A 144,179-nucleotide genomic window follows, 5' to 3' on the forward strand; every position below is an offset into this window, starting at 1 on the left:
CGTAATATCTTACAAAAACAAAACAAAGAACTTTCATGGATTCTGGAAATTTCTAATCCAGTTATAGCTAGAGAACAGTTGGAGCCTTCCAAAGCGATCGTAAATTCCTTTCTTCAATAAAACTCCCCCCAGTACATTGGCAAGGCAGCTCCTGGCTGAGCCAAAAGGGAAGGGGGGGGGGCTTTTTAGCCCACAGCCTGCTAGCAAGAGAAACTACTTGTATGATATTTCATACCATATAGTGACAATGAGCCTGCCAGGTTCATTGAAGAATTTATATGGCCCTGTGCTGCTGTCACGATAATGCCAAAAAATGTCATGTTGTGAGTGTAGTTTCAGAAGGACATGGCTAACCACACACACTCACAATTTAGCTGCGACCCCTTGCTCTCCCGCCCCCTCCGCCCCCCCTCAGCTTCACTCCTACCTGAAACAAAGCCTATGTTGGAGACTGGGCAACCTGATACTAATGATGGGCAGGGTGTGGTGCAAAGCCACCCGTTGTCCCTCCCCTCTCACTCAGGAATGCCTTTCCGATCAGTGCATATCATTAACCAGCCCTTTAGTGATGTCACAAGCTCAGAAGCCACCGTCACCGCTGTGCTTTCCGGCCGGCGCTCACAGTCAGTGCGGGAAGCTGACGGCGAGGGGCGTGACAGACAGCGGAATGTGAGTATGTAGTGTTTTTTTTTTTTTTACTTTTATAATGGCAACAGGGCCGCGCTTAGTAACCCGATATTTACCCTGGTTACCATTGTAAAAGTAAAAAAAAAAACACTACATACTCACATTCCGCTGTCTGTCACGCCCCTCGCCGTCAGCTTCCCGCAGTGACTGTGAGCTCTGGCCGGAAAGCACAGCGGTGACGGTGACTTCTGAGCTTGTGACATCACTAACGGGCTGGTTAATGATATGCACTGATCGGATAGTTCCTTACATTATTCCAAGGTCTCAGACAAAGGCATTCCTGAGTGAGAGGGGAGGGACAACGGGTGGCTTTGCTGGATTGGTCACCTGCAGTTTAAAACCACACCCTGCCTGCCATTAGTATCAGGTTGCCCAGTCTCTATCATAGGCTTTGTTTCAGGTAGGAGTGAAGCTGAGGGGGGGGGCGGAGGGGGCGGGAGAGCAAGGGGTCGCAGCTGCATTGTGAGTGTGTGTGTGTGGTTAGCCATGTCCTTCTGAAACTACACTCACAACATGACAATTTTTGGCATTATCGTGACAGCAGCACAGGGCCATATAAATTCTTCAATGAACCTGGCAGGCTCGTCTTACATTACGGCTGTATAGTGGGAGGAGGGAGAAAGAGTGGCTTAGAATTCCAGCCTTGTGCTGGCAGGCAGAGGAAATTGCAGCTCAGAGCGCTGTATGTGTAATTGAAGTAATCAGGACTTCTTCCTATTTCCTGACATGTGCACTATGGTATCAGTGGCTCAAAGGCATTTAACCCCTTCAAAACATCAGTTAGTTATTCAAATCTGTGAAAAAGGGCCGTTTGCCCACTTTGATGCCAGTTCTGGTGCCCAAAACGCATTTAGGCCAGGCTGTAGGGACATGGGTTTGATGCAGGGCATCAATATCTCTGTATTTTAAGTGTCAGATCAGTGGACCAAAGGCATTTAACCCCTTAAAAACATCAGTTACTTAATCAAATCTGCGAAAATGGGCTGTTTGCCCAGTTTGATGCCAATTCTGGTGCCCAGAACACATTTGGGCCAGGCTGGAAGAACCTTGGTTTGATGCAGGGCATCACTTTCTGTGTATCTTAAGTGTTGTATCAGTGGCCTAAAGGTATTTAACCCCTTAAAAAGATCAGTTACTTATTCAAATCTGTGAAAATGGGCTGTTTGCCCACTTTGATGCCAGTGCTGATGCCCAGAACCCATTTGGGCCAGGCTGAAGAGAACTGTTTTTGATGTGGGGCTCCCTGTTCTATATGTATGCACTGTGGTATCTGTGGACCAAAGGCATTTAACCCCTTAAAAATAACAGTTACTTATTCAAATCTATGAAAATGGGCTGTTTGCCCATTTTGATGCCAGTTCTGGTGCCCAGAACCCATTTGGGCCAGGCTGAAGGGACTTGGGTTTGATGCAGGGCATCACTGTCTGTGCATTTTAAGTGTCAGATCAGTGGCTCAAAGGCATTTAACCCCTTAAAAACATCAGTTGTTTATTCAGATATGCGAAAATGGGCTGTTTGCCCAGTTTGATGCCAATTCTGGTGCCCAGAACGCATTTGGGCCAGGCTGGAAGAACCTTGGTTTGATGCAGGGCATCACTTTCTGTGTATTTTAAGTGTCGTATAAGTGGCCCAAAGGCATTTAACCCCTTAAAAACATCAGTTACTTATTCAGATCTGTGAAAATGGGCTGTTTGCCCATTTTGATGCCAGTTCTGGTGCCCAGAACCCATTTGGGCCAAGCTGGAGGGACCTGGGTTTGATGCAGGGCTTCACTATCTGTATATTTTAAGTGTCAGATCAGTGGCCCAAAGGCATTTAACCCCTTAAAAACATCAGTAACTTATTCAAATCTAAGAAAATGGGCTGTTTGCCCACTTTGATGCCAGGTCTGGTGCCCAGAACCCATTTGGGCCAGGCTGGAGGGACCTGGGTTTGATGCAGGGCATCGCTCTCTGTGTATTTTAAGTGTCAGATCAGTGGCCCAAAGGCATTTAACCCCTTAAAAACATCAGTTACTTATTCAAATGTGTTAAAATGGGCTGTTTGCCCACTTTGATGCCAGTTCTGGTGCCCAGAACCCATTTGGGCCAGGCTGGAGGGACCTGGGTTTGATGCAGGGCATCACTATCTGTATATTTTAAGTGTCAGATCAGTTGCCCAAAGGCATTTAACCCCTTAAAAACATCAGTTACTTATTCAAATCTAAGAAAATGGGCTGTTTGCCCACTTTGATGCCAGGTCTGGTGCCCAGAACCCATTTGGGCCAGGCTGGAGGGACCTGGAATTGATGCAGGGCATCGTTCTCTGTGAATTTTAAGTGTCAGATCAGTGGCCCAAATGCATTTAACCCCTTAAAAACATCAGTTACTTATTCAAATCTGAGAAAATGGGCTGTTTGCCCACTTTAATGCCAGTTCTGGTGCCCAGAACCCATTTTGGCCAGGCTGGAGGGACCTGGGTTTGATGCAGGGCATCGCTCTCTGTGTATTTTAAGTGTCAGATCAGTGGCCCAAATGCATTTAACCCCTTAAAAACATCAGTTACTTATTCAAATCTAAGAAAATGGGCTGTTTGCCCACTTTAATGCCAGTTCTGGTGCCCAGAACCCATTTGGGCCAGGCTGGAGGGACCTGGGTTTGATGCAGGGCATCGCTCTCTGTGTATTTTAAGTGTCAGATCAGTGGCCCAAATGCATTTAACCCCTTACAACATCAGTTTCTTATTCAAATCTGAGAAAATGGGCTGTTTGCCCACTTTAATGCCAGTTCTGGTGCCCAGAACCCATTTGGCCCAGGCTGGAGGGATGTGTATTTGATGCAGAGCATCACTATCTGTATATTTTAAGTGTCAGATCAGTGGCCCAAAGGCATTTAACCCCTTAAAAACATCAGTTACTTATTCAAATCTGAGAAAATGGGCTGTTTGCCCACTTTGATGCCAGTTCTGGTGCCCAGAACCCATTTGGGCCAGGCTGGAGGGACCTGGGTTTGATGCAGGGCATCACTGTCTGTGTATTTTGTGCATCAGATCATTGGCCCAAAGGCATTTAACCCCTTAAAAACATCAGTTACTTGTTCAAATGGCAAAAATTGACTGTCTGCCCACTTTGATGCCAGTTCTGATGCCCAGAACCCATTTGGGCCAGGCTGGAAATAACTAGTTTGGATGTGGGGCGCCCTCTTCTATATGTCTGCAGTGTTAGATCAGTGGCCCAAAGGCATTTAACCCTTTCTTCAGCACTCTTTGGTGCCCACTTTGATGCCCATTTTTGTGCCAGTTTTATTGTTTTTGTTGCCGTTTTTAAGTGTATTCACATCAGGGCTCCTCGCTGCATTGTTTTTTATTATTGTGATGATCATTTTTTGTTGTTAACCCTATAAAAAACAGAAAAGAAAAAAATGCCGAATAAGAAACTGACGAATAAGAAACCAACTTCAGCTCCGAATAAGAAACTGAACGAATAAGAAACCAACTTCAGCCTCGTAGTCGTAAATAATTGTTATTGCAGTAATCTTACAGATCTGGAGAATCCTGTTTCCAGGTTTTCTTTATCACACTAAATGCTATAAAAAAATGATAGCATAATAATTTTTTCACACCACTTCAGACATTTTTTCCCCATTTTTCATTACATTATGTGACAAAATAGATGGTGTGATTCATCCTGCAAAATAACATGCTCTAGTACGGCTATGTCAGAAAATAAAAAAAATACAAATATGACTGTTGGAAGAGGAGGAAAAAGCGAAAGCGCAAACAAATACCCACCAGGTCAGGAAAGAGGTTACAGGCTACATCTGAACACTAATCAAAATCCGGTGCATACTAAAACCCTATGTGCCAAATTAACCTATACCTATGCCTATGGTAGATATTTTAGTCGTATTCATCTATACCTATTTTAGATTTTTTTTTTACCACTTCATTTTCTTAATTTAGTTTTCCTTTCCACTTCACTCCATTTGAAGCAGAGTAACCAATTTATTTACATATGTATTTATTTGACATAAAGTTGCAATACATGAATGTAGGGGTTACATTTTTTGGAAACGGAAAAACGGTTTTGAGCTCCGTTTTTTTAATTGGAATATGTTCATATTAGTACAACAAGGTTATCTTCCAAGTTTCATTAGGATCTTTTTAGGGATTCAGTCTTTATGCGCCATATTCTGCCATACCTATGTCTACTGTGTTATCACGGTTGGAAACGGAAAAATGGTTTTGAGCTCCGTTTTTTTTATTGGAATATGTTCATATTAGTACAACAACGTTATCTTCCAAATTTCATTAAGATCTTTTTAGGGATTCAGTCTTTATACGCCATATTCTGCCATACCTATGCCTACAGTGTTATCATGGTTGGAAACGGAAAAACGGTTTTAAGCTCCGTTTTTTTTATTGGAATATGTTCATATTAGTACAACTACGTTATCTTCTAAGTTTCATTAGGATCTTTTTAGGGATTCAGTCTTTATGCGCCATATTCTGCCATACCTATGCCTACAGTGTTATCATGGTTGGAAACGGAAAAACGGTTTTAAGCTCCGTTTTTTTTTTTTTGGAATATGTTCATATTAGTACAACAACGTTATCTTCCAAGTTTCATTAGGATCTTTTTAGGGATTCAGTCTTTATGCGCCATATTCTGCCATACCTATGCCTAGTGTGTTATCACGTTTGGAAACAGAATAACGGTTTTAAGCTCCGTTTTTTTATTGGAATATGTTCATATTAGTACAACAACATTATCTTCCAAATTTCATTAGGATCATTTTAGGGATTCAGTCTTTATGCGCCATATTCTGCCATACCTATGCCTAGTGTGTTATCATGGTTGGAAACGGAAAAACGATTTTGAGCTCCGTTTTTTTAATTGGAATATGTTCATATTAGCACAACAACGTTATCTTCCAAGTTTCATTAAGATCTTTTTAGGGATTCAGTCTTTATGCGCCATATTCTGCCATACCTATGCCTAGTGTGTTATCACGTTTGGAAACAGAATAACGGTTTTAAGCTCCGTTTTTTTATTGGAATATGTTCATATTAGTACAACAACATTATCTTCCAAATTTCATTAGGATCTTTTTAGGGATTCAGTCTTTATGCGCCATATTCTGCCATACCTATGCTTAGTGTGTTATCATGGTTGGAAATGGAAAAACGGTTTTGAGCTCCGTTTTTTTTATTGGAATATGTTCATATTAGTACAACAACGTTATCTTCCAAGTTTCATTAGGATCTTTTAAGGGATTCAGTCTTTATGCGCCATATTCTGCCATACCTATGCTTAGTGTGTTATCATGGTTGGAAATGGAAAAACGGTTTTGAGCTCCGTTTTTTTTATTGGAATAAGTTCATATTAGTACAACAACGCTATCTTCCAAGTTTCATTAAGATCTTTTTAGGGATTCAGTCTTTATGCGCCATATTCTGCCATACCTATGCCGAGAGTGTTATCACGGTTGGAAACGGAAAAACGGTTTTGAGCTCCGTTTTTTTAATTGGAATATGTTCATATTAGTACAACAACGTTATCTTCCAAGTTTCATTAGGATCTTTTTAGGGATTCAGTCTTTATGCGCCATATTCTGCCATACCTATGCCTAATGTGTTATCACGTTTGGAAACAGAATAACGGTTTTAAGCTCCGTTTTTTTATTGGAATATGTTCATATTAGGACAACAACATTATCTTCCAAATTTCATTAGGATCTTTTTAGGGATTCAGTCTTTATGCGCCATATTCTGCCATACCTATGCTTAGTGTGTTATCATGGTTGGAAATGGAAAAACGGTTTTGAGCTCCGTTTTTTTTATTGGAATATGTTCATATTAGTACAACAGCGTTATCTTCCAAGTTTCATTAGGATCTTTTTAGGGATTCAGTCTTTATGCGTCATATTCTGCCATACCTATGCCGAGAGTGTTATCACGGTTGGAAACGGAAAAACGGTTTGAGCTCCGTTTTTTTTATTGGAATAAGTTCATATTAGTACAACAACGCTATCTTCCAAGTTTCATTAAGATCTTTTTAGGGATTCAGTCTTTATGCGCCATATTCTGCCACAACTATGCCTAGTGTGTTATCACGGTTGGAAACGGAAAAACGGTTTTGAGCTCCGTTTTTTTAATTGGAATATGTTCATATTAGTACAACAACGTTATCTTCCAAGTTTCATTAGGATCTTTTTAGGGATTCAGTCTTTATGCGCCATATTCTGCCATACCTATGCCTAGGGTGTTATCACGGTTGGAAACGGAAAAAACGGTTTTGAGCTCCGTTTTTTTAATTGGAATATGTTCATATTAGTACAACAACGTTATCTTCCAAGTTTCATTAGGATCTTTTTAGGGATTCAGTCTTTATGCGCCATATTCTGCCATACCTATGCCTAATGTGTTATCACGGTTGGAAACGGAATAACGGTTTTGAGCTCCGTTTTTTTTATTGGAATATGTTCATATTAGTACAACAACGTTATCTACCAAGTTTCACTAAGATCTTTTTAGGGATTCAGTCTTTATGCGCCATATTCTGCCATACCTATGTCTAGTGTGTTATCACGGTTGGAAACGGAAAAAACGGTTTTGAGCTCCGTTTTTTTAATTGGAATATGTTCATATTAGTACAACAACGTTATCTTCCAAGTTTCATTAGGATCTTTTTAGGGATTCAGTCTTTATGCGCCATATTCTGCCATCCCTATGCCTACAGTGTTATCACGGTTGGAAACGGAAAAACGGTTTTGAGCTCCGTTTTTTTTATTGTAATATGTTCATATTAGTACAAAAATGTTATCTTCCAAATTTCATTAGGATCTTTTTAGGGATTCAGTCTTTATGCGCCATATTCTGACATACCTATGCCTACAGTGTTATCACGGTTGGAAACGGAAAAACGGTTTTGAGCTCCGTTTTTTTTATTGTAATATGTTCATATTAGTACAACAATGTTATCTTCCAAATTTCATTAGGATCTTTTTAGGGATTCAGTCTTTATGCGCCATATTCTGCCATACCTATGCCTAGTGTATTATCATGTTTGGAAACGGAATAACGGTTTTGAGCTCCGTTTTTTTATTCGAATATGTTCATATTAGTACAACAACATTATCTTCCAAATTTCATTAGGATCTTTTTAGGGATTCAGTCTTTATGCGCCATATTCTGCCATACCTATGCCTACAGTGTTATCACGGTTGGAAACGGAAAAACGGTTTTGAGCTCCGTTTTTTTTATTGGAATATGTTCATATTAGTACAACAACGTTATCTTCCAAATTTAATTAGGATCTTTTTAGGGATTCAGTCTTTATGCGCCATATTCTGACATACCTATGCCTACAGTGTTATCACGGTTGGAAACGGAAAAACGGTTTTGAGCTCCGTTTTTTTTATTGTAATATGTTCATATTAGTACAACAATGTTATCTTCCAAATTTCATTAGGATCTTTTTAGGGATTCAGTCTTTATGCGCCATATTCTGCCATACCTATGCCTAGTGTATTATCATGTTTGGAAACGGAATAACGGTTTTGAGCTCCGTTTTTTTATTCGAATATGTTCATATTAGTACAACAACATTATCTTCCAAATTTCATTAGGATCTTTTTAGGGATTCAGTCTTTATGCGCCATATTCTGCCATACCTATGCCTACAGTGTTATCACGGTTGGAAACGGAAAAACGGTTTTGAGCTCCGTTTTTTTTATTGGAATATGTTCATATTAGTACAACAACGTTATCTTCCAAATTTAATTAGGATCTTTTTAGGGATTCAGTCTTTATGCGCCATATTCTGCCATACCTATGCCTAGTGTGTTATCACGGTTGGAAACGGAAAAACGGTTTTGAGCTCCGTTTTTTTTTATTGGAATAAGTTCATATTAGTACAACAACGCTATCTTCCAAGTTTCATTAAGATCTTTTTAGGGATTCAGTCTTTATGTGCCATATTCTGCCATACCTATGTCTAGTGTGTTATCACGGTTGGAAACGGAAAAACGGTTTTGAGCTCCGTTTTTTTAATTGGAATATGTTCATATTAGTACAACAACGTTACCTTCCAAGTTTCATTAGGATCTTTTTTGGGATTCAGTCTTTATACGCCATATTCTGACATACCTATGCCTACAGTGTTATCACGGTTGGAAACGGAAAAACGGTTTTGAGCTCCGTTTTTTTTATTGTAATATGTTCATATTAGTACAAAAATGTTATCTTCCAAATTTCATTAGGATCTTTTTAGGGATTCAGTCTTTATGCGCCATATTCTGCCATACCTATGCCTAGTGTGTTATCATGTTTGGAAACGGAATAACGGTTTTGAGCTCCGTTTTTTTATTGGAATATGTTCATATTAGTACAACAACATTATCTTCCAAATTTCATTAGGATCTTTTTAGGGATTCAGTCTTTATGCGCCATATTCTGCCATACCTATGCCTACAGTGTTATCACGGTTGGAAACGGAAAAACGGTTTTGAGCTCCGTTTTTTTTATTGGAATATGTTCATATTAGTACAACAACGTTATCTTCCAAATTTAATTAGGATCTTTTTAGGGATTCAGTCTTTATGCGCCATATTCTGCCATACCTATGCCTAGTGTGTTATCACGTTTGGAAACAGAATAACGGTTTTAAGCTCCGTTTTTTTTATTGGAATATGTTCATATTAGTACAACAACGTTATCTTCCAAATTTCATTAAGATCTTTTTAGGGATTCAGTCTTTATGCGCCATATTCTGCCATACCTATGCCTAGTGTGTTATCACGGTTGGAAACGGAAAAACGGTTTTGAGCTCCGTTTTTTTTATTGGAATAAGTTCATATTAGTACAACAACGCTATCTTCCAAGTTTCATTAAGATCTTTTTAGGGATTCAGTCTTTATGCGCCATATTCTGCCATACCTATGCCTAGTGTGTTATCATGGTTGGAAACGGAAAAACGGTTTTGAGCTCCGTTTTTTTTATTGGAATATGTTCATATTAGTACAACAACGTTATCTTCCAAGTTTCATTAGGATCTTTTTTGGGATTCAGTCTTTATACGCCATAATCTGCCATACCTATGCCTATGGTAGTTTTTTTTTCTAAAGTTGAATTTTTTGAATCTATTTTTCCTTTCCACTTCACTCTATTTAAAAATAAATTAGCGGAGGTTAAACTTTAATTGCGTTTTCAACAAGGCAAATACATACATTTCTATATAGTAACTTTACATTTGAAATAAACACTGAATCCCTAAGAAGATCTTGATGAAACTTTGAAAATAATTTTGTCATTAATATGAACTTTTTCCAGCAAGAAAAACAGAGTTTTAGGCCGGCGTCACACTCAGCTTAAGATAATACGGTCCGTATATTATGGCCGTAATACACTGAAAAGTCCCCAAAATAGTGGTCCGTAGCTCCTCCGTAGGCAGGGTGTGTCAGCGTGTTTTGCGCATGGCATCCTCCGTATGTAATCCGTATGGCATCCATACTGCGTGTTTTTCTCACAAGCTTGCAAAACCAACATACAAGGATATACAAGGGATCCATGTGTTAAAAAAAACAATAAACATATATACTGTATATATATATATATCAGTAGACACATATATGTATACATATATTAATATTTCATACAGCGCGAGATAGCTTTAAAGCTGGTAATTCAATTGCCGGCTTTTGCTATCTCCTTCCTAAAACTCGACATGATATGAGACATACAGTAAACCATCTCATATCCCCATTTTTTTTGCATATTCCACACTACTAATGTTAGTAGTGTGTATATGCAAAATTTGGGCATTCTAGCTATTAAAGGGTTAACCCCTTCCCGACCTGTGACACAGCGTATGCGTCATGAAAGTCGGTGCCAATCCGACCTGTGACGCATATGCTGTGTCACAGAAAGATCGCATCCCTGCAGATCGGGTGAAAGGGTTAACTCCCATTTCACCCGATCTGCAGGGACAGGGGGAGTGATAGTTTAGCCCAGGGGGGGGTGGCTTCATCCCCCCCCCCCCCGTGGCTACGATCACTCTGATTGGCTGTTGAAAGTGAAACTGCCAATCAGAGCAATTTGTAATATTTCACCTAAAAAACTGGTGAAATATTACAATCCAGCCAATGGCCGATGCTGCAATATCATCGGCCATGGCTGGAAACACTTATGTGCACCCACCCCACCCCACCGATCGCCCCCCCAGCCCCCCGATCTGTGGTCCGCTCCCCTCCGTCCTGTGCTTCGCTCCCCCATCTTCCTGTCCGCTCCCCCCGTGCTCCAATCACACCCCCCGTGCTCCAATCAAACCCCCCCGCACTCCGATCCACCCCCCCGCACTGCGATCCCCCCGTGCTCCGATCCACCCCCCGCGCTCCGATCCACCCCCCCGCACAGCGATCCCCCACCCCGTGCTCCAATCCACCCCCCCGTGTTCCGATCCACCCCCCCATGCTCCGATCCACCCCCCCGTGCTCCGACGCCCCCCTCCCTGCCCTGATCTCCCCCCCTTATACTTACCTAGCCTCCCGGGGTCCGTCCGTCTTCTTTCCTGGGCGCCGCCATCTTCCAAAATGGCGGGCGCATGTGCAGTGCGCCCTTCGAATCTGCCGGCAGATTCGTTCCAAAGTGAGTTTTGATCACTGAGATATAACCTATCTCAGTGATCAAAATAAAAAAATAGTAAATGACCCCCCCCCCCCTTTGTCACCCCCATAGGTAGGGACAATAAAAAAAATAAAGAATTTATTTTTTTTGTTCCACTAATGTTGGGGTAAGAACTAGGGTTAGGGTTGGGGGTAGGGTTAGGGGTAGGGTTAGGGGTAGGGTTAGGGTTCGGGATGTGCACACGTATTCTGGTTCTCTGCGGATTTTTCCGCAGAGGATTAGGATTTGATAAATCCGCAGGGCTAAACCGCTGTGGATTTATCGCGGATTTACCGCGGTTTTTCTGCGCATTTCACTGCGGTTTTACAACTGCGATTTTCTATTGGAGCAGTTGTAAAACCGCTGCGGAATCCGCTGAAAGAAGTGACATGCTGCGGAATGTAAACCGCTGCGTTTCCGTGCAGTTTTTCTGCAGCATGTGTACAGCGATTTTTGTTTCCCATAGGTTTACATTGAACTGTAAACTCATGGGAAACTGCTGCGGATCCGCAGCGTTTTCTGCAGCGTGTGCACATACCTTTAGAATTAGGTTATGTGCACACGGTGCGGATTTGGCTGCGGATCCGCAGCAGTGTTCCATCAGGTTTACAGTACCATGTAAACATATGGAAAACCAAATCCGCTGTGCCCATGGTGCAGAAAATACCACGCGGAAACGCTGCGTTGTATTTTCCACAGCATGTCAATTCTTTGTGCGGATTCCGCAGCGTTTTACACCTGTTCCTCAATAGGAATCCACAGGTGAAATCCGCACAAAAAACACTGGCAATCCGCGGTAAATCCGCGGTAAATCCGCAGGTAAAACGCAGTGCCTTTTACCCGCGGATTTTTCAAAAATGATGCTGAAAAATCTCATACGAATCCGCAACGTTGGCACATAGCCTTAGGATTAGGGTTGGGTTGGAATTAGGGTTGTGGTTAGGGTTAGGGGTGTGTTGGGGTTAGGGTTGTGGTTAGGGGTGTGTTGGGGTTAGGGTTGTGATTAGGGTTACGGTTACAGTTGGGATAAGGGTTAGGGGTGTGTTGGAGTTAGAATTGAGGGGTTTCCACTGTTTAGGCACATCAGGGGGTCTCCAAACGCAACATGGCGCCACCATTGATTCCAGCCAATCTTGTATTCAAAAAGTCAAATGGTGCTCCCTCACTTCCGAGCCCCGACGTGTACCCAAACAGTGGTTTACCCCCACATATGGGGAACCAGCATACTCAGGACAAACTGCGCAACAATTATTGGGGTCCAATTTCTCCTGTTACCCTTGAGAAAATAAAAAATTGCTTGCTAAAACATCATTTTTGAGGAAAGAAAAATGATTTTTTATTTTCACGGCTCTGCGTTGTAAACGTCTGTGAAGCACTTGGGGGTTCAAAGTGCTCACCACATATCTAGATAAGTTCCTTGGGGGGTCTAGTTTCCAAAATGAGGTAACTTGTGGGGGGTTTCTACTGTTTAGGCACACCAGGGGCTCTGCAAACGCAACGTGACGCCCGCAGACCATTCCATCAAAGTCTGCATTTCAAAAGTCACTACTTCCCTTCTGAGCCCCGACGTGTGCCCAAACAGTGGTTTACCCCCACACATGGGGTATTAGCTTACTCAGGAGAAACTGGACAACAACTTTTGTGGTCCAATATCTCCTGTAACCCTTGGGAAAATAAAAAATTCTGGGCTAAAAAATTATTTTTGAGGAAAGAAAACGTATTTATTATTTTCACGGCTCTGCGTTATAAACTTCTGTGAAGCACTTGGGGATTCAAAGTGCTCACCACACATCTAGATAAGTTCCTTTCGGGGTCTAGTTACCAAAATGGGGACACTTGTGGGGGGTTTCTACTGTTTAGCCACATCAGGGGCTCTGCAAACGCAACGTGACGCCCGCAGAGCATTCCATCAAAGTCTGCATTTCAAAACGTCACTACTTCACTTCCGAGCCCCAGCATGTGCCTAAACAGTGGTTTACCCCCACATATATCAGCATGGGTTTATGAGAAATCGCTCCTGTCAAACCAATCTAATCAGTTTTTATGAAGAGGTAAGCTATAGACTGGACCACGGTGAGTCATTGGACGTGGTATATCTCGATTTTTCCAAAGCGTTTGATACCGTGCCGCACAAGAGGTTGGTACACAAAATGAGAATGCTTGGTCTGGGGGAAAATGTGTGTAAATGGGTTAGTAACTGGCTTAGTGATAGAAAGCAGAGGGTGGTTATAAATGGTATAGTCTCTAACTGGGTCGCTGTGACCAGTGGGGTACCGCAGGGGTCAGTATTGGGACCTGTTCTCTTCAACATATTCATTAATGATCTGGTAGAAGGTTTACACAGTAAAATATCGATATTTGCAGATGATACAAAACTATGTAAAGCAGTTAATACAAGAGAAGATAGTATTCTGCTACAGATGGATCTGGATAAGTTGGAAACTTGGGCTGAAAGGTGGCAGATGAGGTTTAACAATGATAAATGTAAGGTTATACACATGGGAAGAGGGAATCAATATCACCATTACACACTGAACGGGAAACCACTGGGTAAATCTGACAGGGAGAAGGACTTGGGGATCCTAGTTAATGATAAACTTACCTGGAGCAGCCAGTGCCAGGCAGCAGCTGCCAAGGCAAACAGGATCATGGGGTGCATTAAAAGAGGTCTGGATACACATGATGAGAGCATTATACTGCCTCTGTACAAATCCCTAGTTAGACCGCACATGGAGTACTGTGTCCAGTTTTGGGCACCGGTGCTCAGGAAGGATATAATGGAACTAGAGAGAGTACAAAGGAGGGCAACAAAATTAATAAAGGGGATGGGAGAACTACAATACCCAGATAGATTAGCGAAATTAGGATTATTTAGTCTAGAAAAAAGACGACTGAGGGGCGATCTAATAACCATGTATAAGTATATAAGGGGACAATACAAATATCTCGCTGAGGATCTGTTTATACCAAGGAAGGTGACGGGTACAAGGGGGCATTCTTTGCGTCTGGAGGAGAGAAGGTTTTTCCACCAACATAGAAGAGGATTCTTTACTGTTAGGGCAGTGAGAATCTGGAATTGCTTGCCTGAGGAGGTGGTGATGGCGAACTCAGTCGAGGGGTTCAAGAGAGGCCTGGATGTCTTCCTGGAGCAGAACAATATTGTATCATACAATTATTAGGTTCTGTAGAAGGACGTAGATCTGGGGATTTATTATGATGGAATATAGGCTGAACTGGATGGACAAATGTCTTTTTTCGGCCTTACTAACTATGTTACTATGTTATAAGGCATCAGGGTACTCAGGAGAAACTGGAAAACAACTTTTGGGGTCAAATTTCTCATGTTACCCTTGGGAAAATAAAAAATTGCAGGCTAAAAAATAATTTTTGAGAAAAGAAATTTTTTTATTTTCGTGGCTCTGCGTTATAAACTTCTGTGAAGCACTTGAGGGTTCAAAGTGCTCACCACACATCTAGATTAGTTCCTTTGGGGGTCTAGTTTCCAAAATGGGGTCATTTGTGGGGGATCTCCAATGTTTAGGCACACAGGGGCTCTCCAAAGGCGACATGGTGTCCGCTAATGATTGGAGCTAATTTTCCATTTAAAAAGCCAAATAGCGTGCCTTCCCTTCTGAGCCCTGCCGTGCGCCCAGTGGTTTACCCCCACATATGGGGTATCTGCGTACTCAGGACAAACTGAACAACAACATTTCTGGTTCAATTTCTCCTATTACCATTGGCAAAATAGGAAATTCCAGGCTAAAAAATCATTTTTGAGAAAAGAAAAATTATTTTTTATTTTCATGGCTCTGCATTATAAACTTCTGTGAAGCACCTGGGGGTTTAAAGTGCTCAGTATGCATCTAGATAAGTTCCTTGGGGGGTCTAGTTTCCAAAATGGGGTCACTTGTGGGGGAGATCCAATGCATAGGCACACAGGGGCTCTCCAAACGCGACATGGTGTCCGCTAACAATTGGAGCTAATTTTACATTCAAAAAGTCAAAAGGCGCGCCTTCCCTTCCGAGCCCTGCCGTGTGCCCAAACAGTGGTTTACCCCCACATATGAGGTATCTGCGTACTCGGGAGAAATTGCTCAACAAATTTTAGGATCCATTTTATCCTATTGCCCATGTGAAAATGAAAAAATTGAGGCGAAAAGAAATTTTTTGTGAAAAAAAAGTACTTTTTCATTTTTACGGATCAATTTGTGAAGCACCTGGGGGTTTAAAGGGCTCACTAGGCATCTAGATAAGTTCCTTGGGGGGTCCAGTTTCCAAAATGGGGTCACTTGTGGGGGAGCTCCAATGTTTAGGCACACAGGGTCTCTCCAAACGCGACATGGTGTCCGCTAACGATGGAGATAATTTTTCATTCAAAAAGTCAAATGGCGCTCCTGTTATGAAAGGTAATTCAGTACCACAATGGACATAGAGGTCAGCGCACATACAGTGACCTGGCAATAACCCAAAAAACAAGAACGAGCTCTGAGACTTGGGAACTCTGTTGACCGCAATCCCTAATCCTCTCCAACAACACTAAAGGCAGCCGTGGATTGCGCCTAACGCTCCCTATGCAACTCGGCACGGCCTGAGAAACTAGCTAGCCTGAAGATAGAAAATAAGCCTACCTTGCCTCAGAGAAATACCCCAAAGGAAAAGGCAGCCCCCACATATAATGACTGTGAGTTAAGATGAAAAGACAAACGCAGAGATGAAATAGATTTAGCAAAGTGAGGCCCAACTTTCTGAACAGAGCGAGGATAGGAAAGGTAACTTTGTGGTCAACACAAAACCCTACAAAAACCACGCAAAGGGGGCAAAAAGACCCTCCGTACCGAACTAACGGCACGGAGGTACACCCTCTGCGTCCCAGAGCTTTCAGCAAGCAGGAAAAAACAAATAGACAAGCTGGACAGAAAAAACAGCAAACAAAATAGCAAAAGTGGAACTTAGCTATGCAGAGCAGCAGGCCACAGGAACGATCCAGGAGGAAACAGGTCCAATACTAGAACATTGACTGGAGGCCAGGATCAAAGCACTAGGTGGAGTTAAATAGAGCAGCACCTAACGACCTCCCCACATCACCTGAGGAAGGAAACTCAGAAGCTGCAGTACCACTTTCCTCCACCAACGGAAGCTCACAGAGAGAATCAGCCGAAGTACCACTTGTGACCACAGGAGGGAGATCTGCCACAGAATTCACAACAGTACCCCCCCTTGAGGAGGGGTCACCGAACCCTCACCAGAGCTCCCAGGACGACCAGGATGAGCCATATGAAAGGCACGAACAAGATCGGGAGCATGGACATCAGAGGCAAAGACCCAGGAATTATCTTCCTGAGCATAACCCTTCCACTTAACCAGATACTGGAGTTTCCGCCTTGAAACACGAGAATCCAAAATCTTCTCCACAATATACTCCAACTCCCCCTCCACCAAAACCGGGGCAGGAGGATCAACAGATGGAACCATAGGTGCCACGTATCTCCGCAACAATGACCTATGGAATACGTTATGTATGGAAAAAGAATCTGGAAGGGTCAGACGAAAAGACACAGGATTAAGAACCTCAGAAATCCTATACGGACCAATAAAACGAGGTTTAAACTTAGGAGAGGAAACCTTCATAGGAATATGATGAGAGGATAACCAAACCAAGTCCCCAACCCGAAGTCGGGGACCCACACAGCGTCTGCGATTAGCGAAACGTTGAGCCTTCTCCTGGGACAAAGTCAAATTGCCCACTACATGAGTCCAAATCTGCTGCAACCTGTCCACCACAGTATCCACACCAGGACAGTCCGAAGACTCACCCTGCCCTGAAGTGAAACGAGGATGGAACCCAGAGTTGCAGAAAAACGGTGAAACCAAGGTAGCCGAGCTGGCCCGATTATTAAGGGCGAACTCAGCCAAAGGCAAAAAGGACACCCAGTCATCCTGATCAGCAGAAACAAAGCATCTCAGATATGTTTCCAAGGTCTGATTGGTTCGTTCGGTCTGGCCATTAGTCTGAAGATGGAAAGCCGAGGAAAAAGACAAGTCAATGCCCATCCTACCACAAAAGGCTCGCCAAAACCTCGAAACAAACTGAGAACCTCTGTCAGAAACGATATTCTCTGGAATGCCATGTAAACGAACCACATGCTGGAAAAACAATGGCACCAAATCAGAGGAGGAAGGCAATTTAGACAAGGGTACCAAATGGACCATCTTAGAGAAGCGATCACAGACCACCCAAATGACTGACATCTTTTGAGAGACGGGAAGATCTGAAATAAAATCCATAGAGATATGTGTCCAAGGCCTCTTCGGGACCGGCAAGGGCAAAAGCAACCCACTGGCACGAGAACAGCAGGGCTTAGCCCGAGCACAAATCCCACAGGACTGCACAAAAGTACGCACATCCCGCGACAGAGATGGCCACCAAAAGGATCTAGCCACTAACTCTCTGGTACCAAAGATTCCAGGATGACCAGCCAACACTGAACAATGAACCTCAGAGATGACTTTATTCGTCCACCTATCAGGGACAAACAGTTTCTCCGCTGGGCAACGATCAGGTTTATTAGCCTGAAATTTCTGCAGCACCCGCCGCAAATCAGGGGAGATGGCAGACACAATTACTCCCTCTTTGGGGATACCCGCCGGCTCAGATACACCCGGAGAGTCGGGCACAAAACTCCTAGACAGAGCATCCGCCTTCACATTTTTAGAGCCCGGAAGGTATGAAATCACAAAGTCAAAACGGGCAAAAAACAACGACCAATGAGCTTGTCTAGGATTCAACCGCTTGGCGGACTCGAGATAAGTCAAGTTCTTATGATCAGTCAAGACCACCACGCGATGCTTAGCTCCTTCAAGCAAATGACGCCACTCCTCGAATGCCCACTTCATGGCCAGCAATTCTCGATTGCCCACATCATAATTTCGCTCAGCAGGCGAAAACTTCCTGGAAAAGAAGGCGCATGGTTTCATCACCGAGCAATCAGAACTTTTCTGCAACAAAACAGCCCCTGCTCCAATCTCAGAAGCATCAACCTCGACCTGGAACGGAAGCGAAACATCTGGTTGACACAACACAGGGGCAGAAGAAAAACGACGCTTCAACTCTTGAAAAGCTTCCACAGCAGCAGAAGACCAATTGACCACATCAGCACCTTTCTTGGTCAAATCGGTCAATGGTTTAGCAATACTAGAAAAATTGCAGATGAAGCGACGATAAAAATTAGCAAAGCCCAGGAACTTTTGCAGACTTTTCAGAGATGTCGGCTGAGTCCAATTATGGATGGCTTGGACCTTAACAGGGTCCATCTCGATAGTAGAAGGGGAAAAGATGAACCCCAAAAATGAAACCTTCTGAACACCAAAGAGACACTTTGATCCCTTCACAAACAAAGAATTAGCACGCAGGACCTGAAACACCGTTCTGACCTGCTTCACATGAGACTCCCAATCATCCGAGAAGATCAAAATGTCATCTAAGTACACAATCAGGAATTTATCCAGGTACTCTCGGAAGATGTCATGCATAAAGGACTGAAACACTGATGGAGCATTGGCAAGTCCGAATGGCATTACTAGATACTCAAAATGGCCCTCGGGCGTATTAAATGCAGTTTTCCACTCATCGCCTCGCTTAATACGCACAAGATTATACGCACCACGAAGATCTATCTTGGTGAACCAACTAGCCCCCTTAATCCGAGCAAACAAATCAGATAACAATGGCAAGGGGTACTGAAATTTAACCGTGATCTTATTTAGAAGGCGGTAATCTATACAAGGTCTCAGTGAACCATCCTTCTTGGCTACAAAAAAGAACCCTGCTCCTAATGGCGACGATGACGGGCGAATATGCCCCTTCTCCAAAGACTCCTTCACATAACTCCGCATAGCGGCGTGCTCAGGCACAGATAAATTAAACAGTCAACCTTTTGGGAATTTACAACCAGGAATCAAATCGATAGCACAATCACAATCCCTATGCGGAGGTAGGGTATCGGACTTGGGCTCATCAAATAAATCCCGGTAATCAGACAAGAACTCAGGAACCTCAGAAGGGGTGGATGACGAAATAGTCATAAATGGGACATCACCATGTACCCCCTGACAACCCCAGCTGGACACAGACATGGGTTTCCAATCTAATACTGGATTATGGACTTGTAGCCATGGCAACCCCAACACGACCACATCATGCAGATTATGCAACACCAGAAAGCGAATAACCTCCTGATGTGCAGGAGCCATGCACATGGTCAGCTGGGTCCAGTACTGAGGCTTATTCTTGGCCAAAGGCGTAGCATCAATTCCTCTCAATGGAATAGGACACTGCAAGGGCTCCAAGAAAAACCCACAACGCCTAGCATACTCCAAGTCCATCAAATTCAGAGCAGCGCCTGAGTCCACAAATGCCATGACAGAATACGATGACAAAGAGCAGATCAAGGTAACGGACAGAAGAAATTTTGACTGTACCGTACCAATGGTGGCAGACCTAGCGAACCGCTTAGTGCGCTTAGGACAATCAGAGATAGCATGAGTGGAATCACCACAGTAGAAACACAGCCCATTCAGATGTCTGTGTTCTTGCCGTTCAACTTTGGTCAAAGTCCTATCGCACTGCATAGGCTCAGATTTAAACTCAGGTAATACCGCCAAATGGTGCACAGATTTACGCTCGCGCAAGCGTCGACCGATCTGAATGGCCAAAGACATAGACTCATTCAGACCAGCAGGCATAGGAAATCCCACCATGACATCCTTAAGGGCTTCAGAGAGACCTTTTCTGAAAATAGGTACGAGCGCACCTTCATTCCACTGAGTGAGTACGGACCACTTTCTAAATTTCTGACAATATACCTCTATTTCATCCTGACCCTGACACAGAGCCAGCAAATTCTTCTCTGCCTGATCCACAGAATTAGGCTCATCGTACAGCAATCCGAGCGCCAGAAAAAACGCATTGATATTACTTAATGCAGGATCTCCTGACGCAAGAGAAAATGCCCAGTCCTGAGGGTCGCCACGCAAAAAAGAAATAACGATCCTAACTTTTTGAACTGGGTCACCAGAGGAGCGAGGTTTCAAAGCCAGAAATAGTTTACAATTATTTTTGAAACTCAGAAATTTAGTTCTATCTCCAAAAAAAAAATCAGGAATAGGAATTCTCGGTTCTAACATAGAATTCTGAACCACAAAGTCTTGAATACTTTGTACTCTTGCCGTGAGCTGATCCACACATGAAGACAGACCTTTAATGTCCATTGCTACACCTGTGTCCTGAACCACCCAAATGTCTAGGGAAAAAAAAAGGCAAAACACAGTGCAGAGAAAAAAAAAATGGTCTCAGAACTTCTTTTTTCCCTCTATTGAGAATCATTAGTACTTTTGGCCTCCAGTACTGTTATGAAAGGTAATTCAGTACCACAATGGACATAGAGGTCAGCGCACATACAGTAACATAGTAACATAGTTAGTAAGGCCGAAAAAAGACATTTGTCCATCCAGTTCAGCCTATATTCCATCATAATAAATACCCAGATCTACGTCCTTCTACAGAACCTAATAATTGTATGATACAATATTGTTCTGCTCCAGGAAGACATCCAGGCCTCTCTTGAACCCCTCGACTGAGTTCGCCATCACCACCTCCTCAGGCAAGCAATTCCAGATTCTCACTGCCCTAACAGTAAAGAATCCTCTTCTATGTTGGTGGAAAAACCTTCTCTCCTCCAGACGCAAAGAATGCCCCCTTGTGCCCGTCACCTTCCTTGGTATAAACAGATCCTCAGCGAGATATTTGTATTGTCCCCTTATATACTTATACATGGTTATTAGATCGCCCCTCAGTCGTCTTTTTTCTAGACTAAATAATCCTAATTTCGCTAATCTATCTGGGTATTGTAGTTCTCCCATCCCCTTTATTAATTTTGTTGCCCTCCTTTGTACTCTCTCTAGTTCCATTATATCCTTCCTGAGCACCGGTGCCCAAAACTGGACACAGTACTCCATGTGCGGTCTAACTAGGGATTTGTACAGAGGCAGTATAATGCTTTCATCATGTGTATCCAGACCTCTTTTAATGCACCCCATGATCCTGTTTGCCTTGGCAGCTGCTGCCTGGCACTGGCTGCTCCAGGTAAGTTTATCATTGACTAGGATCCCCAAGTCCTTCTCCCTGTCAGATTTACCCAGTGGTTTCCCGTTCAGTGTGTAATGGTGATATTGATTCCCTCTTCCCATGTGTATAACCTTACATTTATCATTGTTAAACCTCATCTGCCACCTTTCAGCCCAAGTTTCCAACTTATCCAGATCCATCTGTAGCAGAATACTATCTTCTCTTGTATTAACTGCTTTACATAGTTTTGTATCATCTGCAAATATCGATATTTTACTGTGTAAACCTTCTACCAGATCATTAATGAATATGTTGAAGAGAACAGGTCCCAATACTGACCCCTGCGGTACCCCACTGGTCACAGCGACCCAGTTAGAGACTATACCATTTATAACCACCCTCTGCTTTCTATCACTAAGCCAGTTACTAACCCATTTACACACATTTTCCCCCAGACCAAGCATTCTCATTTTGTGTACCAACCTCTTGTGCGGCACGGTATCAAACGCTTTGGAAAAATCGAGATATACCACGTCCAATGACTCACCGTGGTCCAGCCTATAGCTTACCTCTTAATAAAAACTGATTAGATTAGTTTGACAGGAGCGATTTCTCATAAACCCATGCTGATATGGAGTTAAACAGTTATTCTCATTGAGATAATCCAGAATAACATCCCTCAGAAACCCTTCAAATATTTTACCAACAATAGAGGTTAGACTTACTGGCCTATAATTTCCAGGTTCACTTTTAGAGCCCTTTTTGAATATTGGCACCACATTTGCTATGCGCCAGTCCTGCGGAACAGACCCTGTCGCTATAGAGTCACTAAAAATAAGAAATAATGGTTTATCTATTACATTACTTAGTTCTCTTAGTACTCGTGGGTGTATGCCATCCGGACCCGGAGATTTATCTATTTTAATCTTATTTAGCCGGTTTTGCACCTCTTCTTGGGTTAGATTGGTGACCCTTAATATAGGGTTTTCATTGTTTCTTGGGATTTCACCTAGCATTTCATTTTCCACCGTGAATACCGTGGAGAAGAAGGTGTTTAATATGTTAGCTTTTTCCTCGTCATCTACAACCATTCTTTCCTCACTATTTTTTAAGGGGCCTACATTTTCAGTTTTTATTCTTTTACTATTGATATAGTTGAAGAACAGTTTGGGATTAGTTTTACTCTCCTTAGCAATGTGCTTCTCTGTTTCCTTTTTGGCAGCTTTAATTAGTTTTTTAGATAAAGTATTTTTCTCCCTATAGTTTTTTAGAGCTTCAATGGTGCCATCCTGCTTTAGTAGTGCAAATGCTTTCTTTTTACTGTTAATTGCCTGTCTTACTTCTTTGTTTAGCCACATTGGGTTTTTCCTATTTCTAGTCCGTTTATTCCCACAAGGTATAAACCGCTTACACTGCCTATTTAGGATGTTCTTAAACATTTCCCATTTATTATCTGTATTCTCATTTCTGAGGATATTGTCCCAGTCTACCAGATTAAGGGCATCTCTAAGCTGTTCAAACTTTGCCTTCCTAAAGTTCAATGTTTTTGTGACTCCCTGACAAGTCCCCCTAGTGAAAGACAGGTGAAACTGCACAATATTGTGGTCGCTATTTCCTAAATGCCCAACCACCTGCAGATTTGTTATTCTGTCAGGTCTATTAGATAGTATTAGGTCTAAAAGTGCTGCTCCTCTGGTTGGATTCTGCACCAATTGTGAAAGATAATTTTTCTTGGTTATTAGCAGAAACCTGTTGCCTTTATGGGTTTCACAGGTTTCTGTTTCCCAGTTAATATCCGGGTAGTTAAAGTCCCCCATAACCAGGACCTCATTATGGGTTGCAGCTTCATCTATCTGCTTTAGAAGTAGACTTTCCATGCTTTCTGTTATATTTGGGGGTTTGTAACAGACCCCAATGAGAATTTTGTTACCATTTTTCCCTCCATGAATTTCAACCCATATGGACTCGACATCCTCATTCCCTTCGCTAATATCCTCCCTTAAAGTGGACTTTAGACAAGACTTTACATAGAGACAAACCCCTCCTCCTCTCCGATTTTTACGATCTTTTCTAAACAGACTGTAACCCTGTAAGTTAACTGCCCAGTCATAGCTTTCATCTAACCATGTCTCGGTTATTCCCACTATGTCAAAGTTACAGTGACCTGGCAATAACCCAAAAAACAAGAACGAGCTCTGAGACGTGGGAACTCTGTTGACCGCAATCCCTAATCCTCTCCAACAACACTAAAGGCAGCCGTGGATTGCGCCTAACGCTCCCTATGCAACTCGGCACGGCCTGAGAAACTAGCTAGCCTGAAGATAGAAAATAAGCCTACCTTGCCTCAGAGAAATACCCCAAAGGAAAAGGCAGCCCCCACATATAATAACTGTGAGTTAAGATGAAAAGACAAACGCAGATATGAAATAGATTTAGCAAAGTGAGGCCCAACTTTCTGAACAGAGCGAGGATAGGAAAGGTAACTTTGCGGTCAACACAAAACCCTACAAAAACCACGCAAAGGGGGCAAAAAGACCCTCCGTACCGAACTAACGGCACGGAGGTACACCCTCTGCGTCCCAGAGCTTCCAGCAAGCAGGAAAAAACAAATAGACAAGCTGGACAGAAAAAACAGCAAACAAAATAGCAAAAGTGGAACTTAGCTATGCAGAGCAGCAGGCCACAGGAACGATCCAGGAGGAAACAGGTCCAATACTAGAACATTGACTGGAGGCCAGGATCAAAGCACTAGGTGGAGTTAAATAGAGCAGCACCTAAAGACCTCCCCACATCACCTGAGGAAGGAAACTCAGAAGCCACAGTACCACTTTCCTCCAACGGAAGCTCACAGAGAGAATCAGCCGAAGTACCACTTGTGACCACAGGAGGGAGCTCTGCCACAGAATTCACAACACGCTCCTTCCCTTCCGAGCCTTACCATGTGCCCAAACAGTGGTTTACCCCCACATGTGAGGTATCGGTGTACTCAGGAGAAATTGCCCAACAAATTTTAGGATCCATTTTATCCTGTTGTCCATGTGAAAATGAAAAAAGTGAGGCTAAATATTTTTTTTGTGAAAAAAAAGTACTTTTTCATTTTTACGGATCAATTTGTGAAGCACCTGGGGGTTTAAAGGGCTCACTATGCATCTAGATAAGTTCCTTGGGGCATCTAGTTTCCAAAATGGGGTCACTTGTGGGGGAGCTCCAATTTTTAGGCACACGGGGGCTCTCCAAACGTAACATGGTGTCCGCTAAAGAGTGCAGCCAATTTTTCATTCAAAAAGTCAAATGGCGCTCCTTCCCTTCCAAGCCCTGCCGTGCGCCCAAACAGTGGTTTACCCCCACATATGAGGTTTCAGCGTACTCAGGACAAATTGGACAACAACTTTCGTTGTTCAGTTTCTCCTTTTACCATTGGAAAAATAAAAAAATTGTTGCTGAAAAATCATTTTTGTGACTAAAAAGTTAAATGTTCATTTTTTCCTTCCATGTTGCTTCTGCTGCTGTGAAGCACCTGAAGGGTTAATAAACTTCTTGAATGTGGTTTTGTGCACCTTGAGGGGTGCAGTTTTTAGAATGGTGTCACTTTTGGGTATTTTCAGCCATATAGACCCCTCAAACTGACTTCAAATGTGAGGTGGTCCTTAAAAAAAATGGTTTTGTAAATTTCGTTGTAAAAATGAGAAATCGCTGGTCAAATTTTAACCCTTATAACTTCCTAGCAAAAAAAATTTTTGTTTCCAAAATTGTGCTGATGTAAAGTAGACGTGTGGGAAATGTTATTTATTAACTATTTTGTGTCACATAACTCTCTGGTTTAACAGAATAAAAATTCAAAATGTGAAAATTGCGAAATTTTCAAAATTTTTGCCAAATTTCCATTTTTATCACAAATAAACACAGAATTTATTGACCTAAATTTACCACTAACACGAAGCCCAAGATGTCACGAAAAAACAATCTCAGAACCGCTAGGATCCATTGAAACGTTCCTGAGTTATTACCTCATAAAGGGACACTGGTCAGAATTGCAAAAAACGGCAATGTCTTTAAGGTCAAAATAGGCTGGGTCATGAAGGGGTTAAATGGCGGAAAAAATTGGCGTGGGCTCCCGCACAATTTTCTCCGCCAGAGTAGTAAAGCCAGTGACTGAGGGCAGATATTAATAGCCAGGAGAGGGTCCATGGTTATTGGCCCCCCCTGGCTAAAACCATCTGCCCCCAGCCACCCCAGAAAAGGCACATCTGGAAGATGCGCCTATTCTGGCACTTGGCCACTCTCTTCCCATTCCCATGTAGCGGTGGGATATGGGGTAATGAAGGGTTAATGTCACCTTGCTATTGTAAGGTGACATTAAGCCAAATTAATAATGGAGAGGCGTCAATTATGACACTTATCCATTATTAATCCAATACTAGTAAAGGGTTAAAAAAAAGCCGCATTATTAAAAAGTATTTTAATGAAATAAAAACAAAGGTTGTTGTAATATTTTATTCTACGCTCAATCCATCTGAAGACCCTCGCTCTGTAACAAAGAAAAAAAAAATAAACCAACAATATACATACCTTCCGAAGATCTGTAACGTCCCACGATGTAAATCCATCTGAAGGGGTTAAAATATTTTACAGCCAGGAGCTCTGCTAATGCAGCGGTGCTCTTGGCTGCAAAACCCCGGGGAATGAAGGTAAAGTAGGTCAATGACCTATATTTACCTTCATTTGCGGTGAGGCGCCCTCTGCTGGTTGTTCCTCGAGCGTGGGAACTTTCCTAGAAAGCTCCCAGGCTTGAGTTCATATGAGGACAACCAGCAGAGGGCGACCTCATATGAACTCGAGCCTGGGAGCTTTCTTACATAGTTACATAGTTATTAAGGTTGAAGGAAGACTATATGTCCATCTAGTTCAACCCATAGCCTAACCTAACATGCCCTAACATGTTGATCCAGAGGAAGGCAAAAAAAACCCATGTGGCAAAGAGTAAGCTCCACATTGGGGAAAAAAATTCCTTCCCGACTCCACATACGGCAATCAGACTAGTTCCCTGGATCAACGCCCTATCAAGGAATCTAGTGTATATACCCTGTAACATTATACTTTTCCAGAAAGGTATCCAGTCCCCTCTTAAATTTAAGTAATGAATCCCTCATTACTAGGGTTGAGCGAAACGGGTCGAACATTTTCAAAAGTCGCCGACTTTTGGCTAAGTCGGGGTTTCATGAAACCCGATCCGACCCCTGTGCGGGGTCGGCCATGCGGTACGCGACTTTCGCGCCAAAGTCGCGTTTCAATGACGCGAAAAGCGCCATTTCTCAGCCAATGAAGGTAAACGCAGAGTGTGGGCAGCGTGATGACATAGGTCCTGGTCCCCACCATCTTAGAGAAGGGCATTGCAGTGATTGGCTTGCTGTCTGCGACGTCACAGGGGCTATAAAGAGGCGTTCCCGCCGACCGCCATCTTACTGCTGCTGATCTGAGCTTAGGGAGAGGTTGCTGCCGCTTTGTCAGAAGCAGGGATAGCGTTAGGCAGGGTCCATTAACCACAAAACCGCTTGTGCTGCAGCGATTTGCACTGTCCAACACCACCCTCGGTGTGCAGGGACAGTGGAAGTTATTTTTTTTTTTTTTCCCCTCAGCGCTGTAGCTCATTGGGCTGCCCTAGAAGGCTCCCTGATAGCTGCATTGCTGTGTGTACGCCGCTGTGCAAACCAACTGCTTTTTTCAAAGCACAAATCCTCTTGTTCCTTCCTTTCTGCACAGCTATCTTTTTTGTTTGTCCACACTTTTTATTTCATTTGTGCATCAGTCCACTCCTTATTGCTGCCTGCCATACCTGGCTGAGATTACTGCAGGCAGGGAGATAGTAGCTGCCTGCCATACCTGGCTGAGATTACTGCAGGCAGGGAGATAGTAATTGTAGGACATTCCCTGTTTTTTTTTTTTTTTTTTGGTGGGAGATTAAGATTGGCAATTTGGCATTTCTGCTAGAGTGCCATCCCTGTGTGTGCCATCTCTCTCACATAGTGGGCCATAGAAAGCCTTTTCATTTTTCTGTATTTTTTTTTGTGGGGTGTATAAATTCTCCCTGATAAAAATACAGTGGGAGATTAATATTGGCCTTTGGGCTTGTGTGCCAGTCCTGAGTGTGCCATCTCTCTCACAAATAGTGGGCCATAGAAAGCCTATTTTATTTTTTTGGGGGTTTTATAAATTCTCCCTGAAAAAAAGGGAGATTAATATTGGCCTCTGGGCTTGTGTGCCAGTCCTGAGCGTGCCATCTGTGCCAGCCCTGAGCGTGCCATCTCTCTCACAAATAGTGGGCCATAGAAAGCCTATTTAATTTTTTTTTTGGTTTTATAAATTCTCCCTGAAAAAAAGGGAGATTAATATTGGCCTCTGGGCTTGTGTGCCAGTTGTGAGCGTGCCATCTGTGCCAGTCCTGAGCGTGCCATCTCTCTCACAAATAGTGGGCCATAGAAAGCCTATTTAATTTTTTTTTTGGTTTTATAAATTTTCCCTGAAAAAAGGGAGATTAATATTGGCCTCTGGGCTTGTGTGCCAGTTGTGAGCGTGCCATCTGTGCCAGCCCTGAGCGTGCCATCTCTCTCACAAATAGTGGGCCATAGAAAGCCTATTTAAATATTTTTTTGGTTTTATAAATTCTCCCAGAAAAAAAGGGAGATTAATATTGGCCTCTGGGCTTCTGTGCCAGTCCTGAGCGTGCCATCTGTGCCAGTCCTGAGCGTCCCATCTCTCTCACAAATAGTGGGCCATAGAAAGCCTATTTTTTTTTTTTTTTGGGTTTTAGAAATTCTCCCTGAAAAAAAAAGGGAGATTAATATTGCCCTTTGGGCTTGTGTGCCAGTACTAAGCGTGCCATCTCTCTCTCTCTCTCAGTCAGTGGGCCATAGAACGCCTATTTTTGGTTTTATTTGTTTTCTAAATTCTCCCTGAAAAAATCATTTTATTTTATTTGGTTTCTAAATTCTTCCTGATAAAATCATATTTTTTTTATTATTTTTTTTTCTAAAGTCTCCCTGAAAAAAACAAAACAAAAAAACAAACAAACAAAAAAAAACAGTGGGGGATTAATATTGGCCTTTCTGCTTGTGTGCCAGTCTTGACTCCTGTGTGCGTCATCTCTCACTCAGTGGGCCATAGAACGCCTATTTTTTGTTTTATTAGTTTTATAAATTCTCCCTGAAAAAATCATTTTATTTTATTTGGTTTCTAAATTCTTCCTGATAAAATCATATTTTTTTTATTATTTTTTTTTCTAAAGTCTCCCTGAAAAAAAAAAAAAAAAAAAACAGTGGGAGATTAATATTGGCCTTTCTGCTTGTGTGCCAGTCTTGACTCCTGTGTGCGTCATCTCTCAGTCAGTGGGCCATAGAACGCCTATTTTTGGTTTTATTTGTTTTATAAATTCTCCCTGAAAAAATCATTTTATTTTATTTGGTTTCTAAATTCTTCCTGATAAAATCATATTTTTTTTATTATTTTTTTTTCTAAAGTCTCCCTGAAAAAAAAAAAAAAAACAAACAAAAAAAACAGTGGGAGATTAATATTGGCCTTTCTGCTTGTGTGCCAGTCTTGACTCCTGGGTGTGCCATCTCTCTCTCTCTCTCTCTCTCTCCAATTGTGGTCCATAGAAAGCCTATATTTTTTTTCCTTGATTTGGGTTCCAAAATCTACCAGAGAAAATAACTACATCAATCATTGGTAGAAAAATATTGGCCTCTGGGCTTGTGTGCCACTCCTGACTCCTGTGTGCGTCATCTCTCAGTCAGTGGGCCATAGAACGCCTATTTTTGTTTTTATTTGTTTTATAAATTCTCCCTGAAAAAATCATTTTATTTTATTTGGTTTCTAAATTCTTCCTGATAAAATCATATTTTTTTTATTATTTTTTTTTCTAAAGTCTCCCTGAAAAAAACAAAAAAAAAAACAAACAAAAAAAACAGTGGGAGATTAATATTGGCCTTTCTGCTTGTGTGCCAGTCTTGACTCCTGGGTGTGCCATCTCTCTCTCTCTCTCTCTCTCTCTCTCTCTCTCCAATTGTGGTCCATAGAAAGCCTATATTTTTTTTCCTTGATTTGGGTTCCAAAATCTACCAGAGAAAATAACTCCATCAATCATTGGTAGAAAAATATTGGCCTCTGGGCTTGTGTGCCACTCCTGATTCCTGTGTGCGTCATCTCTCACTCAGTGGCCCATAGAAAGCATATAGTTTGTTACATTTGTTTTCTAAATTCTCCCTGCAAAAATCTATTTTTTTTTTTTTTTGGGGTTTCTAAAGTGTTCCTGAAAAAAATAAAAATAAAAAAAAAATAATAGTGTGACATTAATATTAACATTTGTGCTTCAGTGACAGTCCTGCGTGTGGGGCATCTCTCTAATTTGCAGCCACCAAAAACAGAGTGTGTAACATTGGGCCTGATTTTCGCTGTGGTCTCACCAACCTGTAAAGGGGTAGCTAAATCATACTGAAGTTATAGCTCACCGTGTAAGTTGTGTGACTGCAACAAATAACGTTAGTTTGGTTACGTTTTTAAAACAATGAGGAAGTCTAGTGGAAGAGGTCGTGGCCGGGGGCGTTCATTGTCAGCTGGTAATGAGGGTAGTGGTAGTGGTGGAGCATCAGGTGGTCGTGGGGAAAAAAATATTGCACCTAAGTCTGGAGCTGTGGAGCCAGGTTCGTCGTCCGGCTACACAAGGCCTCGAACGCTCCCTTTTCTGGGATTAGGAAAACCGCTTTTAAAGCCGGAGCAGCAAGAGCAAGTTTTGGCTTATCTTGCTGACTCAGCCTCTAGCTCTTTTGCCTCCTCTCGTGAAACTGGTAAAAGTAAAAGCAGCGCGTCGTTAGTGGATGTTCACGGTCAGGGACAAGTCACTTCCTTGTCCTCTTCAGCAAAAACAACAACAGAGAAGAATGCAGCAGGCGACACAACGGGTTACTCCATGGAGCTCTTTACACATACCGTCCCTGGCTTAGAAAGTGAAGCAGTTAACAGTCCATGCCCATTACAAGTTGAATCTGACATGGAGTGCACTGACGCACAGCCACAGCCAGACTACTATGCTGGTCCTTTGACTCAGACCACAACATTGCCCTCGCAGGGTGCTGATCAAGAATCAGACCCTGATGAGACTATGTTGCCCCATCACGAACGCTATACCACCGAACGACACGGTGACACAGACGAAGTTGCGCAGGAGGTACAAGAAGAGTTATTAGATGACCCAGTTCTTGACCCCGATTGGCAGCCATTGGGGGAACAGGGTGCAGGCGGCAGCAGTTCTGAAGCAGAGGAGGAGGAGGGGCCGCAGCAGGCATCAACATCGCCACAGGTTCCATCTGCCGGGCCCGTATCTTGCCCAAAACGCGTGGCAAAGCCAAAACCTGGTGGAGGACAGCGTGGCCATCCGGTTAAAGCTCAGTCTGCAATGCCTGAAAAGGTATCCGATGCTAGAAAGAGTGCAGTCTGGCATTTTTTTAAACAACATCCAATTGATCAGCGCAAAGTCATCTGTCAAAAATGTTCTACTTCCTTAAGCAGAGGTCAGAATCTGAAAAGTCTCAATACTAGCTGCATGCATAGACATTTAACCACCATGCATTTGAAAGCTTGGACTAACTACCAAACGTCCCTTAAGGTTGTTGCACCCTCGGCCAATGAAGCTAGTCATCAACGCAACATCCCTTCCGGCAGTGTAGGACCACCATTTAGCGCACCACCTGCTGTATCTGTGCAGGTATCTTTGCCAGGCCAAAGCAGTCAGGGTCAGGGAATCACCAGTTTCGTAGTAGGAAACACTGCATCTAGGGCACCGGCGGCAACAATACCATCTCCCACCGTCTCTCAGTCTGCCATGTCCACCGGCACCCCCGCTAGTTCCACGATCTCCAGCTCTCCAGTCCAGCTCACCCTACATGAGACTATGGTTAGAAAAAGGAAATACTTAGCCTCGCATCCGCGTACACAGGGTTTGAACGCCCACATAGCTAGACTAATCTCGTTAGAGATGATGCCCTACCGGTTAGTTGAAAGCGAAGCTTTCAAAGACCTGATGGACTACGCTGTACCACGCTACGAGCTACCCAGTCGACACTTTTTTTCCAGAAAAGCCATCCCAGCCCTCCACCAGCATGTTAAAGAGCGCATCGTCCATGCACTCAGGCAATCTGTGAGCACAAAGGTGCACCTGACAACAGATGCATGGACCAGTAGGCATGGCCAGGGACGTTACGTGTCCATCACGGCACACTGGGTAAATGTGGTGGATTCAGGGTCCACAGGGGACAGCAAGTTTGGGACAGTTCTGCCTAGCCCACGGTCTAGTAAACAGTTGTCTGTAGCCATTCGCACCCCCTCCTCCTCCTCCTCCTCCTCGTCCTCCTGCAGAAGCAAGAGCTCGTCCACAGACCGCAGTCGCACAAACACTCCATCCGCACCTGCCACTGTTGCACACCAGGTCTCCCATTATGGGGCAGCTACTGGCAAACGTCAGCAGGCTGTATTGGCTATGAAGTGTTTGGGCGACAATAGACACACCGCGGAAGTTCTGTCCGAGTTCTTGCAGCAAGAAACGCAGTCGTGGCTGGGCACTGTAGATCTTGAGGCAGGCAAGGTAGTGAGTGATAACGGAAGGAATTTCATGGCCGCCATCTCCCTTTCCCAACTGAAACACATTCCTTGCCTGGCTCACACCTTAAACCTGGTGGTGCAGTGCTTCCTGAAAAGTTATCCGGGGTTATCCGACCTGCTCCTCAAAGTGCGTGGACTTTGCGCACATATCCGCCGTTCGCCTGTACACTCCAGCCGTATGCAGACCTATCAGCGTTCTTTGAACCTTCCCCAGCATCGCCTAATCATAGACGTTGCAACAAGGTGGAACTCAACACTGCACATGCTTCAGAGACTGTGCGAACAGAGGCGGGCTGTTATGTTTTTGTGGGAGGATACACATACACGGGCAGGCAGTAGGATGGCAGACATGGAGTTGTCAGGTGTGCAGTGGTCGAAGATTCAAGACATGTGTCAAGTCCTTCAGTGTTTTGAGGAATGCACACGGCTGGTTAGTGCAGACAACGCCATAATAAGCATGAGCATCCCCCTAATGCGTCTGCTGATGCAAAGTTTGACGCACATAAAGGATCAGGCGTCTGCACCAGAGGAAGAGGAAAGCCTTGATGACAGTCAGCGATTGTCTGGTCAGGGCAGTGTACATGACGAGGTACCGGGCGAAGAGGAGGTGGAGGATGAGGAGGATGATGGGGATGAGTATATTTTTAATGAGGAAGCTTTCCCGGGGGCACAGGAAATTGGTGGCGTGGCAAGGCCGGGTTCTGGTTTTTTGAGGGACACAAGTGACGTAGATTTGCCTGCAACTGCCCCTCAACCAAGCACAACCGCAGATTTGACAACGGGAACTTTGGCCCACATGGCGGATTATGCCTTGCGTATCCTCAAAAGGGACACACGCATTACAAAAATGATGAACGATGACGATTACTGGTTGGCCTGCCTCCTTGATCCTCGCTATAAAGGCAAATTGCAAAATATTATGCCACATGAGAACTTGGAACTAATATTAGCAACAAAACAATCAACTCTTGTTGACCGTTTGCTTCTGGCATTCCCTGCACACAGCGCCCGTGATCGTTCTCACACGAGCTCCAGGGGCCAGCAGACCAGAGGTGTTAGAGGGGCAGAAATCAGAAGTGGCGTTGGCCAGAGGGGTTTTCTGACCAGGTTGTGGAGTGATTTTTCTATGACCGCAGACAGGACAGGTACTGCAGCATCAATTCAAAGTGACAGGAGACAACATTTGTCCAGTATGGTTACAAACTATTTTTCATCCCTTATCGACGTTCTCCCTCAACCGTCATTCCCATTTGATTACTGGGCATCCAAATTAGACACCTGGCCAGAATTGGCAGAATATGCATTGCAGGAGCTTGCTTGCCCGGCAGCTAGTGTCCTATCAGAAAGAGTATTCAGTGCTGCAGGTTCAATACTAACAGAAAAAAGGACTCGTCTGGCTACCCAAAATGTAGATGATCTAACCTTCATTAAAATGAACCACAGCTGGATTTCAAAATCTTTTGCCCCACCCTGCCCGGCTGACACCTAGCTTTCCTATGAAAAGGTCTTGCCTGTGGACTATTCTGAATGACTTTTCCAATCTCGTAATTTTCTTCACCTGATTGTCCAGCATACGACATGTTTCCACCTCACGAAATGGCCAAACTCCCCACACGGGGCCGTGCTATCGCCACTTTGCGCTTGGACCCTTGAGAGTGCTGTTTGTCTGAAGAGGTGGGTGTGGCCGCTTTTGGTCGACGGCACTGCCACTGGGTCCCTCATAGTACAATAAAGTGTCTCTGGCGGTGGTGGTGCGCACCCAACGTCAGACACACCGTTGTAATATGAGGGGCCCTGTGCCTGTACCGCCGGCCACAAGACAGTTCCCCCCCCAGCTCAAACAGTGCTCTACCACTAGCAAAATTATCTCTCACAGCTTCACCAATGTGTAGTCTAGGCGCTGACATCCTTCAATGCCTGGCACTGACAATACCATTGTTTTGACATTTTTGTTATGTTAGGCCTTCGAAGCCTGTCTGCGGTCCCTTCTTTCTACAACTACTACACTGACCAGGCCACTGCTGGCCGTGTTACCCTGGAACCAATTTAAAAGTGCCTACAGTCAGCCCAATTTTGCTATGTTAGGCCTTCGAAGACTGTCTGCCGTCACTCCTTCCACTAGACTTCCACTGACCATACACTGCTGCCCATGTACCCCTGGAACCAATTTAAAGTGCCTACAGCCAGCCCAATTTTGTTATGTTAGGCCTTGGAAGCCTGTCTGCGGTCACTCCTTCCACTAGACTTCCACTGACCAGACCACTGCTGCCCGTGTACCCCTGCAACCAATTTAAAAGTGCCTACAGCCAGCCCAAGTTTGTTATGTTAGGCCTTGGAAGCCTGTCTGCGGTCACTCCTTCCACTAGACTTCCACTGACCAGACCACTGCTGCCCGTGTACCCCTGGAACCAATTTAAAAGTGCCTACAGCCAGCCCAAGTTTGTTATGTTAGGCCTTCGAAGCCTGTCTGCGGTCACTCCTTCCACTAGACTTCCACAGACCAGACCACTGCTGCCCGTGTACCCCTGGAACCAATTTAAAAGTGCCTACAGCCAGCCCAAGTTTGTTATGTTAGGCCTTGGAAGCCTGTCTGCGGTCACTCCTTCCACTAGACTTCCACTGACCAGACCACTGCTGCCCGTGTACCCCTGGAACCAATTTAAAAGTGCCTACAGCCAGCCCAAGTTTGTTATGTTAGGCCTTCGAAGCCTGTCTGCGGTCACTCCTTCCACTAGACTTCCACAGACCAGACCACTGCTGCCCGTGTACCCCTGGAACCAATTTAAAAGTGCCTACAGCCAGCCCAAGTTTGTTATGTTAGGCCTTGGAAGCCTGTCTGCGGTCACTCCTTCCACTAGACTTCCACTGACCAGACCACTGCTGCCCGTGTACCCCTGGAACCAATTTAAAAGTGCCTACAGCCAGCCCAAGTTTGTTATGTTAGGCCTTGGAAGCCTGTCTGCGGTCACTCCTTCCACTAGACTTCCACTGACCAGACCACTGCTGCCCGTGTACCCCTGGAACCAATTTAAAAGTGCCTACAGCCAGCCCAAGTTTGTTATGTTAGGCCTTGGAAGCCTGTCTGCGGTCACTCCTTCCACTAGACTTCCACTGACCAGACCACTGCTGCCCGTGTACCCCTGGAACCAATTTAAAAGTGCCTACAGCCAGCCCAAGTTTGTTATGTTAGGCCTTGGAAGCCTGTCTGCGGTCACTCCTTCCACTAGACTTCCACTGACCAGACCACTGCTGCCCGTGTACCCCTGGAACCAATTTAAAAGTGCCTACAGCCAGCCCAAGTTTGTTATGTTAGGCCTTCGAAGCCTGTCTGCGGTCACTCCTTCCACTAGACTTCCACAGACCAGACCACTGCTGCCCGTGTACCCCTGGAACCAATTTAAAAGTGCCTACAGCCAGCCCAAGTTTGTTATGTTAGGCCTTCGAAGCCTGTCTGCGGTCACTCCTTCCACTAGACTTCCACTGACCAGACCACTGCTGCCCGTGTACCCCTGGAACCAATTTAAAAGTGCCTACAGCCAGCCCAAGTTTGTTATGTTAGGCCTTCGAAGCCTGTCTGCGGTCACTCCTTCCACTAGACTTCCACAGACCAGACCACTGCTGCCCGTGTACCCCTGGAACCAATTTAAAAGTGCCTACAGCCAGCCCAAGTTTGTTATGTTAGGCCTTGGAAGCCTGTCTGCGGTCACTCCTTCCACTAGACTTTCACTGACCAGACCACTGCTGCCCGTGTACCCCTGGAACCAATTTAAAAGTGCCTACAGCCAGCCCAAGTTTGTTATGTTAGGCCTTCGAAGCCTGTCTGCGGTCACTCCTTCCACTAGACTTCCACAGACCAGACCACTGCTGCCCGTGTACCCCTGGAACCAATTTAAAAGTGCCTACAGCCAGCCCAAGTTTGTTATGTTAGGCCTTGGAAGCCTGTCTGCGGTCACTCCTTCCACTAGACTTCCACTGACCAGACCACTGCTGCCCGTGTACCCCTGGAACCAATTTAAAAGTGCCTACAGCCAGCCCAAGTTTGTTATGTTAGGCCTTGGAAGCCTGTCTGCGGTCACTCCTTCCACTAGACTTCCACAGACCAGACCACTGCTGCCCGTGTACCCCTGGAACCAATTTAAAAGTGCCTACAGCCAGCCCAAGTTTGTTATGTTAGGCCTTGGAAGCCTGTCTGCGGTCACTCCTTCCACTAGACTTCCACTGACCAGACCACTGCTGCCCGTGTACCCCTGGAACCAATTTAAAAGTGCCTACAGCCAGCCCAAGTTTGTTATGTTAGGCCTTCGAAGCCTGTCTGCGGTCACTCCTTCCACTAGACTTCCACAGACCAGACCACTGCTGCCCGTGTACCCCTGGAACCAATTTAAAAGTGCCTACAGCCAGCCCAAGTTTGTTATGTTAGGCCTTGGAAGCCTGTCTGCGGTCACTCCTTCCACTAGACTTCCACTGACCAGACCACTGCTGCCCGTGTACCCCTGGAACCAATTTAAAAGTGCCTACAGCCAGCCCAAGTTTGTTATGTTAGGCCTTCGAAGCCTGTCTGCGGTCACTCCTTCCACTAGACTTCCACAGACCAGACCACTGCTGCCCGTGTACCCCTGGAACCAATTTAAAAGTGCCTACAGCCAGCCCAAGTTTGTTATGTTAGGCCTTGGAAGCCTGTCTGCGGTCACTCCTTCCACTAGACTTCCACTGACCAGACCACTGCTGCCCGTGTACCCCTGGAACCAATTTAAAAGTGCCTACAGCCAGCCCAAGTTTGTTATGTTAGGCCTTCGAAGCCTGTCTGCTGTCACTCCTTCCACTAGACTTCCACAGACCAGACCACTGCTGCCCGTGTACCCCTGGAACCAATTTAAAAGTGCCTACAGCCAGCCCAAGTTTGTTATGTTAGGCCTTCGAAGCCTGTCTGCGTCCCGTTCTTTCAACTACAACTACACTGACCAGGCCACTGATGGCCGTGTTCCCCTGGAACCAATTTTAACTTGCCTACAGCCAGCCCTATGTTATTATGTTAGGCCTTCGAAGCCTGTCTGCGTCCCGTTCTTTCAACTACAACTACACTGACCAGGCCACTGATGGCCGTGTTCCCCTGGAACCAATTTTAACTTGCCTACAGCCAGCCCAATGTTAGGCCTTTGATGCCTGTCTGCCGTCACTCCTTCCACTAGGCCTCCACTGACCTGTCTATTGCTGCCCGTGTACCCCTTGAACCAACATCATTAAATATAAAAAAAATTAATTTGATTATAAAAAATAAGATCGTGTTGAGATCTCAAATGCAGACATTTTAACAATCAAAACAAACACACAACAAATATCTGGAACTGTACTACAAAGGTCCAACAGCTACAATTTCTTTCTCCTGCAAGAAGTTAACTGAAAGTTTTTTGGAGTTGTTAACACAGATATGGCATCCACCGAGTGTTGTCCTGTCGCGTCTCCTTTAAATTATTTCCAATAAGATGTTAAACTATTAATTTAATAAAATCAATAATTAAAAAAATAATTGAGTAAGTCAAAAGCACATTGCAAATAAACATTAATTACAAATCAAGAAGCATGGCGCGTCCGAGGGTGAGTAGATACCGAATAAGAATATAATCACCCTCGGACGCGCAATGCTTATTTACAACAGCCTTCCTTCCTAAGAATCAGCCCTTCCGTGGTGTAGAGAGAGGTTGTGTTACACTCCAAGGTGTTCCCCAGGTTGCCTTTCCTGAGCTTCGATCTTCCGGCTCTCGTTTAGTAGCTGTTGGAAACTACGCTGCATTAGGCCTACTAATTGTGTATGGGTGAAACAGTGGCGCATCTGCGGTCCCTCCTTCCACTAGGCCTCCACTGACCTGTCTACTGCGGCCCGTGTACCCCTTGAACCAACCTAATAAAATATTTAAAAAATTAATTTGATTATAAAAAATAAGATCGTGTTGAGATCTCAAATGCAGACATTTTAACAATCAAAACAAACACACAACAAATATCTGGAACTGTACTACAAAGGTCCAACAGCTACAATTTCTTTCTCCTGCAAGAAGTTAACTGAAAGTTTTTTGGAGTTGTTAACACAGATATGGCATCCACCGAGTGTTGTCCTGTCGCGTCTCCTTTAAATTATTTCCAATAAGATGTTAAACTATTAATTTAATAAAATCAATAATTTAAAAAAAAATTGAGTAAGTCAAAAGCACATTGCAAATAAACATTAATTACAAATCAAGAAGCATGGCGCGTCAGAGGGTGAGTAGATACCGAATAAGAATATAATCACCCTCGGACGCGCAATGCTTATTTACAACAGCCTTCCTTCCTAAGAATCAGCCCTTCCGTGGTGTAGAGAGAGGTTGTGTTACACTCCAAGGTGTTCCCCAGGTTGCCTTTCCTGAGCTTCGATCTTCCGGCTCTCGTTTAGTAGCTGTTGGAAACTACGCTGCATTAGGCCTACTAATAGTGTATGGGTGAAACAGTGGCGCATCTGCGGTCCCTCCTTCCACTAGGCCTCCACTGACCTGTCTACTGCGGCCCGTGTACCCCTTGAACCAACCTAATAAAATATTTAAAAAATTAATTTGATTATAAAAAATAAGATCGTGTTGAGATCTCAAATGCAGACATTTTAACAATCAAAACAAACACACAACAAATATCTGGAACTGTACTACAAAGGTCCAACAGCTACAATTTCTTTCTCCTGCAAGAAGTTAACTGAAAGTTTTTTGGAGTTGTTAACACAGATATGGCATCCACCGAGTGTTGTCCTGTCGCGTCTCCTTTAAATTATTTCCAATAAGATGTTAAACTATTAATTTAATAAAATCAATAATTAAAAAAATAATTGAGTAAGTCAAAAGCACATTGCAAATAAACATTAATTACAAATCAAGAAGCATGGCGCGTCCGAGGGTGAGTAGATACCGAATAAGAATATAATCACCCTCGGACGCGCAATGCTTATTTACAACAGCCTTCCTTCCTAAGAATCAGCCCTTTCGTGGTGTAGAGAGAGGTTGTGTTACACTCCAAGGTGTTCCCCGGGTTGCCTTTCATGAGCTTCGATCTTCCGGCTCTCGTTTAGTAGTTGGTGGAAACTACGCTGCATTAGGCCTACAAATTTGGTATGGGGTGTAGAGACAGGTTGTGTTACACTCCAAGGTTTTCACCAGGTTGCCTTTCCTGAGCTTCGATCTTCATGCTCTCGTTTAGTAGTTGTAGAAAAGTACGCTGCATTAGGCCTACAAAATGGGTATGGGGTGGAGAGAGATGGTGTGTTACACTCCAAGGTGTTCCCCAGGTTGCCTTTCCTGAGCTTCGATCTTCATGCTCTCGTTTAGTAGGTGTCGGAAAGTAGGCTGCATTAGGCCTACAAATTGGGTATGGGGTGGAGAGAGATGGTGTGTTACACTCCAAGGTGTTCCCCAGGTTTCCTTGCCATTGCTTCGGTCTTCCGACTCTCGTTTAGTAGTTGTAGAAAAGTACACAGCATTAGGCCTACAAAATGGGTATGGGGTGGAGAGAGATGGTGTGTTACACTCCAAGGTGTTCCCCAGGTTGCCTTTCCTGAGCTTCGATCTTCATGCTCTCGTTTAGTAGGTGTCGGAAAGTAGGCTGCATTAGGCCTAAAAAATGGGGAATGGGGTGGAGAGAGATGGTGTGTTACACTCCAAGGTGTTCCCCAGGTTTCCTTGCCATTGCTTCGGTCTTCCGACTCTCGTTTAGTAGTTGTAGAAAAGTACACAGCATTAGGCCTACAAAATGGGTATGGGGTGGAGAGAGATGGTGTGTTACACTCCAAGGTGTTCCCCAGGTTGCCTTTCCTGAGCTTCGATCTTCATGCTCTCGTTTAGTAGGTGTCGGAAAGTAGGCTGCATTAGGCCTAAAAAATGGGGAATGGGGTGGAGAGAGATGGTGTGTTACACTCCAAGGTGTTCTCCAGGTTGCCTTTCCTGAGCTTCGATCTTCATGCTCTCGTTTAGTAGGTGTCGGAAAGTAGGCTGCATTAGGCCTAAAAAATGGGGAATGGGGTGGAGAGAGATGGTGTGTTACACCCCAAGGTGTTCCCCAGGTTGCCTTTCCTGAACTTCTATCTTCAGGCTCTCATTAAATTGTGGTTAAACGGAACAACTGCATTTGGCGTACTAGTTGGTTTGGGGCCTACTATTGGTGTCTCCTTGCTGTTCTCCTGGTTTCCTGTCCTGAAATTCCGTTTTCAGGCGCTCGTTAAGTAGTTGTTAATGTTAGACTGCATTTGGCCTACTAGTTGGGTTGGGGCCTACTATCGGTGTCTGCCACTCCTTGCTGTTCTCCTCCACTGAACAAAGCTGTGCCGCCTGTTTACTACTGTTGCCAATTTTGAAACTGCATTTCGACTACTTACTGATTTGGGCCTACTCTCTGTGTCAGCCTCTCATTCCAGTTGTCCTCCACTGCAATGCCCCCTGATTAGTCCTGTGTTACCAAATTTGAACTGCATTTAGCCCACTTTATTCTTTGGGCCTATATCTGTGTTTCCTCCTCATCCTGCCCATTGCCCAGCCAGTGATAGATGAGTCTGCTGGTACATTGACCCATAACGCAACATTTCCCGTGCACGCTACACTGCAAGATTGTGACCCTACTGAAAGTCAGGTCCCCCTTCCCGCATACCATACCACCTTACACGGGGACAAACAGGAAGGTGCAGATGAAAGTGCAGGTTCCTTCATCAGGTGGGGGGAGGAATACTAGTTGGCGACGTCACTGGCACAGGGCCTCTCATGGTACGCAAAAGTGTTGCTGCCGGTGGGAGGCGCCCCCGCCGTGCAAACACACCGCTGTACTTTGAGGGGCCCTGTGCCAGTGCCAATGCCAACGAGTGGGCCCCCCCTGCTTGCTCAGGTTCACAGCACTTGCAAAGTTGAAATACTTACCTCTCCCTGCTCCACTGCCGTGACGTGGTCCAGATTTCCTGGGCCCACTAATTACTTGAACCAGCCCTACCCACCACAACTTTAGCCAAATGACCCCCAATTTCAAATGCCTTCCAATTATTATAAGGTAAATTACGCTTGACAAGCTTCATTAAGAAGAATGGATGGTTTTGACATTAAAATGGGCACTCTAGGTGTTTTCCTGGCCCCCACTCACTGCCGACTATGCTGCCCCATTGACTTGCATTGGGTTTCGTGTTTCGGTCGATCCCGACTTTACGTCATAATCGGCCGATTTCACTCGACCCGACTTTGGACATAGTCGGGTTTCGCAAAACCCGGCTCGACTCTAAAAAGGTCAAGGTCGCTCAACTCTACTCATTACAACATCATACGGCAGAGAGTTCCATAGTCTCACTGCTCTTACAGTAAAGAATCCGCGTCTGTTATTATGCTTAAACCTTTTTTCCTCCAAACGCAGAGGATGCCCCCTTGTCCCTGTTTCAGGTCTATGATTAAAAAGATCATCAGAAAGGTCTTTGTACTGTCCCCTCATATATTTATACATTAAAATAAGATCACCCCTTAGTCTTCGTTTTTCCAAACTAAATAGCCCCAAGTGTAATAACCTATTTTGGTATTGCAGACCCCCCAGTCCTCTAATAACCTTGGTCGCTCTTCTCTGCACCCGCTCCAGTTCAGCTATGTCTTTCTTAAACACCGGAGACCAGAACTGTGCACAGTATTCTAAGTGTGGTCGCACTAGTGACTTGTATAAAGGTAAAATTATATTCTCCTCATGAGCATCTATGCCTCTTTTAATGCATCCCATTATTTTATTTGCCTTTGTAGCAGCTGCCTGACACTGGCCCCTGAATATGAGTTTGTCATCCACCCATACACCCAGGTCTTTTTCATTGACGGTTTTGCCCAGAGTTTTAGAATTAAGCACATAGTTATACATCTTATTACTTCTACCCAAGTGCATGACCTTACATTTTTCCCCATTAAAGCTCATTTGCCATTTATCAGCCCAAGCTTCTAGTTTACATAAATCATCCTGTAATATAGAATTGTCCTCCTCTGTATTGATTACCCTGCAGAGTTTAGTGTCATCTGCAAATATTGAAATTCTACTCTGAATGCCCCCTACAAGGTCATTAATAAATATGTTAAAAAGAAGAGGGCCCAATACTGACCCCTGTGGTACCCCACTGCTAACCGCTACCCAGTCCGAGTGTGCTCCATTAATAACCACCCTTTGTTTCCTATCCCTGAGCCAGCTCTCAACCCACTTGCACATATTTTCCCCTATCCCCATTATTCTCATTTTATGTATCAACCTTTTGTGTGGCACCGTATCAAAAGCTTTTGAAAAGTCCATATACACTACATCCACTGGGTTCCCTTGTCCAATCCGGAACTTACCTCTTCATAGAAACTGATCAAATTAGACTGACATGAACGATCCCTAGTAAACCCGTGCTGATACTGGGTCATGAGGTTATTCCTCTTCAGATACTCCAGTATAGCGTCCCTTAGAATGCCCTCCAGGATTTTACCCACAGTAGAGGTTAAGCTTACTGGCCTATAATTTCCGAGTTCAGTTTTTGTTCCCTTTTTGAATATTGGCACCACATTTGCTATACGCCAGTCCTGTGGCACAGACCCTGTTATTATGGAGTCTCTAAAGATTAAAAATAATGGTCTATCAATGACTGTACTTAATTCCTGCAGTACTCGAGGGTGTATCCCATCCGGGCCCGGAGATTTGTCAATTTTAGTGATTTGTAGACGCCGCCGCACTTCCTGCTGGGTTAAGCAGGTGACATTTAATTGGGAATTTTTATCACTAGTCATTTTGTCTGCCATGGGATTTTCTTGTGTAAATACTGATGAAAAAAAGTCATTTAGCATATTGGCCTTTTCCTCATCCTCATCCACCATCTCACCCAGACTATTTTTAAGGGGGCCAACACTATCATTTTTTAGTTTCTTACTATTTATGTAGTTAAAGAATATTTTAGGATTATTTTTACTCTCTCTGGCAATGAGTCTCTCTGTCTCAATCTTTGCTGCCTTGATTTGCTTTTTACAGAATTTATTTAATTTTCTGTATTTATTTGATGCCTCCTCACTACCTACTTCCTTTAATTCTCTAAATGCTTTCTTTTTGTCACTTATTGCGCCCCTTACAGCTCTATTTAGCCATATTGGTTTCCTCCTATTTCTAGTATGTTTATTCCCATACGGTGTATACTGTGCACAGGTCCTAGCCAGGATGCTAATAAACGTCTCCCATTCTCTTTGTGTATTTTTGTGTCTAAGGACATCGTCCCAGTTAATTGCACCAAGATCCTCTCTCATCCGTTGGAAATTTGCCCTCCTGAAGTTTAGTGTCCTTGTAACCCCTCTACTACACATCTTTTTAAAGGATACATGAAAACTTATTATTTTGTGATCACTATTTCCCAAGTGACCCCCAACCCTTATATTTGATATGCGGTCTGGCCTGTTGGTTAATATTAGATCTAGCAGTGCCCCCTTTCTTGTTGGGTCCTGAACCAGTTGTGAAAGGTAATTGTCTCTCATAGTTGTCAAAAACCGATTACCTTTGCTGGAACTGCAGGTTTCTGTTCCCCAATCTATTTCAGGGTAGTTGAAGTCCCCCATAATAATGACTTCTCCTTGAGTCGCAGCTTCATCTATTTGCTTTACAAGGATATTCTCCATTGCTTCCATTATTTTTGGAGATTTATAACAAACCCCTATCAGTAATTTATTATTTTTTCCCCCTCCCCTTATCTCCACCCACAGGGATTCTACATTTTCATTAAATTCACCTATATTATCACGCAGGATGGGTTTTAAGGACGATTTTACATATAGACACACCCCTCCCCCTCGCTTATCTGTACGGTCATTTCTGAACAGGCTATAGCCCTGCAAGTTAACAGCCCAGTCATGGCTCTCATCCAGCCACGTTTCAGATATCCCCACCATGTCATAATTATGCTCCAACAACATTAGTTCTAATTCGTCCATTTTGTTGGCGAGGCTTCTGGCATTAGTATACATGCACTTTATGTTCCTCTCTGTACTTCTATTTCTTAAATTATTAACTGTTCTGACCCCACCCCCATGCCACCGCCACCCCCAACTTCCTTATTTGTGCCCAGGTCTCTGTCTGCACTATCTTCCCCTCCTATAAAATGAATACCCTCCCCCCCAATTCCTAGTTTAAACACTCCTCCAACCGTCTAGCCATTCTCTCCCCCAGCACAGCTGCACCCTCCCCATTGAGGTGCAGTCCATCCCTAGCGTAGAGCCTGTAGCCAACTGAGAAGTCGGCCCAGTTCTGCAGGAACCCAAACCCCTCCTTCCTACACCAATTCTTGAGCCACTTATTAACCTCCCTAATCTCCCGTTGCCTCTATTAAAGTTCCCACTCTCAAGGAACAACCAGCAGAGGGCGCCTCACCGCAAATGAAGCTAAATATAGGTCATTGACCTACTTTACCTTCATTCCCCGGGGTTTTGCAGCCAAGAGCACCGCTGCATTAGCAGAGCTCCTGGCGGTAAAATATTTTAACCCCTTCAGATGGATTTACATCGTTGGACGTTACAGATCTTCGGAAGATATGTATATTGTTGGTTTATTATTTTTTATTTGTTACAGAGCGAGGGTCTTCAGAAGGATTGAGCGTAGAATAAAATATTACAACAACCTTTGTTTTTATTTCATTAAAATACTTTTTAACCCCTTTGTGCCATTACACGTACTATTGCGTCCATGTGGGGTGGGCTTTACTTCCCAAGGACGCAATAGTACGTCATATGCGATCGGCAGCGCTCACGGGGGGAGCGCCGCCGATCGCGGCCGGGTGTCAGCTGTTTATCGCAGCTGACATCCGGCACTATGTGCCAGGAGCGGTCACGGACCGCCCCCGGCACATTAACCCCCGGCACACCGCGATCAAAGATGATCGCGATGTGCCGGCGGTACAGGGAAGCACCGCGCAGGGAGGGGGCTCCCTGCGGGCTTCCCTGAGCCCCCCGCAGCAACGCGATGTGATCGCGTTGCTGCGAGGGTCTCACCTCCCTCCCTGCTCCCTCCAGCCCCGGATCCAAGATGGCCGCGGATCCAGGTCCTGCAGGGAGGGAGGTGGCTTCACAGAGCCTGCTCAGAGCAGGCACTGTGAAGGCTGCAGCGCTGCATGTCAGATCAGTGATCTGACAGAGTGCTGTGCAAACTGTCAGATCACTGATCTGTGATGTCCCCACCTGGGACAAAGTAAAAAAAAAAATTTCAAATGTGTAAAAAAAAATAAAAAAAAATATTCCAAAATAATGAAGCACATTGCTAAGGAGAGTAAAACTAATCCCAAACTGTTCTTCAACTATATCAATAGTAAAAGAATAAAAACTGAAAATGTAGGCCCCTTAAAAAATAGTGAGGAAAGAATGGTTGTAGATGACGAGGAAAAAGCTAACATATTAAACACCTTCTTCTCCACGGTATTCACGGTGGAAAATGAAATGCTAGGTGAAATCCCAAGAAACAATGAAAACCCTATATTAAGGGTCACCAATCTAACCCAAGAAGAGGTGCGAAACCGGCTAAATAAGATTAAAATAGATAAATCTCCGGGTCCGGATGGCATACACCCACGAGTACTAAGGGAACTAAGTAATGTAATAGATAAACCATTATTTCTTATTTTTAGGGACTCTATAGCGACAGGATCTGTTCCGCAGGACTGGCGCATAGCAAATGTGGTGCCAATATTCAAAAAGGGCTCTAAAAGTGAACCTGGAAATTATAGGCCAGTAAGTCTAACCTCTATTGTTGGTAAAATATTTGAAGGGTTTCTGAGGGATGTTATTCTGGATTATCTCAATGAGAATAACTGTGTAACTCCATATCAGCATAGGTTTATGAGAAATCGCTCCTGTCAAACCAATCTAATCAGTTTTTATGAAGAGGTAAGCTATAGGCTGGACCACGGTGAGTCATTGGACGTGGTATATCTCGATTTTTCCAAAGCGTTTGATACCGTGCCGCACAAGAGGTTGGTACACAAAATGAGAATGCTTGGTCTGGGGGAAAATGTGTGTAAATGGGTTAGTAACTGGCTTAGTGATAGAAAGCAGAGGGTGGTTATAAATGGTATAGTCTCTAACTGGGTCGCTGTGACCAGTGGGGTACCGCAGGGGTCAGTATTGGGACCTGTTCTCTTCAACATATTCATTAATGATCTGGTAGAAGGTTTACACAGTAAAATATCGATATTTGCAGATGATACAAAACTATGTAAAGCAGTTAATACAAGAGAAGATAGTATTCTGCTACAGATGGATCTGGATAAGTTGGAAACTTGGGCTGAAAGGTGGCAGATGAGGTTTAACAATGATAAATGTAAGGTTATACACATGGGAAGAAGGAATCAATATCACCATTACACACTGAATGGGAAACCACTGGGTAAATCTGACAGGGAGAAGGACTTGGGGATCCTAGTTAATGATAAACTTACCTGGAGCAGCCAGTGCCAGGCAGCAGCTGCCAAGGCAAACAGGATCATGGGGTGCATTAAAAGAGGTCTGGATACACATGATGAGAGCATTATACTGCCTCTGTACAAATCCCTAGTTAGACCGCACATGGAGTACTGTGTCCAGTTTTGGGCACCGGTGCTCATGAAGGATATAATGGAACTAGAGAGAGTACAAAGGAGGGCAACAAAATTAATAAAGGGGATGGGAGAACTACAATACCCAGATAGATTAGCGAAATTAGGATTATTTAGTCTAGAAAAAAGACGACTGAGGGGCGATCTAATAACCATGTATAAGTATATAAGGGGACAATACAAATATCTCGCTGAGGATCTGTTTATACCAAGGAAGGTGACGGGCACAAGGGGGCATTCTTTGCGTCTGGAGGAGAGAAGGTTTTTCCACCAACATAGAAGAGGATTCTTTACTGTTAGGGCAGTGAGAATCTGGAATTGCTTGCCTGAGGAGGTGGTGATGGCGAACTCAGTCGAGGGGTTCAAGAGAGGCCTGGATGTCTTCCTGGAGCAGAACAATATTGTATCATACAATTATTAGGTTCTGTAGAAGGACGTAGATCTGGGGATTTATTATGATGGAATATAGGCTGAACTGGATGGACAAATGTCTTTTTTCGGCCTTACTAACTATGTTACTATGTTACTATGTAATGAAAAAAAAAAATATTATTCCCATAAATACATTTCTTTATCTAAATAAAAAAAAAAAAACAATAAAAGTACACATATTTAGTATCGCCGCGTCCGTAATGGCCCGAACTATAAAACTGGCCCACTAGTTAACCCCTTCAGTAAACACCGTAAGAAAAAAAAAAAAAAAACGAGGCAAAAAACAACGCTTTATTATCATACCGCCGAACAAAAAGTGGAATAACACGCGATCAAAAAGACAGATATAACTAACCATGGTACCGCTGAAAACGTCATCTTGTCCCGCAAAAAACGAGCCGCCATACAGCATCATCAGCAAAAAAGTAAAAAAGTTATAGTCCTGAGAATAAAGCGATGCAAAAATAATTATTTTTTCTATAAAATAGTTTTTATCGTATAAAAGCGCCAAAACATAAAAAAATGATATAAATGAGGTGTCGCTGTAATCGTACTGACCTGAAGAATAAAACTGCTTCATCAATTTTACCAAACGCGGAACGGTATAAACGCCTCCCCCAAAAGAAATTCATGAATAGCTGGTTTTTGGTCATTCTGCCTCACAAAAATCGGAATAAAAAGCGATCAAAAAATGTCACATGCCCGAAAATGTTACCAATAAAAACATCAACTCGTCCCGCAAAAAACAAGACCTCACATGACTCTGTGGACCAAAATATAGAAAAATTATAGCTCTCAAAATGTGGTAACGCAAAAAATATTTTTTGCAATAAAAAGCGTCTTTCAGTGTGTGACGGCTGCCAATCATAAAAATCCGCTAAAAAACCCGCTATAAAAGTAAATCAAACCCCCCTTCATCACCCCCTTAGTTAGGGAAAAATTAAAAAAATGTATTTATTTCCATTTTCCCATTAGGGCTAGGGTTAGAGTTAGGGCTAGGGTTAGGGCTAGGGTTAGAGCTAGGGTTAGGGCTAGGGTTAGGGCTAGGGTTAGGATTAGGGCTAGGGCTACAGTTTGGGTTGGGGCAAAAGTTACAGTTAGGGTTTAGATTACATTTACGGTTGGGAATAGGGTTGGGATTAGGGTTAGGGGTGTGTCAGGGTTAGAGGTGTGGTTAGGGTTACTGTTGGGATTAGGGTTAGGGATGTGTTTGGATTAGGGTTTGTTATAATTGGGGGGTTTCCACTGTTTAGGCACATCAGGGGCTCTCCAAACGCGACATGGCGTCCGATCTCAATTCCAGCCAATTCTGCATTGAAAAAGTAAAACAGTGCTTCTTCCCTTCCGAGCTCTCCCGTGTGCCCAAACAGGGGTTTACCCCAACATATGGGGTATCAGCGTACTCAGGACAAATAGGACAACAACTTTTGGGGTCCAATTTCTCCTGCTACCCTTGGGAAAATACAAAACTCGGGGCTAAAACATATTTTTTGTGGGAAAAAAAAAGATTTTTTATTTTCACGGCTCTGCGTTATAAACTGTAGTGAAACACTTGGGGGTTCAAAGTTCTCACAACACATCTAGATTAGTTCCCTGGGGGGTCTAGTTTCCAATATGGGGTCACTTGTGGGGGGTTTCTACTGTTTAGGTACATTAGGGGTTCTGCAAATGCAATGTGACGTCTGCAGACCATTCCATCTAAGTCTGCATTCCAAATGGCGCTCCTTCCCTTCCGAGCTCTGCCATGCGCTCAAACGGTGGTTTCCCCCAACATACGGGGTATCAGCGTAGTCAGGACAAATTGGACAACAACTTTTGGGGTCGAATTTCTCCTCTTACCCTCGGGAAAATACAAAACTGGGGGCTAAAAAATAATTTTGGGGGGAAAGATTTTTTTTTTTAATTTTCACGGCTCTGCGTTACAAACTGTAGTGAAACACTTGGGGGTTCAAAGCTATCACAACACATCTAGATGAGTTCCTTAGGGGGTCTAGTTTCCAAAATGGTGTCACTTGTGGGAGGTTTCTACTGTTTAGGTACATTAGGGGCTCTGCAAATGCAATGTGACACCTGCAGACCATTCCATCTAAGTCTGCATTCAAATGGCACTCCTTCCCTTCTGAGCCCTCCCATGTGCCCAAACAGTGGTTCCCCCCACATATGGTGTATCATCGCACTCAGGACAAATTGGGCAACAAATTTTGGGGTCCAATTTCTCCTGTTACCCTCAGGAAAATACAAAACTGGGGGCTAAAAAAATAATTTTTGTGGGAAAAAAATTTTGTTTTATTTTTACGGCTCTGCATTATAAACTTCTGTGAAGCACTTGGTGGGTCAAAGTGCTCACCACACCTCTAGATAAGTTCCTTAGGGGGTCTACTTTCCAAAATGGTGTCATTTGTGGGGGGTTTCAATGTTTAGGCACATCAGTGGCTCTTCAAACGCAACATGGCGTCCCATCTCAATTCCTGTCAATTTTGCTTTGAAAAGTCAAACGGCGCTCCTTCCCTTCCGAGCTCTCCCATCCACCCAAACAGTGGTTTACCCCCACATATGGGGTATCAGCGTACTCAGGACAAATTGTACAACAACTTTTGGCGTCCAATTTCTTCTCTTACCCTTGGGAAAATAAAAAATTGGGGGCAAAAAGATAATTTTTGTGAAAAAATATGATTTTTTATTTTTACGGTTCTACATTATAAACTTCTGTGAAGCACTTGGTGGGTCAAAGTGCTCACCACACCTCTAGATAAGTTCCTTAGGGGGTCTACTTTCCAAAATGGTGTCACTTGTGGGGGGTTTCAATGTTTAGGCACATCAGTGGCTCTTCAAACGCAACATGACGTCCCATCTCAATTCCTGTCAATTTTGCATTGAAAAGTCAAACGGCGCTCCTTCCCTTCCGAGCTCTCCCATCCGCCCAAACAGTGGTTTACCCCCACATGTGGGGTATTGGCATACTCAGGACAAATTGTACAATGTTTGGGGTCCATTTTCTCCTGCTACCCTTGGTAAAATAAAACAAATTGGAGCTGAATTAAATTTTTTGTGAAAAAAAGTTAAATGTTCATTTTTATTTAAACATTCAAAAAATTCCTGTGAAGCACCAGAAGGGTTAATAAACTTCTTGAATATGGTTTTGAGCACCTTGAGGGGTGTAGTTTTTAGAATGGTGTCACACTTGGGTATTTTCTATCATATAGACCCCTCAAAATGACTTCAAATGAGATGTGGTCCCTAAAATAAAATGGTGTTGTAGAAATGAGAAATTGCTGGTCAACTTTTAACCCTTATAACTCCCTAACAAAAAAAAAATTTTGGTTCCAAAATTGTGCTGATGTAAAGTAGACATGTGGGAAATGTTACTTATTAAGTATTTTCTGTGACATATCTCTGTGATTTAATTGCATAAAAATTCAAAGTTGGAAAATTGCGAAATTTTCATAATTTTCGCCAAATTTCCGTTTTTTTCACAAATAAACGCAGGTACTATCAAATAATTTTTACCATTGTCATGAAGTACAATATGTCACGAGAAAACAATGTCAGAATCACCAGGATCCATTGAAGCGTTCCAGAGTTATAACCTCATAAAGGGACAGTGGTCAGAATTGTAAAAATTGGCCCGGTCATTAACGTGCAAACCACCCTTGGGGGTAAAGGGGTTAATAATGTGTTTTTTTTTTTTAACCCTTTACTAGTATTGGATTAATAATGGATAGGTGTCATAATTGACGCCTCTCCATTATTAATTTGGCTTAATGTCACCTTACAATAGCAAGGTGGCATTAACCCTTCATTACCCCATATCCCACCGCTACACAGGAATGGGAAGAGAGTGGCGAAGTGCCAGAATAGGCGCATCTTCCAGATGTGCCTTTTCTGGGGTGGCTGGGGGCAGATGTTTTTAGCCAGGGGGGGGGGGCAATAACCATGGACCCTCTCCAGGCTATTAATATCTGCCCTCAGTCACTGGATTTACTACTCTGGCGGAGAAAATTGCGCGGGAGCCCACGCCAATTTTTTCCGCCATGTAACCCTTTAATTTAATAGCTAGAAGGCCCAAATTTTGCAAATACACACTACTAACATTAGTAGTGTGGAATATGCAAAAAAAAAGGGGGATATGAGATGGTTTACTGTATGTAAACCATGTCTCATATCATGTCGGGTTTGGGAAGGAGATAGCAAAAGCCGGCAATTGAATTACCGGCTTTAAAGCTATCTCGCGCTGTATGAAATAATAACATATATACATATATGTGTCTCACTGACATATATATATATATATATATACCTATTCTATGTGTACACATTTATTCTACCTATTCTACTGTAAGCTGTCAGTGTGATTTTACTGTACACCGCACTGAATTACCGGCTTTTCTCTCTAACACCGCTGTGTATTTCTCGCAAGTCACACTGCTGGTCCGTGTGTAATCCGTATTTTTCGGGCTTCCATAGACTTTCATTGGCGTTTTTTTTGCGCAATACGGTGACAAACGCAGCATGCTGCAATTTTCTACGGCCACTATACTACCATAGAAAAAAGACGATCAAACACCCAGAAACTATATAATAGAAAAATGTTGCTTTATTAAATATACATAAAACAGGGTATTCAGGAAAAAGCCATGGGGGGGAAGAATGAATACACTCAGGTCACATGTGCAACAAGAAACGGCCAGGGGTACAGGCATGTGGACCATATATAAATAGAACTAATCAATGACTAGGTTCCAAATAAGGAGTCCTAAGAGTCGCCATGGCAGGAATCAAAAAGTCTCAAATAGAAAAAATATATGAATAAACAAAATACACCAAAAGTGAGAAATAGTTACCTGCGTAGGCCGTTTCTTGTTGCACATGTGACCTGAGTGTTTTCATTCTCCCCCCCCTGGCTTTTTCCTGAATACCCTGTTTTATGTATATTTAATAAAGCAACATTTTTCTATTATATAGTTTCTGGGTGTTTGATCGTCTTTTTTCTATGGTAGTATAGTTTCAGTTAGCGATTATCCCATAGTTTATCCTCTATGGCCCATCATCATTATTTTTGATTACATTTTATGTTGTCATTACTGTTATATGGGCATGCTTCTCATGAAGTTGTGGTTCTTAAATTTTCTACGGCCGTAGAAAGCCGTATAAGGCTGCTTTCACACATCAGGTTTTTTGCTGGATGCCGGATGTGGCGTCGCACCGCATCACCGGATCCGTTTTTTTTAAAAGAAACCGGAGGCAACCGGATGAGCCAGATCCGTTTTTTAGCCGGATCAGGTGTCCGGATCCGGCGAAAAAACGGATCCGGCTCATCCGGTTTTTCCGTTTTTTTACGGATCCGGCTTTAAAAAACGCCCCCTGAAAGGCTAAAAAGGTGATTGGCCGGCTGAAAACCATATATACAGTGTTCTTAACATCTGTGACGGGTTGGAGAAGAGCAAGATACAGAGCAAGATGGATGGCATTATTGCAAAGATTCTGCAGAACAATGTGGATTTCATCACAGAGGCGAATCGATTAAAAGCTATTGTGATTGAGAAAGAGGAAGAGAGACAGCGTGTCATTCGTCTGCGACGACGCCGTTTGTGGATCCACCCCATCACGGCACAGAGAATGACCTGGGGAGTCTTTTCAACGTTGTATATGGAGCTTCGAGGTGACCCTGAAAAGTTTTTCAGCTATGTTCGGATGAAAGCGGAGAACTTTGATATATTGTTGGAGCGGGTTCAACATCTGATAAGAAGGAGTGATACCTATTGCCGATTCTCCATTACCCCGGCTGAGCGTCTGATGGTCACTCTTCGGTAAGCATTCTTTTGAATCAACTTTTGTTGTGGAATCTTTATTTGATATTTTGAATTTGTAGTAATTTCAGCCTTCCTTTTCTTCACAGATTCCTAGCAACCGGTGAATCCCTGTCTTCCCTACATTTTCAATTTAGACTGGGCATTTCCACAATATCAGGAATAGTGAGGCACACTTGCCGTGCACTGTGGGACTGTCTGCATGAAGAATACATTCCACATCCCACAATGCAGACATGGTTGGAAGTAGCTGACAGATTCCTGGAAGTGTGCCAGTTTCCCAATTGCTTGGGTGCGGTGGACGGGAAACACATCTGTATCGTGAAACCGGCTGGTTCTGGATCTCCGTATTTCAACTACAAGAAGTACTTTTCCATCGTGCTGATGGCTATCGCCGATGTGGATTACAAATTTGTAGCAGTGGACATTGGGGCGTATGGCCGTTCTAATGATTCGCAAGTTTTCAAACTGTCTTCTATGGGGCGGCATTTATATGGACAAACCTTTCAATTTCCCCCCCCCAAGACCACTGCCTCAAACCTCTGTGCCACCAATGCCATTTGTATGTGTTGGGGATGAAGCTTTTCAGCGCATCTTTTGAAACCCTACTCCAACCGTGGTTTAACCAATACTAAAAGAATTTTCAACTACAGACTCACACGTGCAAGGAGAATGGTGGAGTGTGCGCTTGGGATCCTAACCGCCAAATGGAGAGTTCTCTTGACATCCATAAACTTGAAGACAGACACTGTGGTTGAGATAGTGAAAGCGTGTGTTGTCCTACACAGTTATGTTATATCCGAGGAACAGCTTTCCATTGAGGACCACTCTGCTGAAACCACCTTGATGGATTATAGCAACCAGACATACAGAAGTTCTGCCACAGTTTCCAGAATACGGGATCACTTTGCAGAATATTTTATTTCACCCCAAGGAAGAATACACTGGCAGGATGATAGAGTTTAAACACTTTGTATGTACCTAGTAATAACTTTAACCTTTACCCATGTTGTGTACCTGTTGTTTTTACCTTACCCATGTTGTGTACCAGTTTGGTTTTTACCCTCATGTTGCGTACCTGTTTGGGTTTACCTTTTACCCATGTTGCGTACCTGTTTGGGTTTACCTTTTATCAGTGTTGGGTACCTGTTTGAGTTTATTTTTAAACCAAGATGTGCATCTGTTTGGGTTTTATCCAAAGTACTACTGTTACCAATAAACCTTGTTTAACAAAAGTGTTATTTGTCCCTAATGAATAAACACAAGAGAGTTTTCAACCAAAAAGTTTTATTAACATAATTAAACAACACGCTAAAAAAAGGGGTAACTAAATGTTTTCATACGTCGGGGTGGAGATACTATCGGAGGCACTGTCTGATAGGGACACTTCGACAGTGGGAGTGTGGAGAGAGGAATGTGATGGTGGTGGAGAATGTTCAACGGGTGTAGGAAATGTTTTGTGAGGATTGGGTGGCAGAATGAGTGATGTGTGTAGAAGATGTTTGGGAAGAGGTTGATAGAGTCTGTTGGAAGTGGGCAGGGAGAGGAGGCGAGGATGAAGTAGATGTGAAGTTGTATGGGTCGGGATCATCATATGGGTGGGAAGTGGCACGGGCGGGAGGCTGGTAGTGTGGATGGTGGGAAGGGGCACGGGGCTGGTGGTGTGGCTGGTGGGAAGGGGCACGAGAACGCTGAAAGTGTTGTGGCTGTTGGGATGGGGCACGATGTGGATGATGGCGAGTTGGGTGGGATGGGGCAAGGTCAGTTTGGCGATACGGGTCAGGAGGATGGTACTGGCTGTAGTGGTGGACAGTGGAGGAAGGGGGGCCAGTTGGAGGATGGTTGGAAAGACTATCTGCTCTAGAGGCAATTAGCGCTAGAGTAGACTGGCAGGATTCCATTACTTGCATCTGCTGAGAAGTAGATAGCGTCTCCTTTTGCTCAAGCACCGACTGAAAAAAAGTGTTGTTCGGTGACTGTTTTGCCTCTGAACGCATCGTTACCAGAAGTGTATGCATCTCGAGCATACTTTTATTTATGAAATTGAATCCTGCAGCCATTTGCTCAGACAAAACTTTCAGACAGTTCTGGAACGATGCGTTCAGGTGCAAGAACTCGGGAGCATAACTATGTACCTGACCCCTCTGGCGAAACCGCCCCGATGCTACAGGTGTACTAGAGGTGGCTGCAGCAGAGGGGTGGGGTACAGGAAACGCTATGTTCTCACCAGCAGCTACATGCAATGAAACCGGCCAGGATGCTCCAGCGCTCGTGAATGGGAAAGAGGGATCAGTAGAGTGGGAAGGTTCAGAGTGGGAAGGTGCAGAGTGGGAAGGTGCAGAGGGTTCCTCACTGTCAAAGTGTCCCTCGGTGGCGGCCTCCTGAGGGATCGCCCCAGAAGTGTTCAATTGTGCTGCAGGCTCCCGAGTGCTCCCAACGGTACTGTGGAAAAAGAGAGAAACAAACAATTAATATACTGTCATTGCATGGCCCTGGCTGAAAGAGCAAAAGAGGTTAGACATGTAAAACATTAGTGCATGTGGTGGGTAATATTTACCTTCGGGTGACCATTGTTGACCTGAGGAACGACAGGGCCCTTGAGTATTTGTACGTGCTCCTGCGTCCTCCAGATCCACTCGGGGGCCCGCATCTCTTTATTGAACTCCTTCTTAAAGCGATCCCTGATCGACTGCCACCTTTTCACAATCCGCTCACCTGTTAAAAAAGGAGAAAGACAACTTGGTTAGAAACAGCATTTTAGAAATCGCTGTTTGGCGAACTAATATGGGGGGAGAAAAACCCAAGGTTTAAACAAGAAACTTTGCAGAGGCCAAAGGTGGAAGGGGGCTTGGCGCTCCCTAACCCTTGGGTATATTTTTTATCAGCACAATGCCAGCATATTGGAGGATGGGGGGAGGAGATGGGAAAGGGGTAATTGCCCAGTAGTTTGAGTTATTTGATGGGAAAATGGCCTCTAGGTGAGAGTTTGGAAGGGGGGCAATTTTTGAAACTGGGTTCTCGGTTTCCTACTGTTCTCCTAATTCATAAGGTATGGTAAAAAGTTAAACAGATTAGGGGTGTCACAGGCCTTAACAAATACTCACCTATATGGGATAATATAAACTTACAAGAATTTAAGCAAATGGAAGGATATGGGCCATGGAGAGAGGCAGGAATTAGAAAGATGGGTCAGCTAATGGGTCAAGGGAGACTTAAGTCATTCGTGGAGTTACAAACAGAATTCCAGTTATCACATTTAAATTTATATCATTCTAAAAGAATTCAGCATGCGTATCGGTCGCAATGTCGGAGAAAACTTATTGAGATCCAGATTGATATCACGCTGGCTTCCTTTTTGGAGAACAGCGGGACAAGGGGGGCAATTTCAGAAGTGTATAGAGATTTATTATTCACCTTTCTAGCCAAACATCCCATCAAGTAATGTTAGACTTTATCCTTATGGCGGAAGGCACAAAGGGGGTGATTTCGGAAATATACGAATTTCTTTTATTCTCTTTCTTAGAGGGGCACCCTATTAGAGCCAGGGCGAAGTGGGAGGCGGACTTGGGGGTGATTGACAACGATCATTGGGATTCAATATTGGATTACGTACCCAGGATCTCAATGAGCGAGCCCGGGAGGCTGTCACAATTATTTGTCATTTATAGGGCTTATAGAACCCCGGACATGTTATTCAAAGCCGGTCTGAGACCTAGTTCTGAATGCCCTAGGTGCTCGCAGTCCGAGGCGGGTATCCTCCGTATGATGTGGCAGTGCCCCAGGTTGTCCTCATTTTGGATTGTGGTGCTAAATAAAGTGGGACTGACATACAAATGTTCGATGCCACGGGATCCTCTGGTATGTGTCTTGGGATACGTAGAGGAGATTGTAACTGATAATGTGTACAAAACGGTTATTGCTAGACTGCTGTTTATCGCGTGAAAGTTAATTGCTAAGTTTTGGATTAGGGAAGAGCCACCAACAAGAAGAGATTTTATGATGCAGGTGGATCATATTGTGGCCTTGGAGAGGAGTATCTACTCTAAAAGAAACAAGATGGACCTTTTTAACAGGCTGTGGTATCCCTGGCTCGAGTCAACGTGATCTGAGAGACATTGTTCCTGTTCTTGGGTCCTTTGCCCCCGTGGGAGCATTGTTGACAAGACATTCTCTTTTTTCTGTTTATGGATGTGAGATATGGTAGATCGGAGCGGCTCTTGTTAGGTCTCTAGAGGATGGGGGTTAGGGGGAGAGGGGGGGGGGCGGGAGGATGGTTTGGGGTTTAAAAAGTTTATTAAAATGTAAAACATACATGTGTATTACTTACAGCAATGTAATCTTCATATATTTTTCTTATTGTTTAATAAAAAATATTTGATTAAAAAAAAAAAACATCCCATCAAGTCTAGAGTGAAATGGGAAGCTGAATTGGGAGAGATAAATGATGATAGATGGGAATCTATTTTAGAATATGTGACTAAGATCTCTATGAGCGAACCTGGGTGGATGTCTCAATTATATGTGATTCATAGAGCTTACAGAACTCCCGATAGACTGTTCAAGATGGGTTTGAGGTCTGATTCCGAGTGTCCACGATGTTCGCAGGAACAGGCAGACATGTTACACGTGCTGTGGCACTGCCCTAGATTGTCTGCCTTCTGGACTGTTGTATTGAATCGGATTGAATTGATATATAGGTGTGTCATTCCCAGAGACCCTTTGGTCTGTATATTAGGTTATCTGGAAGAAATAGCAGTGGTATCTATGGTTAAACTGGCGATTGCTAGACTGTTATTCATAGCAAGGAAATTGATAGCTCGGTTCTGGATCAGGTAGGACCCTCCGACTAGACGAGACTCTTACGCAGGCGGACCATATAATTTTATTGGAAAAAAGTATCTATACTAAGAGAAATAAACTAGATGTATTTCAAAAGATTTGGCAGCCATGGATAGAATGGAATTAGAATTGTGGGGAGGATGCATAATGGTATAGATGATGTTCATACTATACAATTGTATTTGAATTGGGGAAGGAATATCGGATGGGAATTTGGGAAAGCATTAAAGGGGTCTCGAAAGGGGGGGGGAAGGGAGGGAAAAGGGGGGGAGTTATGTTCATAAAATATATGATTATCTGTGAATAACAGCTTGATGTCATTTGTTATCATTGATTTTCCTTAATAAAAATTTATCTGATTAAAAAAAGAAACAGCATTTTAGAATGCATCACCAAAACTGAACTGAGGATACTTACGTTCCTGAATCTGGGCCTGAACATCTAGGTCCTCCCACCTCGGTATCAGTTCACAGCAGATTTGCTCCCAGAGTCGACGGGTCACTGAGAGATCAGCATGGCGGCGGTCACCCATATTCCACAACGGCTCCCTGTCTCTGACAAGATCGATGAGGAGGTCAATATCAAGGCTGACCTCCTCACCGTCCGAATCAGGAGCACGCTGTGAAACCTGTTTGAAAAGGCGGAAAAAAATTAACAACAAATTTGAAACATTGCTAACCTCCACCCAAAAAATAACAAAAAACCTACACGATGGCGGCCGCCACGTGAATGTCGCCGACGACCCTGGGAGCCACTGGAAGGACCTATTGCTTGGGCACCAGATTCAGAACTCTAGAAGAGAAAAATAAAAAATTATGTGCTTGTTGGTAGCCATTCTATGTGTTGTGTGCCATGTGATATACTGTATATGTTTTGTATGTGTTGTGTGAGGTTTGAAAGTATCAGTTTCTATGTATTTTGTTGTAAGAATCTAGTGTTATGTTTTGTGTGTAGTGTAGGGTGTGTTTCTGCAATACATCACAGATACATACCAATTGTGAGCCCTCTCCGTGTGTTTCTCCACCCCTTCCCTCATCTTCGGGGACCACCTCTTCTCCTGGGGAGTCAGCCTCATCAGCTTCCTACGATGAAAGATAAAGAAATACATGATACACACACACACACACCTTAGGTTCATACTTACCTCTGTGCGTTGACGGCGAGGAGGAGGAGGGCTCCCCGAAGACATGGCTGCAGGCTCTCGGCTCTGTGGCAGGCTCTGGGCTCTGTGGCAGGCTCTGGGCTCTGTGGCAGGCTCTGGGCTCTGTGACGCCGGCCTTACACCGCTGCGTATTTCTCACAAGTCACACTGTTGGTCCGTGTGTAATCCGTATTTTTCTGGCCCCCATAGACTTTCATTGGCGTATTTTTTGCGCAATACGGTGACAAACGCAGCATGCTGCGATTTTCTACGGCCGTAGAAGACCGTATAATACGGATCAGTAAAATACGGCAGATAGGAGCTGGGCCACAGAGAATCATTGTACCGTATGCAATCTGTATTTTCTGCACCGCTCATACGTCCGTAAAACACGCTAGTGTGACGCCGGCCTAAGGCAAAAATTTTCGATAAAGATAAACTTAGGGATTCACTGTTTATTTGAAATGTAAAGTTATTATATAGGAATGTATGAATTAACATTGTTGAAAATAGAATTACATTTTTAAGCTTTGTTTTTCTTGCTGGAAAAAGTTCATATTAATGACAAACTTATTTTCAAAGTTGCATCAAGTTCTTCTTAGGGATTCAGTGTTTATTTCAAATTTAAAGTTACTATATAGAAGTTTTACAACCAAGACACAGAATGAACAGTGGACGGCACTAGAGAAGCACAAATCAGTATGGACCTTGACTCTTTGAAGGACATCCGAAAAACACACAGGTAGCACGACTGCTCTGGGTGTGCGGTGCTCTGCACTGATAAGCAATCCACAGTAAATTAAATGAAACACGAAAAGAACACAGTGCGGCACTCACCCTTTTGAAGCTGTGTAATCGTGCTCTTTATTGGAGAAAAATATATAAAACATCCGTTAGGACATCAGGTCTGCAGGAGGGTGCGGAGGTGGAGTGTGGACGACGGCCGTTTCGCACGGTATGTGTTTCAACGGGTCCAGTATATATATAGAAATGTATGGGTTTGCCTTGTTGAAAACGCAATTAAAGTTTAACCTCCGCTAATTTATTTTTAAATAGAGTAAAGTGGAAAGGAAAAATAGATTCAAAAAATTCAACTTTAGAAAAAAAACTACCATATGCATAGGTATGGCAGAATATGGCGCATAAAGACTCAATCCCTAAAAAGATCCTAATGAAACTTGGAAGAAAACGTTGTTGTACTAATATGAACATATTCCAATAAAAAAAACGGAGCTCAAAAACGTTTTTCCGTTTCCAACCTTGATAACACACTAGTCATAGGTATGGAAGAATATGGCGCATAAAGACTGAATCCCTAAAAAGATCCTAATGAAACTTGGAAGATAACCTTGTTGACATAATATGAACATATTCCAATAAAAAAAACGGAGCTCAAAACCGTTATTCGTAATACTTACCAATGTGATGATGGCAGAGCCTGGTGTTGCAGCTTGACTTCAGATATGCCCCAGCTAGCATGTCCACTTACTCTGCATTCTGTGGTTGCTAGGGTACTGGATGTGTGAGAGGAAGGTTTATAAACTATCTCAAGGTAGACAATATTAGGCTAGGTTCTCATTGCGTTACGGCAATCCGTTTAGCGCTAAGCGCTAGCGGATTGCGCTAACGCAATGTCTTTTTAGGGGTCGCGTTAAACGTCCCCGCTAGCTGCAAGCAGCGTCCGAGGCGCGCCACAAAAGAATGGCACATCGCTAGCGCGTGCCGAAAATGGCACACGCTAGCAATGTGCTTTAACATTGCTGGCAATGGGAGCGCTAACGGACGCATTGCACGGCGTTAATTTCGCCGTGCAACACTGTCTGTTAGCGCTCACCCGAAAACGAAATGAGAACCTAGCCTTAATATTATCTCATTCAAAACATCCCCCTCTCTCTCTCAGTTCAGGTACACAGAGAAGGGAGTTGTAAGGATATGTGCACACGTTCAGTAAAAACGTGAAAAAAACGCTTACATATGGTTCCCAATCATTTCAATGTAAATCCGCAAAACGTGTGCAAATGTTGCGATTTTTTTCCGCAAAAAAAAAACATGTTCATTAATTTTGCGGAATCGCTGATTTCCCGCACACTGTAAAAAATCTACCATTGGTATAGACAAATATGACTAAAAAAAATCTACCATAGGTATAGACAAATACATAGGCATAGATACAGACAAAGATGACTAAAAAAATCTACCATTGGCATAGGTAAAATCTACCATAGGCATAGGTAAAATCTACCATAGGTATAGACAAATATGTCACATAGGGTTTTAGTATTTTCCTCAAAATCCTGTCAGGTGAAGGGACCTAAAGGGCTTTCCACAGTTTCCAGCCGCAGTGACCTCTGCACAGGGGCCCACAAGGAGGCACAGGGACGGACTAAACTGCATATTGGGATGATGGGATGATGGGCTGCAATACTAGACTCCACCACTAGATGGCAGCACATTTTACAAATGCAGCCCAGGAAATGACTTCTTGTAATATAGCAAGAAGGGAATATGGGTATATCTATTGTTCTGTATGGGGATTATGGGTGAAATATCACAAATACACATGCCCAGGAACATACTTCATCTACTTCTGATAGGAATATGGGTATAATTATTGTTCTGTATGGGGATTATGGGTGAAATATCACAAATACACATGCCCAGGAACATACTTCATCTACTTCTGATAGGAATATGGGTATATCTATTGTTCTGTATGGGGATTATGGGTGAAATATCACAAATACACATGCTCAGGAACATATTTTATCTACTTCTGATAGGAATATGGGTATAATTATTGTTCTGTATGGGGATTATGGGTGAAATATCACAAATACACATGCTCAGGAACATATTTTATCTACTTCTGATAGGAATATGGGTATAATTATTGTTCTGTATGGGGATTATGGGTGAAATATCACAAATACACATGCTCAGGAACATATTTCATCTACTTCTGATAGGAATATGGGTATATCTATTGATCTGTATGGGGATTATGGGTGAAATATCACAAATACACATGCCCAGGAACATACTTCATCTACTTCTGATAGGAATATGGGTATATCTATTGATCTGTATGGGGATTATGGGTGAAATATCACAAATACACATGCCCAGGAACATACTTCATCTACTTCTGATAGGACTATGGGTATATCTATTGATCTGTATGGGGATTATGGGTGAAATATCACAAATACACATGCTCAGGAACATACTTCATCTACTTCTGATAGGAATATGAGTATATCTATTGTTCTGTATGGGGATTATGGGTGAAATATCACAAATACACATGCCCAGGAACATACTTCATCTACTTCTGATAGGAATATGGGTATAATTATTGTTCTGTATGGGGATTATGGGTGAAATATCACAAATACACATGCTCAGGAACATATCTCATCTACTTCTGATAGGAATATGGGTATAATGGTTCTTTGTGGGTATTATAGGTGATAGAGGATGATAGTGGCAGCACAGAAACAGCCACACAAAAAAAAAAAAAATCTGCCCTGTATAGCGGGGATCAATATGAAAATTTCCATTCCCATTCAAGTGAACCTGGATGGAAAACAGGCACATAAGACTCAATTATGCCTTGCCTACTGACGAAGAAGCAATACCGAGTCCTATATCAGACATGTGAACGTAAGCAGGATCATTTATTGTTCCATGAAAGCTATTTTGTTTGATTTGTTATGATGGCCTTCGTATTAACCTAGAGACCAGTATACACTAAAATATATGTTCCATTTCCAAATATTGGGACGGACTAAACTGCATATTGGGATGATGGGATGATGGGATGATTGGCTGCAATACTAGACTCCACCACTAGATGGCAGCACATTTTACAAATGCAGCCCAGGAAATGAACTTCTTGTAATATAGCAAGAAGGGAATTCAATGGAAATACTTAAATGAATCAGAACATCCACAGGGCTGGATTAAAGTTTAATAATAGAACCAGGGAAAAAAAGATTGTAACTATATGGGATTATGTGTAGAATATCGGGTTACACACGCCTGGTGATATATCTCATCAACATCTCATAGGACTATGGGTATATCTATTGATCTGTATGGGGATTATGGGTGAAATATCACAAATACACATGACCAGGAACATACTTCATCTACTTCTGATAGGAATATGGGTATAATTATTGTTCTGTATGGGGATTATGGGTGAAATATCACAAATACACATGCCCAGGAACATACTTCATCTACTTCTGATAGGAATATGGGTATATCTATTGATCTGTATGGGGATTATGGGTGAAATATCACAAATACACATGCCCAGGAACATACTTCATCTACTTCTGATAGGAATATGGGTATAATTATTGTTCTGTATGGGGATTATGGGTGAAATATCACAAATACACATGCCCAGGAACATACTTCATCTACTTCTGATAGGAATATGGGTATATCTATTGATCTGTATGGGGATTATGGGTGAAATATCACAAATACACATGCCCAGGAACATACTTCATCTACTTCTGATAGGAATATGGGTATAATTATTGTTCTGTATGGGGATTATGGGTGAAATATCACAAATACACATGCCCAGGAACATACTTCATCTACTTCTGATAGGAATATGTGTATATCTATTGATCTGTATGGGGATTATGGGTGGAATATCACAAATACACATGCCCAGGAACATACTTCATCTACTTCTGATAGGACTATGGGTATATCTATTGATCTGTATGGGGATTATGGGTGAAATATCACAAATACACATGCCCAGGAACATACTTCATCTACTTCTGATAGGAATATGGGTATATCTATTGTTCTGTATGGGGATTATGGGTGAAATATCACAAATACACATGCCCAGGAACATACTTCATCTACTTCTGATAGGAATATGAGTATAATTATTGATCTGTATGGGGATTATGGGTGGAATATCACAAATACACATGCCCAGGAACATACTTCATCTACTTCTGATAGGAATATGGGTATAATTATTGTTCTGTATGGGGATTATGGGTGAAATATCACAAATTCACATGCCCAGGAACATATTTCATCTACTTCTGATAGGAATATGGGTATATCTATTGATCTGTATGGGGATTATGGGTGAAATATCAAAAATACACATGCTCATGAACATACTTCATCTACTTCTGATAGGAATATGGGTATAATTATTGATCTGTATGGGGATTATGGGTGAAATATCACATATTCACATGCCCAGGAACATACTTCATCTACTTCTGATAGGAATATGGGTATATCTATTGTTCTGTATGGGGATTATGGGTGAAATATCACATGTACACATGCCCAGGAACATACTTCATCTACTTCTGATAGGAATATGAGTATAATTATTGTTCTGTATGGGGATTATGGGTGAAATATCACAAATACACATGCTCAGGAACATACTTCATCTACTTCTGATAGGAATATGAGTATAATTATTGTTCTGTATGGGGATTATGGGTGAAATATCACAAATACACATGCCCAGGAACATACTTCATCTACTTCTGATAGGAATATGTGTATATCTATTGATCTGTATGGGGATTATGGGTGGAATATCACAAATACACATGCTCAGGAACATATTTCATCTACTTCTGATAGGAATATGTGTATATCTATTGATCTGTATGGGGATTATGGGTGAAATATCACAAATACACATGCCCAGGAACATACTTCATCTACTTCTGATAGGAATATGGGTATATCTATTGTTCTGTATGGGGATTATGGGTGAAATATTACAAATATACATGCCCAGGAACATACTTCATCTACTTCTGATAGGAATATGGGTATAACTATTGTTCTGTATGGGGATTATGGGTGAAATATCACAAATACACATGCCCAGGAACATACTTCATCTACTTCTGATAGGAATATGGGTATAATTATTGTTCTGTATGGGGATTATGGGTGAAATATCACAAATTCACATGCCCAGGAACATATTTCATCTACTTCTGATAGGAATATGGGTATATCTATTGATCTGTATGGGGATTATGGGTGAAATATCAAAAATACACATGCCCAGGAACATACTTCATCTACTTCTGATAGGAATATGGGTATAATTATTGTTCTGTATGGGGATTATGGGTGAAATATCACAAATTCACATGCCCAGGAACATATTTCATCTACTTCTGATAGGAATATGGGTATATCTATTGATCTGTATGGGGATTATGGGTGAAATATCAAAAATACACATGCCCAGGAACATACTTCATCTACTTCTGATAGGAATATGAGTATAATTATTGTTCTGTATGGGGATTATGGGTGAAATATCACAAATACACATGCCCAGGTACATACTTCATCTACTTCTGATAGGAATATGTGTATATCTATTGATCTGTATGGGGATTATGGGTGAAATATCACAAATACACATGCCCAGGAACATACTTCATCTACTTCTGATAGGAATATGGGTATAATTATTGATCTGTATGGGGATTATGGGTGGAATATCACAAATACACATGCCCAGGAACATATTTCATCTACTTCTGATAGGAATATGAGTATAATTATTGATCTGTATGGGGATTATGGGTGGAATATCACAAATACACATGCCCAGGAACATATTTCATCTACTTCTGATAGGAATATGGGTATAATTATTGATCTGTATGGGGATTATGGGTGAAATATCACAAATTCACATGCCCAGGAACATATTTCATCTACTTCTGATAGGAATATGGGTATATCTATTGTTCTGTATGGGGATTATGGGTGAAATATCACAAATACACATGCTCATGAACATACTTCATCTACTTCTGATAGGAATATGGGTATAATTATTGTTCTGCATGGGGATTATGGGTGAAATATCACAAATTCACATGCCCAGGAACATATTTCATCTACTTCTGATAGGAATATGGGTATATCTATTGTTCTGTATGGGGATTATGGGTGAAATATCACAAATACACATGCTCAGGAACATACTTCATCTACTTCTGATAGGAATATGGGTATAATTATTGTTCTGTATGGGGATTATGGGTGAAATATCACAAATACACATGCTCAGGAACATACTTCATCTACTTCTGATAGGAATATGGGTATAATTATTGTTCTGTATGGGGATTATGGGTGAAATATCACAAATACACATGCCCAGGTACATACTTCATCTACTTCTGATAGGAATATGTGTATATCTATTGATCTGTATGGGGATTATGGGTGAAATATCACAAATACACATGCCCAGGAACATACTTCATCTACTTCTGATAGGAATATGGGTATAATTATTGTTCTGTATGGGGATTATGGGTGAAATATCACAAATTCACATGCCCAGGAACATATTTCATCTACTTCTGATAGGAATATGGGTATATCTATTGATCTGTATGGGGATTATGGGTGAAATATCAAAAATACACATGCCCAGGAACATACTTCATCTACTTCTGATAGGAATATGAGTATAATTATTGTTCTGTATGGGGATTATGGGTGAAATATCACAAATACACATGCCCAGGTACATACTTCATCTACTTCTGATAGGAATATGTGTATATCTATTGATCTGTATGGGGATTATGGGTGAAATATCACAAATACACATGCCCAGGAACATACTTCATCTACTTCTGATAGGAATATGGGTATAATTATTGATCTGTATGGGGATTATGGGTGGAATATCACAAATACACATGCCCAGGAACATATTTCATCTACTTCTGATAGGAATATGAGTATAATTATTGATCTGTATGGGGATTATGGGTGGAATATCACAAATACACATGCCCAGGAACATATTTCATCTACTTCTGATAGGAATATGGGTATAATTATTGATCTGTATGGGGATTATGGGTGAAATATCACAAATTCACATGCCCAGGAACATATTTCATCTACTTCTGATAGGAATATGGGTATATCTATTGTTCTGTATGGGGATTATGGGTGAAATATCACAAATACACATGCTCATGAACATACTTCATCTACTTCTGATAGGAATATGGGTATAATTATTGTTCTGCATGGGGATTATGGGTGAAATATCACAAATTCACATGCCCAGGAACATATTTCATCTACTTCTGATAGGAATATGGGTATATCTATTGTTCTGTATGGGGATTATGGGTGAAATATCACAAATACACATGCTCAGGAACATACTTCATCTACTTCTGATAGGAATATGGGTATAATTATTGTTCTGTATGGGGATTATGGGTGAAATATCACAAATACACATGCCCAGGAACATACTTCATCTACTTCTGATAGGAATATGGGTATATCTATTGTTCTGTATGGGGATTATGGGTGAAATATTACAAATATACATGCTCATGAACATATTTCATCTACTTCTGATAGGAATATGGGTATAATTATTGTTCTGTATGGGGATTATGGGTGAAATATCACAAATACACATGCCCAGGAACATACTTCATCTACTTCTGATAGGAATATGGGTATATCTATTGTTCTGTATGGGGATTATGGGTGAAATATCACAAATACACATGCTCATGAACATATTTCATCTACTTCTGATAGGAATATGAGTATAATTATTGTTCTGTATGGGGATTATGGGTGAAATATCACAAATTCACATGTCCAGGAACATACTTCATCTACTTTTGATAGGAATATGGGTATAATTATTGTTCTGTATGGGGATTATGGGTGAAATATCACAAATACACATGCCCAGGAACATATTTCATCTACTTCTGATAGGAATATGGGTATAATTATTGATCTGTATGGGGATTATGGGTGAAATATCACAAATACACATGCCCAGGAACATATTTCATCTACTTCTGATAGGAATATGGGTATATCTATTGATCTGTATGGGGATTATGGGTGAAATATCAAAAATACACATGCTCATGAACATACTTCATCTACTTCTGATAGGAATATGGGTATAATTATTGATCTGTATGGGGATTATGGGTGGAATATCACAAATACACATGCCCAGGAACATACTTCATCTACTTCTGATAGGAATATGGTTATAATTATTGTTCTGTATGGGGATTATGGGTGGAATATCACAAATACACATGCCCAGGAACATATTTCATCTACTTCTGATAGGAATATGAGTATAATTATTGATCTGTATGGGGATTATGGGTGGAATATCACAAATACACATGCCCAGGAACATATTTCATCTACTTCTGATAGGAATATGGGTATATCTATTGATCTGTATGGGGATTATGGGTGAAATATCAAAAATACACATGCTCATGAACATACTTCATCTACTTCTGATAGGAATATGGGTATAATTATTGATCTGTATGGGGATTATGGGTGGAATATCACAAATACACATGCCCAGGAACATACTTCATCTACTTCTGATAGGAATATGGTTATAATTATTGTTCTGTATGGGGATTATGGGTGGAATATCACAAATACACATGCCCAGGAACATATTTCATCTACTTCTGATAGGAATATGAGTATAATTATTGATCTGTATGGGGATTATGGGTGGAATATCACAAATACACATGCCCAGGAACATATTTCATCTACTTCTGATAGGAATATGAGTATAATTATTGATCTGTATGGGGATTATGGGTGGAATATCACAAATACACATGCCCAGGAACATATTTCATCTACTTCTGATAGGAATATGGGTATAATTATTGATCTGTATGGGGATTATGGGTGGAATATCACAAATACACATGCCCAGGAACATATTTCATCTACTTCTGATAGGAATATGGGTATATTTATTGTTCTGTATGGGGATTATGGGTGAAATATCACAAATACACATGCTCATGAACATACTTCATCTACTTCTGATAGGAATATGGGTATAATTATTGTTCTCCATGGGGATTATGGGTGAAATATCACAAATTCACATGCCCAGGAACATATTTCATCTACTTCTGATAGGAATATGGGTAGATCTATTGTTCTGTATGGGGATTATGGGTGAAATATCACAAATACACATGCTCAGGAACATACTTCATCTACTTCTGATAGGAATATGGGTATAATTATTGTTCTGTATGGGGATTATGGGTGAAATATCACAAATACACATGCCCAGGAACATACTTCATCTACTTCTGATAGGAATATGGGTATATCTATTGTTCTGTATGGGGATTATGGGTGAAATATTACAAATATACATGCTCAGGAACATACTTCATCTACTTCTGATAGGAATATGAGTATAATCATTGTTCTGTATGGGGATTATGGGTGAAATATCACAAATTCACATGCCCAGGAACATATTTCATCTACTTCTGATAGGAATATGAGTATAATTATTGATCTGTATGGGGATTATGGGTGGAATATCACAAATACACATGCCCAGGAACATATTTCATCTACTTCTGATAGGAATATGGGTATAATTATTGATCTGTATGGGGATTATGGGTGGAATATCACAAATACACATGCCCAGGAACATATTTCATCTACTTCTGATAGGAATATGGGTATATTTATTGTTCTGTATGGGGATTATGGGTGGAATATCACAAATACACATGCCCAGGAACATACTTCATCTACTTCTGATAGGAATATGGGTATAATTATTGATCTGTATGGGGATTATGGGTGGAATATCACAAATACACATGCCCAGGAACATATTTCATCTACTTCTGATAGGAATATGGGTATAATTATTGATCTGTATGGGGATTATGGGTGGAATATCACAAATACACATGCCCAGGAACATATTTCATCTACTTCTGATAGGAATATGGGTATAATTATTGATCTGTATGGGGATTATGGGTGGAATATCACAAATACACATGCCCAGGAACATATTTCATCTACTTCTGATAGGAATATGAGTATAATTATTGATCTGTATGGGGATTATGGGTGGAATATCACAAATACACATGCCCAGGAACATATTTCATCTACTTCTGATAGGAATATGGGTATAATTATTGATCTGTATGGGGATTATGGGTGGAATATCACAAATACACATGCCCAGGAACATATTTCATCTACTTCTGATAGGAATATGAGTATAATTATTGATCTGTATGGGGATTATGGGTGGAATATCACAAATAAACATGCCCAGGAACATATTTCATCTACTTCTGATAGGAATATGGGTATAATTATTGATCTGTATGGGGATTATGGGTGGAATATCACAAATACACATGCCCAGGAACATATTTCATCTACTTCTGATAGGAATATGGGTATATTTATTGTTCTGTATGGGGATTATGGGTGAAATATCACAAATACACATGCTCATGAACATACTTCATCTACTTCTGATAGGAATATGGGTATAATTATTGTTCTGTATGGGGATTATGGGTGAAATATTACAAATATACATGCTCAGGAACATACTTCATCTACTTCTGATAGGAATATGGGTATATTTATTGTTCTGTATGGGGATTATGGGTGAAATATCACAAATTCACATGCCCAGGAACATACTTCATCTACTTCTGATAGGAATATGTGTATATTTATTGATCTGTATGGGGATTATGGGTGAAATATCACAAATACACATGCCCAGGAACATACTTCATCTACTTCTGATAGGAATATGGGTATAATTATTGTTCTGTATGGGGATTATGGGTGAAATATCACAAATACACATGCCCAGGAACATATTTCATCTACTTCTGATAGGAATATGGGTATATTTATTGTTCTGTATGGGGATTATGGGTGAAATATCACAAATTCACATGCCCAGGAACATACTTCATCTACTTCTGATAGGAATATGAGTATAATTATTGTTCTGTATGGGGATTATGGGTGAAATATCACAAATACACATGCCCAGGAACATATTTCATCTACTTCTGATAGGAATATGGGTATAATTATTGTTCTGTATGGGGATTATGGGTGAAATATCACAAATACACATGCCCAGGAACATAGTTCATCTACTTCTGATAGGAATATGGGTATATTTATTGTTCTGTATGGGGATTATGGGTGAAATATCACAAATTCACATGCCCAGGAACATACTTCATCTACTTCTGATAGGAATATGAGTATAATTATTGTTCTGTATGGGGATTATGGGTGAAATATTACAAATATACATGCTCAGGAACATACTTCATCTACTTCTGATAGGAATATGGGTATAATTATTGTTCTGTATGGGGATTATGGGTGAAATATCACAAATACACATGCCCAGGAACATATTTCATCTACTTCTGATAGGAATATGGGTATATCTATTGATCTGTATGGGGATTATGGGTGAAATATCAAAAATACACATGCTCATGAACATACTTCATCTACTTCTGATAGGAATATGGGTATAATTATTGATCTGTATGGGGATTATGGGTGGAATATCACAAATACACATGCCCAGGAACATACTTCATCTACTTCTGATAGGAATATGGTTATAATTATTGTTCTGTATGGGGATTATGGGTGGAATATCACAAATACACATGCCCAGGAACATATTTCATCTACTTCTGATAGGAATATGAGTATAATTATTGATCTGTATGGGGATTATGGGTGGAATATCACAAATACACATGCCCAGGAACATATTTCATCTACTTCTGATAGGAATATGAGTATAATTATTGATCTGTATGGGGATTATGGGTGGAATATCACAAATACACATGCCCAGGAACATATTTCATCTACTTCTGATAGGAATATGGGTATAATTATTGATCTGTATGGGGATTATGGGTGGAATATCACAAATACACATGCCCAGGAACATATTTCATCTACTTCTGATAGGAATATGGGTATATTTATTGTTCTGTATGGGGATTATGGGTGAAATATCACAAATACACATGCTCATGAACATACTTCATCTACTTCTGATAGGAATATGGGTATAATTATTGTTCTCCATGGGGATTATGGGTGAAATATCACAAATTCACATGCCCAGGAACATATTTCATCTACTTCTGATAGGAATATGGGTATATCTATTGTTCTGTATGGGGATTATGGGTGAAATATCACAAATACACATGCTCAGGAACATACTTCATCTACTTCTGATAGGAATATGGGTATAATTATTGTTCTGTATGGGGATTATGGGTGAAATATCACAAATACACATGCCCAGGAACATACTTCATCTACTTCTGATAGGAATATGGGTATATCTATTGTTCTGTATGGGGATTATGGGTGAAATATTACAAATATACATGCTCAGGAACATACTTCATCTACTTCTGATAGGAATATGAGTATAATCATTGTTCTGTATGGGGATTATGGGTGAAATATCACAAATTCACATGCCCAGGAACATATTTCATCTACTTCTGATAGGAATATGAGTATAATTATTGATCTGTATGGGGATTATGGGTGGAATATCACAAATACACATGCCCAGGAACATATTTCATCTACTTCTGATAGGAATATGGGTATAATTATTGATCTGTATGGGGATTATGGGTGGAATATCACAAATACACATGCCCAGGAACATATTTCATCTACTTCTGATAGGAATATGGGTATATTTATTGTTCTGTATGGGGATTATGGGTGGAATATCACAAATACACATGCCCAGGAACATACTTCATCTACTTCTGATAGGAATATGGGTATAATTATTGATCTGTATGGGGATTATGGGTGGAATATCACAAATACACATGCCCAGGAACATATTTCATCTACTTCTGATAGGAATATGGGTATAATTATTGATCTGTATGGGGATTATGGGTGGAATATCACAAATACACATGCCCAGGAACATATTTCATCTACTTCTGATAGGAATATGGGTATAATTATTGATCTGTATGGGGATTATGGGTGGAATATCACAAATACACATGCCCAGGAACATATTTCATCTACTTCTGATAGGAATATGAGTATAATTATTGATCTGTATGGGGATTATGGGTGGAATATCACAAATACACATGCCCAGGAACATATTTCATCTACTTCTGATAGGAATATGGGTATAATTATTGATCTGTATGGGGATTATGGGTGGAATATCACAAATACACATGCCCAGGAACATATTTCATCTACTTCTGATAGGAATATGAGTATAATTATTGATCTGTATGGGGATTATGGGTGGAATATCACAAATACACATGCCCAGGAACATATTTCATCTACTTCTGATAGGAATATGGGTATAATTATTGATCTGTATGGGGATTATGGGTGGAATATCACAAATACACATGCCCAGGAACATATTTCATCTACTTCTGATAGGAATATGGGTATATTTATTGTTCTGTATGGGGATTATGGGTGAAATATCACAAATACACATGCTCATGAACATACTTCATCTACTTCTGATAGGAATATGGGTATAATTATTGTTCTGTATGGGGATTATGGGTGAAATATTACAAATATACATGCTCAGGAACATACTTCATCTACTTCTGATAGGAATATGGGTATAATTATTGTTCTGTATGGGGATTATGGGTGAAATATCACAAATACACATGCCCAGGAACATACTTCATCTACTTCTGATAGGAATATGGGTATATTTATTGTTCTGTATGGGGATTATGGGTGAAATATCACAAATTCACATGCCCAGGAACATACTTCATCTACTTCTGATAGGAATATGTGTATATTTATTGATCTGTATGGGGATTATGGGTGAAATATCACAAATACACATGCCCAGGAACATACTTCATCTACTTCTGATAGGAATATGGGTATAATTATTGTTCTGTATGGGGATTATGGGTGAAATATCACAAATACACATGCCCAGGAACATATTTCATCTACTTCTGATAGGAATATGGGTATATTTATTGTTCTGTATGGGGATTATGGGTGAAATATCACAAATTCACATGCCCAGGAACATACTTCATCTACTTCTGATAGGAATATGAGTATAATTATTGTTCTGTATGGGGATTATGGGTGAAATATCACAAATACACATGCCCAGGAACATATTTCATCTACTTCTGATAGGAATATGGGTATAATTATTGTTCTGTATGGGGATTATGGGTGAAATATCACAAATACACATGCCCAGGAACATAGTTCATCTACTTCTGATAGGAATATGGGTATATTTATTGTTCTGTATGGGGATTATGGGTGAAATATCACAAATTCACATGCCCAGGAACATACTTCATCTACTTCTGATAGGAATATGAGTATAATTATTGTTCTGTATGGGGATTATGGGTGAAATATTACAAATATACATGCTCAGGAACATACTTCATCTACTTCTGATAGGAATATGGGTATAATTATTGTTCTGTATGGGGATTATGGGTGAAATATCACAAATACACATGCCCAGGAACATACTTCATCTACTTCTGATAGGAATATGTGTATATCTATTGATCTGTATGGGGATTATGGGTGAAATATCACAAATACACATGCCCAGGAACATACTTCATCTACTTCTGATAGTAATATGGGTATAATGGTTCTTTGTGGGTATTATAGGTGATATATCATGAATACACATGCCCAGTGTCATATTCGATCAATTCCTGGTAAGAACACGTATGTGTACAATTATTGTTTTATATGTTGATTGTTGGTAAAATATGATAAAACATTTCATTAACTTCCGGTAAGAATATGGGTATATTTATTATTCTATATGGGGTTATGGTCAGAATGCTATGGATATACAGATCCTGTAACCTATTTGCATCTGACAGGATTACATGTCCATTGACTTCTCCCACCCCTGGGAGATGTGAGTCCTGGCATCCTAGGTCTTTGACCCAGTGTTCCCACCTCCTTATTAGGCCGGCCATGTCATAGAGATGAGCAGTCTTGCACCATACTTCTTGCTTATATACCTACTAGCTATTGAACCCGTTCTACGCCCGGGTGGCGAGCATTTATATTGGTATATGGTCTCCATCCTGGTATGTGCTGCTCCATCCTGTGTCCCCATCGTGTCATGTGCTGCTCCATCCTGCGTCCCCATTCTGTCATGTGCTGCTCCATCCTGCATCCCCATCCTGTCATGTGCTGCTCACATCCTGCGCCACCATTGTATTATATGCCCCCGTATGCTGCTGCCATATAAAAAAGCAGTGGAGCTGGAGTGTGTCTTCAAGAAAATGGCGCCAGAAATCGCGGACTGCGCATGTGCCGATTCCGGCAGCAGGAGGAGCAAGACAATGGCGCCGGAAATGCCGTAAGTAAAAACTTACTGTGCCATGAGGCTGTGGCACTTCATGCCACAGCAATTTGTTACTTACGGAATTTCTGGCGCCATTGTCTTGCTCCTCCTGGTGCCGGAATCGGCGCCTGCGCAGTCGGCGTTTTCCGACGCATTTTTTTTTGTAGACACACTGCTGTGTGTCTTCAAGAAAATGGCGCCGTAAAGCGCGGACTGCACAGGCGCCGATTCCGGCACCAGGAGGAGCAAGACAATGGCGCCGGAAATGCCGTAAGTAAAAACTTACTGTGCCGACAGACATACGGCGCCCCCGTGCTCCCGACCCCCTGCTCTCGACGGAATCTATAATAGACGGCGCCCCCGTGCTCCCGACCCTGCTCTCGGCAGCATTTTCTATAATGTAACGCTAGGAGCGTCGCGCCTGCGCAGTCTATTAAGGCTTTGGACAGAGTGACGCTCCCAGCGTTATATTATAGATATTATTCTCAATACATTGTTCTTTATAGGATGTTGGATCTTTTGCAGGATTTTATTGGTTACTTAGGTTTGTTGACATCAATAACTTTTAATGGAGATATATAGAATTTTTTTAAAATAACTTTTAATAAAATAATAGGTTTTATCTTAACAAAAATATTTTGAAATGGAACATGTATTTTAGTGTATACTGGTTTCTAGGTTAATACAAAGGCCATCATAACAAATCCAACAAAATAGCTTCCATGGAACAATAAATGATCCTGCTTATGTTCACATGTCTGATATAGGACTCGGTATTGCTTCTTCGTCAGTAGGCAAGGCATAATTGAATCTTATGTGCCTGTTTTCCATCAAGCTTCACTTGAATGGGAATGGAAACTTTCATATTGTTCCCCGCTATACCGTGCAGATTTTTTTTTTGTTTGTGTGGCTGTTTCTGTGCTGCCACTATCATCCTCTGCTGTGCTTCGGAAACCCAGGTCCAGTGCGTGGCATATTTCCTTCTACTTCAAGAGAATTCTTACCTCTGCCGGAACACTCATGTGGAGGGGTGGACATCAGAGGAGGATGATGTCTGCCTGACATAGGTCACAGACATCATCCTCCCTCTCCACTGCAATAGGGATTGGCGGTGGGCAGACCTACCCTCCCCTCTCCCTCTGCCCTCACTGCCTCCCTGATTGCACAGTTTAGCTGTGCCACCATCAAAAAGTCCTATGTTCAGCACATTCGTTCCTGATGTACAGAACACACATTATGCCAATTCAGAGCATTTATATTCTCTTTACTGTATTTTATGGGCACTTTTTGAAAATAATGAAAGTCTAAAGCGCCCATAAAATACAAATTACTTGTAAAATTCTGGATTCCAAGCGAAAAATATCAATCTTCCTTGTTTTTGATCTGTTTAAAGAGTCAGTGTACTTTTTACTTGTCATTTTCAGCTCCGTGCCGTCCTCCAGATGCTTTTTGGACCCACGATGCCGGGTCTCCTCATGCTCCTTCACCGCTTCTGACCCGCCGCAGGTCTGGAGTCCGGTCTCAGCACTGCGTTCCAACAATTCAGAAAAATCGGAGCGCAGCACTGAGACCGTGTGCCTGATTGGCTGGCTGCTCGCAGGAGTTTGCAGCTAGGCAATCAGGATCGCTGTATTAACGCTGGCACTTCCGTGTAATGTGACACAGCTTGCTCAGCGCTGATACAGGATCCGGGATCTTCAGCGGGTCAGAAGCGGGTGAAAGAGCGCGAGGAGACCTGGCACCGCTGGACTGAGGAGGATCTGGAGGACAGAGCGGACCTGAAAAAGAAAAGTTAGTAAAAAGGACAGTAACTCTTTAAAAAGTAAGTCCACATTAAAATATAAAGGTTTTTTTTTAAAATATCAAGTCTTTCACTGTAAACAAAATGGCAATAACATTTTGCACTAGTTTCTTTTACATTGTAAACATAGGAAATATTTTGGTGGTCGGCCCATCGGTCCCGCACACTTCTGGTGATACCAATTTCGACACATTACACACAGGATCTGTTTTTCTTCATGATAAATGTCACCTGTGCAATCGCAAGAGCTGCAAAATGTCCACCCTTCTGAATTGCTGTAGCGGGATGCAAGAGTACTTATTTCCTGCTCTGTTTCCTTTTCAATTATTTTGATCATTGATGGGCTGTAGGTCTTCATTTTCTCAGCCACAATTTTTTGTTGTGGTGTTTGTTTGTAGCTGAAATGTGAGTAATTAACTTCCCTAATCTTGGTCTGTATCCACCTTCTAACATTATTGCTGTCAAACCAATGAACATATTTAATACCATTACATATCACATATGAATTTAGTATGACATGCACTCCACAGTCATATGAATTATTCTGTTTTGGGCAGTCGGCGCTCACAATAAAAGTCCATTCATCTTCAAAAAACTCCACTGAGGAGCATAGAGAGTGGATGCCATAGAGAATTGTTTTGAGAACAGCACAGTGTATGTTGTATTTGGAGATCATAGAGTCCATTATTGTCACTGTTTTAGATTTTAGGCCTGCTAAAGCCAGAAACCAGTGGAAACCTCGTCCGTATAAAGTGAGGTCACTGTTTATTGGAAATAGCAAAATGTCATAGTTTAACATTGCTAATGAATCAGCAAATCTTAAAAAAGATGCGTGTCCTCCATTACTAATAGCATTGAAATAATGTGGAGGAACAGTCAAACAACCACTGGAAATTCCAGATTCCTTAACCAACTGTATTATGGCACTGTCTATTACTTCTCCTTCAAGCCAGGCCTTTGGTTTTAGACATAGTGTCAGACTGTCAATTAGGTCTACTGGTTGATCCCAAGGCTTTCTGTCTATAAAGCTATCAGACTTTCTTGGTGTGCTTTCATACTTTGGAGATTGTACTACAATATTCTCATCAGTTAATTCTTTAAACGTGAAACTTTCACAGGAAAACGGTGACACTGGTTGGTTATCAATTTGTTTGTGTGAACTGGCAGACTGGTCTTGAGTATTCTCTATTAACTGCATAACTGTAGGTATCAAGATTGCATGAGATGCATTTGCTACATTCTCCTCTAGGTTTTTTTGTTTAAGATTTGGCTGTGAAGAGTTTGGCTGAGTTGCCTTCTCGGAATCTGGTGCAGCCTCAGTTTCATAGTCATAATCTCTCTTTCTTGCCTTTTTACGTCCTGATTTTCCATCTTTCCGACGTTGTCGTTTCCTCAAAGTGGAAAGATTATAAGTGAAATTATCTGGGATAAAAATTCCACATGCCTTTTGGACTGCTATTAAATGGAAACACAGTCCAGAGCTATTACAGGAACATTGAGATTTTCGTGACAAGCACACTGAATGGACATCATTTTTAAATGGACTCTTAACAACAAACACCTGTAGTTGCCCATTTAAAGAAACTAAATTGTTCTCAATGCATAAGTTTGCAATAGCTGTCTGTGTCATTCTGTTAGTGGATTCTTTTTTAAGGCTGGGAACAATTGTGGAATTTTCTGATTTCACCTTCTCAACAATTTTCTCAACTGGTATATATAATGGGAATTGTGTGTGCTCATTGGGGACTTTCTGCAATTTCTTGAATGTTGCTTTCAAGTGATACATTCCTAGACTATAGTAAGCCCTTTGGAACTCATAAACATAAAACAATTGTAAATGGAGTAAGCACAATAGAAGGCAGTCCAAAGACAATTCTTTCCAATCTGTTGCGTTTTTCAATATTTTGTTCATGCTTTCACTTACATTATTTGTTGACCCTTTATCTTGAAATGCAGCAAACTTCTTAGTATAGAACCTGCTTGCAAATTTGAATATGTGTTCATGCAAATTATGCTCAAAATATTCAGCGAACGAGTGCGACCACAGTATTTTAAACTCTTCATATTTGTTCCTCCATTCTTCTTCACTTTCAGAATCTTTAAGCTGTTCTACATGATCCTTCAATACCTTTATGTCATCGTTTTTTCCTCTAGCAGACTTCACCCAATATTCAATATCTCTCAAAATGTGATTTTCACATAACACAAGTGAAATCGATTGTGCCACTTTCTTCACAGCATTAAGAATTCCTTTTTCACGATCAGTCACAAATGGAATAGTTTTGATGTCTTTTAGATTTAACTGATTAACAAGTTCTCCAATGAAGAGTTCATGGTATTTTTGAAACTTCCTTTCATGAACCATAAAAGCTACTGGAAATATTGGATTATTCTCCAACATTGTATTTCTCATAACAAAAGTTGACATGTAGAAATCACCAAGGTTAAAGGTGGTGTCATAGGCAAACATTTGTTCTATTTCAATGTCTTGTAAGGCACTTTTTATTAACTCTTTTCCAAAATCCAATAACTCTTTTGACCACGCAAATACCACAAGATCTGGATATATTGTGACATGTCTTACAAAATCTGTTTGTTCTGCCAGCTGTATTGTACTAAAAATTTCATCTTTACCAATTTTGCGTCTTATAATTTCTGAATAGCGAGCATTCTGTACTTGTTTTAGATTTCTTGGGCGATTTACAGCTGCTCTTCCATCATCTCCTCCTGCAGATGCCTCACTATGCAATTTTGAGTATGTGTTTTTTGGAACACTGGAGTAATGTTGTCTACATTTTAGTAATAGCGATGGAGTGGATGGTATGAACATACGGTTAGATTTTGAATTTCCATGAGGGGTTGGAAGATTTACAGAATGATCTCCAAGATATTGTATAACTTTTATATGTTTGTGTGGCCCAGTCATGTATTGCCATACCTGGGAAAAAATGAAATCGAATGTTAAACAAACATCTTTTTGAGATGAGAACTAAAGAGACCTAGTAAAACATTGTCCTAAGTTATTTTGCACATTCAAAATGCTATGCATGTTGTGTTGATCAAATGATAACAGTCCGTTTAAAGGGTTTGGCCCAACTATTGGGACTTTTGGGGAGGGCTGCCCAGTCGCCCCAGCAGCCTAATGATGCGTGTTGCAGTGTGGTGCCAGCTCCCGCCACCGCAGCGTGAACCACAGAAGTCCCGGCGCGCGTTCACCCTGAACGTGGTGGATGGATGACCACCGCTAGGGGGAACGCGACTGTGTACCTGAGCTCATGGGAGACTAAATCTCCCATAAGTGCTCGTGGTCATGGCACACATGGCGCATGTGTGGATATAGCCATGGCTATAGACACACATGCGCTGCAGCGAGCTATAGCCAAGAATGCTGGCCAGGGTGTGCGCTAGTGCTCATGTCTGGCCAGCCCAGTTATAGAACAACAGGACATATACCTGGGTGATGCAAATAGCATCGCTCTAGGGGCGTCCTGCGTGAGCCCCCCCAGCGGCCACCAGGACATAGGAAGCATATTACAAAAAGTAATATGCTGCTGTGTTCTGTATAATGAGGGGGGATCTTTAAGTTGGTCCTACCCCTTTAAGTCTATTGGATTTGAATTTGTGTTTGACAGTAGCAAAAAGGACAAATGGTCCCGCTCAGCGCTCCGACTTTTCTGGTGGTGCATGGAGCGCTGTGTCGGGACTTAACCAGGTCAAGAAGAGAGTGAAGGAGCCGTCGGGGACCAGGAGAAGCTAATCGAGATGTGATAATCGTGCCGCCGTGGGTCGGAATCCGGCAGGTAAGTTTAACCTATACTTCCTCTTTAACAAGACCTACGGCTGCCATGTGAGTTTCATGGACGGCCATGAATTTAATTGCGGGTATATGTGTTTCTGCAAGACCATGTAAATGGCACTTTCAGTGTTCACAGTATGTTAAACAGCCACAATCCGTTATCTGTGGTCGTAGCCGTTTGCAGGTGTGTCAGCTTTCACAGTAGACAAGCACCATGCATGTACACAGCATATACAGACACCAGACAAAAGATGTGTGTATATATACAGCTGATGTCAGGAAGGTGTTAAATATGAAAACATAAAAATACTGTATCGTTTGACAGTAAACTACAATTGCTCTTATTGCTGTACCTGCTTTCTGAATGTCAGTAGGTACTGTTTACCTTTGCCATTTGGATCCTTTAAAGCAAAATACCTATAAAAGGAGTATTTACAAAATTAGTTGTAGTACACAATATAAACTTTTGACATTCACAGTATAAATGGTAAGAGAACATAAATTTACTTCAGGTCAAAATTGTACTGTCTTGTATTCATTTACTTTTTCATTTACCTGCAGCGCATATCACATATGCACTCTGCAGCCGGCCTAAAGGTGTCGGCTCCTCCGATGCAGCAGCGCTGAGAGGGTGCTCGCTATTGTCTGGTTGATAAGTCATGCTTGATTGACACAGCAATCAGCCAATAGCCTTCTCAGCGATGCTCCCATGCATGAAACCATGTCGGGTCGGCTCCAGAGCATCGCACTGGGACCCAAAGCTGCAGATAAGAGGGGAGAAAACAGTGTATTCTCCTATACTAAGGTTAGTAGAATACACGGTTTCCAGGGGTCGGGGAACAGTTGCAGCACATTGCTGCAATAAAAATTTTGCATTCAGTTGCTCTTTAACCCCTTCCCGACATCCGCCGTACATGTACGGTGTATTTTGACCAGACCAATGGACAGCCACCGTACATGTACGGCGGAGTGCTTCTCCGGTCCCCGCACGCGATCGCACGGGGACCGGAGGGGGGCGACGGTACCTATGGTACCGTCGGGGTCCTCGCCTGCCGAGAATCACAGTCTCTGTGCTTCCCTGCAGCTACGAGCGCTGCTATTGGCTGGGGCTGCTCAGGCGTACTTTCACGAGCAGATCTGGCAACTCGGGGTACGATTTAAGAAACCGCTGAACCACGAGGTTAAGCACCTGAGCCAGGCATGGTACGTGTGTGATCTCACCTAGCCTCAGAGCCGCCACCAGGTTACAGCCATTGTCACACACGACCATGCCGGGATGTAGGTTCAGCGGTCTCAGCCACAGATCTACCTGCTCTTTCACAGCTGTCCACAACTCACAAGCAGTGTGAGGATTATCACCTAAGCTTATGAGTTTCAGCACAGCCTGTTGCCGCTTGGCGGAGGCAGTACTGCAGTGCTTCCAGCTTGTAACTGATGTGGTGCTATCTGAGATGGAGGCTGAACATGAGGAGGAGGAGGATGATGCGCAGGAGCTATACACTGTGGGGGCAACTATGACTGACATAGGGCCCGCAATCCTCGGTGTGGGGAGGACGTGTTCTGTCCCAAGGTCTGACTGGGTCCCGGCTTCCACTATGTTTACCCAGTGTGCCGTCAGAGAGAAGTACTGTCCCTGGCCACAAGCACTTGGCCACGTGTCCGTTGTCAGGTGGACTCTCCCAGCAACTGTGTTGTTGAGGGCACGGCAGATGCTTTGGGACACGTGCTTGTGTAGTGCGGGGATGGCACACCGGGCAAAATAGTGTCGGCTGGGGACCGAGTACCGAGGGACGGCCACCGCCATAAGATTGCGGAAGGATTCCGTCTCCACCAGCCTAAAAGGCTGCATTTCCAATGCAAGCAGTAGTGAAATGTGCAAATTTAGGACTGTGGCCTGTGGAGCGTTAGCTGCGAATTTCCGCTTTCGTTCAAAGGTCTGGGATATGGACAATTGAACGCTGCGGTAGGATGTGGACATTGATGCTGTTTCTTGAGAAATTGCCATAACAAGTGAAGACTGAGAGGAGGGGGCATCTTTACATGCAGTATGGACAGGGGATTGCCTTGCACACACAACAGGGGGTTCTATTGCACGCACAACAGTGGAAGAAGCAGGGGTTACACCAGATGGAAAAAGGGTAAGAAAAAGGAGATTAGAACTGTGGAAGAGGAAAACCACAGTTCTATTTCTCTGGCCTACACCCGACTCTTTTACACAATCAGAACAATCAGGGAGAAACTATTACTGTTTTTCTTTACGTAAAAAATACCAAAACCTGAATAATAGAGATTTTTTTTTACCGTGGAAGAGCAAAACCACAGTTATTGTTTACTGGTGTATACCAGAGTTTTTTACATATATAGATTTGCAGCTGAACAGTGAGCGACACACTCAAACTGTGTTTTTTACCCTTCGCCATGACAGCACCCACTGGAGAGATAGGGATCCGCCCCAAGGAACAGGAAACCTACAGAGACATAAAAGGGGGCGGTCCCCCTCTCCTCAGTTTAGGTTTCCTGTTCCCAGGGGACAGGATCGCTGGATTCCCCAAAAGAAAACCTACAACCATACCTGGGCCACAAGCATCCGCCTGTGCGGTCTCTGCGGGAACGGCAGGGGATGCGGTCCTGAAGCAGCGTCGGGGGGAGACTCCGTTAGACGGCTCCCCCCTCGTCTGGCCGGCATGTGGGATGGCTGGATCCATAGGGGCTGGCCGAATCCCGGTGCGACGCTGCGGGAGTGCGGCCGAAGGAGGCGCTGGACGCGGACTGGCTTATACGAGCTCCGCGGTTCGTGGCTCTGCAGCAGCAGCAGCCGGCACACCGCTCCCAGCTGCAGCCGGAATAATGGCGGCCGCACATGCGCGGAGCGGTGGAAGATTCCCCTGGCTAACCCGGAGGTAATGGTATACTTCCGGGTCACTCACACAGCGGTGAGGGGAAGCGCGGTTCGCGCATGCGCAGTACACCGCTGTGTGGGGCTGAATAGAAGAAAAAAAAAAAATCCGGATCTTGGCTTATAAGAAGGGGATTGTTGCAAACGCACAGGCGATGCAACATGTTGTCCCCAAGCAAGACGGTGGACCCAGCAGGGGAGCCACCCAGCAGGAGGTCCTCGGATGCCAGCCGCAGAAGCGAAGCCTCAGATTCCAGATCCAGGAAGGCGCTTCAGCAACCTGATTCGGTACCGTACAGCTTCACTGGGTGAGTGTTAAAACCCCTCTGCCTATAAAGCTGACACACTTTCCCTCAAATCTTTTTCACCCAGGCCAAAAAGAGACAAAAATCTAAGCACAAACAGTGTGCATTATGTGACGAGCCTCTCCCAGATGCCCACCCCAAAAAACTCTGCAACCAGTGTATCACCGAAACAATGCAGAGTCCATCTATGTCAGTTACGGATATAAGGGCCATAATTAGGGAAGAGTTGCAGGCCATTACACAAGCCAGTGCACCCCCTAAAAAATCCAGGAAAGACAAGGCTGGATCCAGCTCTGAGTCCGATGAGGAAGGCTTCATCCACTCAGACTACTCACATTCATCATCCTCTTCCTCCACACAATCTGACATCGGAGGTCGAGCTTGTTTTCCCCTTGATGGGGTTGACAACCTGGTAAAATCCATCAGGAATACGATAGGTTGTGAGGATACAAAAGACGACCAAACTGCACAAGACATCATGTTTGCAGGGTTGGCAGAGAGGAAGAGAAGAGCCTTCCCAGTAATTCATGCCGTTAAGGCACTAATAAGGAGGGAATGGGAAAAACAGGACCAGAGGGGTTTTCTCCGATCAGCCTCCAAAAGGAAATACCCCTTTAGTGACGAGGAATTAAATATATGGACCAAAATTCCTAAAGTGGACGCAGCTGTGTCCTCCACTTCTAAACAGTCAGCCTTACCAGTCGAGGATGCAGGCCTACTTTCTGATCCTCTAGATCGAAAAGCAGAGTCGTCACTGAAAAGGTCATGGGAAGCTTCCACGGGCATATTTAAGCCAACGATTGCCAGCACGTGCACAGCTAGATCCATGCTTGTTTGGATCGACCAGTTAGATCAACAGATTGAGCATGGGATCTCCAGACAAAAATTGCGGGATGCACTGCCATTAATTAGAGGAGCAGCAGCATTCATGGCCGATGCGTCAGCCGACTCTCTACGCCTCGCAGCAAGGTCAGCAGGCCTAGTGAATAATGCCAGACGTGCGTTGTGGATGAAGAGTTGGAAGGGGGATACACATTCGAAAGCTAAGATTTGTGGTATCCCGTGTGAGGGTGAGTTTCTGTTTGGAAAAGCTTTAGATGATATCCTCAAAAAAGCAAAAGAGAGGAAAAAAGCCTTCCCTGACCCCCCGATTCCTTTCTATAGGAAGACCTTTAGGAGAAGACCGTTCGGGAAAAGAACGCAAAATGAAAGACCATCACGGTGGGCCACAAAAGAGAGAAAACAGAGTGGCACTATATTTAAAGGGCCCCCCTTCCGTAGAGACAACAAATATTAATGTACCAGTTACCCCAGTAGGGGGCAGGTTAAAATTTTTCTTTCCCCAATGGCGAAAGATTACGTCAAAGTCCTGGGTTCTGAATATTATTAAAGAAGGAATGAAAATAGAATTTCTCCAAATTCCCCATAATTCTTTTGTTTTAACAAACCTTTCCTCACCAGTTCAACCAAGGGCCCTTGAACTGGAAATCCAAAATCTCATAGTAAAAAATGTCTTAGTTAGGGTGCCAAAGGGACAAGAGGGTAGAGGGTTCTACTCTCTGTTATTTTTAATCCCTAAACCCGATGGTTCCTTTAGAACAATTATAAATCTTAAAAAACTCAATACGTTTATTAAAAATTATACGTTTAAAATGGAATCTATTAGATCTGCCATTAAACTCCTCTATCCAAATTGTAAAATGGGCGGCATTGATTTAAAAGATGCCTACTACCATCTCCCTATTCACAGCAGATATCAAAAATACTTAAGAGTGGCGGTAACTCTTGAGGGGGAGATTCATCATTTCCAATACACAGCCATGACCTTTGGTCTCTCCACAGCTCCAAGGATTTTCACCAAAGTTATGTTAGAAGTGATGGCCTACCTCCGCCAAAAAGACACCTTAATCATACCCTATTTGGATGATTTTTTAGTAGTTGGAAATTCGTCTGTTCAGTGTGCTGAGCGGTTAGCTGACACTGTCTCATCCCTAAAAAACCTGGACTGGATCATCAACTATGAAAAGTCCAGACTCATCCCACTTTCTCTCCAGACATTCCTAGGTTTCATTTTAGACTCCACAAAACAAAGGTGTCTACTCCCACAAGTAAAGGTATCACTAATGGAGGAGAAAGTAGCGGCGGCCATTCAAAAACACCAGATGTCCTTGAGTGCAGGAATGTCCTTATTAGGTTCCCTTTCCTCCTGTACTCCAGCTGTTCAGTGTGCACAACTTCATACCCGAACATTGCAACATCAGATACTTCGGGAACAGAGGCAATTTTTAGGGCACCTTGAATCAAAAATAACATTATCAGAGAAAGTGTTATCTTCTTTGTCATGGTGGTTGGATAACAAAAACTTAACGGAAGGTGTCCCTTGTGTGATAACACCATCCCATACGGTAACCACTGATGCTAGTCCCCACGGGTGGGGTGCACAACTTGGGGGATAAATTCTGCCAGGGAATATGGAATAAGAAGGAGATTTTAGATTCATCAAATTTGAAAGAATTGAATGCAGTAAACTATGCACTGCATCAATTTCTCCCACAGCTACGAGGAAACCACGTCAGAGTCTGTTCAGACAACACTACGACAGTGGCGTATTTAAACAAACAAGGCGGCACACGATCAGACGCTCTAATGTCTTCCGCAAAGAATACCTTAACCCTGGCCGAAAATAATCTATTGTCCCTCTCTGCGGTCCACATCAAAGGAGAGAACAATCAACAAGCAGACTTTCTAAGTCGACACACTCTACATCAAGGAGAGTGGTGTCTAAATCCTCACATATTCCACAAAGTGACATTATTATGGGGCAGGCCCCAGATAGACCTGTTTGCTACGGAACAGAACAGACAAGTCCAGAAATTTGCATCTCGGTTCCGTGCAGACCACCCAGACATTCTAGATGCTCTTCAAACACCCTGGCAATTCAAGCTGGCATATGCCTTCCCTCCGATAATTCTGCTTCCACAAGTAATACGGAAGATCAGGGAAGAACAAGCCAGGATAATATTGATCGCACCATTCTGGCCCAAAATACCATGGTTCTCGTGTCTGCAGTCAATGTCAGTGACAGATCCATGGGTCCTTCCCTCAATCCCAGACCTTCTCTCTCAGGGACCTTTCTTCCACACTCAGATGGACAGCCTCCACTTGACGGCCTGGAATTTGAAAGGCAGATAATAAATTCCAGGGGGTTCTCAAAAGGCCTCATTGATACACTCCTGCTTAGCAGGAAACCATCTACAACTAAAATTTATACCAAGATATGGAAAAAGTTTCTTCAGTTCCATACAGGTTCAAACCCCTCTGAAGTTCCAATAAAATCTATCCTAGAATTTCTACAGAAAGGGAAAAAATTAGGTCTGTCAGTTAACACACTAAAAGTTCAGGTGTCCGCTCTGGGAGCCCTTTATGGCCATAATATTGCGGGTAATAAATGGGTATCCCAATTTATCACGGCTTGTGAGCGAGCTACTCCGGTCCACATACCTAGAATAGCTCCTTGGGACCTAAACCTAGTTTTAGACTCTCTAACGGAACCTCCATTTGAGCCTATAGACACAATATCCCAGAAAAACTTATCACTAAAGACAGCCTTCTTAGTAGCCTTAACATCGGCTAGAAGAGTCAGCGACATTCAGGCCTTGTCGATAGATCAACCTTACCTTCTCACATTTCATGACAGACTAGTTTTAAAACCAAAAGGTTAATAAGACGGGTATTTGTACAGTGTGAAGGAGGAAAACAAAAAAGGATTTAGTTGAAAAAGAAAGGATTTTTCCTGTCCCCCGAGACCTGGAGCTAAGTCCAGAAATTTCAGCAAGAGGAGCACACAGGACTGTAATGCAGCGTTTGCTGGTCTAACCACTGCGTCTCCTATACAGCCTGCCTGATATCTGGGATGGATATTAGTCCTGAGAAGGACTGCTTGTTTGATATGGCAGCCTTTAGAGACCCTACACTAACTATTTCGCAGTATAAATCTCTCCCTAGCTCAGCAGCGATGTCCCTACAGTGTCTAATCCGGAGCGACTGTTTCCAAGATGGCGGCGCCCGGTTTTAAGTACTCGAGGTGACGCTGTGCGGCCAGCCAATCACTGTAATGCCCACAAACAACATGGATGCGGCATTCCAGTGACTGGCTGGCAATCTCTGCATGTTCATTGGCTCTGTAAAGAGCGCCAAACATGCAGGGCGGAGACCTGAGCTACTGCCCGAGTAACCCGGAAATGCTCGGTGCTCGCCGAACATCCCGAGTAGCGTGATGCTCGGGCGAGTAACGAGCAGTGTCGAGCATGTTCGCTCAACATTAGTTACGGTATGTATGCAAATCTATGGAAATTTTAACGTTTGGATACCATAATCGTCACTTGGCCGCTGCCGAATAACGACCTAAACTTCAGTCCTGATGCGTCCGTTGTCCGGTGACCATTATTATAACTGTGTACATGCGTGCCACTTTTGTTGTCAATCCAAGTCGATGGAGATTAGTAACGCTCCGCTACTTGACCGTAAAGAATGGAGTTGTTACCCTCTCGTCTTAAGAGTGAAGTAAAGCAGGTGCGAACCGAACCTAACAATACTGACTTACGATGTGGACCAGAAGCTGCCTTCTAGTAGCTGTGGGTGTGAAACGGCAATTTCAGCATTGACAATAGCCGCCTGTGTTGAGCCAATGCTAATCAGGAGGGCTGCACCGCATTGCATTACTCAGGTGTCGCTATGGCTGGCGCCCGCACTGAGTTTATGCTTCAGCTCAGTGCGGGCGCTATTGCAAGACCTGTGTGAAGCAGCCTGATGCTCATTTTGTGGCCGATGCTGCATCGGCATAATGCGATGCAGTGCCACCCATGAAATTAGAATCAGGCTGCCTCACACAGGTTTCGTGGTTGGGCCTGCGCTGAGTTCATGTGAATGCATCAGCTCAGTGCGGGTGTCATAGCAAGACATGAGTAATGCAATGCAGCGCAGCCCTCCTGATTAGCATTGGCCCAACACAGGCAGCCTGTGTCGAGGCTGAAATTCTGGCTCATGGTCACACTCGTCACTGACATGCTATGTAGTACAGAAGCCTCAATATGTGGAACTGTAGGTGCAAAATACAAGGTCAACCACTGTAGTAACATAAAAAAATAATTGGTCACAGTTGCTCTTTCCAGATAAACTGAAGCAACACATGACAAAAAAAAAAAGACAAACTGATTTATTTTTACAGTCAGCTTTGTTTTGCACAGATTTTTGCAAATTCCCTTTCACAATGGAAAAATGATTTAGAGCCCACCTTTTTTGGAGTTGTGTTTCCACATACCACTTGCGCTGCTTGTTGTTTCCTCTTGAAATCCATCTGTATTGATCTTTTGAATAATCATTTTCTTGAAGACTAGTTGGAGGCACAAAGATGTAAATTTCTCCTCCTTTGGGAGTCACTGGTGGACCATGCATCATTAGTTCTTCTGCAATTTCTCCTCTAGCTACCTTTTCAATCAGGTCAATAACCTGTTGATTTGTAAGGTCATCCTTCTTGTCTCTTAAATATGGTTTGTTCGCCATTAGATTGGTACAATGATCAGAGAAAGAAAACTCAGTTTAACCCTCCGTCAGGCACAATAGATCTGACAGGCACACAGCAATTAGTTTCACTTCTCTCTCCTTGCCCACTTATCAGAAAACCCCACCCCTCCTAGTTATCTCCTGACTCTACAGCCTCTGTGAAACCTGATATCACAGTGACTCAGCAGACCTTCTAGTGAGCAGATATCAACACTTTGGCTTCTCAGGCACATTGTGCCTGATTTCAACACAAATTGAAAGGTTTGTATTTTCTTTTTTTATTCATCACGATTGTGTATTTAGCTTGTTTTATGAAGGATTAATGCTAAGTTAGTGTACATAATACTGTTTTCTAAAGGTACCGTCACACTATACGATTTACCTACGATCACGACCAGCGATATGACCTGGCCGTGATCGTAGGTAAATCGTAGTGTGGTCGCTGGAGAGCTGTCACACAGACAGCTCTCCAGCGACCAACGATGCCGAGGTCCCCGGGTAACCAGGGTAAACCTCGGGTAACTAAGCGCAGGGCCGCGCTTAGTTACCCGATGTTTACCCTGGTTACAAGGGTTAAACAAAAAAAAGAACAAACAGCACATACTTACATCTGGTGTCCGTCACGTCCCTTGCCGTCTGCTTCCCGCACTGTGACTGCCGGCTGTAAAGTGAAAGTGAAAGCACAGCCGCTGTGCTCTGCTTTCACTTTACGGCCGGCAGTCACTGAGTGCGGGAAGCAGAGACGGCAAGGGACGTGACGGACACCAGATGTAAGTATGTGCTGTTTGTTTTTTTTTTAGTTTAACCCTTGTAACCAGGGTAAACATCGGGTAACTAAGCGCGGTCCTGCGCTTAGTTACCCGATGTTTACCCTGGTTACAAGCGAACGCATCGCTGGATCGCATCGCTAGATCGCTAGATCGGTGTCACACACACCGATCTAGCGATGACAGCGGGAGATCCAGCGATGAAAGAAAGTTCCATACGATCGGCTACGACGTACGATTCTCAGCAGGATCCCTGATCGCTGCTGCGTGTCAGACACAGCGATATCGTAACGATATCGCTGGAACGTCATGAATCGTACCGTCGTAGCGATCTAAATGTTATAGTGTGACGGTACCCTTAGACAAAAGGAGGGTGGCTTCTAAGGCACATTGCGCCCTAACACATACTCTTTCTCGCTTGCTTCAGATTTTCTGCTGCAATGGCCAGAAAACAGTATGATTCATCTAAACCCCTTCATTTAGAAGAAATGAAGATTTTTTTGTTAGAAGATGATGAGGAAGAACCAGCAGTAACTGAGGATTTAGAGGAATCTAGTGACATTTCATCTGCAGATGAGGTAGCAGAATGTAACACTGATTCTGGAACAGAGCAGGATGGTGATGACACTGATACAGAGGAAACAGACACAGATCTAGCTTATTATTTGGGCAAAGATAAAAATACAAAGTGGAACAAAAAGGCACCCAAGAACAAACAGCGCAGAGAATCCCACAATATTATTACACACCTTCCTGGAGTTATTGGAAGTGCTAGAAAAGGTAAAACTGCAGTGGAATGTTGGAGTAATCGAATTACAGATAGCATGTTGGAAACTATTGTTCGGTTCACTAACCAGTATATTGACACAATCAAAGAGCAATTGTCCAGAGAGAGGGACATCATAAACACTGATGTGATTGAACTCAAGGCATTTATTGGCTTGTTATACCTAGCTGGTGCTTTCAGAGCGAATAGGCAAAGTTTGGAGGAGCTGTGGGGGACAGACGGTGATGGCATCGAAAAATTCAGCCTTGTGATGAATCTGAAACGATTCAAAGTCCTGATCCGTTGCCTCCGTTTCGATGATCGAAGTACCCGGATAGAACGAAAAGGTTATGACCGGCTTGCACCAATTCGGGACATATTTCAACAATTTATTATGAATTGTCAAAAAAGCTATTGCCCGGGGCAATACCTCACTATTGATGAGATGCTTCCAGGTTTCCGTGGAAGATGTGGTTTTCGGCAATATATACCATCGCAGCCAAACAAATATGGAATTAAAATTTTTGCCATGGTTGATTCAAGGATGATGTACACTATGAACATGGAAGTTTATTGTGGAAGACAGCCACCAGGTCCTTTCAATGTGAGCAACAAGCCTAGTGATGTGGTAAAGAGAATTGCTGAGCCAATGTTTGGATCTGATCGAAATATCACTGCTGACAACTGGTTTACTGACTTTGATCTGATTTGATTTTTTAGAAACGAAAAAGCTGTCATATGTGGGAACTGTTAGAAAAAACAAAAGGCAGTTGCCGCCTGATTTTCTATATACAAAAGGCAAACAACAGTATAGCACTATGTTTGGGTTCAGTAATGGAAAGATTTTAGTTTATTACATCCCACGCGAGAGGAAAAATGTGATTTTGGTCTCTTCATTACATAATAATAATAATAATAATAATCTTTATTTTAGTATAGCGCCAACATATTCCGCAGCGCTTTACAGTTTTGCACACATTATCATCACTGTCCCCGTTGGGGCTCACAATCTAAATTCCCTATCAGTATGTCTTTGGAATGTGGGAGGAAACCGGAGAACCCGGAGGAAACCCACGCAAACACGGAGAGAACATACAAACTCTTTGCAGTTACATAATGATTACACCATTGATCCAGAGTCTGGGGAGCTAAGGAAACCAGAAATCATAACTTTTCATAATTTGACCAAAAGCGGCGTTGACAATGCTGACCAAATGTGTGGCAATTTCAATGTAAGTCAAAATACCAAACGCTGGCCGATGGTAATCTTCTTTACAATGCTGAATGTGGGTGGCATCAACTCACAAGTAATTTACCTCGGTAATGAACTTAAACAAATGCACAGAAGAATGTACCTAAAACAATTGGCTAATGAACTGGTGAGTGGAGAGCTAAGCCTAAGAAGTACAAAGACGGTTGGAATGCCCCTTGCCCTGCAACACCGGTTGAAGAGATATCGTCCCAAGGACGTTCCAGAACAAACACCGACTCTACCACCTTCTAAAATACGCAGTTGTACTACCTGCTCATTTGTAACCAAAAAAGTCCAAATTGAAAGATTTTTTAACAAATTTCTCTACCATGCTCAAAACCCTAGTGGGGGAGCCTTCCAGTGAGAAATACAATTATAAGTCGGACACTCCACCGAACAGGAATAACAATGAGACATTGGAGTTCATGTCCATAAATATTAATCAATTTTTATTGCTTGCTAACAATTACAATACCTATATAATGATATTAAAATTTCACATTAAACTGTACATATACAACATTAAATATAACAAGAGGGATGATGGTAGCAAAAAGATGGAAAAACACTACGTGGATATACCTAATGCCACCATTATTTTCATAAAGTGCATAGTGTAATTGGTAACTGGGTTCAGGATCGAAGCCTTAAATGCTTCCATAATAAATCATGTTAGATATTCTATCAGGTACACTGAGCCATGCGCAAGGACTCCAGGGACCTATAGTCAAAGTATATTGCTACACAAAGTATGCCTACACCTTACTCAGATAATGACAATTAGGGTGCTCCACGCGGTGGCCCCAACGCGCGTTTCGCGTCAGCTTCGTCAGGGGGCGGTGCTGCTACATGTCCTTAGTGTGTTTTTAAAGGCTGCTCTAATTGCTGGTATTAAGCCCACATGATGCGGCGCATGTCGGCCTACGTCCGGCCGGGAATTACATCCCGGGCGGCCTCCAAAATGGCGCCGCGGTCAGTTCCGCCGGAAATGGCATCACTGAACCGCACGCGGATTGTGGGACATTGTGGGTGGCGCCTGTCAATGACGCTTGCGGCGCCAGTTTGGAGGCCGCCCGGGATGTAATTCCCGGCCGGACATAGAGCGACATGCGCCGCATCATAATACCGGCAATTAGAGCAGCACCGGACATGTATCAGCACCGCCCCCTGACGAAGCTGACGCGAAACGCGCGTTGGGGCCACCGCGTGGAGCACCCTAATTGCCATTATCTGGGTAAGGTGTAGGCATACTTTGTGTAGCAATATACTTTGACTATAGGTCCCTGGAGTCCTTGCGCATGGCTCAGTGTACCTGATAGAATATCTAACATGATTTATTATGGAAGCATTTAAGGCTTCGATCCTGAACCCAGTTACCAATTACACTATGCACTTTATGAAAATAATGGTGGCATTAGGTATATCCACGTAGTGTTTTTCCATCTTTTTGCTACCATCATCCCTCTTGTTATATTTAATGTTGTATATGTACAGTTTAATGTGAAATTTTAATATCATTATATAGGTATTGTAATTGTTAGCAAGCAATAAAAATTGATTAATATTTATGGACATGAACTCCAATGTCTCATTGTTATACCTGCTCATTTGTATCTGGTTTCAGAAGGCTTTCTAAATATGACTGCAAAATATGTAAAGAATCAATCTGCCTTTCCCATGCAACTTTCGTCTGCCAGCCTTGCTTTTCTAAGTGTACCTGTGCTGCTTCTGCTGCAATTGAAACCACTGAAGATGAGTAGAAAATAATTAAGTAACATCTAAGTGCAATATCCTTTAAGTTTTTTTCCATAATTTTATATTTAAGCAATAGTTAAGTAAAGATAACTGGAGCCTATTTGGCAGTACTACCGAAAAGTGGTACTTTTAGTTTTAATAAGTTTATGTTTAATAAATGTTTTTTTTTGCATCTGATTTGGTGTAATCTCTTTTAATACATTCCTATGAAGGTCACTGACTACTTCTATAGTCCTGAAATTGAAATATGTAGCTACTATAGATGGTTTTCTGACCTGTGCTTGTCAGGCACATTGCGCCTGAACTGACGAGAATCTATATTACGCCTGACGGAGGGTTAAGAATGTAGGCAGATTCTCCTTCATCCTGGGAGGGTCACTGAGAGGCTAGTAGGAGCATCTAATATATGTAACTTTTTAATTTTTCCCCTAAGCTGTTGCTTTGGTAACAGTCAGGTGACCATCCTGAGCTGGATCTCTCCATGTATATTGAAAGACATGCTGCAGTTGTAAAAGCCATTTAATCTGCCACCTCAAAATCATCTTTGCTTCTGACCTGCTGACACAGAGCACAGTGATCCCAGCCGCGCTCCGATCCGATGAGCCGTTCGGGCGCTACGGCCCCTGAAACGGAGCGCGTGCTGGGCTGTCAGAGCGCTGGGACTAGTCCCATGATGCAGCTCCTCCATTGAACTCAATGGAGGAAACCATGTGACCGGACTAAACCCGGCTCTGACAGGCAGCGTGCGCTCCGTTCCAGGGGCCGTTGCACCCTTACTGTAAATTGGATCGGAGCGCCGCTGGTCTCACTATGCTCTGCGTCAGCAGGCCAATACAGGCCTGCTGAGCACAGCACAGTGATCACAGCCACGCTCTGATCCGATGAGCTGTTCGGGTGCTACGGCCCCTGGAATGGAGCACATGCTGGCTGTCAGAGCTGAGATTAGTCCCGGTCACGGGGTCTCCTCCCATTGACTTGAATGGGGTAGCTACATCACAGGACTAGTCCCAGCGCTGTGACAGCCCAGCACGCGCTCCGTTTCAGGGGCCGTAGCGCCCGAACGGCTCATCGGATCGGAGCGCGGCTGGGGTTGCTGTGCTGTGCGGCAGCACGTCAATGCAGTCCTGCAGAGCACAACACATGTGATTTGGCACTGGCAGTCCCTTTAACAAAAAGCACATTATATTCATTTTTTTTTGGCGTGTGTTTTTTTTTTTTTTTTTTTTGGTGTCTGTGGGAAAAAGATGAGGGTAGCGTATACCGTACAGCACTTTGCCAGCCTATTTACTGATTTATCCAAGCATCCAGGCGGCTGCCCAGGGCTCCCCTTTTACACACAAAAAAGGGACAAAAGCGGACAGTAGAACATAAAAGAGAGGTAGGATGACACAAAAGGAGGATACTCAGAGTGACAGAAGGATACAAGAGGGACAGGAAGACCCAAAGCGGGACAGCAGGATACAAAGGGGGGCATTTTATTCAGTTGTTTGAGTTATCCAAGTTTTTCACAAATCCAAGCACCCTCTGCTCCCGTTTAGCTTGGATAAAAGAGACTCTACTGGATATTTTTATCAGGTAGAGGATAAATATGGGACTTGGGATTTGTAGCCATGTTATCCAAATCATAATCCCCATATAAATGAATATTGATAATAATCAATAATATAAGCATCCACATCTGATGATCATATCACATTACATTTTATGTGAAATTAGTGGGGTAAGGTGTTTGTTGGTTGACAGCACACGCTATGCACAATTGAGCAGCTAAGTATTAAATTTCACAAGGAAAACACAGGCTATTTTCAACTCGACGCTTTAAAGAGGACCTGTCATCACATTCAATGCCACAAAGCCGCAGCTATGGTGGCATAGTTGACAGGTCCAGTTGTGTGGAGAGACCTTTGTCCACCTCCCTGGGTGCCTCCTCATTGAAATACTAAACTTTATTGCCCCCTTGGCGCGCGTAACGGGAATCAAGAAGTGGTCCTGTTGGTGTTTTGAAGTGTGAACCAATCAGTGCTTGAGCCCTGCGCTGTGCCGCGTCATCAGTCACTGGGCAGTAAAAAAATTCCTGCCCAGCAACTGATGACGCAGTGCATTGTATATAGTGCAGATTTGTTCACACTCCATCGGACCGATACAGACACTTCATACTTCCAGTGGTGCCCGTCGAGAGGAATAAAGTGTAATATTTTAGTGCGGAGGCACCAGGGAGGCGGATAGAGGGCTGTCCACACTGCTGGACCTGTCAGCTATGCCACCATAGCTGCGGCTTGGTGGCATTGAATGTGATGACAGGTTAGCTTTAAGCCTTTTTTTTCAGTACTGAAGATAAGCAGTTAAAAGTCTCTTAAATCAGCCTTTATTTACTTATTTCAGCAACCTTGACGTCCAACCACAAAATATATCAATAAAGTCACAAAAGCTATTTTCACTTCAATGCTTCAGACAGTTTTCACAATCTTGAAGAAAAAAAAAAAAGAAAAAACTTTGTTAAACCCGTCTTTCCAGGCCTGTTTCAGCATCTTTGAGCGTATAAACACTGCATATGTCCAGGAAATCAATGCAGATATTTTCAAATTAATAGTTCAAACTGTTATCGCTATATTAATGAAAAGCCGTCATATAGAGACAATAAACAGCCTATACTGACTTACTACAGCGCTATTGAATGCAGAATTACTAAGCTGTAAAAGGAAATTACTTAGCCTATTTGACGCTGTAATATAAATGTACATATAGGTATTCATTTATTATGGAGCTTAGGTGCCCACAAGTTTTTAAAGATATTTTTTCAAACAAAGCTGCAAAATTATTTGGCCTCTGTAAATATAATATTTCACATTGAATTACCATGGAGGTGAATAATTTTATTCATATTATTATGGGAAATTCATCAAATGTGGTACTGGGCATGACTATTTGGGATAAATATATATGTTCTTAAAATAATGATAACATATGCTCCTGGGCATGTGTATTTGTGATATTTCACCCATAATCCCCATACAGATCAATAGATATACACATATTCCTATCAGAAGTAGATGAAGTATGTTCCTGGGCATGTGTATTTGTGATATTTCACCCATAATCCCCATACAGATCAATAATTATACCCATATTCCTATCAGAAGTAGATGAAGTATGTTCCTGAGCATGTGTATTTGTGATATTTCACCCATAATCCCCATACAGATCAATAGATATACCCATATTCCTATCAGAAGTAGATGAAGTATGTTCCTGGGCATGTGTATTTGTGATATTTCACCCATAATCCCCATACAGAACAATAATTATACCCATATTCCTATCAGAAGTAGATGAAATATGTTCATGAGCATGTGTATTTGTGATATTTCACCCATAATCCCCATACAGATCAATAGATATACCCATATTCCTATCAGAAGTAGATGAAGTATGTTCCTGGGCATGTGTATTTGTGATATTTCACCCATAATCCCCATACAGAACAATAATTATACCCATATTCCTATCAGAAGTAGATGAAGTATGTTCCTGGGCATGTGTATTTGTGATATTTCACCCATAATCCCCATACAGATCAATAATTATACCCATATTCCTATCAGAAGTAGATGAAATATGTTCCTGAGCATGTGTATTTGTGATATTTCACCCATAATCCCCATACAGAACAATAATTATACCCATATTCCTATCAGAAGTAGATGAAGTATGTTCCTGGGCATGTGTATTTGTGATATTTCACCCATAATCCCCATACAGAACAATAATTATACCCATATTCCTATCAGAAGTAGATGAAGTATGTTCCTGGGCATGTGTATTTGTGATATTTCACCCATAATTCCCATACAGAACAATAATTATACCCATATTCCTATCAGAAGTAGATGAAGTATGTTCCTGGGCATGTGTATTTGTGATATTTCACCCATAATTCCCATACAGAACAATAATTATACCCATATTCCTATCAGAAGTAGATGAAGTATGTTCCTGGGCATGTGTATTTGTGATATTTCACCCATAATCCCCATACAGAACAATAATTATACCCATATTCCTATCAGAAGTAGATGAAATATGTTCATGAGCATGTGTATTTGTGATATTTCACCCATAATCCCCATACAGATCAATAGATATACCCATATTCCTATCAGAAGTAGATGACGTATGTTCCTGGGCATGTGTATTTGTGATATTTCACCCATAATCCCGATACAGAACAATAATTATACCCATATTCCTATCAGAAGAAGATGAAATATGTTCCTGGGCATGTGTATTTGTGATATTTCACCCATAATCCCCATACAGATCAATAGATATACCCATATTCCTATCAGAAGTAGATGAAGTATGTTCCTGAGCATGTGTATTTGTGATATTTCACCCATAATCCCCATACAGATCAATAGATATACCCATATTCCTATCAGAAGTAGATGAAGTATGTTCCTGGGCATGTGTATTTGTGATATTTCACCCATAATTCCCATACAGAACAATAATTATACCCATATTCCTATCAGAAGTAGATGAAGTATGTTCCTGGGCATGTGTATTTGTGATATTTCACCCATAATCCCCATACAGAACAATAATTATACCCATATTCCTATCAGAAGTAGATGAAATATGTTCCTGAGCATGTGTATTTGTGATATTTCACCCATAATCCCCATACAGATCAATAATTATACCCATATTCCTATCAGAAGTAGATGAAGTATGTTCCTGAGCATGTGTATTTGTGATATTTCACCCATAATCCCCATACAGAACAATAATTATACCCATATTCCTATCAGAAGTAGATGAAGTATGTTCCTGAGCATGTGTATTTGTGATATTTCACCCATAATCCCCATACAGAACAATAATTATACCCATATTCCTATCAGAAGTAGATGAAGTATGTTCCTGAGCATGTGTATTTGTGATATTTCACCCATAATCCCCATACAGAACAATAATTATACCAATATTCCTATCAGAAGTAGATGAAGTATGTTCCTGAGCATGTGTATTTGTGATATTTCACCCATAATCCCCATACAGAACAATAATTATACCCATATTCCTATCAGAAGTAGATGAAATATGTTCCTGAGCATGTGTATTTGTGATATTTCACCCATAATCCCCATACAGATCAATAATTATACCCATATTCCTATCAGAAGTAGATGAAGTATGTTCCTGAGCATGTGTATTTGTGATATTTCACCCATAATCCCCATACAGAATAATAATTATACCCATATTCCTATCAGAAGTAGATGAAGTATGTTCCTGAGCATGTGTATTTGTGATATTTCAACCATAATCCCCATACAGAACAATAATTATACCCATATTCCTATCAGAAGTAGATGAAGTATGTTCCTGGGCATGTGTATTTGTGATATTTCACCCATAATCCCCATACAGATCAATAATTATACCCATATTCCTATCAGAAGTAGATGAAGTATGTTCCTGGTCATGTGTATTTGTGATATTTCACCCATAATCCCCATACAGAACAATAATTATACCCATATTCCTATCAGAAGTAGATGAAGTATGTTCCTGAGCATGTGTATTTGTGATATTTCACCCATAATCCCCATACAGAACAATAATTATACCCATATTCCTATCAGAAGTAGATGAAATATGTTCATGAGCATGTGTATTTGTGATATTTCACCCATAATCCCCATACAGATCAATAGATATACCCATATTCCTATCAGAAGTAGATGAAGTATGTTCCTGGGCATGTGTATTTGTGATATTTCACCCATAATCCCCATACAGAACAATAATTATACCCATATTCCTATCAGAAGAAGATGAAATATGTTCCTGGGCATGTGTATTTGTGATATTTCACCCATAATCCCCATACAGATCAATAGATATACCCATATTCCTATCAGAAGTAGATGAAGTATGTTCCTGAGCATGTGTATTTGTGATATTTCACCCATAATCCCCATACAGATCAATAGATATACCCATATTCCTATCAGAAGTAGATGAAGTATGTTCCTGGGCATGTGTATTTGTGATATTTCACCCATAATCCCCATACAGATCAATAATTATACCCATATTCCTATCAGAAGTAGATGAAATATGTTCCTGAGCATGTGTATTTGTGATATTTCACCCATAATCCCCATACAGAACAATAGTTATACCCATATTCCTATCAGAAGTAGATGAAATATGTTCCTGGGCATGTGTATTTGTGATATTTCACCCATAATCCCCATACAGAACAATAATTATACCCATATTCCTATCAGAAGTAGATGAAGTATGTTCCTGGGCATGTGTATTTGTGATATTCCACCCATAATCCCCATACAGATCAATAGATATACCCATATTCCTATCAGAAGTAGATGAAGTATGTTCCTGGGCATGTGTATTTGTGATATTTCACCCATAATCCCCATACAGATCAATAGATATACCCATATTCCTATCAGAAGTAGATGAAATATGTTCCTGGGCATGTGTATTTGTGATATTTCACCCATAATCCCCATACAGAACAATAATTATACCCATATTCCTATCAGAAGTAGATGAAATATGTTCCTGAGCATGTGTATTTGTGATATTTCACCCATAATCCCCATACAGATCAATAATTATACCCATATTCCTATCAGAAGTAGATGAAGTATGTTCCTGAGCATGTGTATTTGTGATATTTCACCCATAATCCCCATACAGAACAATAATTATACCCATATTCCTATCAGAAGTAGATGAAGTATGTTCCTGAGCATGTGTATTTGTGATATTTCACCCATAATCCCCATACAGAACAATAATTATACCCATATTCCTATCAAAAGTAGATGAAATATGTTCATGAGCATGTGTATTTGTGATATTTCACCCATAATCCCCATACAGATCAATAGATATACCCATATTCCTATCAGAAGTAGATGAAGTATGTTCCTGGGCATGTGTATTTGTGATATTTCACCCATAATCCCCATACAGAACAATAATTATACCCATATTCCTATCAGAAGAAGATGAAATATGTTCCTGGGCATGTGTATTTGTGATATTTCACCCATAATCCCCATACAGATCAATAGATATACCCATATTCCTATCAGAAGTAGATGAAGTATGTTCCTGGGCATGTGTATTTGTGATATTTCACCCATAATCCCCATACAGATCAATAATTATACCCATATTCCTATCAGAAGTAGATGAAGTATGTTCCTGAGCATGTGTATTTGTGATATTTCACCCATAATCCCCATACAGAACAATAATTATACCCATATTCCTATCAGAAGTAGATGAAGTATGTTCCTCAGCATGTGTATTTGTGATATTTCACCCATAATCCCCATACAGAACAATAATTATACCCATATTCCTATCAGAAGTAGATGAAGTATGTTCCTGGTCATGTGTATTTGTGATATTTCACCCATAATCCCCATACAGAACAATAGTTATACCCATATTCCTATCAGAAGTAGATGAAATATGTTCCTGGGCATGTGTACTTGTGATATTTCACCCATAATCCCCATACAGAACAATAATTATACCCATATTCCTATCAGAAGTAGATGAAGTATGTTCCTGGGCATGTGTATTTGTGATATTCCACCCATAATCCCCATACAGATCAATAGATATACCCATATTCCTATCAGAAGTAGATGAAGTATGTTCCTGGGCATGTGTATTTGTGATATTTCACCCATAATCCCCATACAGATCAATAGATATACCCATATTCCTATCAGAAGTAGATGAAATATGTTCCTGGGCATGTGTATTTGTGATATTTCACCCATAATCCCCATACAGAACAATAATTATACCCATATTCCTATCAGAAGTAGATGAAGTATGTTCCTGGGCATGTGTATTTGTGATATTTCACCCATAATCCCCATACAGATCAATAGATATACCCATATTCCTATCAGAAGTAGATGAAATATGTTCCTGGGCATGTGTATTTGTGATATTTCACCCATAATCCCCATACAGAACAATAATTATACCCATATTCCTATCAGAAGTAGATGAAGTATGTTCCTGGGCATGTGTATTTGTGATATTCCACCCATAATCCCCATACAGATCAATAGATATACCCATATTCCTATCAGAAGTAGATGAAGTATGTTCCTGGGCATGTGTATTTGTGATATTTCACCCATAATCCCCATACAGAACAATAATTATACCCATATTCCTATCAGAAGAAGATGAAATATGTTCCTGGGCATGTGTATTTGTGATATTTCACCCATAATCCCCATACAGATCAATAGATATACCCATATTCCTATCAGAAGTAGATGAAGTATGTTCCTGAGCATGTGTATTTGTGATATTTCACCCATAATCCCCATACAGATCAATAGATATACCCATATTCCTATCAGAAGTAGATGAAGTATGTTCCTGGGCATGTGTATTTGTGATATTTCACCCATAATCCCCATACAGATCAATAATTATACCCATATTCCTATCAGAAGTAGATGAAATATGTTCCTGAGCATGTGTATTTGTGATATTTCACCCATAATCCCCATACAGAACAATAGTTATACCCATATTCCTATCAGAAGTAGATGAAATATGTTCCTGGGCATGTGTATTTGTGATATTTCACCCATAATCCCCATACAGAACAATAATTATACCCATATTCCTATCAGAAGTAGATGAAGTATGTTCCTGGGCATGTGTATTTGTGATATTCCACCCATAATCCCCATACAGATCAATAGATATACCCATATTCCTATCAGAAGTAGATGAAGTATGTTCCTGGGCATGTGTATTTGTGATATTTCACCCATAATCCCCATACAGATCAATAGATATACCCATATTCCTATCAGAAGTAGATGAAATATGTTCCTGGGCATGTGTATTTGTGATATTTCACCCATAATCCCCATACAGAACAATAATTATACCCATATTCCTATCAGAAGTAGATGAAATATGTTCCTGAGCATGTGTATTTGTGATATTTCACCCATAATCCCCATACAGATCAATAATTATACCCATATTCCTATCAGAAGTAGATGAAGTATGTTCCTGAGCATGTGTATTTGTGATATTTCACCCATAATCCCCATACAGAACAATAATTATACCCATATTCCTATCAGAAGTAGATGAAGTATGTTCCTGAGCATGTGTATTTGTGATATTTCACCCATAATCCCCATACAGAACAATAATTATACCCATATTCCTATCAAAAGTAGATGAAATATGTTCATGAGCATGTGTATTTGTGATATTTCACCCATAATCCCCATACAGATCAATAGATATACCCATATTCCTATCAGAAGTAGATGAAGTATGTTCCTGGGCATGTGTATTTGTGATATTTCACCCATAATCCCCATACAGAACAATAATTATACCCATATTCCTATCAGAAGAAGATGAAATATGTTCCTGGGCATGTGTATTTGTGATATTTCACCCATAATCCCCATACAGATCAATAGATATACCCATATTCCTATCAGAAGTAGATGAAGTATGTTCCTGGGCATGTGTATTTGTGATATTTCACCCATAATCCCCATACAGATCAATAATTATACCCATATTCCTATCAGAAGTAGATGAAGTATGTTCCTGAGCATGTGTATTTGTGATATTTCACCCATAATCCCCATACAGAACAATAATTATACCCATATTCCTATCAGAAGTAGATGAAGTATGTTCCTCAGCATGTGTATTTGTGATATTTCACCCATAATCCCCATACAGAACAATAATTATACCCATATTCCTATCAGAAGTAGATGAAGTATGTTCCTGGTCATGTGTATTTGTGATATTTCACCCATAATCCCCATACAGAACAATAGTTATACCCATATTCCTATCAGAAGTAGATGAAATATGTTCCTGGGCATGTGTACTTGTGATATTTCACCCATAATCCCCATACAGAACAATAATTATACCCATATTCCTATCAGAAGTAGATGAAGTATGTTCCTGGGCATGTGTATTTGTGATATTCCACCCATAATCCCCATACAGATCAATAGATATACCCATATTCCTATCAGAAGTAGATGAAGTATGTTCCTGGGCATGTGTATTTGTGATATTTCACCCATAATCCCCATACAGATCAATAGATATACCCATATTCCTATCAGAAGTAGATGAAATATGTTCCTGGGCATGTGTATTTGTGATATTTCACCCATAATCCCCATACAGAACAATAATTATACCCATATTCCTATCAGAAGTAGATGAAGTATGTTCCTGGGCATGTGTATTTGTGATATTTCACCCATAATCCCCATACAGATCAATAGATATACCCATATTCCTATCAGAAGTAGATGAAATATGTTCCTGGGCATGTGTATTTGTGATATTTCACCCATAATCCCCATACAGAACAATAATTATACCCATATTCCTATCAGAAGTAGATGAAGTATGTTCCTGGGCATGTGTATTTGTGATATTCCACCCATAATCCCCATACAGATCAATAGATATACCCATATTCCTATCAGAAGTAGATGAAGTATGTTCCTGGGCATGTGTATTTGTGATATTTCACCCATAATCCCCATACAGATCAATAGATATACCCATATTCCTATCAGAAGTAGATGAAATATGTTCCTGGGCATGTGTATTTGTGATATTTCACCCATAATCCCCATACAGAACAATAATTATACCCATATTCCTATCAGAAGTAGATGAAATATGTTCCTGAGCATGTGTATTTGTGATATTTCACCCATAATCCCCATACAGATCAATAATTATACCCATATTCCTATCAGAAGTAGATGAAGTATGTTCCTGAGCATGTGTATTTGTGATATTTCACCCATAATCCCCATACAGAACAATAATTATACCCATATTCCTATCAGAAGTAGATGAAGTATGTTCCTGAGCATGTGTATTTGTGATATTTCACCCATAATCCCCATACAGAACAATAATTATACCCATATTCCTATCAGAAGTAGATGAAGTATGTTCCTGGGCATGTGTATTTGTGATATTTCACCCATAATCCCCATACAGATCAATAATTATACCCATATTCCTATCAGAAGTAGATGAAGTATGTTCCTGGTCATGTGTATTTGTGATATTTCACCCATAATCCCCATACAGAACAATAATTATACCCATATTCCTATCAGAAGTAGATGAAGTATGTTCCTGAGCATGTGTATTTGTGATATTTCACCCATAATCCCCATACAGAACAATAATTATACCCATATTCCTATCAGAAGTAGATGAAATATGTTCCTGAGCATGTGTATTTGTGATATTTCACCCATAATCCCCATACAGATCAATAGATATACCCATATTCCTATCAGAAGTAGATGAAGTATGTTCCTGGGCATGTGTATTTGTGATATTTCACCCATAATCCCCATACAGAACAATAATTATACCCATATTCCTATCAGAAGTAGATGAAGTATGTTCCTGAGCATGTGTATTTGTGATATTTCACCCATAATCCCCATACAGATCAATAGATATACCCATATTCCTATCAGAAGTAGATGAAGTATGTTCCTGGGCATGTGTATTTGTGATATTTCACCCATAATCCCCATACAGATCAATAATTATACCCATATTCCTATCAGAAGTAGATGAAATATGTTCCTGAGCATGTGTATTTGTGATATTTCACCCATAATCCCCATACAGAAAAATAGTTATACCCATATTCCTATCAGAAGTAGATGAAATATGTTCCTGGGCATGTGTATTTGTGATATTTCACCCATAATCCCCATACAGAACAATAATTATACCCATATTCCTATCAGAAGTAGAGGAAGTATGTTCCTGGGCATGTGTATTTGTGATATTCCACCCATAATCCCCATACAGATCAATAGATATACCCATATTCCTATCAGAAGTAGATGAAGTATGTTCCTGGGCATGTGTATTTGTGATATTTCACCCATAATCCCCATACAGATCAATAGATATACCCATATTCCTATCAGAAGTAGATGAAGTATGTTCCTGGGCATGTGTATTTGTGATATTTCACCCATAATCCCCATACAGAACAATAATTATACCCATATTCCTATCAGAAGTAGATGAAGTATGTTCCTGGGCATGTGTATTTGTGATATTTCACCCATAATTCCCATACAGAACAATAATTATACCCATATTCCTATCAGAAGTAGATGAAGTATGTTCCTTGGCATGTGTATTTGTGATATTTCACCCATAATCCCCATACAGAACAATAATTATACCCATATTCCTATCAGAAGTAGATGAAGTATGTTCCTGGGCATGTGTATTTGTGATATTTCACCCATAATTCCCATACAGAACAATAATTATACCCATATTCCTATCAGAAGTAGATGAAGTATGTTCCTGGGCATGTGTATTTGTGATATTTCACCCATAATCCCCATACAGAACAATAATTATACCCATATTCCTATCAGATGTAGATGAAGTATGTTCCTGGGCATGTGTATTTGTGATATTCCACCCATAATCCCCATACAGATCAATAGATATACACATATTCCTATCAGAAGTAGATGAAATATGTTCCTGGGCATGTGTATTTGTGATATTCCACCCATAATCCCCATACAGATCAATAGATATACCCATATTCCTATCAGAAGTAGATGAAGTATGTTCCTGGGCATGTGTATTTGTGATATTTCACCCATAATCCCCATACAGATCAAAAGTTATACTCATATTCCTATCAGAAGTAGATGAAGTATGTTCCTGGGCATGTGTATTTGTGATATTTCACCCATAATCCCCATACAGATCAATAATTATACCCATATTCCTATCAGAAGTAGATGAAGTATGTTCCTGGGCATGTGTATTTGTGATATTTCACCCATAATCCCCATACAGATCAATAGTTATATTCATATTCCTATCAGTAGATGAAGTATGTTCCTGGGCATGTGTATTTGTGATATTTCACCCATAATCCCCATACAGATCAATAATTATACCCATATTCCTATCAGAAATAGATGAAGTATGTTCCTGAGCATGTGTATTTGTGATATTTCACCCATAATCCCCATACAGAACAATAGATATACCCATATTCCTATCAGAAGTAGATGAAGTATGTTCCTGGGCATGTGTATTTGTGATATTTCACCCATAATCCCCATACAGATCAATAATTATACCCATATTCCTATCAGAAGTAGATGAAATATGTTCCTGAGCATGTGTATTTGTGATATTTCACCCATAATCCCCATACAGAACAATAATTATACCCATATTCCTATCAGATGTAGATGAAGTATGTTCCTGGGCATGTGTATTTGTGATATTCCACCCATAATCCCCATACAGATCAATAGATATACACATATTCCTATCAGAAGTAGATGAAATATGTTCCTGAGCATGTGTATTTGTGATATTCCACCCATAATCCCCATACAGATCAATAGATATACACATATTCCTATCAGAAGTAGATGAAGTATGTTCCTGGGCATGTGTATTTGTGATATTTCACCCATAATCCCCATACAGATCAAAAGTTATACTCATATTCCTATCAGAAGTAGATGAAGTATGTTCCTGGGCATGTGTATTTGTGATATTTCACCCATAATCCCCATACAGATCAATAATTATACCCATATTCCTATCAGAAGTAGATGAAGTATGTTCCTGGGCATGTGTATTTGTGATATTTCACCCATAATCCCCATACAGATCAATAGTTATATTCATATTCCTATCAGTAGATGAAGTATGTTCCTGGGCATGTGTATTTGTGATATTTCACCCATAATCCCCATACAGATCAATAATTATACCCATATTCCTATCAGAAGTAGATGAGATATGTTCCTGAGCATGTGTATTTGTGATATTTCACCCATAATCCCCATACAGAACAATAGATATACCCATATTCCTATCAGAAGTAGATGAAGTATGTTCCTGGGCATGTGTATTTGTGATATTTCACCCATAATCCCCATACAGAACAATAATTATACCCATATTCCTATCAGAAGTAGATGAAATATGTTCCTGGGCATGTGTATTTGTGATATTTCACCCATAATCCCCATACAGATCAATAGATATACCCATATTCCTATCAGAAGTAGATGAAGTATGTTCCTGAGCATGTGTATTTGTGATATTTCACCCATAATCCCCATACAGATCAATAGATATACCCATATTCCTATCAGAAGTAGATGAAGTATGTTCCTGGGCATGTGTATTTGTGATATTTCACCCATAATCCCCATACAGATCAATAATTATACCCATATTCCTATCAGAAGTAGATGAAATATGTTCCTGAGCATGTGTATTTGTGATATTTCACCCATAATCCCCATACAGAACAATAGTTATACCCATATTCCTATCAGAAGTAGATGAAATATGTTCCTGGGCATGTGTATTTGTGATATTTCACCCATAATCCCCATACAGAACAATAATTATACCCATATTCCTATCAGAAGTAGATGAAGTATGTTCCTGGGCATGTGTATTTGTGATATTCCACCCATAATCCCCATACAGATCAATAGATATACCCATATTCCTATCAGAAGTAGATGAAGTATGTTCCTGGGCATGTGTATTTGTGATATTTCACCCATAATCCCCATACAGATCAATAGATATACCCATATTCCTATCAGAAGTAGATGAAATATGTTCCTGGGCATGTGTATTTGTGATATTTCACCCATAATCCCCATACAGAACAATAATTATACCCGTATTCCTATCAGAAGTAGATGAAGTATGTGTTGTGAATTCTGTGGCTGAGTTCACTTCTGTGGTCACAAGTGGTATTGCAGTCTCTGGGCTTCCTCCCTCAGGTGTTTTGGTGAGCTCGTTGGCTGCCTTGCTATTTAGCTCCACCTGAGTCTGTCTTCCTTGCTCCTTGTCAATGTTCCAGTGTTGGATCTGAGCTACTGCATCTTTCCTTGGGCCTGCTGCTCTGCTAGATAAGTGCTTCTAGTTTGTTTTCTGTTTTTTCTGTCCAGCTTGTTATTATCTTTTGCTGGAAGCTCTGAGAAGCAAAGGGGTGCACCGCCGTGCTGTTAGTTCGGCACGGTGGGTCTTTTTGCCCCTTTGCGTGGTTTTCGTTTTAGGGTTTTTTGTAGACTGCATAGTTCTCTTTGCTATCCTCGCTCTGTCTAGAATATCGGGCCTCACTTTGCTGAATCTATTTCATTCCTACGTTTGTCTTTTCATCTTGCTAACAGTCATTATATGTGGGGGCTGCCTATTCCTTTGGGGTATTTCTCTGAGGTAAGTCAGGCTTGTATTTCTATCTTCAGGCTAGTCAGCTCCTCAGGCAGTGCCGAGTTGCATAGGTAGTTGTTAGGCGCAATCCACTGCTGCTTCCAGTTGTGTGAGGATAGATCAGGTACTGCAGTCTACAGAGATTCCACGTCTCAGAGCTCGTCCTATTGTTTTGAGTTTTTGCCAGATCTCTGTATGTGCGCTGATTACTGCACGCTGTGTTGCCTGATTGCCAGCCATAACAGTATGTTCCTGGGCATGTGTATTTGTGATATTTCACCCATAATTCCCATACAGAACAATAATTATACCCATATTCCTATCAGAAGTAGATGAAGTATGTTCCTGGGCATGTGTATTTGTGATATTTCACCCATAATTCCCATACAGAACAATAATTATACCCATATTCCTATCAGAAGTAGATGAAGTATGTTCCTTGGCATGTGTATTTGTGATATTTCACCCATAATCCCCATACAGAACAATAATTATACCCATATTCCTATCAGAAGTAGATGAAGTATGTTCCTGGGCATGTGTATTTGTGATATTTCACCCATAATTCCCATACAGAACAATAATTATACCCATATTCCTATCAGAAGTAGATGAAGTATGTTCCTGGGCATGTGTATTTGTGATATTCCACCCATAATCCCCATACAGATCAATAGATATACACATATTCCTATCAGAAGTAGATGAAATATGTTCCTGGGCATGTGTATTTGTGATATTCCACCCATAATCCCCATACAGATCAATAGATATACACATATTCCTATCAGAAGTAGATGAAGTATGTTCCTGGGCATGTGTATTTGTGATATTTCACCCATAATCCCCATACAGATCAAAAGTTATACTCATATTCCTATCAGAAGTAGATGAAGTATGTTCCTGGGCATGTGTATTTGTGATATTTCACCCATAATCCCCATACAGATCAATAATTATACCCATATTCCTATCAGAAGTAGATGAAGTATGTTCCTGGGCATGTGTATTTGTGATATTTCACCCATAATCCCCATACAGATCAATAGTTATATTCATATTCCTATCAGTAGATGAAGTATGTTCCTGGGCATGTGTATTTGTGATATTTCACCCATAATCCCCATACAGATCAATAATTATACCCATATTCCTATCAGAAGTAGATGAAGTATGTTCCTGAGCATGTGTATTTGTGATATTTCACCCATAATCCCCATACAGAACAATAGATATACCCATATTCCTATCAGAAGTAGATGAAGTATGTTCCTGGGCATGTGTATTTGTGATATTTCACCCATAATCCCCATACAGATCAATAATTATACCCATATTCCTATCAGAAGTAGATGAAATATGTTCCTGGGCATGTGTATTTGTGATATTTCACCCATAATCCCCATACAGATCAATAGTTATATTCATATTCCTATCAGTAGATGAAGTATGTTCCTGGGCATGTGTATTTGTGATATTTCACCCATAATCCCCATACAGATCAATAATTATACCCATATTCCTATCAGAAGTAGATGAGATATGTTCCTGAGCATGTGTATTTGTGATATTTCACCCATAATCCCCATACAGATCAATAATTATACCCATATTCCTATCAGAAGTAGATGAGATATGTTCCTGAGCATGTGTATTTGTGATATTTCACCCATAATCCCCATACAGATCAATAATTATACCCATATTCCTATCAGAAGTAGATGAAGTATGTTCCTGGGCATGTGTATTTGTGATATTTCACCCATAATCCCCATACAGAACAATAGATATACCCATATTCCTATCAGAAGTAGATGAAGTATGTTCCTGGGCATGTGTATTTGTGATATTTCACCCATAATCCCCATACAGAACAATAATTATACCCATATTCCTATCAGAAGTAGATGAAATACAGTGGGGCAAAAAAGTATTTAGTCAGTCAGCAATAGTGCAAGTTCCACCACTTAAAAAGATGAGAGGCGTCTGTAATTTACATCATAGGTAGACCTCAACTATGGGAGACAAACTGAGAAAAAAAAATCCAGAAAATCACATTGTCTGTTTTTTTAGCAATTTATTTGCATATTATGGTGGAAAATAAGTATTTGGTCAGAAACAAACAATCAAGATTTCTGGCTCTCACAGACCTGTAACTTCTGCTTTAAGAGTCTCCTCTTTCCTCCATTCATTGCCTGTAGTAATGGCACCTGTTTAAACTTGTTATCAGTATAAAAAGACACCTGTGCACACCCTCAAACAGTCTGACTCCAAACTCCACTATGGTGAAGACCAAAGAGCTGTCAAAGGACACCAGATACAAAATTGTAGCCCTGCACCAGGCTGGGAAGACTGAATCTGCAATAGCCAACCAGCTTGGAGTGAAGAAATCAACAGTGGGAGCAATAATTAGAAAATGGAAGACATACAAGACCACTGATAATCTCCCTCGATCTGGGGCTCCACGCAAAATCCCACCCCGTGGAGTCAGAATGATCACAAGAACGGTGAGCAAAAATCCCAGAACCACGCGGGGGGACCTAGTGAATGAACTGCAGAGAGCTGGGACCAATGTAACAAGGCCTACCATAAGTAACACACTACGCCACCATGGACTCAGATCCTGCAGTGCCAGACGTGTCCCACTGCTTAAGCCAGTACATGTCCGGGCCCGTCTGAAGATTGCTAGAGAGCATTTGGATGATCCAGAGGAGTTTTGGGAGAATGTCCTATGGTCTGATGAAACCAAACTGGAACTGTTTGGTAGAAACACAACTTGTCGTGTTTGGAGGAAAAAGAATACTGAGTTGCATCCATCAAACAACATACCTACTGTAAAGTATGGTGGTGGAAACATCATGCTTTGGGGCTGTTTCTCTGCAAAGGGGCCAGGACGACTGATCCGGGTACATGAAAGAATGAATGGGGCCATGTATCGTGAGATTTTGAGTGCAAATCTCCTTCCATCAGCAAGGGCATTGAAGATGAAACGTGGCTGGGTCTTTCAACATGACAATAATCCAAAACACACCGCCAGGGCAACGAAGGAGTGGCTTCCTAAGAAGCATTTCAAGGTCCTGGAGTGGCCTAGCCAGTCTCCAGATCTCAACCCTATAGAAAACCTTTGGAGGGAGTTGAAAGTCCGTGTTGCCAAGCGAAAAGCCAAAAACATCACTGCTCTAGAGGAGATCTGCATGGAGGAATGGGCCAACATACCAACAACAGTGTGTGGCAACCTTGTGAAGACTTACAGAAAACGTTTGACCTCTGTCATTGCCAACAAAGGATATATTACAAAGTATTGAGATGAAATTTTGTTTCTGACCAAATACTTATTTTCCACCATAATATGCAAATAAATTGTTAAAAAAACAGACAATGTGATTTTCTGGATTTTTTTTTCTCAGTTTGTCTCCCATAGTTGAGGTCTACCTATGATGTAAATTACAGACGCCTCTCATCTTTTTAAGTGGTGGAACTTGCACTATTGCTGACTGACTAAATACTTTTTTGCCCCACTGTATGTTCCTGAGCATGTGTATTTGTGATATTTCACCCATAATCCCCATACAGATCAATAATTATACCCATATTCCTATCAGAAGTAGATGAAGTATGTTCCTGAGCATGTGTATTTGTGATATTTCACCCATAATCCCCATACAGAATAATAATTATACCCATATTCCTATCAGAAGTAGATGAAATATGTTCCTGGGCATGTGTATTTGTGATATTTCACCCATAATCCCCATACAGATCAATAGATATACCCATATTCCTATCAGAAGTAGATGAAGTATGTTCCTGGGCATGTGTATTTGTGATATTTCACCCATAATCCCCATACAGAACAATAATTATACCCATATTCCTATCAGAAGTAGATGAAATATGTTCCTGGGCATGTGTATTTGTGATATTTCACCCATAATCCCCATACAGATCAATAGATATACCCATATTCCTATCAGAAGTAGATGAAGTATGTTCCTGGGCATGTGTATTTGTGATATTTCACCCATAATCCCCATACAGAACAATAATTATACCCATATTCCTATCAGAAGTAGATGAAGTATGTTCCTGGGCATGTGTATTTGTGATATTTCACCCATAATCCCCATACAGAACAATAATTATACCCATATTCCTATCAGAAGTAGATGAAGTATGTTCCTGAGCATGTGTATTTGTGATATTTCACCCATAATCCCCATACAGATCAATAATTATACCCATATTCCTATCAGAAGTAGATGAAGTATGTTCCTGGTCATGTGTATTTGTGATATTTCACCCATAATCCCCATACAGATCAATAATTATACCCATATTCCTATCAGAAGTAGATGAAGTATGTTCCTGAGCATGTGTATTTGTGATATTTCACCCATAATCCCCATACAGAACAATAATTATACCCATATTCCTATCAGAAGTAGATGAAGTATGTTCCTGGGCATGTGTATTTGTGATATTTCACCCATAATCCCCATACAGAACAATAATTATACCCATATTCCTATCAGAAGAAGATGAAATATGTTCCTGGGCATGTGTATTTGTGATATTTCACCCATAATCCCCATACAGATCAATAGATATACCCATATTCCTATCAGAAGTAGATGAAGTATGTTCCTGGGCATGTGTATTTGTGATATTTCACCCATAATCCCCATACAGATCAATAATTATACCCATATTCCTATCAGAAGTAGATGAAATATGTTCCTGAGCATGTGTATTTGTGATATTTCACCCATAATCCCCATACAGAACAATAGTTATACCCATATTCCTATCAGAAGTAGATGAAATATGTTCCTGGGCATGTGTATTTGTGATATTTCACCCATAATCCCCATACAGAACAATAATTATACCCATATTCCTATCAGAAGTAGATGAAGTATGTTCCTGGGCATGTGTATTTGTGATATTCCACCCATAATCCCCATACAGATCAATAGATATACCCATATTCCTATCAGAAGTAGATGAAGTATGTTCCTGGGCATGTGTATTTGTGATATTTCACCCATAATCCCCATACAGATCAATAGATATACCCATATTCCTATCAGAAGTAGATGAAGTATGTTCCTGGGCATGTGTATTTGTAATATTTCACCCATAATTCCCATACAGAACAATAATTATACCCATATTCCTATCAGAAGTAGATGAAGTATGTTCCTGGGCATGTGTATTTGTGATATTTCACCCATAATCCCCATACAGAACAATAATTATACCCATATTCCTATCAGAAGTAGATGAAGTATGTTCCTGGGCATGTGTATTTGTGATATTTCACCCATAATTCCCATACAGAACAATAATTATACCCATATTCCTATCAGAAGTAGATGAAGTATGTTCCTGGGCATGTGTATTTGTGATATTTCACCCATAATCCCCATACAGAACAATAATTATACCCATATTCCTATCAGATGTAGATGAAGTATGTTCCTGGGCATGTGTATTTGTGATATTCCACCCATAATCCCCATACAGATCAATAGATATACACATATTCCTATCAGAAGTAGATGAAATATGTTCCTGGGCATGTGTATTTGTGATATTCCACCCATAATCCCCATACAGATCAATAGATATACACATATTCCTATCAGAAGTAGATGAAGTATGTTCCTGGGCATGTGTATTTGTGATATTTCACCCATAATCCCCATACAGATCAAAAGTTATACTCATATTCCTATCAGAAGTAGATGAAGTATGTTCCTGGGCATGTGTATTTGTGATATTTCACCCATAATCCCCATACAGATCAATAATTATACCCATATTCCTATCAGAAGTAGATGAAGTATGTTCCTGGGCATGTGTATTTGTGATATTTCACCCATAATCCCCATACAGATCAATAGTTATATTCATATTCCTATCAGTAGATGAAGTATGTTCCTGGGCATGTGTATTTGTGATATTTCACCCATAATCCCCATACAGATCAATAATTATACCCATATTCCTATCAGAAATAGATGAAGTATGTTCCTGAGCATGTGTATTTGTGATATTTCACCCATAATCCCCATACAGAACAATAGATATACCCATATTCCTATCAGAAGTAGATGAAGTATGTTCCTGGGCATGTGTATTTGTGATATTTCACCCATAATCCCCATACAGATCAATAATTATACCCATATTCCTATCAGAAGTAGATGAAATATGTTCCTGAGCATGTGTATTTGTGATATTTCACCCATAATCCCCATACAGAACAATAATTATACCCATATTCCTATCAGATGTAGATGAAGTATGTTCCTGGGCATGTGTATTTGTGATATTCCACCCATAATCCCCATACAGATCAATAGATATACACATATTCCTATCAGAAGTAGATGAAATATGTTCCTGAGCATGTGTATTTGTGATATTCCACCCATAATCCCCATACAGATCAATAGATATACACATATTCCTATCAGAAGTAGATGAAGTATGTTCCTGGGCATGTGTATTTGTGATATTTCACCCATAATCCCCATACAGATCAAAAGTTATACTCATATTCCTATCAGATGTAGATGAAGTATGTTTCTGGGCATGTGTATTTGTGATATTTCACCCATAATCCCCATACAGATCAATAATTATACCCATATTCCTATCAGAAGTAGATGAAGTATGTTCCTGGGCATGTGTATTTGTGATATTTCACCCATAATCCCCATACAGATCAATAGTTATATTCATATTCCTATCAGTAGATGAAGTATGTTCCTGGGCATGTGTATTTGTGATATTTCACCCATAATCCCCATACAGATCAATAATTATACCCATATTCCTATCAGAAGTAGATGAGATATGTTCCTGAGCATGTGTATTTGTGATATTTCACCCATAATCCCCATACAGAACAATAGATATACCCATATTCCTATCAGAAGTAGATGAAGTATGTTCCTGGGCATGTGTATTTGTGATATTTCACCCATAATCCCCATACAGAACAATAATTATACCCATATTCCTATCAGAAGTAGATGAAATATGTTCCTGGGCATGTGTATTTGTGATATTTCACCCATAATCCCCATACAGAACAATAATTATACCCATATTCCTATCAGAAGTAGATGAAGTATGTTCCTGGGCATGTGTATTTGTGATATTTCACCCATAATCCCCATACAGATCAATAGATATACCCATATTCCTATCAGAAGTAGATGAAATATGTTCCTGGGCATGTGTATTTGTGATATTTCACCCATAATCCCCATACAGAACAATAATTATACCCATATTCCTATCAGAAGTAGATGAAGTATGTTCCTGGGCATGTGTATTTGTGATATTCCACCCATAATCCCCATACAGATCAATAGATATACCCATATTCCTATCAGAAGTAGATGAAGTATGTTCCTGGGCATGGGTATTTGTGATATTTCACCCATAATCCCCATACAGATCAATAGATATACCCATATTCCTATCAGAAGTAGATGAAATATGTTCCTGGGCATGTGTATTTGTGATATTTCACCCATAATCCCCATACAGAACAATAATTATACCCATATTCCTATCAGAAGTAGATGAAATATGTTCCTGAGCATGTGTATTTGTGATATTTCACCCATAATCCCCATACAGATCAATAATTATACCCATATTCCTATCAGAAGTAGATGAAGTATGTTCCTGAGCATGTGTATTTGTGATATTTCACCCATAATCCCCATACAGAACAATAATTATACCCATATTCCTATCAGAAGTAGATGAAGTATGTTCCTTGGCATGTGTATTTGTGATATTTCACCCATAATCCCCATACAGATCAATAGATATACCCATATTCCTATCAGAAGTAGATGAAGTATGTTCCTGAGCATGTGTATTTGTGATATTTCACCCATAATCCCCATACAGAACAATAATTATACCCATATTCCTATCAGAAGTAGATGAAGTATGTTCCTTGGCATGTGTATTTGTGATATTTCACCCATAATCCCCATACAGATCAATAGATATACCCATATTCCTATCAGAAGTAGATGAAGTATGTTCCTGAGCATGTGTATTTGTGATATTTCACCCATAATCCCCATACAGATCAATAATTATACCCATATTCCTATCAGAAATAGATGAAGTATGTTCCTGAGCATGTGTATTTGTGATATTTCACCCATAATCCCCATACAGAACAATAGATATACCCATATTCCTATCAGAAGTAGATGAAGTATGTTCCTGGGCATGTGTATTTGTGATATTTCACCCATAATCCCCATACAGATCAATAATTATACCCATATTCCTATCAGAAGTAGATGAAATATGTTCCTGAGCATGTGTATTTGTGATATTTCACCCATAATCCCCATACAGAACAATAATTATACCCATATTCCTATCAGATGTAGATGAAGTATGTTCCTGGGCATGTGTATTTGTGATATTCCACCCATAATCCCCATACAGATCAATAGATATACACATATTCCTATCAGAAGTAGATGAAATATGTTCCTGAGCATGTGTATTTGTGATATTCCACCCATAATCCCCATACAGATCAATAGATATACACATATTCCTATCAGAAGTAGATGAAGTATGTTCCTGGGCATGTGTATTTGTGATATTTCACCCATAATCCCCATACAGATCAAAAGTTATACTCATATTCCTATCAGAAGTAGATGAAGTATGTTCCTGGGCATGTGTATTTGTGATATTTCACCAATAATCCCCATACAGATCAATAATTATACCCATATTCCTATCAGAAGTAGATGAAGTATGTTCCTGGGCATGTGTATTTGTGATATTTCACCCATAATCCCCATACAGATCAATAGTTATATTCATATTCCTATCAGTAGATGAAGTATGTTCCTGGGCATGTGTATTTGTGATATTTCACCCATAATCCCCATACAGATCAATAATTATACCCATATTCCTATCAGAAGTAGATGAGATATGTTCCTGAGCATGTGTATTTGTGATATTTCACCCATAATCCCCATACAGAACAATAGATATACCCATATTCCTATCAGAAGTAGATGAAGTATGTTCCTGGGCATGTGTATTTGTGATATTTCACCCATAATCCCCATACAGAACAATAATTATACCCATATTCCTATCAGAAGTAGATGAAATATGTTCCTGGGCATGTGTATTTGTGATATTTCACCCATAATCCCCATACAGAACAATAATTATACCCATATTCCTATCAGAAGTAGATGAAGTATGTTCCTGGGCATGTGTATTTGTGATATTTCACCCATAATCCCCATACAGATCAATAGATATACCCATATTCCTATCAGAAGTAGATGAAATATGTTCCTGAGCATGTGTATTTGTGATATTTCACCCATAATCCCCATACAGATCAATAATTATACCCATATTCCTATCAGAAGTAGATGAAGTATGTTCCTGAGCATGTGTATTTGTGATATTTCACCCATAATCCCCATACAGAACAATAATTATACCCATATTCCTATCAGAAGTAGATGAAGTATGTTCCTTGGCATGTGTATTTGTGATATTTCACCCATAATCCCCATACAGATCAATAGATATACCCATATTCCTATCAGAAGTAGATGAAGTATGTTCCTGAGCATGTGTATTTGTGATATTTCACCCATAATCCCCATACAGAACAATAATTATACCCATATTCCTATCAGAAGTAGATGAAGTATGTTCCTTGGCATGTGTATTTGTGATATTTCACCCATAATCCCCATACAGATCAATAGATATACCCATATTCCTATCAGAAGTAGATGAAGTATGTTCCTGAGCATGTGTATTTGTGATATTTCACCCATAATCCCCATACAGAACAATAATTATACCCATATTCCTATCAGAAGTAGATGAAGTATGTTCCTGGGCATGTGTATTTGTGATATTTCACCCATAATCCCCATACAGATCAATAATTATACCCATATTCCTATCAGAAGTAGATGAAGTATGTTCCTGGTCATGTGTATTTGTGATATTTCACCCATAATCCCCATACAGAACAATAATTATACCCATATTCCTATCAGAAGTAGATGAAGTATGTTCCTGAGCATGTGTATTTGTGATATTTCACCCATAATCCCCATACAGAACAATAATTATACCCATATTCCTATCAGAAGTAGATGAAATATGTTCATGAGCATGTGTATTTGTGATATTTCACCCATAATCACCATACAGATCAATAGATATACCCATATTCCTATCAGAAGTAGATGAAGTATGTTCCTGGGCATGTGTATTTGTGATATTTCACCCATAATCCCCATACAGAACAATAATTATACCCATATTCCTATCAGAAGAAGATGAAATATGTTCCTGGGCATGTGTATTTGTGATATTTCACCCATAATCCCCATACAGATCAATAGATATACCCATATTCCTATCAGAAGTAGATGAAGTATGTTCCTGAGCATGTGTATTTGTGATATTTCACCCATAATCCCCATACAGATCAATAGATATACCCATATTCCTATCAGAAGTAGATGAAGTATGTTCCTGGGCATGTGTATTTGTGATATTTCACCCATAATCCCCATACAGATCAATAATTATACCCATATTCCTATCAGAAGTAGATGAAGTATGTTCCTGGGCATGTGTATTTGTGATATTCCACCCATAATCCCCATACAGATCAATAGATATACCCATATTCCTATCAGAAGTAGATGAAGTATGTTCCTGGGCATGTGTATTTGTGATATTCCACCCATAATCCCCATACAGATCAATAGATATACCCATATTCCTATCAGAAGTAGATGAAGTATGTTCCTGGGCATGTGTATTTGTGATATTTCACCCATAATCCCCATACAGATCAATAGATATACCCATATTCCTATCAGAAGTAGATGAAATATGTTCCTGGGCATGTGTATTTGTGATATTTCACCCATAATCCCCATACAGAACAATAATTATACCCATATTCCTATCAGAAGTAGATGAAGTATGTGTTGTGAATTCTGTGGCTGAGTTCACTTCTGTGGTCACAAGTGGTATTGCAGTCTCTGGGCTTCCTCCCTCAGGTGTTTTGGTGAGCTCGTTGGCTGCCTTGCTATTTAGCTCCACCTGAGTCTGTCTTCCTTGCTCCTTGTCAATGTTCCAGTGTTGGATCTGAGCTACTGCATCTTTCCTTGGGCCTGCTGCTCTGCTAGATAAGTGCTTCTAGTTTGTTTTCTGTTTTTTCTGTCCAGCTTGTTATTATCTTTTGCTGGAAGCTCTGAGAAGCAAAGGGGTGCACCGCCGTGCTGTTAGTTCGGCACGGTGGGTCTTTTTGCCCCTTTGCGTGGTTTTCGTTTTAGGGTTTTTTGTAGACTGCATAGTTCTCTTTGCTATCCTCGCTCTGTCTAGAATATCGGGCCTCACTTTGCTGAATCTATTTCATTCCTACGTTTGTCTTTTCATCTTGCTAACAGTCATTATATGTGGGGGCTGCCTATTCCTTTGGGGTATTTCTCTGAGGTAAGTCAGGCTTGTATTTCTATCTTCAGGCTAGTCAGCTCCTCAGGCAGTGCCGAGTTGCATAGGTAGTTGTTAGGCGCAATCCACTGCTGCTTCCAGTTGTGTGAGGATAGATCAGGTACTGCAGTCTACAGAGATTCCACGTCTCAGAGCTCGTCCTATTGTTTTGGGTTTTTGCCAGATCTCTGTATGTGCGCTGATTACTGCACGCTGTGTTGCCTGATTGCCAGCCATAACAGTATGTTCCTGGGCATGTGTATTTGTGATATTTCACCCATAATTCCCATACAGAACAATAATTATACCCATATTCCTATCAGAAGTAGATGAAGTATGTTCCTGGGCATGTGTATTTGTGATATTTCACCCATAATTCCCATACAGAACAATAATTATACCCATATTCCTATCAGAAGTAGATGAAGTATGTTCCTTGGCATGTGTATTTGTGATATTTCACCCATAATCCCCATACAGAACAATAATTATACCCATATTCCTATCAGATGTAGATGAAGTATGTTCCTGGGCATGTGTATTTGTGATATTCCACCCATAATCCCCATACAGATCAATAGATATACACATATTCCTATCAGAAGTAGATGAAATATGTTCCTGGGCATGTGTATTTGTGATATTCCACCCATAATCCCCATACAGATCAATAGATATACACATATTCCTATCAGAAGTAGATGAAGTATGTTCCTGGGCATGTGTATTTGTGATATTTCACCCATAATCCCCATACAGATCAAAAGTTATACTCATATTCCTATCAGAAGTAGATGAAGTATGTTCCTGGGCATGTGTATTTGTGATATTTCACCCATAATCCCCATACAGATCAATAATTATACCCATATTCCTATCAGAAGTAGATGAAGTATGTTCCTGGGCATGTGTATTTGTGATATTTCACCCATAATCCCCATACAGATCAATAGTTATATTCATATTCCTATCAGTAGATGAAGTATGTTCCTGGGCATGTGTATTTGTGATATTTCACCCATAATCCCCATACAGATCAATAATTATACCCATATTCCTATCAGAAGTAGATGAGATATGTTCCTGAGCATGTGTATTTGTGATATTTCACCCATAATCCCCATACAGATCAATAATTATACCCATATTCCTATCAGAAGTAGATGAAGTATGTTCCTGGGCATGTGTATTTGTGATATTTCACCCATAATCCCCATACAGATCAATAATTATACCCATATTCCTATCAGAAGTAGATGAGATATGTTCCTGAGCATGTGTATTTGTGATATTTCACCCATAATCCCCATACAGATCAATAATTATACCCATATTCCTATCAGAAGTAGATGAAGTATGTTCCTGGGCATGTGTATTTGTGATATTTCACCCATAATCCCCATACAGAACAATAGATATACCCATATTCCTATCAGAAGTAGATGAAGTATGTTCCTGGGCATGTGTATTTGTGATATTTCACCCATAATCCCCATACAGAACAATAATTATACCCATATTACTATCAGAAGTAGATGAAATATGTTCCTGAGCATGTGTATTTGTGATATTTCACCCATAATCCCCATACAGATCAATAATTATACCCATATTCCTATCAGAAGTAGATGAAGTATGTTCCTGAGCATGTGTATTTGTGATATTTCACCCATAATCCCCATACAGAATAATAATTATACCCATATTCCTATCAGAAGTAGATGAAATATGTTCCTGGGCATGTGTATTTGTGATATTTCACCCATAATCCCCATACAGATCAATAGATATACCCATATTCCTATCAGAAGTAGATGAAGTATGTTCCTGGTCATGTGTATTTGTGATATTTCACCCATAATCCCCATACAGATCAATAATTATACCCATATTCCTATCAGAAGTAGATGAAATATGTTCCTGGTCATGTGTATTTGTGATATTTCACCCATAATCCCCATACAGATCAATAATTATACCCATATTCCTATCAGAAGTAGATGAAGTATGTTCCTGGTCATGTGTATTTGTGATATTTCACCCATAATCCCCATACAGATCAATAATTATACCCATATTCCTATCAGAAGTAGATGAAATATGTTCCTGGTCATGTGTATTTGTGATATTTCACCCATAATCCCAATACAGATCAATAATTATACTCCTATTCCTATCAGAAGTAGATGAAGTATGTTCCTGAGCATGTGTATTTGTGATATTTCACCCATAATCCCCATACAGATCAATAATTATACCCATATTCCTATCAGAAGTAGATGAAGTATGTTCCTGAGCATGTGTATTTGTGATATTTCACCCATAATCCCCATACAGAACAATAATTATACCCATATTCCTATCAGAAGTAGATGAAGTATGTTCCTGGGCATGTGAATATGTGATATTTCACCCATAATCCCCATACAGAACAATAATTATACCCATATTCCTATCAGAAGTAGATGAAGTATGTTCCTGGGCATGTGAATATGTGATATTTCACCCATAATCCCCATACAGAACAATAATTATACCCATATTCCTATCAGAAGTAGATGAAGTATGTTCCTGGGCATGTGTATTTGTGATATTTCACCCATAATCCCCATACAGAACAATAATTATACCCATATTCCTATCAGAAGTAGATGAAGTATGTTCCTGGGCATGTGTATTTGTGATATTTCACCCATAATCCCCATACAGATCAATAGATATACCCATATTCCTATCAGAAGTAGATGAAGTATGTTCCTGGGCATGTGTATTTGTGATATTTCACCCATAATCCCCATACAGATCAATAATTATACTCATATTCCTATCAGAAGTAGATGAAGTATGTTCCTGGGCATGTGTATTTGTGATATTTCACCCATAATCCCCATACAGAACAATAATTATACCCATATTCCTATCAGAAGTAGATGAAGTATGTTCCTGGGCATGTGTATTTGTGATATTTCACCCATAATCCCCATACAGAACAATAATTATACCCATATTCCTATCAGAAGTAGATGAAGTATGTTCCTGGGCATGTGTATTTGTGATATTTCACCCATAATCCCCATACAGATCAATAGATATACCCATATTCCTATCAGAAGTAGATGAAGTATGTTCCTGGGCATGTGTATTTGTGATATTTCACCCATAATCCCCATACAGATCAATAATTATACTCATATTCCTATCAGAAGTAGATGAAGTATGTTCCTGGTCATGTGTATTTGTGATATTTCACCCATAATCCCCATACAGAGCAATAGATATACCCATATTCCTATCAGAAGTAGATGAAGTATGTTCCTGGTCATGTGTATTTGTGATATTTCACCCATAATCCCCATACAGATCAATAGATATACCCATAGTCCTATGAGATGTTGATGAGATATATCACCAGGCATGTGTAACCCGATATTCTACACATAATCCCATATAGTTACAATCTTTTTTCCCTGGTTCTATTATTAAACTTTAATCCAGCCCTGTGGATGTTCTGATTCATTTAAGTATTTCCATTGAATTCCCTTCTTGCTATATTACAAAAAGTCATTTCCTGGGCTGCATTTGTAAAATGTGCTGCCATCTAGTGGTGGAGTCTTGTATTGCAGCCCATCATCCCATCATCCCAATATGCAGTTTAGTCCGTCCCCAAATATTTTTGTTAAGATAAAACCTATTATTTTATTAAAAGTTATTTTTAAAAAATTCTATATATCTCCATTAAAAGTTATTGATGTCAACAAACCTAAGTAACCAATAAAATCCTGCAAAAGATCCAACATCCTATAAAGAACAATGTATTGAGAATAATATAGGTATATAAGCAAGAAGTATGGTGCAAGACTGCTCATCTCTATGACATGGCCGGCCTAATAAGGAGGTGGGAACACTGGGTCAAAGACCTATGATGCCAGGGGTGGGAGAAGTCAATGGACATGTAGTCCTGTCAGATGCAAATAGGTTACAGGATCTGTATATCCATAGCATTCTGACCATAACCCCATATAGAATAATAAATATACCCATATTCTTACCGAAAGTTAATGAAATGTTTCATCATATTTTACCAATAATCAACATATAAAACAATAATTGTACACATACGTGTTCTTACCAGGAATTGATCGAATATGACACTGGGCATGTGTATTCATGATATATCACCTATAATACCCACAAAGAACCATTATACCCATATTCCTATCAGAAGTAGATGAAGTATGTTCCTGGGCATGTGTATTTGTGATATTTCACCCATAATCCCCATACAGAACAATAGATCTACCCATATTCCTATCAGAAGTTGATGAAGTATGTTCCTGGGTATGTGTATTTCTGATATTTCACCCATAATCCCCATACAGATCAATAATTATACCCATATTCCTATCAGAAGTAGATGAAGTATGTTCCTGGACATGTGTATTTGTGATATTTCACCCATAATCCCCATACAGAACAATAATTATACCCATATTCCTATCAGAAGTAGATGAAGTATGTTCCTGGACATGTGTATTTGTGATATTTCACCCATAATCCCCATACAGAACAATAATTATACCCATATTCCTATGAGATGTTGATGAGATATATCACCAGGCGTGTGTAACCCGATATTCTACACATAATCCCATATAGTTACAATCTTTTTTCCCTGGTTCTATTATTAAACTTTAATCCAGCCCTGTGGATGTTCTGATTCATTTAAGTATTTCCATTGAATTCCCTTCTTCCTATATTACAAGAAGTCATTTCCTGGGCTGCATTTGTAAAATGTGCTGCCATCTAGTGGTGGAGTCTAGTATTGCAGCCCATCATCCCATCATCCCAATATGCAGTTTAGTCCGTCCCGGAGGCACATAAGGATCTTTGCTAATCTAGACCTCGGCCAAACTGCGGGAACTTCTCACGGTTTCTTTCCATTAAATTTTTTAAAATGGGTCAACTAAAATAATGCAATAAATCAGCATATATTACAAATAACAAAGCATGACATAAGCTAAATACTCTGCACAACTCTTACAGTAACTGCTGTACTAATCTGTGGGCAGTACTAAGCTTAGCATGCGCCATTTGCCAACATGGTCGCACATTAATTTCCACCTCTTTATATGGATACCATTTGTAAGTGCAATACATAACGCCTGCCATTTTGCATAAACGTACGTGAGATTAGCTCCATGCTATTTAGTTAGCTACTTCCAAAATTTGCCGGATTTGCTGCGCATTCCTTTATATAGAAAAATGAGGTGAACCGCCGCCATTTTCTGCCCGCTCTCCCGCCATTTAATAATTTACTGTTCGTGGGCGGAGTCTTGTGTTCTCCCGCCGTAATTGCCCGCAGTGTATGTCGTCGGCTGCAGTTGCGGCAGAACTGTGCAGTTGTCATCACCGGCGACCCGTATAACAGACTTCTACCGCGCAGTGCTCACTTCTGCTATACTGAAACCTGTATCATGCAGCTTCCAGGTCGGGACTAGCTACACTAAGTCTCTACCCCCACACTGTAGTGTAGCTAGCTAATAGTCATGTCCCCACACGTTGCTCCGCTCCACACCAGTTCCTGGAGGCTCCTTGCTGATGTCTTTCAGACATGGCGATGGGTTGTGAGGTGAAACTCTTCAGTCAGTACTTTGCGCTGCTCATCTTCATCGGCGCTGACCGACTGTAATGATGGCCGCCTCACAGCTCCAGACTTATTATAGGGAGGCGGGACTGTACAGTGACACCTGTGAGGGGAAGGCTTGTCCTGTCATCTGTAACTGCATAATGGCGTCTTCCTACCCCAGTACTTTGCCCAATATACTGTAATATACACAGCCCCATAAAATATGAGACCTGGCTCACTGATGGTTGCATTCATTAAAGGGGACCTGTCAACCCCCCCCCCCCCCCCCCCCCAGGCGTTTGTAACTAAAATAGCCACCTTGTGCTGCAGTAATGCTGCATTCTGACAAGGTGGCTCTTTTAGTTCTGGTCCCTGGCACTGCTGAAAGAATCGTTTTTGAAATTTGTCCCTCATACCGTGAAATCACCAGGTCTTTCCCCCCTAATCCAGACGCTCCACAGCCGTCAATCATGGCCTCTGCGCGCCGGGTGCCTCCTCCTCTTTATTCATTATCGTCCCGATGCCTGCGCTGTAAGTTCCAAGGGCGGCACAAGTGCGCATGCCGGAAAAAAAAATGTAATAGCGCAGGCGCCAGGGACGCTGATGAAGGAAGAGGAGGCGCCCGCAGAGGCCCCGAGTGATGGCAACTTTGCAGGATGCGTTTTTTCTCCAAAACGACGCATTGCGACGTAGGCACTTTGACGGAAGTGTGAAAGTAGCCTAAAAGAGCCACCTTGTCAGAATGCACCATTAGTGCCGCACAAGGTGGCTCTTTTAGTTACAAACGCCTGAGGCGGTGACAGGTTCCCTTTAAAGTGTTATTCTTTCATGGGCAGATTGCAAAGTATTTTTTAAAAGTTGCCTCTTATTAGGCGATTTTCTGAGCAGAACAATAAAAATAGTATTGAGAATAGCAGCAGAGAATCTAGTGGGGACATGACACAAGTATACAAATTGGGGGAATTGTCCACTCACTCATGCTGGGAATACAGGAGAATCGTGACAGTGTACGCATTGCACATTGTCGCCACATGTCAGTCTGTGTTCACACACAAAGTGGCTGCAGACTTTTCTTATCACTCTAGAAATACCTTTGCCAATACAACAGTTTTCCTTTTCTGTGGATTTTTTTTTAACGTATCATCCAGTTAACCCCTAGAGCTTTTTTCGTTTTCATTTTTCACTCCCCTTCATTCCAGAGCCATAACTTTGTTTTTTTTCCGTAAATATTGCCATGTGAGGGCTTATTTTTTGCAGGACGAGTTGCACTTTTGAAAGATACCATTGGTTTTACCATGTCGTGTACTAGAAAATGGGGGAAAAAAGTCCAAATGCGATGAAATTGCAAAAAAAAAGTGCAATCCCACACTTGCTTTTTGTTTGGCTTTTTTTCTAGGGTCACTAAATGCTAAAACTGACCTGGTTCTCCAGGTCATTATGAGTTCATAGACACCAAACATGTCTAGGTTCTCTTTTATCTAAGTGGTAAAAACAAATTCCAAGATTTGCAAAAAAAAAAAAAAAAATTGCGCAATTTTCCGATACTGGTAGCGTCTCCATTTTTCGTAATCTGGGGCTGGGTGAGGGCTTATTTTTTGCATGCCAAGCTGATGTTTTTAATTATACCACATTTGTGCAGATACGTGCTTTTGATCACCCTTCATTGCATTTTAAGGCTAGGTTCACATTGCGTTAGTGGGTGTCCGCTAACGGACTCCGTTACATGGTGAAATTGTCGCAATTAACGCTATGTAACGGATCCGTTAGCACACCCATTGACTGTAATATGCTAACGGATCCCTAACACATCACAAACATATGCCATTTTTGGCATGCGTCTGCGATGTGCCGTTAGTTTCAGATGGACCGCGAACGCTGCTTGCAGCGTTCAGGGTCCGTTCCTCGCTAGCGCAGATCGGGCATCTGCGCTAGCGGGATTGCCGAACACAATCCCTTTTTGGACATTGCGTTAGCACAATTCGTTAGCGTATCCGCTAAGCGGATTGCACTAACGCAATGTGAACCTAGCCTAATCCCTCTCTAACCTTAGACGTACTATCCCGTTGAGCTGACCTGGGCCTATCTAACCTCGACAGGATAGTACATCATGCCCTTTAATGCGATACCCCGACTTAAGTTGCCATGATCGCATTTAAATTCTGATGCCATCTTACCTTAGGCCAATCTCACACGTCCAGATAATTCCGGTACCGGAAAAATCGGTACCGGAATTATCCGTGTCCGTGTGCCCGTGCGTTTATGTGGCACATCAGTGTGACACACGTGTGCCGCCCGTGTGCCGACTGGGTACCACACGGAGCGTGCAGGAGACAGCGCTAGAGATAAGCGCTGTCCCCTGCATCTGGTGCTGAAGCCGTCATTCATATCTTCTTTGCAGCAGCGTTTGCTGGAGAGAAGATATGAAAAATCCTTTTTTTTTTTTTGTTCGTGTTTAAAATAAAGATCCCTGTCCCCACTCCCCTCCCACCCCCTGTGCGCCCGCCCGCTGTTAATAAAATACTCACCCGGCTCCCTCGTAGCGTCCTCTCCGCGCCGCAGCTTCTCCTGTATGAGCGGTCACGTGGGGCCGCCCATTACAGTAATGAATATGCGGCTCCACCCCTATGGGAGGTGGAGCAGCATATTCATGACTGTAATCGGCGGCCCCACGTGACCGCTCATACAGGAGAAGCTGCGGCGAGGACATGAAGCTGCGAGGGAGCCGGGTGAGTATTTTATTAACAGCGGGCGGGCGCACAGGGGGTGGGGACAGGGATCTTTATTTTAAAGGGGTTGTCCACTACTTTCAATTAACCACCCAATGTACCCCCCGGGGCCCCTAATGAATTGTGCCATTACCTTCTGTTGACGTTTTTGCCTGTGAGCGGCGCTATTCCGGCTGCTGAGTCCGGGTCACGTGACCCCCAGACTGCAGCCGCCGCTCATTTCCGCCGATGTCACGTCAATTTCCAGACTCTAGAAATTGACGTGACGTCAGCAGCAGGCGTGACCAGCCCCCACAGTCAGCAGTCACTCATCAAAAGTGACTGGGCTGTGGGCGGTGCTGGGGGCGGGCTGTGCTGGGGGCGGGCGGGGCTGTGTGTGCTCACTGCTGCTGGGATCATGATGTGCGGGCGGGGCTGTGCTGCGGTCGCCAGGGGTCTGCCCGCCTGCCGGCATGTGCGTGTGTGTGTGTGCCGGCGCTGTGTGTGTGTGTGTGCAGGCATCGTCCGATGGGACTACAAGTCCCATCGGGCTCTGCCTGCTACACTGACAGTGAGTGACACATTAGCCAATGATGGGACAGTAGTAGTCCCATCATCCGGCTAATGTGTTGAATGTAAAAAAAAGCATACACAGTACATACATACATACATACATACAACACACACCATGCGACGACATGCACCATGCTACATGCACCATGCGACGACATGCACCATGCGACATGCTGCATGCACCATGCGACGACATGCGACATGCACCATGCTACATGCACCATGCGACGACATGCACCATGTGACATGCTGCATGCACCATGCGACGACATGCGACATGCACCATGCTACATGCACCATGCGACGACATGCACCATGCGACGACATGCGCCATGCACCATGCTACATGCACCAATGCGAAGACATGCACCATGCGACATGCTGCATGCACCATGAGACGACATGCACCATGAGACGACATGCGACGACATGCGACATGCTACATGCACCATGCGACATGCATCATGCTACATGCACCATGCGACGACATGCACCATGCGACATGCTGCATGCACCATGCGACGACATGCACCATGTGACGACATGCGACATGCAACATGCACCATGCGACGACATGAGACATGCATCATGCACCATGTGATGACATGCACCATGCGACATGCTGCATGCACCATGCGCCGACATGCGGCATGAACCATGCGACAACATGCACCATGCGACGACATGCGACATGAACCATGCTACATGCACCATGCGACGACATGCGACATGCACCATGCGACAACAAAGCACCATGCAACAACATGCACCATGCGACGACATGCGACATGCTGCATGCACCAGGTAAGGGAGGTAAGAACATTTCTAAAACAATCCACAGTGAGGAGATTGGAACAAAACAAAATCCTCTAAACTGCATGCTCGCAAACGCCAGAAGCCTGACAAACAAAATGGAAGAACTAGAAGCAGAAATATCTACAGGTAACTTTGACATAGTGGGAATAACCGAGACATGGTTAGATGAAAGCTATGACTGGGCAGTTAACTTACAGGGTTACAGTCTGTTTAGAAAGGATCGTAAAAATCGGAGAGGAGGAGGGGTTTGTCTCTATGTAAAGTCTTGTCTAAAGTCCACTTTAAGGGAGGATATTAGCGAAGGAAATGAGGATGTCGAGTCCATATGGGTCGAAATTCATGGAGGGAAAAATGGTAACAAAATTCTCATTGGGGTCTGTTACAAACCCCCAAATATAACAGAAACCATGGAAAGTCTACTTCTAAAGCAGATAGATGAAGCTGCAACCCATAATGAGGTCCTGGTTATGGGGGACTTTAACTACCCGGATATTAACTGGGAAACAGAAACCTGTGAAACCCATAAAGGCAACAGGTTTCTGCTAATAACCAAGAAAAATTATCTTTCACAATTGGTGCAGAATCCAACCAGAGGAGCAGCACTTTTAAAAAAAAGGGAAGAAGCCAGCACTGCTTATGGTCAGAACGCAATAACTGAAGTGCAATTGCACATAAATTCTAACTGTATTTCAAATATGAGACATTTAGCAAACAATTGATCAATTCTTTGAGCTACCCCGCCACTTCACGGCAATCTCATAATGGGGCAGTCCTAATCTTCGTATTTTATTTACGTTGTGCCATTATGGCTTCCTGAATGTATAAAAAAAAAAAAAAAAAGGACCACATTAAATGCGAACTGTACCTGGAGCATTTTCAGAATCACTCCCTTGGTGCCAGGAAAGGCAAGCGCAGGTAAAGGCCGATCAGGTCCAGTGCGGACATTTCAGATCTGGCTTCCACACTGCCAAACCCGCACCAAAGATGAAGGGTGAGACAGGCTGAGACACAGGTGCACAATTAACTTGAGCCTGAGGCGGGGCAGGGCTGCTGTGTGTGTGCACAGCAGCCTATCAATCACAGTGAACACAGAAAGAATGGCGCACATAACCCAGCGTGCACGGCAACAGTGGTGGTCAGCCACATACCAATGCAAAGCAAAAAAAAGGGAAGAAGCCAGCACTGCTTATGGTCAGAACGCAATAACTGAAGTGCAATTGCCCCATTATGAGATTGCCGTGAAGTGGCGGGGTAGCTCAAAGAATTGATCAATTGTTTGCTAAATGTCTCATATTTGAAATACAGTTAGAATTTATGTGCAATTGCACTTCAGTTATTGCGTTCTGACCATAAGCAGTGCTGGCTTCTTCCCTTTTTTTTTTGCTTTGCATTGGTATGTGGCTGACCACCACTGTTGCCGCGCACGCTGGGTTATGTGCGCCATTCTTTCTGTGTTCACTGTGATTGATAGGCTGCTGTGCACACACACACAGCAGCCCTGCCCCGCCCCAGGCTCAAGTTAATTGTGCACCTGTGTCTCAGCCTGTTTCACCCTTCATCTTTGGTGCGGGTTTGGCAGTGTGGAAGCCAGATCTGAAATGTCCGCACTGGACCTGATCGGCCTTTACCTGCGCTTGCCTTTCCTGGCACCAAGGGAGTGATTCTGAAAATGCTCCAGGTACAGTTCGCATTTAATGTGGTCCTTTTTTTTTTTTTTTTTATACATTCAGGAAGCCATAATGGCACAACGTAAATAAAATACGAAGATTAGGACTGCCCCATTATGAGATTGCCGTGAAGTGGCGGGGTAGCTCAAAGAATTGATCAATTGTTTGCTAAATGTCTCATATTTGAAATACAGTTAGAATTTATGTGCAATTGCACTTCAGTTATTGCGTTCTGACCATAAGCAGTGCTGGCTTCTTCCCTTTTTTTTTTTTGCTTGAGCAGCACTTTTAGACCTAATACTATCTAATAGACCTGACAGAATAACAAATCTGCAGGTGGTCGGGCATCTAGGAAATAGCGACCACAATATTGTACAATTTCTCCTGTCTTTCGCTAGGGGGACTTGTCAGGGAGTCACAAAAACACTGAACTTTAGGAAGGCAAAGTTTGACCAGCTTAGAGATGCCCTTAATCTGGTAGACTGGGACAATATCCTCAGAAATAAGAATACAGATAATAAATGGGAAATGTTTAAGAACATCCTAAATAGGCAATGTAAGCGGTTTATACCTTGTGGGAATAAAAGGACTAGAAATAGAAAAAACCCAATGTGGCTAAACAAAGAAGTAAGACAGGCAATTAACAGTAAAAAGAAAGCATTTGCACTACTAAAGCAGGATGGCACCATTGAAGCTCTAAAAAACTATAGGGAGAAAAATACTTTATCTAAAAAACTAATTAAAGCTGCCAAAAAGGAAACAGAGAAGCACATTGCTAAGGAGAGTAAAACTAATCCCAAACTGTTCTTCAACTATATCAATAGTAAAAGAATAAAAACTGAAAATGTAGGCCCCTTAAAAAATAGTGAGGAAAGAATGGTTGTAGATGACGAGGAAAAAGCTAACATATTAAACACCTTCTTCTCCACGGTATTCACGGTGGAAAATGAAATGCTAGGTGAAATCCCAAGAAACAATGAAAACCCTATATTAAGGGTCACCAATCTAACCCAAGAAGAGGTGCGAAACCGGCTAAATAAGATTAAAATAGATAAATCTCCGGGTCCGGATGGCATACACCCACGAGTACTAAGAGAACTAAGTAATGTAATAGATAAACCATTATTTCTTATTTTTAGGGACTCTATTGCGACAGGATCTGTTCCGCAGGACTGGCGCATAGCAAATGTGGTGCCAATATTCAAAAAGGGCTCTAAAAGTGAACCTGGAAATTATAGGCCAGTAAGTCTAACCTCTATTGTTGGTAAAATATTTGAAGGGTTTCTGAGGGATGTTATTCTGGATTATCTCAATGAGAATAACTGTTTAACTCCATATCAGCATGGGTTTATGAGAAATCGCTCCTGTCAAACCAATCTAATCAGTTTTTATGAAGAGGTAAGCTATAGGCTGAACCACGGTGATTCATTGGACGTGGTATATCTCGATTTTTCCAAAGCGTTTGATACCGTGCCGCACAAGAGGTTGGTACACAAAATGAGAATGCTTGGTCTGGGGGAAAATGTGTGTAAATGGGTTAGTAACTGGCTTAGTGATAGAAAGCAGAGGGTGGTTATAAATGGTATAGTCTCTAACTGGGTCGCTGTGACCAGTGGGGTACCGCAGGGGTCAGTATTGGGACCTGTTCTCTTCAACATATTCATTAATGATCTGGTAGAAGGTTTACACAGTAAAATATCGATATTTGCAGATGATACAAAACTATGTAAAGCAGTTAATACAAGAGAAGATAGTATTCTGCTACAGATGGATCTGGATAAGTTGGAAACTTGGGCTGAAAGGTGGCAGATGAGGTTTAACAATGATAAATGTAAGGTTATACACATGGGAAGAAGGAATCAATATCACCATTACACACTGAATGGGAAACCACTGGGTAAATCTGACAGGGAGAAGGACTTGGGGATCCTAGTTAATGATAAACTTACCTGGAGCAGCCAGTGCCAGGCAGCAGCTGCCAAGGCAAACAGGATCATGGGGTGCATTAAAAGAGGTCTGGATACACATGATGAGAGCATTATACTGCCTCTGTACAAATCCCTAGTTAGACCGCACATGGAGTACTGTGTCCAGTTTTGGGCACCAGTGCTCAGGAAGGATATAATGGAACTAGAGAGAGTACAAAGGAGGGCAACAAAATTAATAAAGGGGATGGGAGAACTACAATACCCAGATAGATTAGCGAAATTAGGATTATTTAGTCTAGAAAAAAGACGACTGAGGGGCGATCTAATAACCATGTATAAGTATATAAGGGGACAATACAAATATCTCGCTGAGGATCTGTTTATACCAAGGAAGGTGACGGGCACAAGGGGGCATTCTTTGCGTCTGGAGGAGAGAAGGTTTTTCCACCAACATAGAAGAGGATTCTTTACTGTTAGGGCAGTGAGAATCTGGAATTGCTTGCCTGAGGAGGTGGTGATGGCGAACTCAGTCGAGGGGTTCAAGAGAGGCCTGGATGTCTTCCTGGAGCAGAACAATATTGTATCATACAATTAGGTTCTGTAGAAGGACGTAGATCTGGGGATTTATTATGATGGAATATAGACTGAACTGGATGGACAAATGTCTTTTTTCGGCCTTACTAACTATGTTACTATGTTACTATGTTACTATGACATGCACCATGCGACGACATGTGACATGCACCATGCGACATGCTGCATGCACCATGCGACGACATGCGACATGCTACATGCACCATGCGACGACATGCAACATGCATCATGCTACATGCACCATGCGACGACATGCACCATGCGACATGCTGCATGCACCATGCGCCGACATGCGACATGAACCATGCGACAACATGCACCATGCGACGACATGTGACATGAACCATGCTACATGCACCATGCGACAACAAGCACCATGCGACGACATGCGACAACTTGCACCATGCGACATGCACCATGCGACGACATGCACCATGCGGCGACATGCACCATGCGGCGACATGCACCATGCGACGACATGCACCATGCACCACGTGACATGCTACATGCACCATGCGACAACATGCGACAACATGTGCCTTGTTATCTGCTCATGTTTAATGTATTTGTCTATATTTGCCCCGTATTCACATGTAAAGCGCCATGGAATAAATGGCGCTATAAAAATGTATAATAATAATAATAATGCGACATGCAACATGCACCATGCGACATGCTACATGCACCATGCGATGACATGCACCATGCTACATGCACCATGCGATGACATGCACCATGCGACGACATGCAACATGCACCATGCGACGACATGCACCATGTAACGACATGTGACATACAGTACATACATATATACTACAGACATACAGTACATATAACATAGAGTACATACTCACCATCACTTGTCACTTTGTTCCCCGAAGCCAGTGTCACCTGTAAAAAATATTAAAATAATAAACAAACAATATACTCCCTGTCCGCAGAAATCCAATTAAAACGAGTGTCCCACGACGATCTCCCGTGGAGAGCAGGAGCATCAGCTGATGTGACCACTCTCCAGGGGCTCCAGGAACACAATGACGGAAGGTATCCTTCCGTCATGTATTCCTCACAAGGTATTCCTACGCCCCTGTAAGAAAATAGTCCCTAGTCTCACTATTGGCATTGCTGGGTGAGACATTTTCCCACGCAGCAATTGCCATAAAGTGAGACTTTGAACTAGAGTAACCTCAGTGATGCACTGCAGGAACCATTGTCTCCTGTCAGTGTGTCATTTGAGGGTCCTATAGAGCAGTGACATCACCCGATGTCACTGTTCTATAGGGGAGATCGTCGTGGGACACTCGTTATTAATTGGACTACGGCGGAAAGGTAGTATACGGTTTATTATTTTATTTTTTTTGCAGGCGCTGAAGTATGGTAAGTATGGTTAAATGAAGAATATTAAAATACTTTTTTCCAAATGTGTGTGTGTTTTATTAACTCTTTATTACTATTGGATTAATAATGGATAGGCGTCTTATTGACGCCTCTCCGTTATTAACCCGGCTTAATGTCACCTTACAATAGCAAGGTGACATTAACCCCTTATTACCCCATATCCCACAGCTACTCGGGAGTGGGAAGAGAGGGGCTAAGTGCCGGAATTGGCGCATCTTACAGATGCGCCATTTCTGGGGCGGCTGCGGACAGGTATTTGTAGCTGGGGGGGGGGGCAATATCCATGGCCCCTCTCTAGGCTATGAATATCAGCCTGCAGCTGTCTGCGTAGCCTTTCTGGCTATAAAATATAGGGGGACCCCACATCATTTTTTTGGGGGTGGGTCCCCCTATTTTAATAGCCAGTAAAGGCTACGCAGACAGCTGCGGGCTGGTATTCATAGCACGCTACAGATATTGGCCCCGGCCGTCGGCTTTCCCCCTCTGGCGCAGAAAATTGCGCGGGAGCCCACGCCGTTTTTTTCCGCTTTTTTTTTCTTTTTAAATTCAACGCTCATTAAGGCCTCTTTCACTCTTGCGTCGGTACGGGTCCATCGCTATGCGTCGGGCCGACGTACCGACGCATGTTGTGAAATTTGTGCACGACGTGGGCAGCGGATGCAGTTTTTCAATGCATCCGCTGCCCATTCTGAAGTGCGGGGAGGAGGGGGCGGAGTTTCTGCTGCGCATGCGCGGTAGAAAATGCCGGTCGAGACAGCCAAAAATTTTTTCAATTGAACGTTTTTTGGTGCCGACGGTCCGCCAAAACATGACGGATCCGTAGCACGACGGAGGCGATGTCTGGCCATACGTCACGATCCGTCCCTAATATAAGTCTATGGGTAAAACGCATCCTGCGGGCACATTTGCAGGATCCGTTTATTTGCACCGGATCGTTTTTTTTCCACCAGATCCGTTTTTTTCAACCAGATCCATTTTTTTTCCGCCGGATCCATTTTTTTCCACCGGATGTTTTTTTTTCCGCCCGATCTGTTTTTTCTCATAGAGTTGTATTAGCGCTGGATTGCGCCTGATGGCTACACGTTTAATCCGTTTTTGCAGGATCCGTCAAAAAAGCTGTTTCCGCCGGACGGAAAACACATACAGAGGAACGGTTTTTCGGTACGTCGAAAAAATGCACAGCGACTGATCTAGCAAAAAATGGATGAAACGTGTGGCCATCAGATGCACTCCGGCGCTAATACAACTCTATGAGAAAAAAACGGATCTGGCGGAAAAAAAGATCAGGTGGAAAAAAACGGATCCGGCGGGAAAAAAAAGATCCGGCAGAAAAAAAAAGATCCGGCAGAAAAAAAAAAGATCTGGCGAAAAAAACCGGATCCTGAAAATGTGCTCGCTGGATGCGTTTTGTACCCATAGTATTCTATGGGGGAGGCCGTGTTATATACTATGTGGCTGTGTTATATACTATTGCGGTGGTATATTCTATTCTATGGGGGAGGCTGTCTTATATACTATGGGGGGTATATTATATTCTGTGGGGGGAGGCTGTCTTATATACTATGGGGGGCTGCATTATATTCTATGGGGGCTACATTATATTCAATGGGGGCTACATTATATATTATGGGGAGGTGGGCTGCATTATATTCTATGGGGGGCTGTATTAGATTTTATGAGGTATGATTGCATCATACTCTTTGATGGGGCTGCATTATATTCTATGGGGAGGTGGGCTGCATTCTATTCTATTCGGGGCTACATTATATTCTATGGGGGGCTGTATTATATTTATATTCTATGAGGGGTGATTGCATCATACTCTATGAGGGGCTGCATTATATTATTTGGGGGGTTACATTATACTCTGGGGTGGCTGCATTATACTCAGCAAATTCAGATGTAAGGCTACTTTCACACTTGCGTCGGTACGGGGCCGTCGCAAACCTTCGGCCAGACGTACCGACGGACGTTATGCTAAATTTAGCACAACGTGGGCAGCGGATGCAGTTTTACAACGCATCCGCTGGCCATTGTGATGAGCGTGGAGGAGGGGGCGGAGTTCCAGCCACGCATGCGCGGTCGGAAATGGCAGACACGTCGCACAAAAAAAGTTACATTGAACTTTTTTTGTGCGTCGTGTCCGCCAAAACACGACGGATCCGTTGCTAATACAAGTCTATCAGCATTTTCCGGGGGGTGGTCCTGCCAACTGCAAGAAAAGGTAAGCTGCAAAAAAGGTGCCGAGTGTGTTACAAAAGGGGAATACTCAAGGACACCATTTATGAGTGCAACACCTGCCCCGACAAACCTTGCCTGCGTATGAAGGATTGCTTCAAATTGTACCACACCTCCATGGACTACTAATTTACTTTACAGGAAACAGTAGATTAGTTCCAAAATGGGGGCACATCTAAATAAGTTCCTTGGGGTCTAGTTTCCAAAATTATGTCACTTGTGTTTTTTTTTTTACTGTTTAGGCACATCAGGGGCTCTCTGCAAACGGAACATGATGCTTGCAGACCATTCCATCAAAGTCTGCATTCCAAAACATCACTACTTCCCTTTCGAGCCCCGACGTGTGCCTAAATTTTTTTTCCCACATATGGGGTACCAGTGTAATCAGGACAAATTGGACAACCACTTCAATTACCATTCAATTTCTATTCCCCTTGGGAAAACTAAAAATTGGTGGAGACTAAAATATCATTTTTGTGAGGAAAAATAGGATTTTACATTTTCAAACCCGGGCATTATAAACTTTAGCAAAACACTTGGGTGTTCAAAGTTCTCACCACACATCTACATAAGTTCGTTGGGGGGTCTAGTTTCTAAAATATGGTCACTTGTGGTGGGTTTCAACTGTTTAGGAACATCAGGGGCTCTTCAAACGGAACATGACGCCTGCAGACCATTCCATCAAAGTCTGCATTTCAAAACGTCACTACTTCCCTTTCTAGCCCCGACATGTGCCCAAACAGTAGTTTTCTCCCATATGTGGGGTACCAGCGTACTCAGGACAATTTGGACAACAGCATTTGGGGTCCAATTTCTCCTGTTACCCTTGAAAATATTAAAAATTGGGGACTAAAAGATAATTTTTGTGTGACAAAAAGTGGGATGTGGGATTAACCTCACGTGAAATTCGGGTACGTACCCATGAACACGTTAGAGATATTACATAGTAACATAGTTAGTAAGGCCGAAAAAAGACATTTGTCCATCCAGTTCAGCCTATATTCCATCATAATAAATACCCAGATCTACGTCCTTCTACAGAACCTAATAATTGTATGATACAATATTGTTCTGCTCCAGGAAGACATCCAGGCCTCTCTTGAACCCCTCGACTGAGTTCGCCATCACCACCTCCTCAGGCAAGCAATTCCAGATTCTCACTGCCCTAACAGTAAAGAATCCTCTTCTATGTTGGTGGAAAAACCTTCTCTCCTCCAGACGCAAAGAATGCCCCCTTGTGCCCGTCACCTTCCTTGGTATAAACAGATCCTCAGCGAGATATTTGTATTGTCCCCTTATATACTTATACATGGTTATTAGATCGCCCCTCAGTCGTCTTTTTTCTAGACTAAATAATCCTAATTTCGCTAATCTATCTGGGTATTGTAGTTCTCCCATCCCCTTTATTAATTTTGTTGCCCTCCTTTGTACTCTCTCAAGTTCCATTATATCCTTCCTGAGCACCGGTGCCCAAAACTGGACACAGTACTCCATGTGCGGTCTAACTAGGGATTTGTACAGAGGCAGTATAATGCTCTCATCATGTGTATCCAGACCTCTTTTAATGCACCCCATGATCCTGTTTGCCTTGGCAGCTGCTGCCTGGCACTGGCTGCTCCAGGTAAGTTTATCATTAACTAGGATCCCCAAGTCCTTCTCCCTGTCAGATTTACCCACTGGTTTCCCGTTCAGTGTGTAATGGTGATATTGATTCCCTCTTCCCATGTGTATAACCTTACATTTATCATTGTTAAACCTCATCTGCCACCTTTCAGCCCAAGTTTCCAACTTATCCAGATCCATCTGTAGCAGAATACTATCTTCTCTTGTATTAACTGCTTTACATAGTTTTGTATCATCTGCAAATATCGATATTTTACTGTGTAAACCTTTTACCAGATCATTAATGAATATGTTGAAGAGAACAGGTCCCAATACTGACCCCTGCGGTACCCCACTGGTCACAGCGACCCAGTTAGAGACTATACCATTTATAACCACCCTCTGCTTTCTATCACTAAGCCAGTTACTAACCCATTTACACACATGTTCCCCCAGACCAAGCATTCTCATTTTGTGTACCAACCTCTTGTGCGGCACGGTATCAAACGCTTTGGAAAAATCGAGATATACCACGTCCAATGACTCACCGTGGTCCAGCCTATAGCTTACCTCTTCATAAAAACTGATTAGATTGGTTTGACAGGAGCGATTTCTCATAAACCCATGCTGATATGGAGTTAAACAGTTATTCTCATTGAGATAATCCAGAATAACATCCCTTAGAAACCCTTCAAATATTTTACCAACAATAGAGGTTAGACTTACTGGCCTATAATTTCCAGGTTCACTTTTAGAGCCCTTTTTGAATATTGGCACCACATTTGCTATGCGCCAGTCCTGCGGAACAGACCCTGTCGCTATAGAGTCACTAAAAATAAGAAATAATGGTTTATCTATTACATTACTTAGTTCTCTTAGTACTCGTGGGTGTATGCCATCCGGACCCGGAGATTTATCTATTTTAATCTTATTTAGCCGGTTTCGCACCTCTTCTTGGGTTAGATTGGTGACCCTTAATATATGGTTTTCATTGTTTCTTGGGATTTCACCTAGCATTTCATTTTCCACCGTGAATACCGTGGAGAAGAAGGCGTTTAATATGTTAGCTTTTTCCTCGTCATCTACAACCATTCTTTCCTCACTATTTTTTAAGGGGCCTACATTTTCAGTTTTTATTCTTTTACTATTGATATAGTTGAAGAACAGTTTGGGATTAGTTTTACTCTCCTTAGCAATGTGCTTCTCTGTTTCCTTTTTGGCAGCTTTAATTAATTTTTTAGATAAAGTATTTTTCTCCCTATAGTTTTTTAAAGCTTCAATGGTGCCATCCTGCTTTAGTAGTGCAAATGCTTTCTTTTTACTGTTAATTGCCTGTCTTACTTCTTTGTTTAGCCACATTGGGTTTTTCCTATTTCTAGTCCTTTTATTCCCACAAGGTATAAACCGCTTACACTGCCTATTTAGGATGTTCTTAAACATTTCCCATTTATTATCTGTATTCTTATTTCTGAGGATATTGTCCCAGTCTACCAGATTAAGGGCATCTCTAAGCTGTTCAAACTTTGCCTTCCTAAAGTTCAATGTTTTTGTGACTCCCTGACAAGTCCCCCTAGTGAAAGACAGGTGAAACTGCACAATATTGTGGTCGCTATTTCCTAAATGCCCGACCACCTGCAGATTTGTTATTCTGTCAGGTCTATTAGATAGTATTAGGTCTAAAAGTGCTGCTCCTCTGGTTGGATTCTGCACCAATTGTGAAAGATAATTTTTCTTGGTTATTAGCAGAAACCTGTTGCCTTTATGGGTTTCACAGGTTTCTGTTTCCCAGTTAATATCCGGGTAGTTAAAGTCCCCCATAACCAGGACCTCATTATGGGTTGCAGCTTCATCTATCTGCTTTAGAAGTAGACTTTCCATGCTTTCTGTTATATTTGGGGGTTTGTAACAGACCCCAATGAGAATTTTGTTACCATTTTTCCCTCCATGAATTTCAACCCATATGGACTCGACATCCTCATTCCCTTCGCTAATATCCTCCCTTAAAGTGGACTTTAGACAAGACTTTACATAGAGACAAACCCCTCCTCCTCTCCGATTTTTACGATCCTTTCTAAACAGACTGTAACCCTGTAAGTTGACTGCCCAGTCATAGCTTTCATCTAACCATGTCTCGGTTATTCCCACTATGTCAAAGTTACCTGTAGATATTTCTGCTTCTAGTTCTTCCATCTTGTTTGTCAGGCTTCTGGCGATTGCGAGCATGCAGTTTAGAGGATTTTGTTTTGTTCCAATCTCCTCACTGTGGATTGTTTTAGAAATGTTCTTACCTCCCTTCAGAGTATGTTTTCCTGGGTCGTCTTTGTTCGAGTCTAATGTTTTTCTTCCCGTCCCCTCTTCTTCTAGTTTAACGCCCTCCTGATGAGTCCAGAACACATGAGCTGCGCGCACAGTGAACAAGCCCGTAGAGACATGTTCACACCACCAAGAGACTTGAAAACACAAAAAAGCACAGTAAAACCATAAACACACTGTTGCAAAAAAATCACAGTGGACATTAAGTCCTAGTAAAAAGATGGAAAAAACAGGGTATTTGGTTGATACGTTTTTTGCAAAAAATGTATATTAAGCCGCTCTACCAAACGTCAAGGTATACCCATATCAGAGCAGTCCTAACTAATGTATGTAATCCCTATCTGATGTATTTAAAACCTGGTCATATGTACAATACCTGTATGAGCAGGATTCAGAAAAGGAATGTCCATGTGGACACGCTGGACAGAACGGCTCCTGTGCGCACAGCTCAAAAAAAGAGGGGTGGAGGCCTCCCCAGTCTTGTGGACACAAGAAAACAATTATATGAAACCAGAACACATGAGCTGCGCGCACAGTGAACAAGCCCGTAGAGACATGTTCACACCACCAAGAGACTTGAAAACACAAAAAAGCACAGTAAAACCATAAACACACTGTTGCAAAAAAATCACAGTGGACATTAAGTCCTAGTAAAAAGATGGAAAAAACAGGGTATTTGGTTGATACGTTTTTTGCAAAAAATGTATATTAAGCCGCTCTACCAAACGTCAAGGTATACCCATATCAGAGCAGTCCTAAGTAATGTATGTAATCCCTATCTGATGTATTTAAAACCTGGTCATATGTACAATACCTGTATGAGCAGGATTCAGAAAAGGAATGTCCATGTGGACACGCTGGACAGAACGGCTCCTGTGCGCACAGCTCAAAAAAAGAGGGGTGGAGTAAAACTGGTTTTACTGTGCTTTTTTGTGTTTTCAAGTCTCTTGGTGGTGTGAACATGTCTCTACGGGCTTGTTCACTGTGCGCGCAGCTCATGTGTTCTGGTTTCATATAATTGTTTTCTTGTGTCCACAAGACTGGGGAGGCCTCCACCCCTCTTTTTTTGAGCTGTGCGCACAGGAGCCGTTCTGTCCAGCGTGTCCACATGGACATTCCTTTTCTGAATCCTGCTCATACAGGTATTGTACATATGACCAGGTTTTAAATACATCAGATAGGGATTACATACATTAGTTAGGACTGCTCTGATATGGGTATACCTTGACGTTTGGTAGAGCGGCTTAATATACATTTTTTGCAAAAAACGTATCAACCAAATACCCTGTTTTTTCCATCTTTTTACTAGGACTTAATGTCCACTGTGATTTTTTTGCAACAGTGTGTTTATGGTTTTACTGTGCTTTTTTGTGTTTTCAGCCCTCCTGATGAGTGTAGCGAGTCTTCTGGCGAATGTGTGTTTCCCAGGTTTGTTGAGGTGTAGTCCGTCTCTGGCGAGGAGTCCATCATACCAGTAATTCACACCGTGGTCCAGGAATCCGAATCCTTGTTGTCTGCACCATCGTCTTAGCCAGTTGTTTGCATCAAGGATCCTGTTCCATCTCCTGGTGCCATGCCCGTCTACTGGAAGGATAGAAGAAAAAACTACCTGTGCATCCAGTTC

Source organism: Ranitomeya imitator, chromosome 8 (assembly GCF_032444005.1).
Source record: "Ranitomeya imitator isolate aRanImi1 chromosome 8, aRanImi1.pri, whole genome shotgun sequence".
In the NCBI taxonomy this organism is placed as follows: domain Eukaryota; kingdom Metazoa; phylum Chordata; class Amphibia; order Anura; family Dendrobatidae; genus Ranitomeya; species Ranitomeya imitator.